General features: G+C 39.7%; 3 protein-coding genes across 5 annotated transcripts; 1 reads left to right on the top strand and 2 right to left on the bottom strand.

The window, feature by feature from the left end:
• Positions 1-25,995: 25,995 nt before the first annotated feature.
• On the bottom strand, positions 25,996-40,124 carry ptar1 (protein prenyltransferase alpha subunit repeat containing 1). The gene is made up of 7 exons (XM_084729636.1): positions 40,021-40,124; positions 36,567-36,736; positions 33,035-33,101; positions 32,653-32,757; positions 29,723-29,972; positions 29,069-29,433; positions 25,996-26,991 (listed from the first exon to the last, which is right to left on the bottom strand). The coding sequence occupies exons 1-7, from the start codon at positions 40,104-40,106 to the stop codon at positions 26,607-26,609; spliced, it is 1,428 nt and encodes a 475-aa protein (XP_084585762.1). The 5' UTR covers positions 40,107-40,124; the 3' UTR covers positions 25,996-26,606.
• A 15,848-nt stretch (positions 40,125-55,972) lies between these two features.
• mamdc2a (MAM domain containing 2a) lies at positions 55,973-110,447 on the top strand. 2 transcript variants are annotated; one of them, XM_084729215.1, is made up of 14 exons: positions 55,973-56,231; positions 56,441-56,566; positions 74,686-74,936; positions 80,292-80,376; positions 80,473-80,607; positions 84,372-84,628; positions 92,341-92,434; positions 96,920-97,066; positions 99,780-100,045; positions 100,171-100,267; positions 101,752-101,898; positions 102,388-102,647; positions 108,571-108,655; positions 109,172-110,447. In XM_084729215.1, the coding sequence occupies exons 1-14, from the start codon at positions 56,204-56,206 to the stop codon at positions 109,231-109,233; spliced, it is 2,040 nt and encodes a 679-aa protein (XP_084585341.1). In that variant the 5' UTR covers positions 55,973-56,203; the 3' UTR covers positions 109,234-110,447. The 2 variants fall into 2 exon arrangements, with proteins under 2 accessions (XP_084585341.1, XP_084585342.1); XM_084729216.1 differs by lacking the exons at positions 108,571-108,655; positions 109,172-110,447 and having other exon boundaries at positions 101,752-101,894; positions 102,388-102,596.
• A 5,491-nt stretch (positions 110,448-115,938) lies between these two features.
• On the bottom strand, positions 115,939-143,939 carry zfr (zinc finger RNA binding protein). 2 transcript variants are annotated; one of them, XM_084729214.1, is made up of 20 exons: positions 143,806-143,938; positions 143,547-143,628; positions 138,028-138,307; positions 132,690-132,828; positions 132,196-132,414; positions 130,004-130,242; positions 129,297-129,500; positions 128,425-128,743; positions 127,849-128,042; positions 127,639-127,758; positions 126,787-126,926; positions 126,515-126,671; positions 125,955-126,157; positions 125,477-125,627; positions 123,828-123,969; positions 121,649-121,746; positions 120,703-120,798; positions 119,346-119,457; positions 118,290-118,387; positions 115,939-117,199 (listed from the first exon to the last, which is right to left on the bottom strand). In XM_084729214.1, exons 1-20 carry the CDS (start codon positions 143,840-143,842, stop codon positions 117,017-117,019), a joined length of 3,213 nt encoding a protein of 1,070 aa, XP_084585340.1. In that variant the 5' UTR covers positions 143,843-143,938; the 3' UTR covers positions 115,939-117,016. The 2 variants fall into 2 exon arrangements, 1 of the variants encoding a protein (XP_084585340.1); XR_014771480.1 differs by lacking the exons at positions 115,939-117,199; positions 118,290-118,387; positions 121,649-121,746 and having other exon boundaries at positions 119,403-119,457; positions 143,806-143,939.
• Between the last annotated feature and the right edge of the window lie 240 nt (positions 143,940-144,179).

Here is a 144,179-nt window from a genome sequence, read left to right as displayed (position 1 = left end):
AACTCTGTGAGAGGCAGACCCATGAGAGCACCCTCATTATTTCACTGTTTACAGAACGGGATTATATTTTCATCGTTAATCATTTTTCATGCTATTTATAGGCTTTAAGAAAGGGCTCTTTTGCTGCTATTGCTAGTTAATGGCCACATTGGGGTGTTAGACTGTCCTGTTTTACCCATAAACCAGACCACTAGACTTAAATATCTGCTCTAGGTGTCTCTGCTTTCTTTGTTGATACTGTATACTATATTCTGCTTTTATGCAGAGATGGAGGGCTCTGCCGCTGAATCATGCAAGTCTTATGAGATGTGAAAAGTTCACACAGGAGCTGTTATTATTCAGATGTGACCTTTGGATCGTGATCAAAAGAAAGAGACTGCTGACACAAGCAGCCAGTGTGAGGTTTGTTTGCAGCCCGGCTGGCCTCATCTACACTAACAATTAGAAACCCAAAACCAGCACTAGACACCTAGATGATATCAGGCTTTATGTAAGAAAACCCAAACCTATTCTTATTTATATATTCTAAAATGTATACTATATGTTTGTGCTTGCAAAATTTTGTATTAGTAAAGAGAAAAATCCTTTTTTCTATACAAATAGTGTTTTTTTTTTCCAAGTCATGATGACATGTTTCCACTGCAGCCTCACAGCAGGGGATACCTGCCCTGAGCCACGCTGCTGTGGTCCTGGTTAGTTTCAGAGCCAACCTGTGACCGTCCCCTCCCCTCAGCTGTGTCCTATAAAACCAGAGAGAGCTCTGTTTTTAAAGATCGTGCAAAGCAACAATAAACGTGTGTTCTGAGTTAGTCACCCTAACGAATGAATATTATTTTTCTTACATTTGAATTTTCATGAAAAAGTTGAGAGAATCCAAACTTAAAGGCAACATACTGCAATAGATTTTTTATTTCAGAGCCCAAGTCACATTCTTGAGTTTTGGAAGACTGACCTAACTACAAATCTTTTGTTGAGATAATTAACTTTTCTTCTTTGGATAAACTTAAATCTTTGAGTTTTAGAAAAACACAAAAACGTTGTTTTTAAAATAATCTTTGAGTAAAGTCACTGAAGTGAAAGTTATTGACAGATAAAACTTTCAATTAAAAAAATTATAATTTTCAGGCACCATAATAATGCCAAATCATTTTTTTTTTTGAGTTTCCAAAACTCAAAGATTCATCTTTATCCAAAGAAGAAAAGAAGAGTATCTCAATTAATGAATATAGGCAATAAAATAAATAAATAAATCAAAACTCTACTGCAGTACCTTGCCTTAAAATGTTCAGTTGCCTCAACTATTTTTTTTTATAATGTAAATTGCTTCTTGCATTGTTTAACTGTAAAAATATGTGGCCTATACACCAACTGAATTTTGAAGGTGGCTAGTCTTCTTGAATCTCTACAAGCCAGCTATGTATGTCAAATAAAAAAAAGTCCTCAGGGAAAAGAGAGAATTTATTAGTTGTGGCTCCAGACATTTTGGCCAAAAATGTCTCTTTTGGTTGTAGAGCCCTGGTCTAGCAGCTTTATTGGACATGTCCAGATATGTCTGAGCCACCAGAGCCAGACGATGGTGACAGGATGTTTTTCTTTCTTTTGTATCAGGTTGTTGGAACTAAAGTGAGCTGAAGTGAACTGCTGGGCTGATTTGCACCACTGGGGATGGGGAGATGGTGCCATTTGTGAATCAGCTCATGGGGCTTATACAGTGTTGGTGGATCATGACTCCAGCACGTCACTGAGTCATGTTTCAGACCCTCCCAAAAAATCCTAAACACAGACACAGTTTACTCTACAATTCCGTACAACATAGCTAGTACTTCCCTTTTAGAATGACTTTAATTCCACTACAGGACAGACCTGATGTTCTTGGTGCAATTAAATGGAAAAAAAAGTGTATATATCAGCACTGTCATCTACAATTGTCCAAAATGAGTTGGAAAATATCAGCAACAGAGATCTGCAAAAATCCAATATCATGCATCCTTACTAAAAACCAGGTCTAAATCAACCAGATAAGAACATATTCTGCTGTGTTTGGTCAGTGGACTGGGTTTTATATCACAGGAAGGAATAGTGCAAACAGAAACAGCCACAGTGAGCTGAAAAATGCTGCGGGCGACAGGCCCCTACTGCGACCAGAACACCTCCGACACGTCATCAAAGTAAACTCCATTGCCTTGCTGCGCTGTGCAGAGGAAAACACTGCGTCCCTCTCCCCTCCCTCTCGCTCTCTGGGCACAGGCGGTGGCAGGACTGCTGGTTGTCATGGAAACCGCTGGGTAATTGCTTTCAGTGGGAGGGCAGATGAGAAGGTGACCTCTCCAGGGGGCAGCAGTGTTCTCCCACCTCCACCGCCGCGGCTGTCACCTCCTGCCCTTTACCAACTGCTATGAGGCTGCTGATGTCCGTGAACACTCTTGCACACGAACAACAGCGTATCCATCCGCCCCAGCTCCTGGGCAGTGCGGCATCTCCATCTATAGTGCAGGCTGCCAGATGTGGTCAGAGAGTGCAGGGTTTGATCTCTGTACAGGCACAGTGGTACCAAACCTGGCAACCTCACTGTGATAACAAGGCTCAGGAGGACCACAGCCACTGTGCTTAGCTTTATGCTTAGTTAGTCTACCCGTGTTCTGACTCCAGCTCTATATTTAAAGGGGCAGTCTGGATTTTTTGAAGTGGGGTTATATGAGGTGTTGTTATTTTACTGAAGATCAGTCATGGTCTTGAGATGCTCCCATGACCACTTTTTGAAGGTCTCATCTCAGAATCGACTGCACCTTACTCAGTCTGCGGCAAAAAGGACTAAATTGCCTGTGCACTGTCTGATTTATTCGTTAACATCATTACTGTGATTGGATGTAACTGCTTCAAATGCAACCAATAAATCCAACTAATTACATCCCGTGCTGTCATGAGATACTCTTACACAAGTAGATGCATTCTTTCTTCTGTACGGTGATCGGGTTGGTGGATGTAGTTTGGTAGAAAGAAAATAGTTCTGTGGATTATCTTGTAGTAACCGTGTCATGATTTCTAGAAAGTTACACTGTTGTTGAGTTTTTCAAATGTATTTTTTAGCAGTTTGGGCACCACAAGCCGAGTGCTGTCTACTTTCATTATACTGAAGAGAAGGCAGACATCTGTAGGGTCGATATCTCCAAAATTCTGCAACTCACACCAAAGCTGTCTAGACGAATAAATAACACTACAGGTAAGAGGAGAAATGTTTTGTTTTTGGTTTGGAGTGAACTGTCCCTTTAAAGAAAAAAACATAAATTCTCCAACCATTTCAATATATCAATTTATCAAAATAAATTACAAACACAATGATACTAATTAAGGTTCTGTTCCACTGAGCCAACATGCACAACAGCAGCACCCTGACCCTGTCTGACCTGAATGGAACACGACCTTAAAGGGAAAGTTCACCCAAAAATGAAAATTCAGTCATTATCTACTCACCCTCATGCCAATTGAGGGTTGGGTTTTAATTTGTTAGTTCGCAAAAAACACTACTGGAGTTTCACAGGAAAACAGCAACTGAACAACTGAAAAGAAACCATAAAATGCCTCCATACTGCTCATCTGGCATAATACAAGTCTCCTAAAGTCCTGACATGCTGTTTGCACACTGTCACACCACACACGCCCAGTTCAGACAGTGTGCATGTGAACATGAATGTGACTCCAAGCTAAGGATCTACAGTGAAGATTCAGGCTAAAAACATGGTGTAAATGATGCATTTTTTAGTCCACTTGGCATATTAGGGCTTTAGGAGACTCAGATTACACCAGATGAGCAGTATGGAGGCATTTTATGTTTTTATTCTGTTGTCTTTTTTACATTTGAAAACTGGCCAGCAGTGTTTTGTGGACTACAAAACTAGACCCGACCCTCGATCGTCATGAGGGTGAGTAGATAATGACCGAATTTTCATTATTGGGTGAACTATGCCTTTAATTAATATCACTGTGTTTAACCTACTATTTCTTATCAAAATGGTTGCTGTAAGAAAGGTCTAGGAAACTATCACACTGCTGTAGTTTTTTCAGTATATAGAATACCCTGACCTAACCATGGCTGCATTTCTAATTAATAAAACATGAGGGCATAAAACATTCAAAATGTAAAATAGGGGTGAGGCGTCTGATTATCCCCACAGCATTTTTCATGTCTTGCCTCCGTTTTTCACACAAGTCAAGTGTGACTGTGAAGTGTGTGATTTACACTCTCACTGCAGTCTGGGGCTGTGGGAGGCTGAGCAGTGAATGTAATAACAATCATCCGCACAGTGTCGAGCAGACAGGCTGACAGAAATGCAACAGAGACCTGAAGTCCTGCCCCAATTTGAGCTTTGCTTCTGTTCCACTTGAATGTCGTTCTCAGTATATTTTGGCACGAATGGTTTCCCTCATCTGTCATGTTAATCTAATCGCTTCGTGGACAACATGACAAGGGGTGCCTGTTTTTAGCTAATTCAACAAATTGAAGAATCAAAGTAAAAATCAAATCAAATTTAGATCGACAGTCGTCGTATCGGGCAGCCCGATGTTGTGCAGACTCACGGCTCACGCTTCTCTGCACAATGAGAGATTATTAGTGACGTTTCAGTTCGATTGTCTGACTGATCGTGTCTCTTGACCTGTCAGACTTGATTTGTTTGATGTACTCTCACATCATGTGATCTTAAGAATTTCTTTGGTGCGTAAGAATTAAGTTGCAATAAGTTAGAATGATCCTTTAATTCCCTCTGCTGACTTGAATGGCAGCAGGGATCTGTAGTCTGTGCACTGGGGCAACAATGACGCAATGTGAACTGGTCACCACTCTGTGACAGCGCCAACACAAACAGACAAACTCCCATTCGAATCTAACACAGCAAAGGACCGAGTCTCAAACCCACAGCCTGACTCACAACACCAGAATGCAATAACTAGTAGAGTGCAAAGCCCCACCAGCCAACAGATGGTGAAGCACCTACTGCAATACCACCACAACTGCCAGAAGCAACCGGCAGAGATTTGCAAAGTTCTGACAACATTAGCATGACCTCCACATACATTGTGGATTTTAAGCTTAAGCGGTTTGAACTTGCGGCCCCTAGTGGTCGGTTAAGAAGAGTGAAAGTCAGCTGTCAATGGTCGTGTAAAACAGAGCAGTCAAAAACTAGAATTGCTGCCTCACAGTTGTTTGTCTCCACCAACCAGTCAAGTTACAGCTTTCAGAATTGAAGTTCTCACTATACATGTGTGATTTTAGTGAATATTTTCCAGTGAGAAACATGCTGTCTTCACTTAGAGACTATTTTTACAGAGGAAGACAGAGGACTGATAGAGAGCTGAATATCATGCTGCCTCAGTGACCTTTGACCTTTTGTAATTTTGTCATAATTAGCATATTAATTCTTGATTTAGGGCCAAAAATTTGACAACCAAAATCTAATCAGTTCACCCCCAAGCCCAGGAGAACTTTTGTGCCAAGTTTGAAGAAATTCCCTCTTGAGATATCGCGTTCACAAGAAAGGGATGAGGGGGTGACATGAAAAGTCTCTGGCCATAAAAAACAGAAAGGCATAACAGTCATAAAAAAAGGTTTTTCAAGGTTTTTCAAAATCACAGAGGTCCTTCAGCATACAGTCATGAATGTACACGAAATAAAAAATAGGCTGATCGGTCCAGTAGTATTCAAAATTGGCTCCAGACAAGTTGTTGGTCCAGTGATCACACACGTACCCACTCACTCACCCACTCACCCACTCACTCACTCACTCACCCACTCACTCACTCACTCACCCACTCACTCACTCACTCACTCACTCACACAGACAGAAGCTATTGGGTAATCTGTTGGGGATAATTAAGAGTTTGTTCGATTAATCGCTTTACTGATAATTAATCGATGAGTAGTTTGGTCAATAATATGTTAATAAATGGTGAAAAATGCTGATCACTGTCTAAAATATCTTGTTATGTCCAAAACACAAAGATATTCAGTTTATTATCATAAGAGGACTAAAGAAAACAGAAGATATTCATGTTTGAGAAGCTGGAGTTTCATGTTTAGTTTGACTCCGTCCAGATTTATGTAAGGTGCTTGTACACCAAAATCAACTGGTCTGGATTTTCTAGATTGATCTGAATCAGAATTACGGGTGTTAAACCTCCCCGGACTACAGTCAGCTAATTTATCAGCTATTGGCTTTTTCCTCAACTAAATCTATCAGTTGCCCTCTAACCCAAACCCCAAATCCCCAGGCTACTAGACAAACACAAACTCACAAGGATTATTTAATATCCATATTGAGATGCATATGGTATGTCTGTAGTACACTCCATAGTTCATAATAGAAACAAACCATACAGCTTGATCTGCAGTGTTTTCTCCAAGAAAGAAAATGTATGCTAACAGCATGTCACTTTTATTGCTCCTGCTGACTTATGTATAAGAACATTTTAGCATCCAAAATATGTCTGAAATGTGTTTTACTGGTCTGTGATGAGATCTGAATAAACAGCTCATCTAATCTTCTGCATCTTGAAAATGAAAATGCAAAATAAAAACACCTTTGACCACCACAGTGTTTTGCAGCCCCTGCACTACTTCATAGCTGACAATAAGCGTGCATTTAGAGGTGAAGTATTGGCCCCAGGCTGCTTTAAATGCTCAAGGAGGCAGAAATTTACATGACCAGATGGATTCATCCTGTCACCATTTCCTCACGTATGTACCTGGGATTGGATGGCCTCTCAGGGGAAATCTGCTCGCTGATACACACACCAGCAGGAACCTTCCAGAACAAACAGACATGCTATTTGCCGGTGGCAAAGGGGCTCTTTTTCCAGGTCTGCCAAGACGTCCACTTATTTCATCCTGCTTGTATCTGAGCCTGCAGCTGACTGTAGGCTGCCACAGCTACTGTCCACTGACACAGACACAAAGGGTCTGAGACAAACAGACTGGAACTAAAGCTAGTGGGCAGCAGTAGAGCAGTCCGCTCGGCGCTGACCACTAGATGGACGTCAGAAAAAATCCAACAAAGCAGCAAACTGCAGCACTGATGGTCTGGGAAGAGAAATGACAGCCCCTATTCTAAATATACGCACATCAGGAGAGATGCTTCCTGTTGTTTTTAGACACACAAAGGCCATGAACTGATATAAAACTGGCAAATTGTTCTATAGGCTACATCTTGTAATTACAACAACAGTGTGGATCATGACTAGATTAACCCGCAAGAGCAAAGATGAGCTGCTGGGCCCTTATTAAAGGTCCAGTGTGTAGGATTTACCTTAACCTTACTGTTGCATTCACATAGATTCAGACAGACAATAGACAGCAAAGGGTACATCATTTTACTGGATGAGAGAAGGACAGTAAAATTAGGTGAGTCTGTATTTTAACGTATACGGCATTGCCATCCAAAGACAGAATATGAGAACTTTTGACCTGATCGCCTCCCGAGATGGAATTTAGAAGAGGATGTGACATATCTCCCTTACACAAGGAGAAAACACGTCTGATCTGAACAACAAGAAGCTAAACAGTCTGACACAACAACACCAAGAATTATATAACCAGAGTTTAAAATTGTACAAAAATGTTACAAGAAAAGCTGACACATGCAAACACAAAGAAGGAAAACACAAAGTGTAGTTCTCCTTTCACTATTCACATTGGAAATGAATGATTTTGGAAGGAATTTAACATTACTTTTCAATAAATATTTAGAGAAAGCAGCATTTTATAGCGACAGTAAACTGCTGTAATAGTTAGATCTCTTGGATTGTGCTCATAAGCTCCGCAGATCATTGCAATATGTGGTTGTGGACCGCCCAGTTTTTGAGACTAGGTGCCCACGGTGCATTGGAAAATCAAGTCAAAGCAGCCAGGTCGATCAGCAGAAGACTCACCCGACTCAGTTGGAGAAGGAATCTACTGACAATGCTCTATGGGCCCAAAAACAAAAAGGTAATCAGTTGTCTTTTGGAAGGATTCAGTTTAGAACTGTATCAGCACTCAGTTCTACTGCAAAGGAACTATGCAATAAAATGTGCAGTTAATAGATTTTTGGTATTTTGGGCTCAACTGTTTGGGACATCAAGACCTTGCCATTAAATGCAGATTCAGGGTGACTGGGGGGCTCGTGTGAGGAATATCTGTTGGCTTACCTGCTCTGGATCTTCAAATAGAAGCAGAGAAGAGGAGACAAAGATTCCCCACACAGCAAACACTGAGCCTACCATTAATCTGCCTTCATTTTGACACTCTGTGTGAGGTCGGCTGTGTGATTCGAAAGAGGTAGGTGCTCCTGGAGCCCCGGCTATTTCTAGATCCACTATTCTTCATCCACCCATCACCTCCTCATTCGCCAGGAGCAGCGGGGCTGAGGTTGTGTCACCTAAAAAAAAAATATGCCTCCCTGATGGCGTGTTCTTGATTTGTGGAGTGTTTGAGTGCGACTCGTTTACCATTGCATGAAGATATCACATTGGGAGGAATGTGAAAGTGCAACAATGCACAGCCTGACAACTTCCTCACACAACGTTGTGCAAGTGCTTGTTTCAGTTCAGTTTTTGGATCATACTGACACACTATGTGAACTATTAGAACTTCAAAACAACTGCTGTCCCTCAGATCAGCAAAGACTGCAACAAAATCACTCTAGCCCAGTATTCAACAGAGAATACTGGGCAAACCTAACAGTCTGGGGCACAGAAAACAACCCTCTGACAGTACAGACTCCAGACAGTACATATTGGTTGCCCCCCAGGGCTGTGTGTTCAGCCCCCTCCTGTTCACACTGTACACCCATGACTGCAGCCTCCAAAGTGGGGATTTCAAACAACTATGAGACTTCATATCAGGAGGAAATCAACAGTTTTGCAGAGTGGTGCACAGAAAACAACCTTCTGCTCAGCAACAGCAAAATGAAGGAGCTGATCAAAAGAAAAGAGGCAGATGGGATGTGCATGGCCCAGGACAGGAAGACTCTGAAGCGCGTACCTGTCATTGGTACCCATCTCCAAACCATCAGTGATATCACAGAGGTGAGGTGCCTACTAAAAGACAACACCCACCACCCTTCTCACCCTGCTGCTATCTGGCAAGAGATACACTATCTACTGCTGTACCACCAGACTGAAGAGCAGCTTCTCTCCTTGGGCTGCACGACTCCCAACAACCTACAACCAGCATCTTGTTATACAACCCTGTGTTGTAACATGTAATGAACCTTACAATCTTATGTCAAAACTGTACAGGCACAAGATAGACACTAAGAGACATCCCTATGAGAAGGTGAAATGAGAGAAATGAGGAGAAAAGAATGGCCAGGGTCCTTTATTTAGGCCTACTTCAACTGCAGATGGTACCAGCAGGCTTCTATAAGAAACATGCCTTTATTTCTAATTCCTTCTGGCTGATATCTAGTCATATTTTTGGATGAAGCTTGAACTTAGCTGTTAAAACTGTATCAGTCTCAAATTAAAAGCCCTAGAGCATCTCAGTGCAGAGAATCCCTTCATTTCCTGACTAGGCTTTTATTGTGAAAGATCTGCAGGACTGTGTGTTGTGTAGCTTCAGCGGTTCTCTTTTGATATTTCAAATGTTGGCACCTTGTGGCACTTGTATATTACTGCAACCTACAGTTTGGCGGGGACATTAACACATACAGCTGCAGTAATGTTCAACAGTATAAACTGTTGAACATTTGTATAGAATAGTTTCAGTGAATAGTTCAAATTCAACTAATTTACTCTGAGAATATGTAGGTATGTTCATGACTTGTCACATTTGTAGATGACCTGTTATCAGGTTTGAGCTGTAACAGATTGGAGGTAATCCAAAAGTATCGTAAAGTAATCAAGTTACGTTACTTTAATACTGTGATACTTGGAATAGGTTACTGACCACATTTTTTAACAGGTCATTAATAACTGAATCCAAATATAATTTTAAAGTAACCCTTCCACCCAGGGATGTGCGCAATTAGTCGACTACATGCTTAAACGTCGCCACTAATGTTAGTCTGCACCAGAAATACTAGTCAGTTAAACTATTTAGCAATATTTTATTCATGTACAACGCCAGCTAACTGTTGCCTCTAAGGTGTTATGCAGCTGACCATTACTAGTGGGGGCTGTGGCCCCATCAGACGGCAGCCCCTCTTACCATACGCTGAAATCGTGTATGCCCCAATGAACCTCGGATGTTTTTCTCAGCAAAGTCGGACAGATGCCAGCTCATAAAACCAGTGCGGTTTGGCAGTGTTTTAATCTAGAAAATGGAAGTAATGTTGAATGTAGACTGTGACAGAATAAACTGGTATATAATCACTCAACTAGAGCAACATGTGAGCACATTCAGCACAGACATGGACATTAACCTGCAAGCAGAGCAGACGCTGCTGCTGCTGCTCTGCTAACATTAGCCACACTGTGCAGCAGGCTGACAGCCAACGTTAGCTCTGGGTGGTTAACCTGCAGACAATGTGATCCTCTTCAGTCTGTAAAAGTTAAGCATTTACTAAGTTGCCATGTTTTGTACATTAATGTGCAATGTTTGTATTGCACAGCGCAAAGTGACACATTTCAGCAACATTTAAAATACAATTTGGCCATTGTAGACTGTGATTAACAGCTTCAAATGACTTTTAACACGCAGTATTTTTCTGGACAATGTTTAACATTACCAATTAATAAATTGTGCTAAATATTAACTGTGTTCTGAGTGTATATTTACTGTTAGACGGCAGGGAAATTAGTCACCAGAAACAATTTGCAATTAGCAAACCTTGTCTGTTAAACTCTGCACACAAAGTGAAACAGCTGAGTTGAATCTCAACTAATAAATTGGTGAAATGTTACAAATACTCTGTAGACTGTCGGTTAGTGCAGTATACTTATAAAGTGTAACTGACTTTTTGATTAATTCATTTCATATTGCATGATCAACACATAAATTCCTAACATAACTGCCTTTCTTGCATTAATAAAATGAGCTTTTATAAATCAAAGACATAAAGACTAAGCCAAATTGTGGACTGTCTGTTCAGGGTCTTCAACATTTTTACCACGAGAGCTGCTCAAAAACAGTTGAATCTGCTGAGGAAGACATACTTGATGACACTGCATATTCAGCCTCCATGTTGCGTTTGGTTCCTGGCTGTCGAAAATCTGCTCTTTTCACCACACTGATTGATTTAACGTGCCCATCTGAGCACCACTAATGGAAGACAAAAACAACTATACAATCTATCTTCCACATTACCAGTGTCAGAGTTTCACTTCACTGCATAGATCATCATTATATCATTTATCATCAGAATTTGTATATAGTGTAATGTAGTTTATGAGCTAGTGTGTCAAGCCACAGTCTCTGACGTCTTTTTCAGATCCTCACAAAGTAGGAAAAGCACAGCTGTTACTAATGACATTATCGATGGCTTAGTGAGTCAGCATGCACAATACAAGGACCCCTTCATTTTATTATTTACACCTGTGCTTTCCCTGCTGTGACATGTCCAAATATCTTCTGTTTAAAAGGCCAACAGTGCTGGACAGTGCAGTGCAATTAACAAGCTGGTCAAGGGTGCAGCTAGGCAGGCTGCGCTGGCCGGGCTCCAGGGCCAGGACAGAGAATCACAAACCTCCAGGACCAGGACTGTGAACCAAAACTGAAACTGGAACTGGGCTTAGTATTTAGCCGTTAGATGGTTGGTTTTTGTCTGCTACGGCATCGGCTCTGTAAATCACTTGTTCTGTGTTCTCCTCTGAACAGAAATCTGAAAGCTACAGGAAAGATGCATGATGGCACCCTCTGTCTTTGCAGCTGGAAATACTGGTAGTTGTTTCCCTAGCAGTAAAGATGATATTCATCATTTATCGTTTTTGCATGTAGCAGTAACGTCAGAGTTCTGTCATAGGCAGACGGTTACACTGTCTAACATAGAGCTACTGCAGAGGGTCCTGGATGACCAGAGGGGAAAGATAGAGTGAAACAAAGCTAAAATGACATGCCAAGTTAACTAAAAAAATATTATTTGCAGCATGTTTTTAGCCTGAATCTTTACTGTAGATCCTCAGCTTGGAGCCACGTTCGTGTGCACATGCACACTGTCTGAACTGTGTGTGTGTGTTGTGATGGTGTGCAAACTGCATGTCGGGTCTTTAGGAGACTTGGATTACACCACACGAGCAGTATGGAGGCTTTTTATGTTTTTTTCCAGTTGTTTTTTTTACATTTGAAAACTGGTCACCATTCACTTCAATTGTTTGTGGGATTCTGCAACACTGTTTTCCTGTGAAACTCTAGCAGTGTTTTGTGGACTAAAAACTAAACCCGACCTTCAGCATGAGGATAGTGACAGAATTTTCATTTTTGGGTGAACTATCCCTTTAAGAAGTACAATTGACAGCATAGACATTTTTGCAACTTTTCTTTATAAAAAATTAAATTGTATGTTCATAATAAAATATTGACTATTAAATAACTTTTCCCCAAAAGTGCTCCATGTTACTGCCAGGCCTTGTCCTCTTTTCTCTCTTTTCCTTCTTCCTGCCTCCCTCCTCCTGTCTTCTCTCACATTTTCTTGCCCACTCATGTCCTCTATCCCCCTCCCCTCTCTCTTCTTTCCCTAACTCCTCTCTTCATCCTGTTCTTGGAGTCTTGCCAGCATGTGTTTGTGTGTGGCTGTGACCGGCGCTGTCTAACGTGGCTGTGGCGTGACCGTGTGCATCCCTGTGTGCATGATGTGAGCCACCATGTAAATTTGATCAGTCCGATCACCAGCTGATCAATCGGTGAACCTTTGGTAAATTTCAAAAAATGTTTACTGTTTACTGTTAATAACAGATCATAACAGGTTCATCGGTGATGACAGATGGACTGTTATGAACTTAGGAAAGTGCACACAGGTTATTTCCTACAATCTGCAAACTTTCCAAGGAGAATGACAGTAAGACAAAGTCAATGATCTTCACAAGACAGAACATTGACCTCAATGATGCACACAGTCATCCACCTTAAACAATGCAGGCATTGAACGTGTCCCAGACTCTGTCTTTTCACACATTAATATGGATGGAAGTCAATGGATGTCTTTCCAGAACAGAAAGTTTTAGAGAATCAGCGCTATTTGTAAGTCCCTCATCAACATCAAAACCTGAATGCTGCTCATCATCACCTTCATCAGCATCATGATCACATACAGATCCACACTAGAGGGGATTATGTAAATTACACAAGGTAGTAGTTGTCTGCGTGGGGGTTATTTAAGGGCAGGAAATCTTCTGGGAGTATGTAAATATTGCTAGTTAAAGAATACAAAACTAAATGTCACTGCTTTAAAAAGAATTCACATGGACAACATAGGAGTAAAAAAGTCACCCCCTCCTCAGAAAACGTGATGCTGCATGATGAGTAACTTTTTGCAACATCAAAGCTCTCTTTGTCATTACAGTGCTTGGCCTTACGTAGCCTTTACCTCGGGATATTTCTGCTCTAATAATAATGATCATGCAGGCTACAGGCTGACTGTCAACACTGGTGAGCATGATAGTAAAGGTTAATATCAATCTCACCACAGATTATTCAAATGACTGACTGGATTCTGCTTTTTTTGCTCTGCATGAAAGCATCCAAGCCATGTCAATCACTTTCTAGTGTCCTCTGGGAACAGTTTCCATTATCTTTGCTACTTGCAGTTTATTTGCAGTGGGTTTTTTTCTGCCATTATATAAGCCAAATATTGCTCTATCCAAAGCAACCAAACTCCACAGGCGAAAAGCGTAATTTTACCTCACAGAACACAGGGGTTGCTGGTCTACCACTGCCTCGGTCTTTGACTTTCTTTGTGTTACTGTGATACTTTGATGAATCCGAATCAACCATGTAAAACACCAAAGTCACACAAAATCGCAAACAATTTAACAGACCCAGGCAGCGGTAGGCCAGCACTCCCTGTGTTCTGCCAGGCAAAATAACTGATTTTATTAACAGAGTTTGGTTGGTTTCGAGAGAGCTATATTTGGCTTCTGTTACAACAGTTTCCCATCAGAAAAAAAAGGTGTCTGAGAGCAAAGAAAATCAATTAAAATATCAGTCCCTGCAGGAAGTTGCTCTGTTGTTGCAATTGCAACAAAATAATTCTGTGCGGCCCTGCAATTCACACGTACGTCTCAATGAACTCAGTTGATGTTTTGTTTTATTATTCACTAGTTTTTTAAAGAACAGGTTTGTCATTGTTAGTGCCATTTATCAATGTTTTGTGCACTTCTTCATCTACAAATAAAGCATATTTTGTTTTTTGTACTTGTGAGCCTTTGTGGTGAGGTTACATAGAACACTCAGAATAGAGTGAGGTTTTGTTCTCCGTAGAACAAGTTGCCTTTGACTGGAATGAATTATATATAAAAGATTGCAACTTTCTTTTGCAATTTTCACTTGCTCCTGCAATTTTTTAACATCAACATGCATCACATTTTTTTTTAGAAAAGCTGCTAAGAAATCAGGCATTTTAGGCCGTAACAATCCCAAAAACAGCCTGCGAAATCCTGGAGGGACGGAAATATTATAATTACAGCATACACTTGAACTGATATTGATTTTTTTAGGCAGCCTCCTTTTAAAGTGGCTAAAATACCTTCTGTTGCAGACCCCGTCCCTCACAACCCCACTTCAAATTATTCAAACTGTCCCTTTTAACAAAACAATGAGACTCAAAATCAACCCAAGCTACAGCAACAGTATATGAAGACCTGGAGATGAGACTTAACAATAAACCTTTCTCCAGAATCACTTACCCCACCTTTAAGTTGCAGTGTACTGAGGATCTCAGGGCCACTGTAGATGGTAGTATCATAATGTGCTATAAACTGTGAAGAAACAAGCTAGAATGGTCTGCCGTGCAGCAGTGTTTCTATCTGCCGACCCCACACATCTGCTCATTTAAAAGCTGAGTAAAGGTGAACTCTGACCTGCCAATCTGTTGGAGCAGCGAGAGAAGGAAACACACTCTTCAATTTGTCCGTCTTTTGAACTTCAATGGAAGTGAATGGGCAAAGTGAATAGTCATGTACTGTAAATGGAATATGACCACGACTTAAGAGCCTGCTACATAACAAAAGAACCAAAGACTCACAAATGACAACCCACATTAACTCCCCTGCTAACGTCTCCTTCTTATCTAACTTTAAAACATGAAAATACATCTCGTCCTACTTCTGGAACAAGCCGGTAAACAAACGTTCACTGAGGGGAAAGTGTACTGCTAACATCAGCTTGCAGACTAAAGAGATAATTAGCTGCTCAGCTGCAACACATTAAACAGAATATCTGGTACCTGCAAATGTCACTTTTGGCCGTTCAGATGCTGGTGTGCTTCTTACTCTTCATTACCATTAACAACACACTGTCCGACCATGACTTAGAGCTGCAGATCAACTTGTTGCCTTGTCTCTTGTTCCCCTGCTGGGGCTCAGCCTGCCTGGGACAGTTATTAAAAATATTAACAATTCAGGATGTCATAAGAACCGATGCTTCAGTACCAAAATGATGCCAAAATTCTGAAAATGTGACAATAGTCTAGTTTTCTACAGTACCGTAAGTACCAGGGATGCAATTCTTGATGGGGACAGCACATATATTTAAAAGTGTTCTCGTCTGCCGCTAAATGCCAAAGTAAAAAGGCATTGTTGTCAAAAACACATTGAAGATGGCAACAAATGCAGCCGCAGTCCCTCAGTGTGAGTCATGCATGGAAGTGCTTTGCGTCCGCTGCTGACCATCAGGAATTCATAATGAATTTGCAAAAGTTAGTGCGTAAATGGTGCCATCAAACTTTTCAGAAACACTTCATTCATAGCAAAGCACTGGAGCAGTGGTTTCCAACTTAGCCCCCCTGAGGAAACCTGAGACCCCCCCCAGCCTGCACATACACAAAAAGAATTAGTGATTCGTTACAAATTTTTACTGTCTAAAATAAACATCAACATCAGCTTAATTTTTTTGTTTTGTTTAACAACCTAGATTTACACACTCAGCCTTACTAAAAGAGCAATAAATACTGTTTTTTTTAATTGAGGACAAATAAATGTATCTTTTTAAATAGTTTTGTACACTGACTTTTGTAAAAATTGTTATTTTTGTTAACATATGCAAATCCAATTTTGAGGACCTCAGAGCAGACAAAGTCTTGAGGACCCCCTGTGATTTCTGGTGCCTCTCTAAAAGGGGGCCCTGCCCCCCAGTTGGCAATCAATGCACTAGAGATTTTTTCATGATTCCCATGGGATTCCTGCAAGATGGGGGTCAATTTCAATACTGGGATGGGAAAACAATCAACAGGAGTAGAAATTCTGAACAGTGGGTCAGTTTTTTATGCATAAATATGTGAATAGTGATGTATGTGGATTGATGGGAACAGGGTGGAACAGAAACTTTTATTTTCCGGGTTAATAAATTACATGAGATTGGACCTGTGTGTACAGATGCATGTACTCACTGGTAACAGCATTTTAGACTGCATAAGAAGCCAACACTGATACTGGTATCAGTACAACACTAGCTTAAATAAATATTTCTGGACTATGGTCTATCACTGTCAGTAAATTAGGGGCGTGCCATGTCTTATCATCAACGATGTATCTTTGGAATTTTTTTCATGATTAAGAAAATTAATATTTTGAACACTGAGCGTGACTGAAAGTGAAAGTAACGTTGCTACCAGCTCGACAGTGGAAGAGGTAGCTCCAAAAAGTGGAGCGACTTCAGTATTGTGGAAGTTTGGTTACAAAAAGATCAGATGTACAACAAATCACAGTAACATGTAAAGTACATGAAGACTATAAGAGCTGACAGGAACAATACAACAAACTGATTTCACCACCTCAAGCAGAAGCAACTGGTTGAGCATGAAAAAAGCCAAAAATCCCACAAGAAGAGCTCAACAGCTAATGTGAGTTCGAAATCAAAAATATTTGTCAGGATTTTGTCATACCGTCAAGGATACTATTGTCACAAAATACCCGAAAATATTGTGATATTATTTTAGAGCAGCTGGATTTGCGAGATCACATGAGAATCTCTCTTTCCAGGCTTCAGCTTGTCTGTTTGTCTGGTGCAGACAATCAGCATCCTAAAGGGAACTACTGTCAGCTATGGGTGTGGTTTTAGATGTGACAACAGAGCAAAGTGCCTCAAACTCATCTCAAACAAACAATGTTGGCTCCTGAAGACGTTAGCGTAGATACTGCAGGTGTTTCTTTATTGAAAAAAGAGCAAAGATCAGCACTGAAAGTTTATTTCAGTGGAAAACATGTTTTCATTCTTCTCTCGAACGGGTTCAGCAAGAGTTTGATCTGATTGGTTGAAGTTTGTCCATTTTAGATTTGATAGTCAGACTGCATAGCCCCTCTTGTGCTGGTAATTTTTTGTTTATTACCTGAAAGTTTGCATTAATATGCTTTGGCAACATTGTATTTTATGCAGTCATGCCAATAATAAAGCCAACTGAAATTGGCAGATGGTGCATCCAGTCACCTGCCAAGCGTTTTTTGAAAGTGCCTGCCCTATTCCAAACAGTTTCTAAGGACGACTTCCCAGGCGGTTCTGTGTAACAAACCATGACATGTCAGGTTAATCATCACCCACCCCTACAGTTAATTAAAACTGCTGTTTGCACTCTGGGTTCAACTTCCATTCAAAGTTCAGCAACAGAAATCACTTTTTCACCCCATTTCTTTCCAGACACGTCAACACGCTCCACTGACAATAATTTGTGTCTGGCTCAGTCAATATTCCCCTCAGTCTTTAGTCCTAGAAGCTAAGAAGAGAAAAGTTTTATTAATGTTTCTGTTTTTTATTGTGGTATCAATCATATATCAAGAATCGTGGAATTCCACTGGATTTCTGGTATTGTGAAAGCATGTTGACATATTTCTGACTGCAAAAGTGTGATTTCAGCTGGACTGAATGATTTGAACCTGCTCTTCTCTGTTGGATGGATGTGCTGCAGCCCAGACAGACTGCACAACCAGTATCTAACCTGCAGCATCGCTGTCAACAACAGCAGGCCGGGCTGCCTCTGCAGAACATGTGTCTGACTGTGGCTCCTGCATCACATGAAATGATGGAAACACAACCCAGGAAGCGTCAGGCAAAAAAAAAAAAAAAAGACCGAGCCAGGCCAGAGTGTTGACTAGATGGTGGTTAGCCCTGCTGGGACTCTGCACCTGCCAACAACAGGGCCTCTATGGGCCGTTTCATTCATGTCAGCCCGGTGGGCGGTCGCGCTCCAAAGCCCGGCACAAAGCCCCGCACACAGAGCCGGTGCTGCGTCTCTTTCCAGCTGAATCCCGGTATGGCATTTCCTCCGAAACGCGCCGCGCTGTTTTTCCTGAAGCCACTCCTCAAAAACAGTCAACAAACCGAGCGGCGACAATACCGTTACCGTCCCCACAGCTCCGCCACGACGCGGCGGAGCTGCTGCCGCTCCGCTCCGCCGTGTCGTGTCGGAGGTGTCGGCTCGCGCTCCGCGGAATCTCAAACACGACTCACCTGCTTTCAGCGGGGATGTTGCTGCAGGCTGGAGGTCCGCTCCGCCGCTGCCACACCGTCCTCCATCTTCCCTGTAGCGGCTGATATCTGTGTGTGTGTGTGTGTGTGTGTGTGTGCCAGTCAGTGTGTGTATGTGTGTGTGTTCGCCAGCCTCCCAGCCCCTCCTTCCTCCCACCGCCACATCATTATAGGACACAACAAACAGCCTGTCCACTGTCGGACTGTTCAGGATGGACTGGAGCACTTTGCAGCACTTTGAATCTGTTGACAAGCTTCAAAAATATGGAAATCACTATGATTCAAAATGACTTGAATCAGGCTGTGTGAAATAATCAAAAATATGAAATAACATTTGTTTTTTTTTATCTTAGAAAAAGAACATTGAGGTTCTATTTCATGCTAATATTTATTTAAAAAATCCTTACCTTTAAAATTTATTTCACTGTTGTATTTTTCCAAGTATTAAATAGTTTGGTATTAGTGCCAGACAGATACTAGTATTACTATACTGGCATATCGGCAGGTTTGGGGAGTAACGGATTATGTAATCTGGATACAAAAAAAGGTAACACAGACGTAATCAGATTACAGATGCATTTAGTAAAAATGGGCATGATTGGTGTTATTTTAAATAAAGAGCATGCACAGTGCGCACAAAGTGTCCATTTCATTATCATGGACTCTCCTGAAAAAATGCTTCACTGGGTGGAAATTTCAACACTGTGTCTTTAAATCAATCAATCAATCAATAAACTGAGCACAACAAAGGTTGTTGTGCAGCTGGACAAATAATAAACCTAACAACCGTCATAAAACACTTGGAGCTGCAACAATAAATCAATTATTAATTGACTATTAAATGAATCTGCATCTATTTTTTTTAAAAGAAATAAGTACAAACTCTGATTTCAGCTTCTTCAGTGTGAATATTTTCTGATTCATTTACTCCTCTGACAGTAAACTGAATATCTTTAAGTTGTGGAGGATGTCATCTCAAGCTTTGATCAACATTTTTCACCATTTTCTGACATTTCATGGATCAACCAACTAGTCAATGTTGAAAATACTCATTATACAAACACTATATTAGGCTAAACAATTTCACCATATTTTAAATTGAGGTAATCCAAAAGCAATGAGAAGTAATCAAGTTACATTACTTTAATATTGTGATATTTGGATTATGTTACTAAAACATTTTTTTAACAGGTAATTAGTAACTGTATCAGAATACATTTTGAAAGTAACCCTCCCAACCCTGTATATCATCTCTCAAATGTGTTCATCAGACACTTGTGATAAAGACACACAGCCTCACAGAGGCAGGATGACGTGCAACATGAAGAGGACCTGCTGCCTCTGTAGAGATAAAGAGCTCATTCTAAGATACCAGAAACACAACAATTCTTATTTTCAGGCCATTATACACAAATGAAACCATACTTATGAATATTTCTTCCATTTCTGCCAATAAATCCCCATAAATTTTACACACCAGAACTTTGAGGAGAACTGCACAATATGGTAAATATATGGTAAATATATATATATATACATAGTTGTATTATATTATTGTATATATATATATATCTATCTATATATATATATATATATATATATATATATATATATATATGTATATATATATATATATATATATATATATATATATATATATATAGTTGTATTTTATTATTGTATTATTCATTGTTTATTATTTGACCTAAATTAATATTGCAATATGCAACACAGTTAGTGGGAATGATCATTTTTACATTATAATTTTCATTTTGACTGAAAAAAAGTATAAAAATCATGACAATGTCACATTTTTTGGGGGTCTGTACCAAACAAACATGTTTTCCATCACCTGAAGAACAAGATGTTTAGGCCAGGACATCTCTGCAGCACTACAGTACTTAATTCATTCATTCTTATGCTCTGTTGTCACACATTTTTCCTTTTTCAAAAAGTTGCAATCCAGTTCTGGTTCTGCAATTTTGGATACTGGCACTTGGCCATCTAGTAATTTTGATAATTATGTAGCCCTAACTCCAATGAAAGCCTCGAAGTGGCAAATGAAGCCAATTTCTGGGTGTAAAATTATTCGGACCTTCCACATGTGCCGGCTAAATTCCAGTTTAGCCCTCCGCTAGTTTGAATTGGGATAAAATAATTAAATTGTGACTCTTCTAGACTTTCAAAATGTTATTGGATTGCACGGATAAAATCCTGACAGTGAAACGAGTCATGCAGGGGTTCTGATGCCAAGAAAAAGAAACTGTCCACTGTATTACAGCCACTTCTTTCACAATGTAAGCTAATGGGAAAAAGTCTTTTTGTGCCGCTGTGCATCACACAAACCAGCCCACATTTCCACCAGTTTTGAGTAGAACGACTGCTATCAAGAATGTCTCATAAATTCATTTTGTTCTAACAGATATTTGTTTTTATCCATAAGAGAGAGAATGGCCTTTTCCTTTCCAACCCGTAGAATATGATGTGCTCACCATCACATCACAGTGCACACTCCCGGTCAAGGAAAACTTGCCAAAATGCTGCTAAAGGTTAAAAATTAGGCGCATGAACCAGAAGGGAACTCATTCCATGTACAAAGACAGTGGCCCAAGACAACTGCCCTGTGGGACTCCTTAACATACTGTATATCAGTATTTCTCAACCCTGGTCCTCAAGTACCCCTGGTACGTCAGGTGTGTTGGGGTAGGGAAACATCTAAAATATGCAGGGCAGGGGGACTTGAGGACCAGGGTTGAGAAACATTATATGTCATCAGTTCCTCATCTTAGAAACTAAAAAAAAAAAAAAGACATTTTTGTTGGGGATAGTAGACCAAAAACGGTTAACATTTGCAGAAAGGTCAGTTCTGTCAAAAGCTGTGCTTAAACTGCACAAGTACATTAAACACCAATTTTGTACCAGCATGTACCTCACTATTTCCTTGTAATATTACACTAAATAATCAAGTTGGAAACACCTAGTCAATACAAAGGCTTAGGGTTTAAGAGAACTGTTTGTTCAGCAGTACAAATATTGCAGAAGATGAGTCTTTTAAACTTGTTTTCTGTCCTCTATGCACCTTGGAAGTAGGTGAAGTCTTATGCATCAGTAGGTCATCATCAGCAGATCCAGGCAGCAGCAGCACACACACACACAAAAGACTAAGTCTCAAATAAACAGCAGATTAAAAAAACATTTATCCCAGATGAGCTTTATTTCCTTGGTAAGCAGATGACAAAACACTGAATATGAAGATAAAAGACTTTAACCCTATAAATAAATAGAAAATTAATGAGATGCTAGGGATTATTCATTAAGGACATACCCTCCACTGAAGTCAACTGAGGAATAAATTAGAAAAACAGAAGCTACATTATTCTTTTTAAAAGCTTGTTGAACCTTTAAAAAAACATTTCTGCATAGATAGTCTTGTATTCAAAGTTTGTGTTCTAGGTCTGCAAGGATGGTCAAATATCCCCACCGTACAGTTCTGATATACACCCACTCTTGATGAACAAACCTAAAGAATACATGGCTCAAAAATACTAGTTTCAAGATTATCTATGATCATGTACACAGTGATTTGAGGTGATAAAGCATCTTACTCCATAACTCTTACATTGTAGGTTTCTAAGAGAAGCTAAGTACAACATGGTAAGGGTAACATGGAAGCACATGGAGACTGTAATGGGGAGCTAGGCAGTTTTGGCTAGCCAGCCTGTGCACGCTTTCTTTTCCTCCTCGAATCCGCCATTTTGTCTTTAAGAAAGAGTCAATGTAGGCAATCCAATCAAACCTCTATATACAGATGTGATGGCACCCAAATTGCATTGAGAGCCCACTGGGGTGCGAATGCACCTGCCACATTCAGATGCGACCAGGGATGCATGTGACCACACAGTACATATAGTGAATGTGTCCATGGCTACACTTACGGAACGACAATGTCGTCTGTGTCAGTTTGTTCGTTTCGTGTACCGATATGTCATTGACAGCTAAACAACTAGTAACAATGACCCATAACATCCTCGGTCAACAGAAAGAAGATATTCAAAGTGCAATCTGTTATACTTTCTAGGCAACTCTCTAAGAATAGAGGTGACTTCATAATTGTTAGATTCAAATTTAAAAGGGACAGTTCACTCCAAAATCAAAAATACAGATTTTTCCTCTCGACTGTAGTGCTGTTTATAAATTGGTGTGAGTTACAGAGTTTTGGAGATATCGGCCATAGCAATGTCTTGTCTCCAATATAATGGAGAGAAGATATATATTTTAGAACACCAAGCCAGTTGACGTGACATGCCAGAACATTTGTTACGCAGAACCATCTGAGAGATCATTCATAGAAACTGTCTAGAAAAGGGCAGGCGCTTTCAAAAAAAAAACTTGGCAGGTGATTGGATGAACCATCTGCCTATCACCTTTAATACTTAAACTGATCAGATCAAACTCTTGCGGAAGCCGGTCAGGAGAAGAATGAAAACATCTTTTCCATGGAGAAAAGCCTTCAGTGTCGTTCTTTTTTCTTCTTTTGATGAAGAAATACTCTCTAGTTCTGATGTAACTGATGCTATCACAGTATCAATGCTAACCTCTTCAGGAGCCACCGCTGTTTGTTCGAGACGAGTTGCTTCCATGGACGCCTCTCGCCGTTGTCACATCTAAAACAACGCCTTCAGCTGCCAGCAGTCCCTCCTAGGACACTGACTGGCCGTATCACTTTTGGTGTGGACACAGACAGACATCTTGAAGCCTGGCAAGATAGATTCTCTTGTGATTTTGCAATTCCAGCTTCCTCGCAAGGTCACAAACCAGTGTTTCTTTTCAAAAATCAGGACCTGCATTTCATGTAGGAACTACTTCCTTGCTGCTGTAGAATCTTCCTGTCTGCTTGCAAAAAAATAGTTCCTACATGAAACTGCTCATGATTTTTGGAAACAGACACTGATGTTGAATTCTTCAAATGTATTTTTTCCCATTTAGTCCCATTATACTGTAGAGAAGGCAGACATCTCTACAGCCAATATCTCTCTGCAACTCATATCAAAACTATCTAGATGGATAAACAGCCCTGCAGGCCAGAGGAAAAATACGAGGTGAGCTGTCCCTTTAAGAATACCATTCTTCCCTTATCAATATACAGAGACAATGTAGTGGGAGGAGCTATCATTTTCACCTTCTACATTACTGAAGGGATGAACTGTGCAGATACAGCATGTTACAATGTTTAGAGTAATGTTATAAATTATTACTTAACACAAAGACATCATGTAGATTTTGACCTTTTGATGTTATGTCTATTTTTTTTACAAGGTAGTGACATAAAACAGCTAATGTTAACTAGCCTGGTGCAAAATAACAAGACAATATTGAATAAATTGTTGTAATATTGTCGTTAAGCAATGATATCGCACAAAACAATGATTGCCTATTATCATCAAATAGTCCAAAGTGCTGTTCAGTTTCCACCTGTTACACACCCTGTAACAGATGAAGTAGTTGTAGTAACGGCAACATGTAGCACCAGTGAACATCAGGGAAACTCTCTTCCCTAACCCTAGCACTCTATCCTATCCTCTATCCAGAAATCAGTACTGCTAATCTGGTAAAGCTAACATGTCTCTGCTTATATATTTAACGCTTCAGGTTGGCAAAAGGTTAAGACTCGCGAGTTAGCTCTGACTAACCTTTCATGTAGCAAACACAACCTTTTATTTTTAAGCTAACAACTAGCTTTTTTGGCTTTCTGTTGCAAGCTACTGTAACTTAGCTACATAGTTAGGACTTACTGACTATATTCACCAGTAAAATTACAGGGTAGAATTCAACCGGCAACAGCAAACAAGTACCAACAGGAGAAAAGGAAGAGAATATGACACGGTTAATAAAGGTTACCGCCTTCAGAATGGAAATCGAAGGAACTTCAAAAAAACAAACACACACAAACAAACAAAAAAACAGGAGTCTGGCTGTGCTTAAAACCTGCCTTAGCAACAGGTGAGGGCTGAGTGAATTTCAACACATTCATCTGAAGAGGAGCGAGGCTGAAAAAAGGCTTCAAACTTTGTCAAAAAGACGTTTTATCAGAGCCACTATCATTCCATTCTATTCCTAAGATTTAAGTAACTCAAAAAGGGCAAATACTTCATCACTCGTAACAATCTGTATTGAAAGTCATTTTCCTGGATGCACGATAATATCAGCATGACATCTGTATCAGCTTTGAAATGAAATATCAATATTGGCCCAGAATGAACAGGCTAATAAGATGTGATGTCTTCTGTGTGGAGGCTGTGTCCAAAAAGGATATGCAAGTTGCTATTTGCTATGATTGTTAAGCATTAGCCATATGAGGAAGAACCAAATCACAATCCTAAAGGGGTCTCCCAGCCTTTTTCAGGACATGGACCCCTTAGCTCATAAAGAGGCTAAGCAGGAACCCCCTTACTACACATACTGCATTAAATATTTTTGGATCTTCTCTCGTTTGTGCTTACCCGTAGCTGCTAAGTCAGCAGCAGTTGTGGCATGGCTAATGTAAAGCTGTGTTAGCTTCACCCTCTGCACTTTTGCCGTAGGTTTCTGAGGCAGAGGGTCTGTGGATAATAATACAGCTAATTAGCCCATATGTTTCAATAACATTTGGCTAACAAGTTTGCTGATATGGACAGGTGCCACTGAGTGATTTACCAGGTTAGCTAGCTAGCTCTTGATTGCACAATGATTCATGGATAGGCTTTTGTCAGTGTTGTAAAAATGTTATGTTTTTGGGGATTTTCTTTTTATGATGAGGCCAATTTATGTTTGCTAATAATATGTTGACTTCATGTATATTTGTATGTTTTACTTTTTGACTAAAAAAACAACTTCAAACAATAATGGCCCCCCATGAGGTAACTGATCGTCCTGATCATTACTACAAATTAGTGAAGAAAAAAGAGAAACAGTGAAAACAAACCTGTCAGCTATTTCCTATTTTGCCCAGGCAACATGGCAACATTTTATATCTGCTCGGAGTTAAGACGTCAGTTCCACCATGGGAGAGACTTGATGTTCTCTGCTGTTAAGTGGAAAAAAATATGTGCATATATCATATTGTCAGTTAGCTGAAATTAGTTGGAAAATATCAGCAAATCAGATAAAAGCAAAATCCAATGTAATGCATCATTAATATAGCTCAAAATGCCCTTTCTAAAATGCATTTATTTTCAAAAGTCTGTTTTCTAATGTGATTGGCTGAAAGCTGAGGGGCTGGGGAGCAGTGGCAACAGCTGACACGAAGAATGTCAGTGGGAAAAATGCTTGATGAAATAAAGAGGAAAATGACTTCCAATTAAACTGCTGCTATGAGGATAAGAAAGATGAAATAATTTCATCAATGATTGAGTTTTAACAAATTATAAGTCACAATCTAGTAGGTAATTTATATATTTTACTCTATTTATCCATATGATTATTTCATGTCTTGGTAATTTAAAACATTGCCTTTGTGGCACTGTGAAAAAAAATCCAACAAGTATGTTTTTAGTGATGTATATTCTGCTCTGCTCTCACCTCTGCTAAGACATTCCTCCTCCTGTGGCAGCTTCATTTAGTTTGTTTGCTGTAGTATTTGAACGGAAATGATGTGCAGGTGATCAACAACAAAAAAGCAGTGGAACTTTGACCTGAGGCATTGAGACACCTGAAATAAGAACAGAAACTACTGACAGACACGTAGCGAGCCGACGGGCTCTGTGTGCACAGATTTCCATTCTGAAGGGGTTCTGGCTCAGGTGAAGCTCAAGGGAATCCAGATGTTTCCAAGGAAGAACGGACTAGAGACCCCATCCATCCTCTCTACTCACTGTCAGGAGGATAGGACAGCACCCAGGCTGTCATGTGACAGGTTTCTAAAGTCATCACTGCATCTGAAGTACGATTAGTTAAAGTCAGCACTACAGGTAGGCAAGCTCATCCTAAATCTGTGTCTAAAGGCAACTTCAATATTGAGAAAGGATGGGGCTAACTGTTGTCTTTCTCAAGGCTGCTGACCAATGACAGTGTCTAACCACTTCTTATATGCCAGGGCGAAACGTCTCTGCTCAGGGTTACAGCAGTTGTCCAGGACATCGCTCACAAAGCTGTGCTCAGCGGGCAGGGCAGGGGGGTCGGGCAGCAGGACGCCTCTCTTCAGTCGCTTGCTGTCGCGTGGGTCCAGCAACGACGCCCCGTCCACCTCCATAGCTTCGCTGGCATGGCTCTGTCCATTCACGCTCTCCCCCCGGCCTGCGCAGCCCTGAGCGCCGACCGTCTGCAGGCCCGGGTCGCTGTCATTGAGGTGGATCGACTCGCTGCCTCCGTTGCTGCTGCAGTGGTGCTGGTGTTCCCTCCTCCACTGGTGCCACAAGTAGAAAACGTGCCGCCTGGAAGGTGGACACATACATCAACGTCTTATTATTTAAATGTACTGTACAAACTGATATTCACTACATGGCTGAAGGTATAGTGTGCAGGAAAGAGGTGGGGGAGTTTTGCTTGACTAACACTGATAGAGGACTTGACATTCATAACTAGAGACTTGAATTAGACTTGAGACATTTGACCTGAAAGGAGTTGACTTCATGTGTGTGTGCACACCGTCTGAACTGGGTGAAAATACATCCAGAATGTTATTTACCCCAAACCAGCTACTGTTACACCTGGGACATTCCAAGTGCAAAGGGTCGACTAAGGTGTGAGACATTCATTTCATGTGACCAATGAACTAAACATTAAGCTGGAAAAAACAAGTTTAGGCATTTAAGCTTGGGAGGCTGATAAAATGAACTTCTCTGATGGTCTGGCCCTGATGTCTGATCACATTTGTTATTCTTCTGGGAGTTTTACTCTGAAAATCTGCTTTACTGTGCCTGAAGAATCCAGTTTGTCAAAACGGTAATACTCTTTACTTCAAATAAATGGATTGGAGTTATGAGTGCGCTGCTTTCCTATTCTTCTTTTTTTCCCTGTCTGCCTGCAAGCTCTCTACAGCAGGTGTGCATTTTTCATTTCTTTTCACTGAGCAATATGCATCTTAAGTACTAATGAGGAGAAAACTCTGGCTCTGCTCTTGCATCAAAACTTCAAGACAGATCTCAGGCAGGTAATGAGATGCTGCATGGTCCTTGAACTGCTCAGATCTTTTACTTAAAGCTAATATAAGAAACTTTCATATTGTGTTGATTTTGGAGGCGCCTGTCGACAAAAGCGGTAGTGTTTCCACTGCCATAACCACAAAATATAACATCAAAAATAAAATTATCACAAGAATAATCTCCTCCTGCTTCTTTTCAACAAGTAATTTTGCATGGAAAAATGTAAAAACTGGCTCATTTTATCTGATTTTAAGGAGAGTCCAACCAAGTGGCAGGCATTAATAATAGCTACACTGAAATAGCAGATCTTCTCACTGATGCTTATATAGGTCTTAAAGGCAGTTTCATAACCAGTATAAAACTATTTGTAGTAAATTGAAGTTGAAGTTACAATACAATAACGTAAGAATTTAAATTACATATAAAAGTCCTGCATTCAGAACATTACTTCAGTTAAAGTAAAATCATCAGCCATATTAGCAGCTGAATGAACCAAAAATATATAAAAAAAATGAGGTTAGTGAATTTTAATAGTGATGCATTAATGTGTACTGTTGCTTCTGGTAGAAGGAGAGCTGATTATAACTGCTTTATATTCTGTTGGGCTGTTCAATAAAGAAAAAAGTCCTAACAGAACGTCTTGAAACAAGTGAAAGAAACTATTAGTGCTCATAATATTTCTATAAACTTGACTTGAGAAATATTTGAAACCAGTTGATTTGCACTGAAAACTGGTCACAGACATTTGTTGTGTAAATGTAATTTCATTCAAATGTATACTTACATTTCACCACTGCGTTTTTCAGATTTGAAGGCAAATCTGAAAACCTACAACGGCAGCAAAGACGAGCAGCAAACATAAATCCCTTGGCAGCAGGCGATCATTTTTAATTCATGGTCTATGCATTAACTGATGTAACACCGCAAAACAAATATTCGTGACTGAGGTTAGAGCTGCAGCAATTAATTGATCAAACGAAAATTCATTAATCATGTCATGTCATTTTTCAAGCAGAAACATTTGTTGGTTCCAGCTTCTTAAACGTGAAGATTTGCTGCTTTTCTTTGTCATTTATGATAATAATGAAGAGTCTTTGAGACTGCTGGATAGACAAAAGAAGCTATTTGAAGACATCGCTGGGCTCTGGAACACTGTGATGAACATTAGCACAGTTTTAAGAATATATAGACTAAAAAATGAATCAGAAAAATAATCGTCAGATCAATCGATAATGAAAATAATTGTTAGCATCGTCTGTAGCTGCAGTCCTACATCTATTAATGATATGTACAGTTCATTTGAGCAGTAGTCTCATGACAAGTCACTGCAAAACGGCAAATGGTCAGTCAACCTCTGAGGCCTCACCTGTGACTCCAGAGTGTCTCGTGTCCGGGGAAGGACTGGATCAGGTCTGAGCAGAGCTCCATCTCCTGGCAGAAGAGCTGAAGGACCGTGGTGGAGCTGAGCTGCCTCTCCTCCTCCCCCGCCGCCTCCGCTCCCGACAGCTCCCCGTTAGCTTGGGCGTGGCTGTGATGCTGGGGACTGCTGCCGGGGACTGTGCTGGAGCGGTGCTGGGGTGAACTGGTGGTGGTCGTGGTGGTGGAAGCTGGAGTCTGGGAGAGCTCAGTGATCAGCTCCTTGAGCAGAAACTGGCGGTAGTGGAAGCCGCTGTGGTCAGACACGTGCATGGACACCCAGAGGCGCATAGAGGAGAGCTCGTCATGAAAGACCTGGGAGGAGACACAGCAGGTGTTTGTGCGGAAAAGAAAACAAATATCAAGGAAATACAATATGTAATTGAGTATTTGTTGCATAAAATATGCTGAGAGACTTTTTTTAACCACTCAAACTCACATTTATGGGACACTGGCAAAGAGTTAAAATGTTACACAAGCTGCAAAAGTTAAAAGCTGAAAATTAGGCTAAACAGATATCTACAGTAGTGGTATTTAAATTAGAAGAAGTAAATAAAAATAAAAGAAATTAAATGAGAATAATTGGATTTATTCCTCCTCTCACCTTGACGTTGCCCATGGCCATGTGCTGCAGCACCCAGATGCGGTGGGACCAGGCGTTGTAGTTGCTGGGGTAGCGGCAGGCAGCGTCGCAGCACACCTTCATCTCTTGGTGGAGCGTCCTGGCCAGATGGTCACTGAGCTGCTGGCTCCTCTCTGCGTCAGGCTGCTCTGCTTCACCCTGCTGCTGCTGCTGCTTCCTGTTGCGACCCACAGCAGGGAACTGACGCAGGATCTGCTGCAGCACCCAGCGTCTGCAGGGAGACATCAACACATGGGAGACTTACATTAACCTGGTGTACGGTTACTGTCAAATACAGCTGTGATGACAAAAATCCTAATATAAAAAAATTATACTCAATACCTCTTTTGATCCCACGACAAAAACAAAAAGTCCTAAGCACAGAAATAAGGATCATTTGTTTTCTTTTTGTCATCAACAACCTGCACACAGCACTGGTACAGCAAATGTCACTGATCTCCATCTAGTTTTGCTTCAAGCCAAATTTCAGGCTGGATAATAAAAACTGATTAGAGGCACTGAGAGGCACTTTCAATACTACAATTAATGGATACCATATTATTATAAACACATAATACTGAAGAAGTATTGAAGTATCAATACTTTTGACTGGGGATAGGCATCATTAGTCTGTATGATAAAATGTTGCTACTCTCACTTGTCTGCACCAGAAATACTGGTCTGTTCAAGTATTTATCAATAGTTTATTCATGTAAAATTCCAGTTAACTGTTGCCTTTAAGCTGTTAGACAGCCAGCTGCCTCTAGCTGATGCTGCAGCTCCGTCAGACGGCAGCCCCTCTCGCCCAGCACAAATGCCCCAATGGCCCGGATTTTATCAGCAAAGTGGGACAGATGACAGCTCATAAACAGCGTGGTTTGTCAGTGTTTTGATGTAGAAAATGAAAGTAAGGTTGAATGTAGGCTGTGTCAGAATAAACTGGTATATAATCACTCAACTGGAGCAACATGTGACCACATTCAGCACAGACAGACATCAACCTGAAAGCAAAGAAGACTGCTGCTGCTAGCACTGCTAATGTTAGCCACACTGTGTGTCAGGTTTAACCCAGACGCTGTGATCCTGTTCGCTCAGAGAAGTTGGAGCATTTAGTGAGTTGTTATGTTTTAAAAGATGATGTGCATTTCAGCAGTATTTCAAATACAATTTGGCGATTGTAGAATTTGATTAACTGCTTGAAATGAAAGGATGAGTTTTAAAATGATCAATTCATAAATTATCATTAGAGTAGTTGACTAATCTAAATTAAAATTTGCAGTTACTCAACAGGGAAATTAGTCATAATGATAATGATTATTTTAATCAATATGGAGAACACAGTTATTTAGCACAATTAATCATTGCTTTTTTGGGACAAAATATTTTTATTGTACTTTCACATTTAAATAAATTGAGCAGTGTGTTCATGTCCATGTTGTGCTACACTCCTGTGCATCAGAATAAGACTGCTCCTTATTCACAGTGCAGCTCTTAGAATAAAAATATAAATAAAATGGTACCAATATTTTCCACAAAATTAAAACAGAGCCCTGCTTTCACTTGGATGTTGTGCTACATTTATATGATAACGTGCTGTAAAAGAATACAAGGACAGGGATTCACTGAGGTAACAATAGTGACGTTATTCTTCTTGGCCTTCATGCATTCATCATCTTGTGGTTTGTGGGATTTTTCAGCTGATTGAACAAGTCAGTTGTGTTGCTTTGCAGCACAGACACAAGTCTCATGCCCTCTTTGTATTCGATTTGTTCCTGCTTAACATCACTTATCCTGAATCCTAAATACTTCCACATAACAGAATATTATCCGTTTTGAGGGAGTAGCTTTTTTTGCCTTGCAGAAGAGACATTTGATTTTCGCTTTGCTTTCTGCTCTCTGTTGTACATCACTCTTCTGCTCTGGACTACTGCCACATCATCAAGGAAATCTTGCACAGGCTGCCCCTGCAGGGCAGCTGGCTGATAGTTTAGGAAGTGCTTGATTTGATATGCAGTGGAGGTTTCTATGAGCAGATGAAGCACGCTTTCTGAAGGTCAATATTGCAGTCTATCGTGTTCATTTAATTTTGAGAAACAAAAATCATGATCGAGATTTAAATTTGATTACATGTGCAGCCCTAATATGAACACTTAGTCGCTCCAGTCCAAAGGAAACTTTGGATAAGGCTGCACGACGCAGTATGAAAGTTATATTGTGATTATTTGACTGAAATTGTGATTGCAATATGCAATATGATTAGTGGGAACGATCAGTTTTGCATTTTCTTTTCACTATTAAAATGACTGTGTGACATTTTTGGGGTCTGTACCAGACAAACATGTTTTCGTTCATGTGGAGAACAAGACTTGTAGATCAGGGCATCTCTGCAGCACTACAGTGTGTCATTATAATCCGTTTCCACACACATTTTTCAATTCAATTGCAATTTGGTTCTAGTTCTGAGATTTGGATATTGGACTTGGCCATATTGTGATTTTGATAATTTTGCAATTAATTATCCTTACAAAGACTCCATCAAACAGGGTATAAAGCACAGCGGAGACTGATAGAAATCCAGTGTTATTAGTTGAACCCTGTTATAAGAATATTTGACAAGTGGAAAGTTTGACGTTTTTGTGGCGTGAAACTGCTCCTTAGCTTGTTGAATAGACAAAATGATGGACGTCTGAAAAGACTATTCATACTGGTACCTGAAAGAGAAAAGTGACTGCATTAGGAGGCTGCACTGACTATCACAGAAGCTGGAGTAAGGCTCAGCAAATGGTGGACTTTGGACAAACTAATTTGCCTAATCTTCAGATAGATCTGGTGGATTTGCAAATACGTTATAGTAACTAGTACCATGTGGGAGTGACATTGACAGTGTTTAGAGAAGAACAGGGTGTTCTTACCGGTGTATCCATGTCTCTGGGCTCTTGGGGAACTTGGTGAGGGCCAGCTTGCCCAGGTACAGGTCCTTCTCTGGGTTGAGAACTCCGCATTGCAGCAGCTCCTTCCTACAACAATGAACCATGCATTAGATTAAACCACAGCAGTGTGTGGCCTTCTCCACAGGGGGAGTACAGCGTGCTTTAGCCACACTGGTGTGTTGAGCCGTGACATGCATTTCCATAGAAGCTTCACAGCAGTTTCACTGTGTTTGACTTTGAGTGTCATGTCGTCTTTTGTGCAGCGATGTTTCAAGGGCGCAGACAATGAACAGCAGACATTCACAAGAATAAATATCTCTGTAGTTGTGTTGTAGCTGGCTGCTGTGACTGGATCTTTCTGTACCTGACATTCCATGCGGTGGTGAAGTCTGGGTTCAGCAGCAACAGTGTGCAGGTGATATCCACTAAAGCTGAGGGACACAAAAACATCAACTGTTAGCTTCTTTGTTTTTCTAGCTCTGAAAAATTATGCAGCCTTTAAGGTGGTTATCCTGTAATGTTACGGGTGGGTTATCCTGACAATATGAGGGAAAATACAGCGCAACAGTTGATTGATCAGTTTAAGCAAGTTTTTTTTAGAAAAAAAAATCTGACTCCAGCTCCTTAAATATGAATATTTCCTGGTTTGTTTACTCTTCTCTTACAGTAAACTAAATATCTTTGGGTTCTGGACAAAACAAAACATTTGAGGACGTCATCTTGAGCTCCGGAAACACTGATCAAAAATTTTCAACATTTTCTGACATTTTCTAGACCAAACAACTAATTGATTAATTTAAAAAAAATCTACAAATAATCAACAATGAAAATAATAGTAAAAATAATTAGTTTGCAGCCCTTGAGCTATTCACAGCTGTAACAATTAATCGATTATTAATCAACTATGATAATGAAAATGAAATGAAAATTCAGTCATTATCTACTCACCCTCATGCTGATTGAAGTTGGTGTTCATTTGTTATCCACAGAACACTGCTGGACTTTCATAGGATGTGAATGGTGACCAGTTTTCAAATGTAAAAAACACAACTGGGGGAGGGGGGGACAAAAACATAAAATGCCTCCATACTGCTCATCTGGTGTAATCAAAGTGTCCTAAAGTCCCAACATGTCGTTTGCACACCACACACACACAGTTCAGACATGAACTGAACGTGGCTCCAAGCTAAGAATCTACAGTGAAGATTCGGGCTAAAAACATGGTGGAAATAACATTTCTTTTAGTCAGCTTGGCATGTTGGGGCTTTAGGAGACTTGGATTACACCAGAGGAGCAGCATGAAGGCATTTTATGTTTTTATTCTGTTGTTTTTTTTACGTTTGAAAACTGGTCAACATTCACTTCCATTGTTTGGGAGATTCTGCAACACTGTTTTCCTGTGAAACTCCAGCAGTGTTTTGTGGACTAGAAAACTAAACCCGACCTTCAATGATGTTGAAAGAGAATGACTAAATTTTCATTTTTGGGTGAACTATTCCTTTAAATTCATATTGCAACTTAATCGCCAACTATTTTGACAATTGATTAATCGATTTTAGTATTCTTTCAGAAAAAAGTCAGATTTTTAAATGATAATATTGTTTGCTTTTTTACTCCTCTGTAACAGTAAACTGAATGCCTTTGGGTGGTACGCATAACAAGACATTTGAGGTTTTGCAAAAAAAAAAAAAAAAATTAAAACAAACAACAATTAATTGACAAAATAATCGACCAATTAATTGACTATGAAAATAATTGTTAGTTGCAGCCCTTTCAGTAAAAGTAATAGGTGCAATTTCAGCAGCAGGCTGTGGTACAGAAAGCAGAGCTGCTTGGCTTCTGTACCTCTTAAATTGCAACAACTTCACCGGAGACGTGCTGACTTGAAGCTAAGGTCAGAACAGGTAATAGTATATCACTGTTAACAGGGATAACCACAACAAAGTTTCAGTGTGTCCGCAGTCTCTAGTGGAAGAGCGACTGTGTTAAAGGTTGTTGCTTTCATCTCCATGGAGGGAAATCCTTCATGCTGTGACTTTGGGCTTTTTCAGTGGTGTAATGGGGAAACTGGGCATGGTTGTCATCATAGAAATAGAGCATAAGATTGTGATGTTAATTGCAACTTTGGCGATATCTGCCAGCTTCCCCTCGACACAGCTAAACTTGCTCACCAGAGCAGCACCACAGTCTCTGCCTGTCTGTTACACAGAGGCCTTCAGTGTTGACTGGCTACTACTCGTGACATATAAACAATCAGATCACGCTGTGGGAGGGACAATGAACAAGAATACAGAGTGCAGTGTCTACAGGCAGAGAGAGGCTGCTGCATCAGAGCCAAAGTAGTTTTAATTAATGCATGTTCGATAAAAAAAAACAAAAAAAAACAAAAATGCTTTCCTTTGTTTGTTTGCAAATTTCCAACCCTGGCTTTAGGTGGCAAAGTACTCATCTAATTTGACCCCCTGACTACTCAGGGGAGGAGACTAGAAATCTACGCTGATACACCATGTAGTTCTTTCTGAACACCCATCACATCACTGTGACATCACTAGATGTAGGAAGAACAACAGTTTGCCTCTGATGAGGAAAACATAAAAAGAGCAGAATCTCTGCTCAAAACTGCTAAAAAAAAAAAACTTAATTAAATTCAAATAAAATTGAAATAAATAAGAAAACAAAGCAAGATTTCATTTTCTAGCCAGACACCTGCCTTTAACACAGAAATTAAAGCACAATTATAAAACATTGTAAAACTCAATTTCAGTGTCAAGGTATCGTCAGTCTTCTGTAACTAACAGCACATTCTGTGTATCAGTTGTAGGAAACAAACTTGTACAAAGTGTAGAAAATATTGACTCCAGGAGAGCAGGTAGACATCCGTCACATCATATCAGTGCTTCAATATGTCCTGCATCTTACCCAGAGCTCTAACTTAAGGGCATCCTGCCGTCGCTGGGATGGAAAAAGAAATTGATCTGGGACGATGAAAGGAATCAATTTTGGGATGGCTGAGGTCCAGAAAAAAAAAGAAAATACAACTGCGACACTGCTGTTATACAAACACACAGCAAGAAGATGAGCCACAACAGTGACATCTGAAAATAGTGTGGCTATCAGGCAGCGACAATGCTGTCCTGAAGTGATTGTGGGATTTTACACTCTGCTGCCACTGATGGCCACACTGGCAAAACGTACCACGGAAGAGATGGAGACAAACAGCATTTAAATATATACCGTATAATAAAATACTATGGCTTGTTTGAATATTTGCTGGTCATTATTTCAATTTTAAATTCAATATTTCATCAACAGTCAGTGTTAATCGATTGCTTCCTACCTGGCATTATAGTCCAGAGTCTAGTTTTAACATTATATATGTGAGGAGTGCCAGTGTTTCTCACAGAATGACTGATACTGTGCCTTTCACCATTTTAATTCCAATTCTTTACTTTATTTTGGTATTTTTTCACAAACTATTCTAATATGCTCACCTTGCTTTTGCCCTCAGTTCTCTTCTCCACCCAGACACACACACAGCTTCCTTTCCTTTCTTCCTTGAGTTTCTTTCTCTCTGTGCAGTTTGTATCTGATCTGTTGACTTTCTACATCAGCAGGATGTTTTACAAAGCTGCTCAAAAACCACAACCTGCAATTTAGACTTTTTCACCAGCTATTCTGTTTTGCGTGCAGGAGACAATCAAGACCAACATGGTACCAAATGACACTGGCACCAACCACAATTGATGCATTTAGAGGACGGACACAATACCAAAGCATTAGATGTTAGACTGGCCACCACAGTGATGTGTTCTGGTCTTGAAGACCAGAAAACCTATTTTGACCTGTAAGCTCTGAGACTGACTTTGTTCTGAAAGGTGCAGAGTGAGCTCACTTACCTTCCCTGTCCAGCCAGTGTTTGCGCTGGCGGTAGAGCAGCAGCTTGTTGTGGACATATGGCAGCAGGAACTTCACACACCAGCTCTCAACACCCAGTTTGTTCTCCACCAGCACAATGGGACTGCGGTTATAGCGAGCCTCTGGACACGGGATCACGCCTATCTCGTCGCTGAGGGAGCAGATAATTAGAGTGAGGGCTGGTGGAGGTTTTCATACTAATATGCACAAACATAAATTCTGGAGCGCGAGTTTTACTCTGGAAGTTTTAACACTGCACCAGTTGTTGTCTATCAGCCATTAGCAGATTAGTCAGTTTAGCCCAGTTAGCAAAGCAATGTTCAATCTGTGCACCAATTGAATGGTACAGTTCCTCAAAACGGTGCACAACGGGGATTGAGATACATTTTCTCTCATTTGGTGGGTACACCACAGGTGTTATCCAATTGCACAGCAACATGTATGTAAACATTGCTGAATTAAAAATGGCAGCATAACGGAGTGCGCTTGTGTACACAACAGGCAGCATCATTTGTTTAAATGCATTTTGCTACGTTTTGTCAGGGCTAAGTAGCAATTCCCCTTGTTATCAAAATGACCAAAATGCTTCACCCTCATTAACCTGCCATCCCCTCATAGCAGAGAGAGTGCAGGGGCAGAGGGGTTGTTTAGTCGACAATGACAAGTCTAGTCTGCCAGACAGATTGATTCTTTATCTGACTGAGGATTGTGCAAGTAGGAATCTGTGGCCCCGACCATGGTCCTGAAATATCTGTAGCCTAACTGTATGTTCACACAACCAGCAACATAGCTACAACAGCCAAGCGTGGCCAGCTACATTGTCACCACATCGCTACTGAAGTGTTGCTTAAGACTTGTAGCCTGATGTTTTGTCACTGGTAGTGTGGACATACTGTAACTGAAGTGTGTACTATAAATCCATGAAGCTGTCCATGGTGCTGAAATAGCAGACAGATGACTAATCACCCCTTTTTCTCACAGTCTCGCCCTTGTGTCACTTTTGTCTTGGATCTATAATATTCCCTAAATGATATACTATAAATACTGGGGATGCACAATAATTATCAGCATGTCAACAGTATTGGTGGATAAAGGCTTTAAAATGAAATATCATATCAGCCAAAATGAACATTTCTGCTGATATGACCGGCTGATAAGAGGATACTTCACTTATGCTCTCGTCATAGTGTGTCTGCAGACAGCAAAGTTGCTATTTGCAAGGATTCCTCAGTGTCAGTCATGCGAGGAGGATCTAGATCACATTCCTTCAACACTACAAACTTAAATGGCCATCTTGAGAGTCTGTGACGAACAAAGAGAAAATAAAACCTGTCTGCACTATTTTTTCTCTTTCAGTGAATGTGGCCATCACGATAAGAGAAGAAATAACATGATATTCAGTCCACTACAGTCGTAACCTGATGTGCTCTGCAATTAGGTGAAAAAATGTGTGTATATCAGCATCAGCCAAAATGAGTAAGAAGATATCAGAATATCAGATATCTGCAAAAATCAAATGACGTGCATCGCTAATAAATACTCAGTTCTATACTATACTGAAATCTATATTCTCTATAGCAGTGATTCTCGAAGTGTGGGCCTTGAAGGCCCTATGGGTGGGCCTTGAGAGGTCATGAAAAATAAGCAAATGAAAAAATGTTTTGAGTTTCAATTTCACTAAGTTTGAAATTACCATACAATATTTATGATTAATTTAAAAAACGCAATCAGAGGTAATAAAACAAAGCCAATGGATTTAAATCGATCTGACCTAGTTTAACAGGTTTCATACAGTATTTAATGACCTGTCACATTAACACCAGAGCATATCTTATATCTCCTCATTGGTACAATTAGTCATGTGTTGTTTAGAGTTGCAATTAAAGATTAAGGTGCACCACAGAAGACTGGGAAGTTTGGGAATGACTGCTCCATAGAGTAGTGTCACCTCCATGATCAAACTAGGGCTGCATAATTTGGTAAAAAAGTCATACTGCGATTATTTTGACTGAAATTGCCATGATCAGTGAATGATCAGTTTTGCAGTACAATTTTCATAGTCACTGAAAAAAACAACTATTAAAATCATGATGATATATTAATTATTGAGGTCTGTACCAAACAAACAGTTTGTTCTTGTATCTGGAGAAATAGATGTTTAGGCCATGTCATCCATGTAGCACTACAGTACAGCATTATAATGCTGTTTGCTCACACATTCTTCCTTTTTCAAAACAAATGCCATTTGGTTCTGGTTCTGCAATGTAGATATTGCAATTGGCCATATTGTGATTTTAGTTGAATTACGAGTAATTGTGCAGCCCAGGATCAAAGTGACAAGTAGAAATGAATAGTTGCAGAACAGTGAGAGCATCATAGAGACCCACTGCTGCCTGCAGTATTCCTATAATATTCTAGTGGTCATGGTCATATGTGCTGTTAAAAAAACAGCCATAGACCAAGCCACTTCTGCAACAAAATATTCTAAGGAATAGATGACTGCAGATGTAGTTTTTATGATAGGATTAGGGGTTTGGGTTAAAAATTCACAAATCACCTTACATTAATGTTTAATAACATTATGTAAGCACTGCCACACTAATTTCTCCTTTCAATTCATGCTACTGTATATTTTACATATAATAAGCAGCAATGATTAATTGAATAATCAGTTATTAATCTATTATTTGATTAATCACTGACTATTTTAATTTTTTCTGAAAAAAAATGTTAAAATCTTCTGGTATCATTAGTCTTCTATGACAATAAACTAATATCTTTGGGCTGTGAGTAAAAGGACATCATCTTAGGTTTTGGGAAACAATGACTGACATTTTTGAACATTTTTCTGACATTTTAAAACCGATAACTAATCGAGAAAATAATCAGCTGATTAATAGACTATGAAAATTATCATTAGTTGGAGCCTTACAATCATTATACAGACACACACACACACACACACACACACACACATATATTATATACATATATATACAATCACAATGTTGATGATGAGGCCATTTTGACATTGTCTTTAGGTACTGATTAGTTTGTAACTGCCTTTTAATCAGATATGCAGCTACTAGTAATTTTAGCTCGTGAAAGCATAGCACTGCTAACCCCTCTTTAACACGGGGCTATGAGGAAGCAGTAGTTAACCAAATTTCAAAATAAAAGAAAAGACTCTGGTTAATACTATATTAATTAATGTGTTTGTAAGAAACCTTTTCATCCAGATATTTAACAGAATAAACACACAGCTAAGCTAGCTGGCTAAAGTGTCAACTTTCCCTCTACCGCCTTCGTTCCAGGTAATAGTCGGAGCCCGCACAGTGTAAAAGCCGCTTCAGGCTATTGTTCAGTTTTTGGTTACTCTGGACGTGACAGACTCCGCTGCCGTCTGTATGTATGTTCACACTGAGCCCTACTCACATGTTGGGGTTCCTCTTGAAGGCGTTAGTGATGTCTTTGACAACTCTCTGGACCAAGACGTCCACCTCCTCCTCCGACTCCGCCATTTTTTATGGCCCCGAAACGTCACATGGACCAAGAAGTATTTCCGGGTGAAAAAAACAATACTACGGAAGGCCGGAGAGCCATTAGACAAAGCTGCGAAGGCTCATTGGAATAGCCGAAACATTTTACTACTATTACTGCTACTGCTACTGATATTATTATTATTATTATTATTATTATTATTATTATTATTATTATTATTATTATTATCAACAACAACAACAACAACAACAACAACAATAATAATAATAATAATAATAATAATAATCATAATCATAATAATAATCATAATAAGAAATTTTATAGCTACTTTCATACAAAAAATGCAGTCCAAATAAATTACATGCATCAAATGCTTCACATAAAAAGTCAGAATCAAGACTATAAAAATGTGGATTGAATGCTATAATTAATGTAAAATAGGATGGAGCACAAAACCTACTCGTTGATCAGTGAAATATGAAATATGAAATTTTATTTCATATATTATTGATGATCTTGTGAAGTTGTGCATATGGGAACTATAGTACAGCTGTAAATATACAGAAAAAATGGACCCAGCGTGCAAGATTTACAGGCAGCTTATTATCTTCAAGTGTGATTGGTTATCTGTCCAGTGAGAGGCAGGACCTCAGTTTCAACAAACTCTTTCATGAGTATTTTTAAAATGTGCATTGATTTCTTTTTATTAGCCTAGTTTTACTTTTTTTTTACAAGGATGAATTAGCCTACTTAATGAATTAATAAATGATTTGAAAAATACATCATAAAAAATAAAAGTATTTTTCATGATGGAGTGTGGAGGATGACTTTAGGAGTCCCACAGCCTGATGATAGATGTACAATACAGATACAATTTCCTTTTGAGGACTTAAAAGATAAAGTATGGAAGCTTTATATTATATTTGTAAAGTAGCACTCTGTTGTGCTGTGATTAAGCTTAAAACTTAAGTTTTAAACACAGGAATAAGAAACTGCAAGAAACTGTAATGTTAATAATAAGTCAGTGCCCCTAAATCCTACACACTGGTCCTTTAGCAAGACACGGTCTCAAGATTAGGTGCAGGATCTGCCATTTTGATTGAATCACTTCGATCCAGATTGTGCTTTAATTGTGCTTTTTTACAAAAACAAGTTTTAAATTAATCAAATGACCAGAAACAGATTACCACACAGTGACCCTGGTGACTCTGGGGCCCCTGAGTCTCAGGCAGTTGCCTGCTCTGGCTGGTTGGTGATCCAGACTTCCTCAGATATTAAAGTGCTGATTGTCATATTTCTAGAATCAGTATTTGAAAAATGTGTATTATAGTGACATAGTCACAGATCACTTGTTTTTTCATACATTTTTGGGGCATTTTTTATGCCTTTAATGAAAGGATAGTTAAAGATATGATAGGGAAGTTGTGGAGTGACATGCGGCAAAGAGCTGTAGGTGAGAATCAAACCCACGACCACTGCAGAGGACTCACAGCCTCAGTACACGGGGCAAACACTCTACAAACTGAGCTACTAGGCCACCAGTCATTACTTCATTACATAGTTGATTACATCTTTAAAATATGGCAATTTTAAAATTATGAAACTTTTTTCCATGATAATACTCTGGAATGTCTGATTTACAGAGTTTCTTATACAGATGCTACTAAAAAAGAATCCTATACAAAAATGCATTTTATTTGAATTGATTTGTTTTTTGAGATGTGTGTAGTTGTTTAGCATAAGGTTCAATACTTCCACTGTTTTATTGGGAAGTAATGGAAAAATATTGCAAAAGTTATTATAATTATATATTAACTTTTATAATTAGTAACATAATCAGCTGGATCACAAAAGAATATAATCTAATTTGAATACTGTTCCAATACTTCCAAATAAAACAGTGGAAATATCGAACCTTATGCTAATTTGTATTGAATAACTGACTACGTTTCAAAGTAATCTGACCCAATACTGGTGATACTCAAGTGTCCATGTTGATGTATGTGCCAGTTGTCTGTGTTCCCAGAAATATAATGCACCAAACAGATCTGCCAGAAGGGGGGGATATGTGGCTATTGTAGCCCTAAACTATCTAGTGATCCTTTTGCAGTCAGAGAATTATGTGAAAAAGCAATGAAGTTCATCAACAAAACTCTCCAATGCATCATTTGTCTCACTCCATACAATGTTTCTAATATTTTTGGAATTTCTACTGCAATTTATCTATTTTCTGATTCCAGCAATTCCTCATTGAAATGATTCACTGCAGATAAGATTAAAATAATGAACACTGACACATACAGACTACTCCCTGATGTGACCTAATATTCACAGAAAATCTTGAAAAGGGCGTGCACTCATGAAAGAGAGCGACTTGACAATATCTCATTGACTCCCCCACCTGAAACTCAGCAAAGTCTGAAACTTCCCTTTTAAACTTTCAAACAATGTTACGTAAGAGATGGAGAGCATCTGTGGAAAAAGTGTGTTGCACTGATGTGGGGGGACCACGGTGGGGGAGTCAACTGTTTACTGGCCAGAAACCATCAAAGCTATTGTTTCAATTTGCTTCTTTCTAATGTTGTGAGTAATGAAAAGCATTACACAAAAGTTGTTAATGCTTGGAAGTGTTGTTGACAGAATACATGCAAGTCACTGGAAAGTCTATGCAAATTATATGAATCAACATATTTTCATGTGTATTCTGTTTTGTGTTGAATGTTTGCACTTGGGTTAATTAAAGACAGGATTAGTGGTGTAATCTGCAACCTTTAAAGCAACACTTCACTCCAAAATCAAAAATATATATTTTCCCCTGCCCTGTAGTGATATTTATCCAGATGTTTTTCGATTTAAGCGGCAGAGTTTTGGACATATAAGCTGTACAGAAGTCTGCCTTGTCTCCAATATAATATATTGAATGGAACTCATTATGTTACCACATTTAACCAAAAATTTAGTCACTAAAAGATTGGCCCATTACAAGGTTTAATAGCCATGAGGTTGATCTCCATCCATCCATTGTCCATAACCGCCTGTCCTTGACGGGTCACGGTGGGGGTTGGAGCCTATCCCAGCTGACACTGGGCGTGGGGCGGGGTACATCCTGGACAAGTCGCCAGCTCATCGCAGGGCTGACACATAGAGACAAACAACCACTCACGCTTACATTCACGCCTTTGAATTATCAATTAACCTTTTATGCTGCGTGTCTTTGGACTGTTGGAGGAATGCGGAGCACCCAGAGAGAACCTACGCACACCGAGGGGAATGTGCAAATGCCACACGGAAAAGCCACAAACTACCCAGCCCCCCCCCCCCATGGGATTCAAACTCAGAACTGTCTTGCTGTGAGGTGACACTGCTAACCACTGCACTACCAATCCTTTAAAATATATTTTCCAAGCATAATACAATGGTAACAAAACACTTTTCAGCACTTTTCATACAAGAAATGCAGCCTGAAGTGCTTTACAACAAAGAAATTACATGCACCAATTGCTTCACATAAAAAAGTCAGACTCAATGAACATAAAAACATGTAAAGAATGTCATAATTAATGTAAAACAGGACAGAGCTTGATGATGCCAGTAAAAGTAAGATAAATGTGTGATTGTCTTGTGATGGAATACTTTGGAAATTATTTCATTTTATATGTAAAATAACAGCTATTGTTTATGTAACATCTTGTTGCATTTCATTGTTCATTTTGACAGGATAGTCATTTATTATTCCTCTTCTCATTCTTATTACAAGGAACATATTATTTGATTTGTGGTGAAAACCATCTGAAAGTTCATGCTGAAAACTGGGACATTTTAGTATTTGACAAGTATTTGTTGGGACTTGGGACACCCAGCTTGAAACCGGGACAATCCAGGACAAACTGGAAAGTCTGGTCACTGTTGGCAGACGTCTCTACAGATGATATCATCAAAACTTGGCAACTCGCACGCAAAAAGATGGATAAATAGCACCACAGGAAAGAGGAATAATGTGCATTTTGTTTTAATTTTTGGGGTGAACTGTTCCTTTAACTTGCAGATGAATAAGAAATTCCCCATCTAGATTTAGCTTTGATTCTTTATTACTTTTGCTCTGGTATCTAAGAATGTAGATGATACCAGTTGGTACTGATCCTGGGTCTGTGGGTCCAATTTAAGTGGTTTGCTCCAGAGAAAAATAGTACGTCCACAACAGACCACAAATCAAAAAAGGCCCATATATTTATGGTCTCAGGAGGATTCATCTTATGGAGTAACTCCACTAAAGCTTGTAAAAGCTTTTCTGCACTGACCTCAATGGATTCAAGGTTCAAGTATGTTGCACTTGTATATCCTGGACAGTACAGCACTGAGAGGGAAACAAGATTTATTGAGGGAATAACAGCCTCACCTCTTGTCTCTCTCTTCACTTGTATGAATGGTGTCCTTGTCTCTTCTTCCCCTGCGTGAGTGATGTGCTGGTGCTTTACCTCCTCTGTGTGTGTGTGTGTGTGTGTGTGTGTGTGTGTGTGTGTGTAGTCTGTCCTCTTTCCAGGTCTCCATGGTGGAGAGGAGACCTTGTGAGTCAGGACCTGGAAGTTGCAACACTCTCACAGATCCACGTTCTTCATATACTTTATAATCTTTTTTTCAATATTGTAATTATTCTATTGTTATTTCAATCTGTTCTACACCTGGAAGAGGGATCTTTTCTTTGTTGCACTTCCTGACCTTTATTCTTTTTAAAGAGGTATTTGAAAAGTTTTTCTTAACAGATTGAAGGGTTTAAGAATAAAAGTGGCCGTGTACTGTACAAATTTATGATTTGGAGCTAGAACTGACACTTTTGAACAAAAGAAATTGTGAAACTGGAAAATTTGGGTAATATAATTATTTGCTCTCTTTCAGACAGTGAGACTTTCAGATTGATATCGGTCTCAGCTTAGCATACCACATGGAAGCAGTGGGAAATAGGTAAACATATCCCTACACATCTAATGCTGACTTATTTGCCCAGTGAACTTTGTCCATGTATTGTGCACATACGCAGAAATGTAAAAAATGTTTGTGCTTTTAAATTAGAGCCTGATCAACACTGGATTTTGGGGGCAGATGCCAATACCAATATTTAGAAGAAGAAGAAGAAGAACAGAAACATTTTAATATCAACATATCACCTGATATTCTTTATTTACATATGCTACTTGGATGATGACTTGAAGGACTTATTCTAAGGGAACAAAAACACTTAGATTCATATTTTCAGGTATGAAAACATACTCTTTCTGCTATATTCTGCTAATTGATCCCCTACTGGGGGTCTGCAAGCTGTAACTCCAGAGCCACATGCAGCTTTTTTTGTTTGTTTGTTTGTTTGTTTTTAACATTTTAATTTTTATTTATCATTGTTGTAGATCTATAATATAAAAACAAAAAAGTTGAGTAAACTCAAACCTAAACGCAACATATTGCAGTAGATTTTTGAGTTTTAAGGTCAACTCAAATTCAAAAGTTTAAAAAAAAGTTTTACCAACTACAAATCTTTTGTTGAGGTGTTTCTTCTTCGGATAAACTTAAATCTTTGAGTTTTAGAAGCCCCAAAAAGTTGTATTTAAAAAAACCCGATGAATGAATGAATAAATTCATTGAAGTGAAAGTGAATGATGGTTAAAATTTTAATATGTTCGATAAAAACCATTGAACTCTCAGGCACCAAAATGAAGAAGGTTCACAGCTCACTGTGACCAATTTTTGAAATACATTTTTTTGTTTGTTTGTTTCTAAACTCCAAGATTCAAGTATATCTAAAGAAGATATGTTATCTCAACCAAAGATTATAGGTTGGCAAAACTTTTTCAAGTTTATTTCAAAGTTCAGAACTCAAAAATCTATTGTAGTACCTTGCTTTGAAATGTTGAGTTGTCTCAACTATTTTTTACAGTGTAAATTGATTCTTATGTTCTTTAACTGTAAAAATATGTAACCTATACACCAAAAAGTGTTTTGTGAACTAAATCTTGATGGTGGCTAGTGTTCTTGAGCTAGCTATGGATGCCAAAAAAAAAAAAAAAAAAGTTGCTCTTTTTTTGGCCAAAAATGGCTCTTTTGATTGTAAATGTTGCAGAACCTTGCCCCAAATCTTACACACAGGACCTTTAATGAGTGTTGAATAATGCGAGGGAAGTACTGGACTGTTTAAAACTGTCCTCAAATACCAATTTATGCCATTTATTGCAATGCATTTTGAATGTAATGTTTAATGGGAATTATTGTGATTGCACAGTTAGATTGGATATTACCCTCCACTGTCAAACTATGAGGGAAATGTGGCGTGGTCAGCCATCATGGAAAGCTTAACTGAGTTTCCCTTCCAGCCCCTAGACTCTGGGGGACTTTTCTTAAACTGGAACTACAGCTGTGTTTTGTTTGGGTCTATGTTTCGTTTAAGAAACTGCTCCAACACAAATGGCTTGAATTACACATGAGACTCTGACTACAGTTGGAAGACAGTAAGTGTCACAAATTAGACAATCTTGTTGAGCAGATCACAGATCAAATCAGCGAATTAAGTTTATTTTAAGTAGAAACTAAGTGATGAAAATGTACAATTACTGCAAATTACTGCATTTTAATACTTTAAATACAGTGGAGCAGGTCAGAGTTTGCTGAGGATGCATTCAGCAGTGATGATGAGAGAGACTCAGAATCCAGTCATGTCATCCACACCTGCCTTAGTGTTGCATAGCCAGACCTCTCCCCTCAGCTCCACTCAGTTCTGGAGAAAGGTCTGGCTCCGACATGATCATTCCGCAATGGTGGGGGGAAAACAACTCTGGCTGGTTTGTATTTCTCCAAAGAAATCTCAGTTGTCTTTGGTGCTGATAAGGACCAGGATGCTGCGACGGTGCTGCTGCAAAATAGTGTTTGGGAACGTCTGCACGTCAGAAGGCGAGGCTGGGCATTGAAATGGCCAAATGCTGCTAGTTTGATTATATTCATACTATCAGTGTCAAAGGTGCTGATTTGACATTTTCAGTGTGTAGGTTGCTACTTCGGAGGGTTTTTTCCAGGGACTTTGAAAAGGCATATAGTGTATGCTGCAATGCCGACTGAAACCAGTCGTCCAATGGGAGGCTTATACCCACAGAGTACATCCCGTAGTTGGATTGCACCTTCCCCATCAGCCACACCATCCACACTACCCTATCAGCCACCCAAACCTGCCTTTTTAGTCAACTAAAACTAAACTAAAAACTAAAACTAGTTAAAAGTGCACTGAAATGAAAATAAAACTGTAATAATGTCTTTACTTTTAGTCTTTTAGACTTGTCAACACAAACATGAGGAGGTGTTGCTGCGTAAGTTTATTGAGACTGGGATGTGTACTTGACTGGGAGTCAATTGCCGTAACAAAGTGTTGTGTTTGTATTGTAATACCTGTTCTGAATTTCTTAAATCATCTTGCACGATTGTGTCAATATCATATTAACATTTTCTGTCCACAGACAAACATAAACACCTGCCAAAATACTAAAAACTGACTCTGTGCTAGTTTCCGCCACAGTACATTTCTCCAGGACCACATTTTGCCATGATAATACACACATGCACACTAACAAGGTCAAATTTTACCTAATATCTTAGAATTGAGGGTAATGAATGAAACTGGTATACAGTGACCTGTGACTTCAAACTAATGTGGGCCAGGGGCATAAAGTGGGGGGGTCCAATGGCCCCTTCCTTGCTGTCTACCTCCCCACTTTGGCGCAGTTACTTGGACCACACCCATCTTTACACTCAGCCTTTATTTTGATCACGACCTCACGCCTGTAAAGTTTTGTCACTGCATCTTGTACAGTTGCGTTATCGCTTTGACAAAATCTGTCTGCAGAGAGACACATAAACGCCTGACAAAGCACTGAAAACCACCTCTCCTGCGACACTGAGTGTCTCCAGGACAACATTTGCCATGATGACACACACACAGACTCACAAGGTGAAAACAATACCAGCCACACGCTGCCACAGCTGGTAATTATTAAATCCTTCATGTCTAACAATAATACAGTCTGCAATTATACATAATATTAATGTTTCCCCTTAACAGTGCTGTCTACATTATTTCTGTTGGGAATATTACCCACATCACTCATACAATCGTCTAGACTAACAATACGACTATGGAAATCCCCACACAAATAAACAGCATCCACTTTAGACAGACTAAACGTCTGAGCCTGTTAAGCGCCCACAAAATGAATGAGAACCAGTTGATTTTATAGATCCTTCAGGGAGAAATAGCAGGTGAAAATAACTAAACAGTTCGGGCTTGAGGATTTTCACAGCCTGAGGAAATGAGCTGTTCTGAAGACTAGTGGCACAGCAGCGGATGTTCCTGTACCTCCTGCCAGATGGCAGCAGGGTGAGCAGGCTGTGGCTGGGGTGGGTGTTGTCTTTTAAGATCCTCTGGGTTCTGCACAGGCACCTCAGTTCCCTCTAGATGACCGTCTGCAGAGTCCTCCTGTCCTGGACCAGTTTCTGATGTTTCCAGTCAGGATGCTTTCCCTTGCTCCTCTCTAAAAGGTATAAAGAACTTGGTACAGGAATTGTGACTTTAGTTTTCTCTTTATGCTTCTCCTGCCATAATTACTACAGCCACTAAAGGTCACTGCTTAAAATAAGCATAAAAAGGTGTCATAATAACCTTCTTGCACAGATGACATATACGCCCCATTGTTTTGGTGAGAACAGGCTGCACTAGTTGACTCAGTGCACAGACAAAATGTGAGAAAGTGCCTTCTAAAGTGTCTTTCCAGTGGTCAAAAAAGTGCTTGGTGCCTTTCTAGTAGACAAAATGTAGTAAATTGCCCTCTAGGGTGCCCTTTGAGTGAACACAGTGTGATGAAGTGTCCTCTAAAGTGCCCTTTTAGTGGACAAAACATGGAAAAGTGCCCACTCAAGTGTCCTTCTAGTGGGCCAAATGTGGTAAAGAGCCCTCTAAGCTGCGCTTCTAGTGGACAAAGTGTGGTAAAGTGCCCTCTAAAGTGTCTTTCTAGTAGACAAAATGTAGTGACGTGAACTCTAAAGTGCCCTTCTAGTGGACAAAACGTGGTGAAGTGCCGTCTGAAGTGCCCTTTTAGCAGACAAAAGTGGTAAAGTGCCCACCCTTCTGGTGGACAAAACATTACAAAGTTTCCTCTAGGGTGCTCTTCCAGTGGACGATAAAGCAATTTTAATCTGAACCAGGGATTGGAACTGTTTCACCCTAAATGCATAACCATTTTTGCTGCGCTGGTGCCCTTTTTATTTTTATCGGCCCTGGCCCGCAAGCAGTCTGAGTGCGCCACTGACGATGGTTTTCCTGGCTCACAAGCAGAAACCCATATTCCACTGCATTACAATTTATTGCTTTCACCATCACAAATATCTAATTCTTCTTTAATTCATGATGTTTCCTATGCTTTAGTGAAACAACGGTTGAGGTAGAACTTATAGGAGGAATATTAAGGACTGTTAAGAGTGTAGGCGCAGGGCTGATAAAAATCAAAAATATGTCTACTTTTCACCTTCTCTGTTATGTCATTATCATTGCCGGGAAAAAAGCAACACATACTTTGCTCAGTAAGCAGAAGCAGACTTGTAGTATTATGTATTGGGATGTGATGCTTTTGAATATAACCATGTCCAGATGTGCAATATGTTTCCACAGAGGGCAGCTGTGGAGCTCTGAGCTCTGGGTACATCCTGCAGGGCCCACATATATTTCACATTAGATGTTTCATCCCCTGGAAAAATCACTGTCTTTCTGAAACAGGAAATAGAGGAATATACAGGGATGCAGTGGAGGGTGAACCCACATGAACACAATTTATCCTTCTATTTATTTGTGTAGTGCTGTGAGACTGCTGATTTTGTTGTACTGGTGGTTGCGATGGCTCATGCTCGCCACTGGGAGATCAGAACCAGAACCAGACGCACCTGAGCAATGGAGCAAAAGGAGCAGCTGCCACCCTGATTATTAGGCTTGGGGGAGCAAATGTGCTTTTGCATAACCGCATTTAGATCAATAAAACTCAGGCTGAGTTATTTTCAGTCCATCTTTTTCTTGACTTGACGTTCCAATAAAATCAAAAATGTTTCATATTATCAGTCAGTAGATGTGCTCTCTCCAGCACCAAATAGGAAGCAGCAAACCAGGTGGTTACTTTGGTAACGGACGAAAAAACTCCCAAACAGTCAGCCTTTAATTGGACATTTATGTGTTATAGTGCAGCTAAGGTTAAGTTGATGTAACAAATTCCAAAATGTCAAGTTTTTACATAAATAAATACAGTTCATATTTATGGATTATATTGATGGCAAATTGACATAAGAACTTTCAGCATATGACGCCGTTCATGTTGAGTTTACGTGTTTTAACAGACACGTAAAGAATCATTAATATGTAAGATTTGTTAAAAGAAAACTGATTTGATAACCAATGTGTGTATTGATTATTGACTGATTACTGATCAGGCTAATTTTCAGTCAGTTGTACTCAGTGTTTAATGGCAGTATGCAGTGAGTGGTTGCTGTTTGTGTGTGTGTGTATCTTTCACTCACAATGAAAAAGAAATATTTTTTAATTGTGCAACATTATCTAAGTGTTATATAGAAAGCAGCTTTATAACACGTGGCACTTTCAGGGGTTGAGTAAATTAAAGTTTTCCTACTAATCTTGCACCTCCAGGCATCCATGTGTATGCATATCAAAGAAATCTAAGTAGTATTTTCCTATTATATTTTTATGACTCTATTGGACAGGTTCAATCAACAGAGACTAAAAAATGACGAGCAAAAAGTTTGACAAAGTAGTCTTAACTTAAAAAAAAAGAAATTAACTGTTTTTTGAGATTTGAATCAGAATCAAACTCTTAAGTTTTGAATTAAACTTTTTTTTTTTAAGTATCATCTTTTCTCATCTTTTCTTCTCAGAAAAAGTTTCTTTGTGTTTTAGACTTCACATTATAAAAACTGTTGAGTAACTAATTGAGGTGAATTAAGAAAGGTGGTGGTGACAAAATCAGGTTCACAGCTCACTGTGAATAATTTTTGAAATAACAAATTGTCTCAACAAAAGATTATGGGTCAGCTAAACTTTTTTTTTTGTTTATTTCAAAACTTAAGCACTTCAGTAACCAACAGACAGCTGCCTTGGAATTATTCTCAGCATTCTTTACACTTATTATTTTTTTCTTTATCTTAAAACCACATTCACCATCTGGGGTTGTCATCATGGATGAAACTTTGGTCAAGTGATAACAGATGTCCATATATATGGAAGGAGTTAGTAAATGTCTCTGTTCAAAGGTGTTTTTTGGTGTTGGATGTGTGAATTATCCTCCTTGATCTCTCTCTGGCCTTTGGCTCACTGCTGCTTGATTAGATTCAGTGCAGAAAATCCAAAGATATGTTGCGAAATGTTTTATAAATGATTCTTGATTACTTAGTTTGTCCACCAGAGAGCACTGACAAGTTTTTTTTTACAGTGTAAAATGTTGTGTTCTGTACATATCATGGCCACAGTTACTTAAGATAAGATGAGATAAGATAAGATAAGATAAGACCTCAATATACATCTCTCATATACAGAGGAGGAATGGAACAGCATCTTAAAGAACATTGAAAAGATCTCAAGGGAACTTAGAACGAGACTAGTGCAGTTTAAAATAATGAACAGAGTATACTGGTCCCCCTCAAGGCTTTACAGAGTTAAATTAAGGGATAGTCTGAATTGTTGGAGGTGTGGGGGAAGTTCTCCACATGCTCTGGCCCTGCCCAATTGTTCAAAAGATTTTGGTCAGCCATACATGAAAATATTTAATTGATTCTTAAACTTAAAGCCTGTTTGTTCTGGGCGACCGTCTCCCTGTTAAAGCTCTCCCTGCAGCTCAGGCAGACTGGGTCCAGACGACACTTATACTGGGGAGAAATCTCATAGTCACAGATTGGAAGGCGATCGCCCTACTGCCAGCCAGAGTGTGGTTCTCTCAGCTGAGTGTTGTGGCAGCCAGATGGAGAAATATCATGCCAAGTTGGCAAAATACATCTCTTCTACCTAATAATGAACGCTGATTTTGGCTCATATCCCAGAGAATTACTTAGACCTTTGGTTAATTAACACCTAATAATTTAACTGCCAGTGAAGTTTCTTATATGCCCTGTTTACCACCTCAGTTGTTTATGTTGTGTTTGCTTGAATACATTTTCTAGTTTCATTTTCATTCCATGTGTCATGTCTCACAGCTTTTACACTGTCGCTGATGCAGTGATGTGTTTTTTCCTCCTTGTTCAAAGAAAAACAATAAAAACTATTGATTACAAAAAAATATCAATGAACAAATTATACACTATACAACACTGCACTATATGAATACTTGTACATGATGATTGGTATAGCCTTTCCTCTTCTCCTCATCTCTGCAGAGTGTTCGAGCCTCTTTGTTTTGGTTTCATGGCCCTCAGCTTTACTGTTTTGGTTCAGTGTCAGTTCCCTCATCATCCTTGTCTCCAGCTGCAGTAGCAGCTGGTTTCAGTGGAAAAAGAAACCACTGACCAAACCAAAGCTAAAAGAGACTGCTCTGTGTCTGCTGCATGTTTAAATAGCCAACTATTTGTTAGCAGGTTTGCAGCACTGTGGCAGCATGTCAATATTCAGTGACTCCTGCATACCATAGGCCTTCTGTATGTCGACATGTATACATGCACACAGTCCATAACCACCCACTTAAGAGGTAATCTAGTATTTTCCTCATTTCCCATTTATTCCTTTGCACCATTTGAACAATGCACAGAGCTCTTGAGTTGTTTAGATATGTCTGTTTCTATGTTCTTGTGAATTGGTTTGTGTGTTAGTATTGACAGCAACATAATTCCTCGATGTGTAGGCCTACACTTACCTGACTAATAACACTGACTGTGACTTTTATTTGAGCCTATATGCATCATAATCTGTCAGGCCTGGTTCTACAAGGGTGCAAAAGCATGCTTTGCAACCTCAGTTGAAATATGAATGAAGAATAATTGCCAAGCACAAGGCACACGCCTCCACTCACACCTTCTATTTTGGTTCATGTACAGCAGCAAAACATGCAAAAGGGCTGGTGAGGGTGAATATAGATCAGCGGGTGTGGTGTTGATTCAAGCCTGTGTAAAGGAAAAAGGAAGTTTGTCTTCTCAACACATTAAACATGTTGGAAAGTAGTTGCTGAAAACTTGTGAAAAGACTGAGAACTATGAGGTACTGAATTGTGGAGTTAGACTGTTAAACTGTATCTGTGTTCAGGATTTTTTGGGTGGTCCTGAGACATGTCTTAGTGATGTGTCAGAGCCATGGTCCCCAAACACTATATACGTCCCACAAATGGACACACAAATGACTCCGTCTATCCTCCCCTCGCCCTGCCTAACGGTCAGTTATGAACGTACCACTTCAGCTCACTTCAGTTCCAAAAACCTGACACTGAAGAAAAAATAATACCATCCTGTCACCGTCCTCTGACTCTGGTGACTCAAAAATGCTTGAACATGTCAAGTAAAGCTGTTAGACATACCGTCCATGTTTCAGGTCATTTTCAGGTCGTAGTGGTGTTTGACACTGAGACAGCGGAGTGGACATGTCCCCAGAGTTCCAGAGCAGAGAAAACTGCTTTACACGATCTTTAAATAATCTCTCAGCCAGCCACATCACTGATCTCAGTGATGTGCCAGTTGCAGTTACACACAATATTGACAGCTCACCAAATGGCAAGCTTTACCTCAGCAGATTGATAGAAATAAAGAATAAATAAATAAATATAAAGAAATTGATTCAGTGATGATTACATTGGACTGGTGCTATTTTAGCAGTAATTCTAATTTATTTCACCTCATACATGATCACATATTTTGGTAATTAGTGTTACACAGCAGCATGCAACAATCCATTGTGTTTCAAGAATAAAACATGGGCTAATTTTGCTAAAAAAGAAAGTTGGAATCACAAATATTAAACTCTATATTTTTCTCTGAGACTTTTCATCTATCTAGTTTCGCTTCTCTCCTGCCAAAAACAGCCCATTCAAAGACGAGCCAGCGTACGAACAATCCTCTGCCAGTCTCGCCACGGAGAACACCTCCTCAGAGCCCAACACAGAAGTCAAACATACTCACCTATAACCCATCCAGAGCGGAGAAGAGTAGGAGTCTCACAGACCCACTCTGTCCCATAGCTGCTCCATCATGATCAGCTCTTGGGCGAGGACAAAGTCTTAGCATCAGCAACAGGCCTTTAAAGGTCTACAGTCTGAATGTGCACATGTTGTTCCTGCTGTTTGTTCTTATTTTTTCAGTAATAATAGCCCAACAGACCACTTTGTGAGTGCTTTTCTATTGCCCATGAACAGACTGGAAGTGTGTATGTTTTATTTTTTTTTTTTGTATTGATCCATCATGTGTCAGCTTAGAGAACGTAAGAATCTAAGGCCTGCAACAATAAGTGAAAATGCAAATGTTAAAAAAAGAACAATTATTAATTTCTATTTAATATGTTGTCAAAGCCACAAGGAGCCACTGGAGAGGGACAAAAGACATGGTTCCTGACCGCAAGTTGCTAACTTCTGTTCTTTTGACTTCAAGCCTGTCAGATGGAAAATCTGACAGAGATGACAAAATGTTGCATTTTTTCCATTTCACACCACAGTGGTAGTAACAGCTATTTAATTTTTAAAGTGTCTTAGAGTTCTCTTAATGTTAATCAAGTTACACATTTTTAAACCATAATTCTTATTAGCTTTGATTTAGAAGAGCTACAGAGCTGACATGTCATGGTTGAGACACATCTGATAGAAATGTTATTTCATAAATTTGAAAAAATAGAAAGTTTACCAGTGTTTGAGCAGTATTCCTCTCATGTTTAAACCAATACGTGAGACAGGGGTCCTAAGGGTATAACAAACCCTTTTTATGCCTGCTTAAACCATGTTTTTGTCAAAATCTGATAGAAGTAACAAAAATCTGGGACACAACTTTAAACAGCCAAAATTTTCATTAAAACATTATTTTTAAACAAAGATGCTTATAATAGCACATTTTTATACCCATGTTATCAGTATCAGTATCATCATTTTGAAGGCTTTAAATACATTTTCGAATAGTTTGAAGTTGTGAAGTCTTGTCCAAGATGAGCATGTGCACAGAGCAAGTTTAGAAATAAAAACATATAAATAAATAAATAAATCAATCAATAAAGCAAACCAATGTATATGATCATAAATTACATTAATGCATATGTAAAAGATTTTTAAGGAATAATGTAATTGTGTTCACAACCAGACACCTTTTTGGTACAGTTTCCCTTTTAAATGATCATGTACTGTTTTCAGTCAATGTAATGCTGTTAAAGTGAAGTCTAATGTCTTACTTTCTAGCAGTATGATGTTTGACAATTTACTTTAGCCTTGTTTTTGTTTTTACCAGAGTCAGTAAAAGGGCACAATTGCTAGTGTTTTAGCTGTTGTCCCCCAGGACACCCATATTTCCTCACTATAAACAAGCAGCACCGGAAATGTCAGATTATGGGTGATAGTAGCAGCAGCCGGATGAGGATACAATTACATTAAATTTTCACCAAAACATTGGAATCAGAGGGTGGTTTTCAAACTTTTTTAAAGTTTTTTTTAAAGGTTTTTCTTTTTTGGTAGGACATAATCTGTCCCAATTCTCAAGAATGGGTGATATGCAAACTTACTTGGCTTACTTAGTCTTCTCTGAGTCCATACATATGTTCATGATGGCGGGGGGGGGGGGGGGGGGGTGGGGGGGTTGAAGCCCTGGCCCAGTGTGTGTGCGGCCCTGGCTCATTAACGTGAGCGGAGCAGCAGCAGTAGGCGGAGAGGCGCTGCCTGCGACCTGGACCGCCGCTTCTCCCTCCCGCCCCCGAGACATTCATTCATCCAGCCGGATAAACACTCCATCTCTACTGCTGACACTGTTACAACATGTGAAAGACAACCAGGGACGGCTTCGACGAACAGCTGGATCTGTAGTTCTTTGGGGAGCTGAACGGGAGACGATCAGGAAACTACAGAAGGAGATCCTGAACTTATTGGATACGATGAGCACCGTCTGCCTCTCTCTGCAGGGTAAATACAGCTTCACTTTGAGGGCAAAATGCAGAATGCTGCATCAGATTTCTACATATGCCACAAATTAGTTCTTAACTCTGATAGGCTGTTAGTTTGCTTTAGCTGAAGCAGTCACACAATCCATAAACTTGTATGAAAAGGAAGTCAGATAACTTGTGCACAGATGATCTCTGCAGTGTGGATGCTTGTCTCTTCCCTTGTTGCAGTGCTGCTACTGTGCGGACTCCTGAGGGCGCAGCAGCTGCTGCTGCCCGGATCCTGCAACTTCGAGCTGGGCACCTGTGGCTACACATCAGACCCGGAGTACGGCAGCTGGAGCATGAATGAAGAAGGTACAGTGTCACCACGGGCTCTGCTTATTAAGACAGAAATAAACATGCCTGGAATACTGTAGTAAACACTGCCATCTAAATATACCATGATGAAATCCTGCTATTTGGGAACGTATGTGGGCCTATAAATGACTGGTGGAGATATAACAGATATAACCACTCATAAGTCCAATGTATTCTTGAGAATTGGGACAATGTCTCATCTCTCCAAAAATCCTTAGATTTAAAGAAATAAAGAAAAAAATAGAAATAAAGAGTGATATAGGGGAAATAAACATGCAACAGTTTGCCAGTTGTATTTTACTAACTTTTATTTAATTAAAATTCAACTTTTGGATTCTTTTTTTGTCAGTTCCATCCTCAATTATTGTTAAAAATTGATTTAAAAAAAAAAAAGAAGAAGAAGTGGGGTGGGGTTTGCGTGAACTTTTTTCAGTTTCTGAAAGGGCGGTATGCTAGAAAAAATTTGGAACCCACTGCTTTAAGGATTCATTCATCACATTCATGTGTAATTTATGAAATGTTTTGGTCTGCTGTAATTTTTCAGTTGTCCTGGACAAATATTCTTCAAACCTCAAACAGTTTAAACATGTCAGAAGCCTTCAGAATCTAAAACTAACAACACCTACTGATAACATAGATCAAAATGTGCTATTATGATCATCTTTGTTTTAAAAATGGATTTTTATGAAAAATGTTGGCCCTTTAATTTGCGCCAGCATGATTTATTCAGGCATAATAGGGGTTAGCTTTATCCTAAGGACCCCTGTCTCACTTTCTGGTTTAGAAAATACTGCTCAAGCACTGGTAAACTTTGTATTTTTCAACAGAAAATATAATGGTCGGATGGTGAAACGCAAAACGTATGTATATGATAGACAGCAGAAATAAGCTAGCTAGCGTTAGTTAACTAGACATGCTAACGCACGCAGCTTACATTAGAGCAGGTTAAGACAAGTCACATCCTTTCCCCACGTGTGTGCACTTGTTTTACGTTTTTGAAAGACGACAAAAAAGACGCCACTCCCCAGACTCATGAGACAGTGTCACTGGTCTCAGAGCCTCATGCACGCTGCTTCACCACAGAGAGAAATGCAAAGCTTGACAGGCCTGTGGTGCCTTACTTTACAGCTGCTAAGCTATGATTGGACAGTTGCTGTTCGCAGGAGGGGCTAAGCGAAGGGTCAGTTGAAAGGCAAAATCAAAACCCCCTTGAAGTTCTGTTTTGTGCCAGTTCTCAAGAATAAGTGTAACATTATATAGAAGCTAACTGATTTGGCCCGTCAGACTGTGGCCACTGCAAGTCCAGGCAGATCAGATTCAAGAAGTTACAGTGTTCCTGAGTCGAGACAACATTGGGTGAGAATAAAAGTGGTGAAAAATAACCACAAACCAGCACATAAGACATGTAAACTAGGTCAGTGGTTTGTGATCTTTTCTCGTGTATCGACAAGTCATGTGGTCTTTATTTTTCCTGAGAATTTTGCTCATAGTAATACACAACACATCAGCTCCCCTGGTCCTCAACTCATCCCAAAATCAAAAATACACATTAGCTCCTGAAAAGGTTAGCATAGATACTGTGATAGCATGAGTTATATCAGAACTGGAGAGTATTTCTTCATTGAAAGAAGAGCAAAGAACAACACTGGAGGCGTTTCTCAAGAGAAAAGATGTTTTCATACTTCTCCTGACTGGCTTTGGCAAGAATTTGATCTGACTGGTTGAAGTTAGCCTGTAGATACGATGAAAGAGATGGTTCATCCAATCACCTCCTTTTAAAAGTGCCTGCCCTTTTCCGAACAGTTTCTCAGGACAACTTCCCAGATGGTACAGGATGGTCTCAGGTTAGGTTGAGTGAGCTGACATAAGAAACTCAACGAACAAATGAGACAAGACGCACAAATATAATGTTAGACATTGCTTATATATTATAACAGTGACTTAGCTGATCCAGTGGCCTATGAAGAGTTACGAGTCCAATGAGTATTATATATTATATGATGTATCTAACATTAATGTTAACAAATACAACACTCCCCCATCCCCACCTTCAACGAGTCCAGTGACTCTGATTAATCCAGGACTAAGAGTGTATGAGCTTCTGATTTAGAAGTTTGTACAAGTATCACTCATTTTATTTCACTCATAGCCACAATGTATTAAGTCAGTTACTCGTAAGTCAAATTAATTATTTCCATGGACTTAAAATCATTGTTTTGTTTGATGGCCATGCTGCCCTGGCGTTGGACCTTCATGACCTCAAAAAATTGACAACGCCTCGTCCTTGCCACTAAGATGATGAAATTCCAGGCCTGGTCACGAGTAAGACAGATGAGCAGCATGTGTCATGTGAACAGCAGCTAGAACGCGAGTGAGACCTGTCATCATGTCGGCTGTGTGGAGTTATTTTAAAACTTTTGTAAGTTTGAATGGTGCTGACCAATCAAAAATGATGCTTAATCTTCTTAGTGAATAAGTTGAAATCAAAAAAGCAGCTGTATTGCATAACTGAGTCATCTTGTGGGCTATGGGAGTGGAATATTTGTCTCACAGTTTGAACATGATGCTTTTTAGACAGTTATGTTAAACAAAGTGCTTCCATACAAACTTTTTATGAACAGCTTTGTTGTTCAAGAGAGGGAAAAAGGCGGCATCAGACTGGTATCTGTACTCAAGGTTCCTGTATCGTATCGGACATTAAAAAGTGGTATTGAGCATCTCTAATTGAAAGTATCTACTCAATCCATCCTCAACTGCAAAAAAGACATTGTACATTCTACATATGACACATGATACAAAGGGCCTGATTTACTAAGAGCCCAAATAAAGAGTGCTAAATTGCATGTGCATTTTAACATATTGCATGTTTGGCTGGTGTGTGTTTTGCAGATGATCAACTAAGAATAACTGCGTAAATGACAGCAGGTGCAAACACTGTGGAGACAGCAGTATGTAAATGAGGGTTTTGGATGTTTTACAGGTTTACCCCATGGAGAGTCTGGACAGAAAATTTGATCCCATGGAATTAGAGGTTTTAGTGGAAGAGGCAAATAAACATATTGTTGAGCTTTAGCAAAAAAAAAAAAAAAAAAAGCTGAGACCAACAGATGAAATTAAGAGAAGATGACAAGATATAAGGCGAAAAACAAAAGAAAAAAAAATATAGTACTACTACTAATAATCATAATAATAGTAATAATAATAGATCCATTACACAAGCGGTGTGGGTGGTGTCCTCCTGAGAGATGTGCAACCTGCCCAAAAAAAAAAAAAAAAACAGTTCAAAATGTAATATTGGCAAAAAGAAGGAAATATGAGGACATAATAAAGGTCAGTGTTACATTTCTTAAGGCTACAGTGGCTGTGAATGTTCAGTTTCATTTGGTTGCAAAGAGGCTGCAGTAAATTTATGTTTAATCATGGTGTTTTTCTGCGTTAAGGACTATTGAATGAAAATAAAAATAAATACATACCACAAACAGCTCATGAGGAATGTGTTTCCTCCTCGCTACAACAGCAGCAGCCATCTGTGCACAGCGTTGGGCCAATTAGCACCTTCCTTTCAAGCGTATTAAATACAGATGCAGTCACAGTCACCACAAGTTATTTTCAGGCTTAATAAAGCACAGTGTGTGTGCTAAATTAACCTATTTGCATTTTCTCCTCCCAGTATTTTGCACACTAGGGAAGAAACGCCCCATATTGCATATTCATTAAGGCAAGCATACTAAATGGACAGTGTGTGCTGTTTTGCATGTTTGAAAGACACAATCCTCAGTGCGCATCATTAGTTGATCAGCACGCACATTTTTTTGCAGGTGATATCAAGTTTGCACATGTTTTTACACACACAAACCTTTAGTAAATAAGGCCCAAAGTGGGTGATATTGCACCATAGCACAACAGCTAGTCATCGACATGGTACCTTTAAAGGTCCAGTGTGCAGGATTTGCAGTAATTTCTTGTCAGAATATAGCAGCAATTGAGTATAACATAAATAAAATAAAACAAAAAAGATTATTATCATTAGAGCAGTGAAATCACTAAGTAATCCTGAGCCATCGGTTTCTTTTAATTAATAAAGAGAGACATTCAATTTTGAGGTTAGAGACAGTGTAAGCAGGCTGATTGCTGATTTTGCCAATGGAGTTCGGTTGGTTCAGAGAGAGCGATATTTGGCTCATATAAAGGCAGTTTCCTGTCAGAAAAGGCTGGCTGGCAGCGAGGTAAAGCAGTGAAAATATTCTAAACATACTGTACAGGTAAAACGCTGACTATTGATAAGTACCTCATACATACCCACTTCAAATAATCTGAACTATCCCCAAAATTGTTAAATGGTGGCTTTCAAGAAAAAGTTATAACCTTGTTAAAATGATTAAAAATACATGTACTCTTTGTCCCTCAGTTTAACTACTGAACACAAGTAATTCTCAGTAAAGTTTACTCTCAGGTTATGTGTACTGGAAGTTTCAAACTCCACATCACATTTGTAAAATCTCATTCAGACTGGATTTATGTCTGTAGGGGGAGGAGGGGTGATTTTAACATTAGCTGCACTGGTCAGTGACTTTAATCCTGTCCAGAGTGCACACGTGGGTAATTTTTCACCTCCACCCCAGTAATCCTATAATTACAGCCACAATTACCTGCTGTTTCTGTGTGAACTGGCTGCTCTTCCTGTAATTTACGTGAATCCAGTCCGGAGCAACGTCCTTGTGTTTTAAAGTGGATCTCTGAGTACTTTTCATGTGAGGAGCTGCATGTGCAAATTCACCTCATGCAGTATCTTTGCCTCGTGTCTCTGTGCCTCCCCATCATCTCTCAGATGCCTTGGAGGGCTTCCTCTCTCAGCTTTGTCCTGCTGAATGTCCATGTCCTGTACAGATGTAATTTCCCGGTATTTAAAATGCCATCTGGAATGATGAATTAAATATAGTTTTTAAATTTCATGTTTGTCCAAATGGGTTTAGGGAGATCTTTTAGCAGAATATGGCAGAAATGGAATATAATATTCGTAAGTATGGTTTCATTAGTGTATAATCGCCTGAAAATAAGAATCTTTGTTTTTGTTGTTAACTTAAATGTTTTGTATATACAGAGGTATATTTCCACAGTAGCACAGGAGGGACAAACCAAACACTGGTTCTAGATGCAGCCTGTGGCATTTTGCATGAGTTTGCATGAGCCACTGTAGGTTCTCCATGTTTGGAAGGGGAGGGTGAGGCAAGTTTGCAATCTGCGAGATCACTGCTAAATGCCACAAAATCCTAAACACTAATCTTTCAAATTCTGTTGTTGAGTTTCTACATGGATTTTGTGAAATCTCTATTGATTTTTTAGAGGATCATGACAATAATGCGAAAAATTTTGGACCTAAACTGGACTCTAAATTCTCTGAATTCCAGCTTCTTAAATGTGAATATTTTCTGGTTTCTTTCTTCCTCTCTGACAGTAAACTGAATATCTTTGGTTTGTGGACAAAACAAGACATTTGAGGACGTCATCTTAGGCTCTGGGAAACAGTGATCAACAACATTTTCTGACATTTTAGGCAAACAACTTTTAATGGATTAATCGAGATAATAACTGACTATGAAAATAATCATTAGTTGCAGCGATACATCCGTGACATTAGCAGTAGTATTTTCCACAATGATTTTGGGAATATTCTGTTGATTTTAAATCATCAGAGTAGCACATGACATTTTGGACTAAAACTGGGCTTAAATTAAATCTGCATAGGTTCAGTTGTAATATTGTAGACTAATGACAAGATTATGAGAGGTTATTAATCTTGTGAGCCTCTGTGTTTGTCATCATGGCAACATGTGGTCCTGGAGACTACTACAGAAGTAGTTTTGATTATTTTGCCAGGTATTTATCTGTCTGCCTGTCTGTCTGTGTAGATTTTGTCAATGTAATGGCATTGCAACTATGCACGACGCAGTCATAAAACTGTACAGGTGTGTAATTGTGATTTAAACGACAGCTGAGTTTGAAGATGAGAGTGCTAGCGTGGTCCGAGCAACGCCGTTGGAAGTAGTAGTATGAATCATAGTCATACTTGCCAAACCTCCCAATTTTCCCGGGAGACTCAGCAAATTTTCCCACCTTGTTCTTTATCACAACCTCTTTCTGGCACTGTGCAGCGCTTTGCAACAATACAGCTGCACGTGATGTGGGAGGGAGCTGCTCACGCCAACAGCATCCACTTCTCCTCAATGCATCCATGCTTGAGTCTCAGCCTCTTCAGTGAGTGAGAGATGGGGAGGGGAATGGAGGTTACTGAGAGAGAGAGGAGAAATATTCAAGTAAATTTCAGGTGAAATAAGAATTACTGTTTCTGATGGAAGGTTTTGAAGTAAAGAATAGAATCTGCAGGCATCTGTTTGCAAAAATATCACCAGAATGCAGGAAACAAAGTGAAACTCAAATTTTTCTGGGGGAGGACCCTCAGACCGCCTGCTTAAGTTTCATAATCCTCCCTATTTTTGAGGTCTCGCAGTTGGCATGCGTGATTATAGTCATAGCACCACCTACTGGCAACAGGAAATTACCGGCCCTTAACTTTTACAGATTGCTTCCAGCAGGTTAAACAGATCCACCTCACAAGTTGTCAGCAAAGTCTCAAGACCTCGGACGGTGCTAAATAGTTAAGTTTTCATCAAACACTGTTGCCATGATGACACATTATTCAGGATGAAACAGGAAGTTTTGTAACTTTGTGACTGTCCATGTGACTGATACTGGTTTCACCTTGTGTGTCTGTGTGTGTGTCATCGTGGCAAAATGTGATAAAGACGTACTTGCAGTTGGAGCCGGGGATTTCCTAACTCATGGCGGTGTCCTGTCCTATCTCAGATCTTCTATCTTGTCTTGTCTTAACTAGAGCTGTCAACTTTATTCTTCAGTCGGTACTCATCCCGTCATGCCCGCATCTGTGTTTAAAATGTACACAAGACTGCCTGTATCCATGACAATGGCTATCTCTCTTCACTTGTCACTGACTAGCTTGTGAATGGACAAAAAAAGACAGGTGTTGATGAGTCAGAGGACTTCATTGTGTTTTGGAGGAGAGGAAACGCCACCTTGTTGGGAAATTTTGAGAAGTTTTCTTGTGAAATATTGACTGATTGATAGAACTGGGTGTTTGTATAATGGGTGTTTTTTATTTTCCTTGGAGGCATCTTCAGTTCTGGACCTCAACGTCATTGGGTGTTTCGGCGGTTTTATCACAAGACACCCTCAGTCAAGCCAGGCCCAACCCAGGTCGATCGAGTCTAGGTGTGTGTCTTATGGTTGGCTTCTAGGTGGTCACTTAGAAGCCCAGCTGGGATCTCTCCTCCTCAGTCAGAGTCACATCATATGTCTGTGGTGGTGGAGCTCAGCATAACATATAGTTTTATTTGCACGCTGCCACTGCAGTACTGATTACAGTTGCAAACGTAGCAACTTACGCAGTACAATTTACAATTTAAAACAATACAGGAGGAACAGTCACATCCAGGCATCTTCTGTTTGTGACTCAGTCCTGTTTAGTGAGCCATGATAAGGATTTGAACGGACATGATCAAATTCAAAATTAAACATCTTGGCAGTCGATATATATCCATTAATACGTGGAAATGTAAAACGTCATTGCATGGTTTGAGTAGCTTTTCAATCATAATATTTTGTGTTCATGTTGTTCCCCATCTTCACTGTCATTTCCATACAGACCAAACAACAGTGGTGCTGCCATTTCTCAGTTCATTTGAATTTAGGACAGATTCTGTGCTATCCTAAAATCAAATTCTTCAGTTAGGATGCTTCTGTCCTATCCTAGGAAAAGATAGACTGTTTTACTAAATGCAGTTAGGAAACATATACCAAAAATCCTAAATATCATCCTAAATTAAGATAAGATTGGATTTCAGAGTGAGGAAGTTTCTATAATGGGGCCCCAGGTTTCAGGTAAGGGTAGCTCATACTGTTCTGCCTTCATTTCATCATTTCTGTCAGCGGGAGTCAGCCTTTACTCATATGATCGCTCCTTATGTCATCCTTGCTGTCGTATTAAAGAGGAAGTGGTTGAATAAAGTCGTCGATAATAACTCATTATGACACATGGCTGAAGGCTGGCATTTCCACTACTGCTCATGATTCAGAATTTCCAAGTTGAATCAGATGTTTTTCTGTGTTTTTCCTCTTTTACTTTGGACTCAGTAGTTGCCCTCATATTGTGGTCTCTGTCACTATCTGCTCTATTGTCCTGAGGTTGGCATAGACCAGGCCTATTCAGCCAGCGGCTTGTGGGCCAGATATGGCCCTTTTGAAGTTTTCCAGGGCTCACAAGAAGCTCCCTGTAAATCAGGCCAGATTGTGATATGATAAACAAAACTAATCTGAACCAATATGCAGGCTTGGAGAGTAACATGGATTACAAATGATGGGATTACATAATCAGTATTTTTTTTAAAATAAAGTACTACAGATTTAGGAAAAATGGTGATTATTTATCAGGATTACAATTTTAAAATACATTTTAAAATAAAGAACAATATACAACTATATATATATGTATATATATATATATCCACACCTGCCATTGCTCAGTGAAGCCATAAGTCAAATCATGGCTTGTCCTCTGCCAGAGGGCTTGGAGGGCTTGTTAGCATTATACTGTAAGAGTTATTTGTAAGTATTAATCAACAAAGTATTCTGAGTGACCCACAAAACCTGGGACAGTGTGTCCAGTGTTAGCAGCTGCTTCTTTTCAATAGGAGTCACCCGTGACAAAGAAATAATCCCCCATTGGTTTCCCGCTTGTCAGCATTACTAATTGCACTTTTATTTTATTTGGCGCCTACTTTTGAAGTCAAGCAATCGCAGCGTAATGCATTCCTTACTATTAGAGTATTGTGTGTTTACGAGTGATTGAAATTGAGTGAAAAACCTTTTATAAGCTTCTCCTCAGTGTTTGCAGTTGTCAGATTTGGATTTTAGCTGGGTCTAATGTGAGCTATTAAGGAAATATAAACTCTCACTAGATGTTTATCTGAACTTTTCTGAGTTCCATAGAGAGAGAAAGTTGCTGCAGTTTGTCACACTATGATTTCTTTGGATTAGTGAGTGTGTGTGTGTGCGAGCAACAGAAGGGTAAAGTAGAATAGATTGGCAGTAATTAATAGAAGAAACTATTTGTGTTACAAAGTAAATTAAAGCGCAGCAGAGTGGTGAGTATGACTTGTTGTGGTGAGGAGTTTTAAAGGGACAGTTCACCAGCAAATCAAAAGTACATGTTTTTCCCCTGGCCTATAGTGCTGTTTATCTGTCTAGACTTTTTTCTTTCTAGTAGAGAAAAAGTAGTTCAAGTAGATTCTACTGCAGAAAGAAAGTAGCTCCTACATGAAACTGTTCACAGCAAGGTCTGTGGATTATCTTATTAACTGGGTCATGATTTTTGGAAAAAGACTGGTTTTGAATTGTTCAAATTATTGTTTTTGTGCTTTGAGCACCACAAGCTGAGTTCCATTTAGTTTCATCATATTGGAGAGAAGCTGATATTTCCCAAATGCTGCAACCCACACTAAAAAAATCTAGATGGATAAATAGTGTTACAGGCCAGGAGAGAAATATGTATTTTAGACATTAAGAAAAATGAATTTAAAAGTCAGTAAAAACATTAAGTGAAAACAAGCAGATATGTAGTTAAATATTAAAGAAATTGCATTTGTGCAGTTGCATTTAACTCTACATGAATAGTCATTAGTAAGAATCTGTTGTCAGTGCAGTGTGGTGGCACTGAGGCTCTTTAAATGGGTCAAACACGCTGGAACGCCAAGCCAAAATATTCCAGGGTAGCTGTGTTTCCACACACAGAGCTGCCAGGCAGGAATCAGGTGGGCTCTGCCCTAGTTTTAGAACTTTGGGTTAAGAGACAAAAGTGGCGCGGTGCAAATGATGGAAAACTGGTTGCACAAGGTGAACTCAGTCTGGGTAGGCTGTTTAAAATGTACTCATTCACACGTACACGTTCAGATTCACCTGAAACACAACTGCACAACCATAGAGTAGGGGTGCACAATATCGATACGTCATCGGTACTGACTCATAAAGGCTTTAAATTTGTCTGTCGTTGGCCTGAAATAAATATTTTGCCGATATGACAGGCCAGTAAGATGACACTTGAATTATGCAAATGTAATGCAAGTATGTCTGCTGTGTGGACATTTTTTGAAGTGTCCAAAATAAAAGCAAAGTTGCTATTTGCAACGATTGCTCAACATCGGTTATGCAATGAGGAATTGAACTGTATCCCTTCATAGGAGAGTTCGGTCAAATTAAGATGGAAAAAATCAACCTGTAGGAAACTGGCAAAATGTCAATATTGTGCATCCTTATAGGAAACTTATATGCAAGGAAATATATGAACAGGAAATTGACAGCACTCTAATTTACGCAATCTAACTATAAACTGTGAATGATTTTCTTATTTGCTATGTTTTTATTGAAGCATTTCTGCCTTAACTCATGCAATATTCTAAAATTATAAGCTGTTACCTGTTAATAATACATTTGCTTAACTGAGCCATCTAAAAAGCATCATTCTCAAATTGAAAGAAATACACAACATGACTCAGTTATGCAACACTGCTGCTTATTTCTATTTACATTTTTAGCAGCATTTTTGATTTGCCAGCACCATTCAAACATCAAAAATTTAAGGAGCAACATGTAACATTTGTGCATGCAGAAATGACTACTGCAGTCCAAACAGCATGATGGAGCCATAGGCAGTATTTTAAGTAGGTTTAAGTCCTATTTAATATATGATCAACAGTTGAAGTGAGTTGTTTCCCCCTGCCTCCCTCCTCCTCAGACTCAGGGAAAGCTCTGCAGGCTTCAGGAGCACTGCAGGGTCGTAGGACTCGCTCAGTGTTGTAAACTGACAATAACAAGCGATGATGAGTCCTCCACTGTAAGTTCATCAGCTGGTTATAACTGTCAGTTGTCTGTTGATGTAAAATTAAGCCTGTTGTCCTGAAAACAAAACCCACTGCTCTGAAAATGCACACCCTAGATTTTGTGTTAAGTGGCTGCCAAACTCCATTAAAATATTGCTCGGTTTAACTGTTATAAACATCTATGCCTTCTACAAGGTTATTAATGGTTTCTTATAACTTGTGTGAACTCTAATTCATGTGAAACGGTCAAACAATTCTGGGCTGGTATAGAAATTTCAAAGAGGGATGCAGCATTCATGAGCATTCAGAGAAGCGAGTATTTCAGCTGAACATGTTTCCTTGATCTCTGATTGCGTAATGTGGTCATTTTATGATTTATTATAGCAGTGGTTCCCAAACTGGGGGGCAGCCCCCCTGGAGGGACGCAGAGCCACTTAAATATGGAGTGAAATAAAGTTAAACGAATATGATTGATGTCAGGCAAAACAACAAACAGGAGTTTGGTGATGGTGTCACGCTGACCTTCATTTCACAAAAATTAAACTTGAATCCTTTTTAAATCAGTCGCCTCCCTAATTATTGTTAATAATTGAGAATAATCGTAGAGTGGGGTGGCCTGAACTTGCCTCTGCTTCTGAATGGGAGCATGCCAGGAGAAGTAAATATACTACAGATTTCTCCTTTAAAATTAAAGGAATCTGATGTGATGGATCAGATTATACTCTGAGATTCCAAGATCTTATCCAGTGATTTTGGCCTGTATCAGACTGATGCTGATAATGTAATATCAGATCAGCACATCTTTATCTTTATTCTTTAAAATTTACAAATGTACCTTGACAATCTCGACTTTACTCTCATAATGTTCTAACTTTATCCTTCTATTCTTGTATTCATTGTATTATCACTTGTTTAAGATAAAGTTTCAGCTTTATCTCATAATGAAAATAGTGAAAATAAAGTTGTTTCTCATGTGATATATGAGTGCTGAAGTGTGATAACTAGGTCTTTTAAGTTGAGCTGACTTGAGGCCTCACACATATGTAATTAGACTGAGTTGTTGGTAAAAAATGAAATGTAGAGATTTTACAGTGTGATAATGTGCTGAAGTTTTGATCTCCTGCATTATGGAAGTGTGTCACCACATTCCACATGTCAAAAACATTCCGATCAAGTCCCCCCTTTTGTCTTGTTTTCCACTGTTGTGCGCATCAAGCCGCAGAGCGTCCCAAAGCAGCTCCCTCTGTTTATGATAATCTGTCAGCACAGTTTATGTTCCCACTGTTAAGATAAGTGGCGGTACTGTAAATTGTGTGTGCCATCTCTCTTCCAGCCAAGCCTTTAGATCTCAGTGTGTACTCACTGCAGAGAGTTGCATGTTCCAGAGCAATACACCGAACAGGAGCTTCAGCAGGGAACCAGCGCGGTTTGCCTGAAACCCCTAACCAGACTGAGACGGAATGAGCTCGGAGATGGGGATAGACTACACCCACTGTGGCAATAAATAGGCTCGTAAAAAGGAGGACGGGACCACGGTGGTGTTTTCTGTTTGGTTGCCATGGCGATGTGGGCTTGAGCTGAGGAAGCTGCACCAAAAAAAGAACCCAAGGCAGAGTTTGTGGTTAAAACCAGGATGGATGTCCTAGGTGATTATATTCACTAAACAGAGACATCAGAGACAAAGACTTCAGGCTGTCCTGCAATAGGATAAACACAAAGGCAGGGATGGATGGAGTGAGGTGGAGAGCTGTCAGGGCCTCACTGCTGTCTCACAGACCACCGCAGACGAATGCTCCTTATCTTTGTCTCTCTCTGGGCTGTTAAGAGCGTCTCCTGGCCAGTTTCTGACTTCAAATATGTTGACAACAGAAGGTGAAAAGTTCTGCTAATATTAGGGGCACTTAAGTCTGTAGAATACTCCATAAACACTCTGCTCTCTTCTCCTCTCCTGCTCATAACCATTTAACTTGCAAGAACAAACAGTGACCCATGTTGTGCAGCTGAAGATGTTGAAGTTGTGCAGCAGTTAATATTGACATTGCATTGACATTGCAACACCAATTCTCTCACTCAACTTAAAAGTTTATTGAAAACAGTTTGCACTCATGCCGCCACAACTGCCAGATGCAACCAGCGGAGATTTCTAAAATACGGCCAACATGACCTCCACATACGTTGTCCTGAGCTGAAACAAGATGTCAAACTGAAGCAGTTGTTGATCACATGTGGCCATTAGCAGCCGGTTAAGAAGAGTGAGAAGTCAGCTGTCAATGCTTATATAAAACAGAGCAGTCAAAAAATAGAATTACTGTCTCACAGTTGTTTGTCTCCACCAAGTTATAGTTTGCATCCATGTCTGTCCAGACTCATATAATGTCTGTAGTGAAGACTTTGAAAGAATTTAATGTGGAAATTTGACAATTTGTGACATTCCCTCAAGGCTTTCTTGAGATATTATGCCAACAAGAACGGGATGGATAAGAGGTCACATTGACCTCGACCCTTGACCTTTGACTACCAAAATTTAGCCAGTTCATCGTTGAGTCCAAGTGAACCTATGTTTCAAGTCTGAAGAAATTCCCTCAGGGTGTTCTTGAAATATCATGTTCAAAAGAATGGATGAATGCATAACGGCTCCAGCCATAAAAATATAAAGGCATAAAAGTCATAAAAACAGACTTTTCAAGTTTTTTTTTTAAGTATTCTGAATCACAGTGGTCCTTAAGTATGCAAGTATATGTGCTAAAGAAATTGGCTGGTTGGTCCAGTAGTATTTGAGAATAGCTGTGGACAAGCTGTAGTTCCAGGGATCACACACCTGCACACACGTAACAAGTCAAAAACTTCTTGTATAAGCTTTAAGAAAACATGTTCTAGAGGCTTAAGATATTATGTTGAACCAACAACTGTTCAGTCACTCTGATGAACCTTACAAACAAATCTGATTTCTGATTTGAAATCTGAAGACGTTCCAGCTGCAGCTGTTCCTGTTGGAGTTACTTTGTTCCAACATCGTCTAAAAAACAACATGTCAAACTTCCCCAACTGAATTTATTCAAGTTTAGGTTTAAGGGGGTACCGACTGAATTCAGTAATCACCTTCATCATGGTTGGCAATCTTTTCATTATTGTGAAAACAAACAACCATGATTCATCTTAAAATGTGTAAGTTTAGTTGAGTTAAGTTGACTAAACTTTGAGTTTTGTTAAACTCAATTGAATTAAGTTCACAGAATGTTCAATGAGCTCAAGATATTAAGTTGACTTTTAAGTGATGCAGATGAACATTACCAATAAATAAATAAACAAATAAATAGTTTTCGTTCTACAGTTTCTCTGTTTGAAGAGTCTGTTCATCATTTCATACAAAAAGCTTCCAGCTGCAGCTGCTCCTGTTGGAGCTACTTTGATCCAGCATTGGCACAAAGACAATATGTCAAACTGCCCCCATTGAATTGATTAAATTCTGACTGTATGGTAGTAGAGACTGAATTCAGTACTAAGCTTCATCATGGTAGGCAATAATGGTCATTACTGTAAAAACAAACAACCATGATTTATCTTAAAATGTATTAGAGACGCACATCAAGTTTCTGTGTTTTCTTCAAACTATTAAAAAGAAGGCTCTCAGGAGAGTTTCAGCTGCTAATAAGCTGCCCTGCACTCTAAAAATAAATGTTACTTTGATGCATTTTTACTAAATTGTGTGTATAAGGAAATAAAAATTTGGCAAAAAAAAAAAAAAAAAAGAACATGAAATTGCTGTGATTGTTAATTGTTAAGAAAGCAAAACATTTTGGTATTCAGCATAAAAATGCAGCTCTTGTAATAATGTTTTGTGTTTAGTGAACACAAATTATTAGATTTTTTGAGCAAGAAATTGACTACACATCATGTAAACATAAAAACACTGAGTATATATTTTTACAGTGATTTTTTAGTCCATTCAAGGACGCAATGGTTGTGTTGTTAAAGTTATAATACATAACATTTCCGCATCTGTTTTCACGAGTTTTATATTTATGTTATCCCAAAAGTTTCTAACAAGTTCAAACTTAGAGAAATACGTAATTTATTTATGGTAACCATGCATTTTCTACTAGCCACTAGTTGCTATAGTTTCCAGAAAAACATAGAATATGTCTGAGAGTAAGGAAGGAAATCGGTGAACATGAAATACATTACCTCAGTTGTGAGCATGATTCCTGCCTGAGTCACTTCAGATAGACATTGATTAGCAGTGGTGGTTCTCCCATGATGCCACGCTACTCACAATGTCATCAAACTACATCTTTTGTCAGTGGTTTGCGAGACGCCTAGTGGCAGAACTTACATATTGTAATGATCAGCCTGCAGACTGTCTGCAGCTAATCACAAATACAACTGGACCAGTTAGGTTGTATCTGGTCTATGACTGTCTGCTGATGGACCTCTGAGATTCAGAATTGTTGAAAACCTTGAAAAAACTTTTTTTCTTCCTTTTTTTTTTTTGTCAGTGGCTCCACACCGGTGACAGCCATGGCTGGAGGCATTATATTTTCAGGTCATCCCATTCTTGTGAATGTGATATCTCAAGAACATCTTGAGGGAATTTCTTTAAACTTGACACAAATGACCACTCGGACTCAAAGATGAACTGATTAGACTTTGGTGGTCAAAGGTCACAGTGACCTCACTAAACACATTTTTGGCCGTAACTCAAGAATTCATACGCCAACTATGACGAAATTAAGTCCAAATATCTAAGTGGATAAAATGATAAGGTGATGACATTTTCCATCCAAAAGGTCAAAGGTCAACTTCACTGTGACATCATAATGTTCAGCTTTCTATCAGTCCTCTGTCCTCCTCTGTAAAAATAGTCTCTAAGTGAAGACAGCATGTTTCTACCTGGAGATGATTTAGTATTAAATTCCTTTAAAGTCTTGACTACAGACATTATATGAGTCTGGACAAACATGGCTTGTAACTTGACTGGTTGTTGGAGACAAACAACTGTGAGGCAGTAATTCTATTTTCTGACTGCTCTGTTTTATACGAACATTGACAGCTGACTTCTCACTCTTCTTACCACTAGGAGCTGCAAGTGATCGACAACTGCTTCAGTTTGACATCTTGTTTCAGCTCGGGACAGCGCATGTGAAGGTCATGTTAATCTTGGTGGTATTTTAGAAATCTCCACTGGTTTTATCTGGCAGCTGTGGTGGCATTGCAGTAGGTGCTTCACCATCTGTTGCCTGGGTGATCTGCATCCTCTGAGCATCTTAAGTTTCTCTTCTGGTCTTGGAATCATTAGGCTATATTCATAAAGTTTAGTAAAATCATAAGTAAGGTTTCATGTCTTTTTGACAGTGCTGAACATTTGTGTGGATTTGTGTGTTTTCGTGGATGAATTGGGGTTCACTGTGAGAGTCCACAGAGTCCACAATGCCCAGTTAGTGGTGATATAGCCTGATACGTTGCTGATGTTTTGTTCTTCTGGTAAGAATGTCGATGAACTTCATTTGACCAAATAAGGGATCACAGATACAACTGTAAATCCTCCTGCCTCCCCTCCCCAACCTGGTTTAGAAGTCAGCGTTCCATAAACACAGTTTATATCCATTAAATTGCCTCTCTGCTCTCTCAGACCTGTGTGAATGAGTAAATAGTCTCTGAGCTGTAACATAAAAGGAAGATGGAAACTCTACCTCAGGGTTTCAGCCGTTACTAATTTGCCTCAGAAAATACATCATTGTCTCTCTTCAGTTCATATTATGGCCAATACACACATCCTGAGCTGTATGTGCACCTCTAATGTACAGTATTAGATGCGTTCTCCTTCTATTTTTCATCTCAGAACCTTTCTGCATCCTTCTTTTTTTTTTTTTTTCTTCAGTCAGCTCTTTGTACGTGACAGTAGACACTGGAACAGTGCTGAGGTCGTGAGTTCAAGCCTCACCTGGAGCAGTCTTTACACTTTTAACATCAGAATTACAATAATAAAACCTTTGTATTTTTCTTCAAAGGATAGATCAGATTATGTGAAGTGGGGTTGTATGAGGCACTTATCAATAGTCAGTTTATTACCTACAGTAGATGGCAGCTAGGACAGAGGAGAAGCAGCAGGAGTACCAGTGAAGGAAGCTAAACAATTCACTGCTGTGGACAGGGTCAGCAGCAAAATGTATTTTAGTCACCTAAAAAAGCTTTTGCTACGTTTGACAGTAAGGTGAAGCGGTGAAAATATTCCAAACAGCATTTTCTGACAGGGAGTTGTAACAAGTTATATAATATTGCTGTCTCCATACCCACCAGACTCCATTGGTAAAAACAGTCATTTTACCTCATGAAACATGTGAATTGCTGGTCTACTGCTGCCTCAATCTGTTAGTTTGTTTGTGTTATTCTGTGACTCGGGTGTTTTAAAGGGTTAGTTCAGATTCACCTGAGTCACACAATAATGCACACAAACTAAAGGTTCAAGGCACCAATAGATCAGCAACTGAGGTAAAATTACTGTTTTTGCCAATGGAGTCTGGTGGCTTTGTAGAGAGCAAGGTTTGGATTATATAAGATTGGTTTCCCACCAGAACGCGCTGGCTGACAAAAAAAAATGTTCTAAATAAAGTGTACAATTCAACAGATTCTTTTTTTAAAAGATATGTTTTGCTGCTGACCCAGTTGTCAGCAGGACATTGCTTAGCTACACATAAACTGGGGGGCATGCCAAGTGCCATCTGCAGTAGGTAATACACCAACTATGGATACGTACCTTGTACAACCCCACTTCAAATAATCCCAACTATCCCTTTAAACATCCTCGCTGCTACAGCACTGCCTTTGACTCTCTCCATGTCAGATTCTTTCTCTATCAGCATCTAGATGATAGTGGATTGGGCATGTTTGTCCATTCAGTATTTGTTCATGTTCCTTTCATTGACTGCCAGAGGATTCTTGAACTCAAAGATGAGTCTGTCAAGCAGATTTGTTGTGGAGCTCAAATGCACATTGTTGTAGCAACTTTAGCAGATTTACAGATACCAAAACATTCAAATCCCTAAAAACAACAGCTAAATTCTCCAGATATGAACAAAGTATGAATATAAATATGACCTCCTTCAGTTATCTTTAGGTCAACTGCTCTACTGCACATGAATATAATATATCTTCATTTTGTTTGCACAGGGCATTTGATAACGGTGGACTCAGACAGTTTACACGACCAGCAGAAGGCAGTTCTTGTCAGTCCAGTTCTGGACCATCAGGAGTGGAGCTGTGTGAGGCTGGTGTACCAGATCACTGGACTGGGCTCCCTGCAGCTCCACCTCAGACCAGATGGCGACAACTTCGACTACCGACTCTGGACCGCCAACAAAGCCTCTGACAGCTGGCTCATTGCTAGCGTGGACCTACCCAACACCACAATCCCCTTCCAGGTAGGTACGGCTGTAAAGAGTTTAATCACAGTAATCTGTGTGTGAGGTTTGTTAGATGAAGTCATTGTTAACTCTGACCTAAAATGTTGTGGTGTAAGTTCTAAACTCAACCACTGTAGGATAGAAGTATCCCCCCCCCAACCCCTATGAAACGTGATAAAGTGAGCTATAGAGTGCCCTTCCAGTAGACAAAATGTAGTAAAGTGCCCTCTAGAGTGCTGTTCGAGTGGACAAAAGATGGTGAAGTGCCCTCTAAATTGCCCTTCTAGTGGACAAAACATGGTAAAGTACCTTCTAAAGTACCCTTCCAGTGCAAAAAAGATGGTAAAGTACCCTTTAGAGTGACTTGCCAGTGGAAAAAATGGTAAAGTGCCCTTCAAAGTGCTCTTCCAGTGCAAAAAACATGGTGAAGTGCCCTCTAAAGTGCCCTTCTAGTGGCACTAGAAAACCTTGTTTTCCCCTCCTGCAACTGTTTTAAATTACCTGTCTGATTATATTTTAACATTTTGTTATTTATCTTAAATCTACAGCCTCCAAACCACTAACACAAAGGCAGTCTAATAATACTGTTTTGTTTTGCCAAATAGCGGTGAATCAAAGAACTTTTCCAAAGAACTCAGAAACTTGTGCATGACCACAGGAACTTTGGTCTTAAGTTTATTTCTTCAGTCGCTGGTGCCAAAAAAACATCCCTGCTCAGAGAGTAGTGTTGTTCCAATCATCCAGGGGTCACTGATTGGTTCAAAACACAACCCTCAGGTGCTCTCTACAGGGTGCTGCACTGTCACTGGAGTAGGACGAGAGAGGTGAAAACAGAGGCGCGAGAATTAGTGAACAAGAGAAAGAGCACTTTATTTTCTGGTTGTTCAGTGGTGGTTATCTACGAGCAGCAGATTGCTGTTAGTTTGGAGACAAGTGCTCTTGAGTTTTCTCCCTTCTCACTTTTATATACTTTTAAATACAAAATAATACAGAAAATAACATCACGATTGTGTGCAGAATTCGAACAGGCCACTGTCCACCAGCAACCGCCGACTGCTGATGTATTCATGCAGGTGGCAGATGTGCCAGTCAGGGTTTTGTTCAACCATTGAGGTGAAATAGACCTGTGCAGCGGTGGTGGACTTAAGGAACTACAGTTTAGTGCAGTTTAAAGCTGGAATGAGTAATGTTGGAGAAATCAGCAGGGGTAAGCAAGATTTTGAGCCAACTGGAAACCCCCCCCCACCCCACCTCCCTTCAGGACTTGAAACAATTCCACCAAACCACATGAATGCACACAGCATGACTACTGCTGGAGGACAGACCTTATCAAACTGTCATGTCTCATTCACATCAAGGAGAACAACAACCATTGTCATATTTAATGTACACAACAAACATGGCTGTTGTTAGTAATTACTCCCACTACTTGTTGGCACTGGGAAATTTTGGCTGAACTTTCTCTGCCTCTGCAGGCAGGTAGGACCGAGCATCCAATCATTTCCCTCAGGCTGAATGAAATGATTAGATTATTATAGGCCTACGACAGCCCCTGGATATTTTTCTTTTTTTGTTTTTTATTGATTGTTGCTGGAATGTAAAGAGAATTTCAACAAATGTAACAAAAAGTGCTTCTGAAATACAACCCCAATTCCAAAAAAGTTTGTCATGTATTACAAAATGCGAATAAAACAGAATACAATGACTTGCAAAAACTTTTAAACTTAGTTTCAATGTAATACAGCAACAATACAACAAGATATTATTGCTCAAACTGATTATCTTTATTGTGTCTTGTTTTCTCAGTCAGAATTTGGAAATTAGGACACTAATTGTTGAAGTTTTGAAAGTGAAATTCTTTCTCATTCTTGCTTGATATTTGACTTCAGGTGTTCAACAGTCCGGGGTCTCTGTTGTCATATTTTGTGTTTCATAATGCATCACACATTTGCATTGGCGGACAGGTCTGGACTGCAGGCAGGTCAGTCTAGTACCTGAACTCTGTTACTACGAAGACACACTGTTGGAACACGTCCACGATGTATCTTGGCATCGTCTTGCTGAAATAAGCAGAGACGTCTCTGATAAAGACGTTGTCTGGATGGCAGCAAACCTGTATGTACCTTTCAGCATTGATGGGGCCTTCACAGATGTGCAGGGGCTGGTAACAATCTAGATGGTCCTTCTCCTCTTTACCTTGGAGGACACAATGTCCATGATTTGTGAAAACAATCTGAAATGTGGACTCATCAGACCACAGCACACTTTTCCACTTTGCGTCAGTCCATCTCAGACCATCGCAGAGAAGTCTGCAGTGTTTCTGGATGTTGTTGATATATGTCTTTCTCTTTGCATGGTGGAGTCTTAACTTGTATTTGTAGATGCAGAGACAAACTGTTTAGTTTTCCAAAGTGTTCCTGAGCTCATGTAGTATCCTTCATACAATGATGTGGGTTTTTAAGGGGTCAAAGGTCACAGACATTCAGTGTTAGTTTTCAGTCTTGTCCCTTACATGCAGAGATTTCTCTGGATTCTCTGAATCTTTTAATGATATTATTGATTCAAGGTGGTGAAATCTCTAAATTCCTGCATTGTGTGGTGAGAAACCTTCTTAAACAGTTGAATTATTTAGTTTCTCGCAAAGTGGTGAACCTCACCCCATCCAGGCTTGTGAATGACTGAACCTTTTGAGGATACCCAGTAAACTTGTTCACCCGGGGAACGTTCAAAACTGGTGTTTTTTGGGCATTCCATAACTTTCCCAGTCTTTTATTGCTCCTGTCCCAACTTTATTGTAACGTGTTGCAGACATCAAATTCAGAATATGTGTAAATTTAACAAAACTATAAAGTTAATCAGTTTGAACATTAAATATCTTGCGCTGTGTTCAATTGAGTACAAGTTAAAAATGATTTGCAAATCATTACATTCTGTTTTTATTTGTTTTACACAATGTCCCACCTTTTTTGGAATTGGGATTGTGCGTTAGCTACCCTATCTTTACTTGTTATTTTCAATATACATATGATTTAGCTTTGCTCACTAATCTAAATTTAAAGAAAGCAAACCCTCCTTAAATACAGAGTGAGTTTGAGGCCAAGGCCCACAAGTACTAAAAAGGAAGCAGTGATGTCATCTAAGCCTGTTTCTAAATTTAACTAGCTTCCTTATTGTTAACCCGAGCACTGACCTCTCTCATAATAGTCCTCTTCGGAAGGAGTAATTCTTAAAATAATGAAAAACAGAACCTGAGAAAGAACAAGTGGTATAACATGGTATTATTAACTTCAAACTCTGTAATGGAGCCTGTGAGGTTATTCCACATGCTATGCTGAGTTATGAGGGGAAAACTGAACTACGTTATGGCATGACAAACATTTAAAGGCTGACTGCACAGTTATCTTAAATTACTCGAGTATGGCTGCAGACGGAGTGTTTATAGGTCTAGAATTAGAACTGGCATTATTGGCCAGTGAGCTCCAGTGAAGTGACTGGAGGGGCCATCTGTCTGTGGGCAGAATATATCAGGTCATTCATTAAATTTGCAAGAGCAGACCAAAATGTCAGACTTCGTGGGCATTTGCATTTTAAAGACAAGTGAGGTGATGTTTAACAGTGTTCATGTTGACAGAAAGGTTTGATTTACAGGGCTTAATAATAAGCTTTGTCTGCTGGCCCAGGGCAAGTAAATGTGGCAGCTCACTTGCCCAACTGAGCAACAGCTAAAAAAGAGTTAACCTATTAAATGACTTTGAAAATTGGTTAATGGTTAAAGCAATTTAACATGAAAAAATGGCAGAAAATTCTGTTTTCAGCCTCTCAAATATGGAGATTTCAAGATTTTCTTCATATTTCATCATATTAATCTGAATATCTTTAGATTTTAGAAATTTAAAGACTATTGGACTATTTTCTGACATTTCGTAGGCATTTCAGCCCTAGATCATACATATGCAATTAACTTAACTGTTTATTAATATTTGATAACCACTAATAAACCAAACAATTTGTGCATGGCCAAGTAAAAAATGACTTTGAGCAAGTAGATTTCTGACATTCAACATTGACACTGAAGCCTGATTTAATTTTAGTTATAGTTTTTAGACTAAAATGCCATTTAGTCTTTTAGTCATTTAGTTTTATTTTAGTCATCTAAATTCAGTTTTAGTCTAGTTTTATTGGTAAATAAAACCAGGCGTGGCTGCGTCGCATTGTGGCTGTGCCACGTCAGCCAGAGCTGATCGCAGCCAGTCTACACAGTGCTTGTGATTCCACCAGCAGCGCCTGGCAGGGAGAATCCGGTTAATTTTCAAAATAAAAGACCCCATGCAGACCAACGATCATAAAGACATAAAGAGGACGGATCAGAATCATGGGGCAGACGTGCCGTGCTTGGTGGAATCAACTGGTTAGATGACTAAATATAAGATTTTAAATCTACTTCAGATTTAGTTGAGTGGTATATGATGGACGGTTCGGGCCATGTCCATATCTTTAGGTCCGTTTATAAGAACTATGAGCATTAAGTATCATGTCCATTCTAAAGTGTGTGAATTGGTTACCAGTAAGTCAGAGGAGTGATTTGTAAAAATACTGCCACTGGTCTGCAAATCATTATCTGGACTAACACTAAAACTGCCACGTTCATATGACATTTCTGTCACGTCACAGGTTAAGGTTTTTATTGAAGTTTTTCAGTGAAGCTTTGAATGTCTGTCATCATATTTTATGACATCATCACCTTAAAAAGTAAAAAAATGAATGAATGATTCATTAGTGCCAAGAGAATGTCATTAGCCTCCCCAATATAATCTCTTTTCATAAAATAATATCGTAAAATTAAAACATGTTATGAAAGTTTTTTTTTTTTTTTTACTTTTGGACTTCAACACTGGAGGTACTGGAAATGTTTGCATCAGTCAGAACTAATGACACACAGTTTTCCACTCAATCCAATTCTTCAAACAGTATAACACCCTGCCAATAATATTGATGTAGGCTAATCTTTTTGTGAAATTGAGAAATATCTTTCTTTTCCTTTCCTTTCTTCTTGGTCCAGCTAAAGCTGGCTTCAGCTTTTCAAGAGTGTAAAAAACAACTAGAAAAAAAAGTTGGTGGTAATTTCTGGTGTGACATATTTAACTGTTTTTGTAAACAATATAAAATAAATATTTATCCATCCGTTCATTACTAAACTAGAAGTTTCCTTTCCATGGGGAAGCGGCATTTTGTCAACATGCTACGCAACAATGTGATGATATTGAGATATGATATAAATGGGACATGACATGAAGTGACATTAGTGTGAGCTGATGTAGTGACGCTGGCTCTTTTCTATCCCAGTTTGTTGGTAATTCTATTTTTCTCCTGCAGGTTTTGCTGGAAGGTCGACCTGAACATGGTCCAGGACACAGTGTGGCCGTCTTTGAAATTCACATTGTTCCTGGTTTTTGTATAGGTCAGTGACATCATGATGTCAAACTGTATTTATTCCTAGAAAAATGTGTATGCCTGAGTAAAGAATAACGTTTGTCTTTGTGGTTCCTGTTTCCAGAGTGTAATTTTGAGGAGCATCACCTGTGTGGCTACAGCAACAGCTGGAACCCAAATGTCAACTGGTACGTTGGGGGTGTTTCCAGAGAGCCTGAGTCTAACCTGATCGTAAACAACAGCAGCTATAACCAGAGAGGTATATGCACGCACACACACACACACACACACACACACACACATTCACACAGCCTGTAAGAACTCTAAAGGCTAATTTATGGTACACATATGCATCTGGATACAGACAGAGCCTCCTGTCCATACTCTATGTTCATTTTGTCATTTGGTGGTTGTGGCGGCAGTGTTGCAGCGTAGCCAATAGTTCAAGCGAGAAACGATGACAGGACACAACAAAGAAGTAAAAATATAGGAAATGCTGTTCACTGTCAATGTAAAAAAGAAAAAAACACACACAGACCACCTTCGTCTACAACGCTGCCTCTGCTTTTGCCTCTTTCTCAAGAGGTACATTATTTCAAAACTACTCCAGCATCAGCATAGTTGCTATTGTCAGAAACTTTTGACTATTTTTCAGGGTTGACTCTGAGCAGTGCCCTCTAGTGGATGCACTGCAATTCATGCCCATGTAAAGGATGCATGGAAGTATGTGGGCAGTGAAGGTTATATTGTTTAAAATGTACGTGTCTATAAAAGAGCATGAATGCACACACTTAAATTCTAATATGTATAGAATATACACGTTGCTTCTGTTTGGGAATATACTGTACATTGGTAGTGTAAGTGAAGTTAGTGCAGCATAAACCACCTCTTGTGTGTCTGTTTCTATGGACACTATGTTCTGAGCTCCCCAGACACATAGTTTTGCTTAAATATGGCTAAATATACAGCTTCCATAGTGCGGTCAGCTGTTTATGTCTGTAGCGCTCAACTGGTTATTATTGTGCAGAATGCTGTACAGCACTGAGCTCTGACATGTGACATCTGCATTTTGCTCAAGACACGAAAAAACACAGGAACAATTTTGAGTCATGGCTGGATGATAACAGTGCACCTGCATGGCTTGATTTCTAAAGGAGGAGGTATTTTTTTTATCAACTCAGAGTAAATCATCTGGCAGTAATACCAAGGTGGATGAGAGCAATGTGGAAGAGATCAGACAGATCAGAGCAGACAGATCACTGTCCACGTATAACATCACAGAATGTATAAGCTAATGTATTGTGTCATCTGTGTCCATGACTGTCAAGTCAGTTTGACTGCCTCCCACCTAAATCATGCACCACCTTGCTTTAGCAAGACATTTTTTGCTTTTTAATTTCTTGTAAAATATTCCTTCTTTATTTCTGTCTCATACAGAATATTTTCTCTTTGTTATTCCCTTATATTACTACTTAGATCGTGCTGTTTCTGTCTGCTGACAGCAGGACTAGAACCTCCACAGTGAAGTTCTTCATTTTTACTTTTTGGTTTTGGGAATGAAACTTGCTGACAAACAAGTGGAACAGGCACTTAAGTTTTATTAAGAAATTTGGGGTCATCAGTACATTAGTCACGGGTGCAAAGCGTGAACAGGAGGGGTCTGAGCACACAGCCCTGGGGGGCTTCATTGTTGAGCACTAGAGCAGAGGAGGTGAGACAGCCAGTCCGAACTGTCTGGGGTCTATTTGTGAGGAAGTCCAATATCTGGTTGCAGAGTGTGGTACTCAGGTGCAGAGTGTTACGTTTGTTAATCAGCTTCATGTGGAGGATTGTGTTGAATGTTGAGCTGAAATCAACAAACAGCATCCTGATGTAGATGTTTTTCTCAAGTTGAGTGAAGACTGAGTGGAGGCCAGTGGAGATGGTGTCCTCAGTGGATGTGTTGGTTCTGAATGCAAACTGGTGAGGGTTGGCAAGGATGCGGTTCTTTACATGCTGCAGAACCAGTTTCTCAAAGCACTTCATCAGAATGGAGGTAGTCTTTCAATAACAGATAATCAGACATCTTGTCACTGACTGATTGCCGGGAATTTCTAAATGCAAGGTGGTTGCTTGAACGGCGGGGAGAACAGCCACTAACATACCTACGTCCCTTACATTTTTTTCAGGGACGTGCCTCTCCTGCTGTTTTCCCTCAGTAGTAAGCACACAATGTCACCATCTCAATATGAAGGGCGGCCATAAAGACTTTGGATTGGTCTGGCAATGGACGATTTTTTTTAAAGTCTGTAATTGTTTCCATCCAGTTTTAGCAATGAAAGCTGGGAGTGTCCAGTGTTTAGAGACTGACTTGGTGAGTCTAGAATGGGGGGGTTGAGTGTCACAGGGTGGTAGTCGTTTAGACTAGACACTGCAGAGATTTTAGGCACAGGGACGATGGTGGCTGTCTTGAAGCAGATGAGAACACTCTCCTGGGATAGAGATATGTCAAAAAAAAAAGTCATGTTAATCAGGTCCAGCAGCTTTAGTCAAATCAATCAAATATTATTTGTATAGCCCAATATCACAAATCACAATTTGCCTCAGGGGTTCTTACAGTCTGTACAGTGTGTGGCATCCCCTGTCCTGTAGACTCTTGAAAGAGTAAGGAAAAACTCCCCCCAAAAAATTTTAACAGTGAAAAAAAAGGAAGAAACCTCAAGGAGAGTCACAGTGGTGGGATTCCCTTTCCAGGTTGTACAGATGTGCAATAGATGTTGCGTATACAGACTGGATTCTGTCCTCTGTGGATATGTGGATGGACATGGGCAGGTCCTCCGGAGGAAGAATAGACTTCACAACTGTCTCTTTGTTCAGATCAAAGCGAGCATAAAATGGGTTTAGCTCATTTGGCGATGTGGCCTCATATGTAATGGAGGTGCTCCTGCTTTGAAGGATGGGATGTTCTGGATCGCCTGCCACATATTTTTGGTGTTGCTGGTGTTGAGTTCTCTCTCCAGTTTCTGCTGATGACTCCATTTGTCCTTGTCGATGCCAGTGTTCAGTCTTGCTCTGTTGGTGCAGTATGTTTCCTTGCCACCTGACTGAAAGGCAACTTTATTTTTGCTCTGGATAGAGTTGAGTTATTGTCATTTCATCCATTTTATTTTCCTGCGGCTTGACATAAGGAGTAGACTAGGTCGTGGAGCAGCCTTATGTCCAGGCTGGATTAGCTTAGCTCTTGTCCTGACTCCCGCTTGCAATAGCTTTTGGGTCTGATGATCTGGCTAGGGGGTCGGAAAATGTGGGCAGTGGTTGTTTCAAGGTCTGCTGCACCTAATCCAACCCCTGTACTTCCTTTTTATGATGATGATTTTTTTTTGTCTGGTGTCATAGGTAACACGTGTTTCAGTAATAAAGGCAGGAAAAACTGATAGAGCTAGTGCCTGCTACATCTCTACCACCACAATTACCATGGTAACAGTGGTAATGTACTGCATTTAAATAAGCTTAAACTTGAATCAGGCAAAATCCATGGCCATTACACAATCTATGTGGATCACAAAATATTCCCACTTCTAACAGCTCATGGTCTACCAGTTTAAAACCTCCAGAATCCAGCTGCATATGAAGTTGCAGAGACCAAGCCTGTGTATTTTGGCAGTCAGTTTACATGGATTGATGGTTCTGGAGGCAGAATCTGTAATCAGGAAGGTGTGCTGGTGAGTGAAATGAGCTGCTGCATTGTTTGGTTGGAATGAAGACCTGCATGTTTGGAACTCTGGGGCTCATCATGGTTATATATCTCTGCTTTATGTGCTTAAAAGTATGTGCTTCAGTGCTCACTGAAGTCTGTGAAGAACAGATCTGTTTAATCTCCAAACACTGATAGAGGTGTTCTCTATACAAGAGTCAATGCCTTTATCTTTTTTATTGCACAGTCTTATGAAGACTTTAATTTAAATTTACAAACATCCATTAAATATGACTGCATCAGCTCATAACTGTGTTCCCTCAGCTCATGTACATGTTCCACTGCTGCAGGCCACCACATGTATGTGGACTCTGTGTACGCCAAGGACTTCCAGGAGGTGGCCAAGCTGACCTCACCCATGACTACGGTGCCCATGGCCGGCTGCTTGACCTTCTACTATCACCGAGACCAGGAGAGGGGAAACATCTTCTCAGTTTACACCCGGGACCAGCTGGGCCACTACGAGGAGATCTGGAGGCCAGAGGTGTATTCCACCGCCGGCTGGTCTCTGGTTGGCATTGACATCAAGGCCCCACACCCCCTGGAGGTCAGTATTGCACAATTATAGTCATGGTGATTGGAAATGAATGAATGAATGAATAAAAATTGTAATTCCAGTTTGTTACTACACCACCTCCCCATCCCCCTCCCAAACAGTCAGTTATGAACTCTCTCAGTCCAAATCAGCCCAGCAGTTCACTTCAGCTCACTTCAGTTCCAAAAACCAAACACAGAAGAAATAAAATACCATCCTGTCACCGTCCTCTGGCTCTGGTGGCTCAGAAATGTCTGGACATGTCCAATATAGCTGCCACACAGAGTGTCCATGTTTCAGGTTGTTTTCAGGTCGACAGAGGAGCGGACACGCCCCCTCAGAGCAGAGAAAACTGCTCATTTTTTCATGATTTTGAGACCGAATTTTATTAACTTAGCGATATTTTTAATCATTCAAATTTGTTGATAATTTGCTTGTGTTTGTGTTTTCTTAAGGTGCAGTATGTTGAGCTCTCAGGACCAAGATAATGGTTTAGATAACATTTCAAAGGCATGAAAGCACAGAAAATGTAGTGGCACCAGCTGTAATAAGGAGCATATTCTGTCAGGTAATGTGAGCAGTATGTCTCTGCAAAGCTGAAACTAAACCTTCAGGCAGGGATGAAGCTGAGCCATGAGGAATGAAATGTGTGTCATCTTGAGGTGGCCACATTTTTGTGTTGGAACCTCAAGGAGGCCATTCACATCCAACACCAAAATTACAATCTCACCCTCAAGCACAACCACTTGTAAGCCTGTAACCAAAGTTCAGTACTTTAGGTCATGAAGGTCATGCGATGAAACCAGCTCAAACCAGCTCCATTTGTTGATGAAGATGCGACTGAATACTCCAAAAAGCTACCAAGTAACCTTGCCTTGAGATTATATTATCACAGAAGATCAAAGCTGAAATAAAATGCAATTATTCTGTTTGAAAACAAAACACTCCAATTTGTGACATTTATCCTGATTCTGAAAAGAAGATCAAACATGGGAAATTACCTTCAAGTGAAAATGATTAGCAGCATTCTCTGTGTAGGAAAACAGTGACTCAGCTGCAGCACCGTGGTCATTAACTATGGACCTTTAGTTCAATGGTGCGGTGTAATACGGTGGTATATGCTGGCAGCAGTAATGAGACTAAAAAGGTGGAGCTAACTGAAAATGCTGAACTTGTAGGTGGTCCCTCTACAAGTCATCTCAGCGACTGATTTCAATTAACTCCAACTTCTCTGGAAAGATCTAACTCACCACCTCTGCAAAATGTTGCCACTCCCAACTTACAAAAACCTGAACTGATGTGTTACAGCTGTAACAGTTACACAGAATACTTGATTTTTGAACAAGGCTTTTCTGCTATTGCTCACAAAGAGCGTAGAAAAAACAATGAATGACGAGGGGCCAGCCATGTGTCTTTCATACTATATAGGTCTGACCAAAGGACTGAATAATTAAAACCAAACAACCACCAAATAACCTAACACATACATATACTTAAAGTTACTTAAAGAGATAATTCACCCAAAAATGTTAATTCTGCAATAATGTTTTCCTGTGAAACTCCAGCAGTGTTTTGTGGACTAAAAAACTAAACCTGACCTTCAATCAACAAGAGGGTGAGTAGATAGTGATTGAATTTTCATTTTTGGGTGAACTATCCCTTTAAGGATATATAACTACAGTATATATACACATGTATATGTTCTAATATTTAATAGGGATGAAAGAAAATATCAAAAATAGAGTATCACGACTTTATATTTTGTATTGATTCTCAAACACTGTATCGTGATACATGCAAAGTTTTGTGGCAGTGGTTGTGTTTAAACCCCCTACTGCTAGACAGCAGTGCTGTTACCTGTCTTTCCTGTTCTGATTGCATACTTTTTAAACATATATGTTCTGCATATGGTGTTTTTTCTGTGTACAATGACAGTTTTATTAAAATTATATTAAAAATAGCAAAATATCATCTTGCGTACAATATATTGAACCATAACCCCTGTATCATGATACATATCATATCGCCAGTTTCCTGCCAATAAACAGCCCTAATATTAATGGTTGTGCTATTCACAAATTCATGTAAATAGTGAAAGGTGACATGGGATATTACAATATGGAGTTGAATTAGAATGTAAAGGACAACCTCTCACAATAATGCTGAATATTATACTGTAAATCAAATTCAAGACAGGCCACCTTTATTCATATAGGGCCAAATCATCAGGACACTTTTCATAAAGAGCAGGTAGATCCTCTTTATAATATTATTTGCAGAGAACCAAAATTTCCCAACATGAGCAAGCTCTTGGCAAGCACCGGCAAGGAAAAACTCCCTTTTAACAGGCAGAAACCTCGAGCAGAACTAGTCCCTAGGTGGGCGGGAATCTCCCTCGACCAGTTGAGTTGAGATTCACAAAACATATAACATTGATGACTCCTACTTTCCAGTAATTATTACAGGGCAGTGGAGACCTATTGAGTGGTATAATGAATTCTGTGACTCCTGTAGCTTTAATCTGAAAATAACCCTGATAATATCATCAGGATGATCTCAGCTTGGGCTTGGACACTACAAGTTTTTTACAGGAACTGCAAAAAAGAGGCCAGAGAGTTTGAAAGATGTGGGCAGACGTGGAAACAAAAGATGCCATCAAGTTGCATAATTGGAAATGTAGGATCCGGTGTTGTTGGAGCTTTACCCGTAAGGACTTGGGACCAGTTCTCAGCCTCTGCTGCATAGATTTTTACCACACTTGTTAAATATGTGAGTCCCCTAACTTTATGAAAAGGCAATACTTTGTGCCAGTACACCTGAAACATATGAAACATGTGCTTCAACCAACTACATCCTTTCTGTCGAAGTGTGCTGTTTAAGGATTGTTCAAAGCTGCACATCTTGCAGTCGTCAGCAGAGAGCATTGTCCTGACCCTTGGCTCTCTCCATATAAATGATGCTTATGGCCTGTGGGGGGAAACTCATCCTCAGCCTGTCTGTGTTGTCCTTGTTGCTGTGGAGGAGTCTGACAGCAGCAGCTGAAAAACTCTTTTCATTCTCCTTCCCCTCACCCTGCACATTCTGCTGTAGATGCAGATGTATGCAGACCACCTCTTAAGATGTATTCTGCCAAATACACCACTCTTACTGGGTTTTGTGTCCTGTCTTGGTTTCAAGTTTGAGGTTTTGTTATGCGAGACACTGACATAATCTAACTGGGATGAGATGAATGCATTCTATGTTCTTGGCAGGTAAAAAGTACCAGATATTTGAGATTTTTCTTAGCAGGAAAAAAAACACACTTGAACAACAGAATTGATATACCAGTCAAAACTGAGTTGGTTATCAAAGATAACATCCAGGTTACTGTAGGAACCAGTAATGTTATGTAAGAGGGGTCTAAAATGGGCGGAGATGAAATTCTGAGTCTGGGCCGATGATGATAATCATGGATTTTCCTGTTTAACTGTAGAAAATCTGATGCTGTTCAATGATTGATATCTGCATTGCACATGTGAAGGTTGATTTGTTGATTGGTGATATTACTGTCAAAGGAGAGATATAATTGTGTGTCATCAGCATAGAAATGAGAACTTTTTTTAATGATATGACCAAGTAGTAACATATATGTGGAAAATAGTGAGAGCACAACAACTGAACCCTGTGGTACTCCCAAATTTAGCAATACTGGAGCTGATTGATAATTCCCATGAAGACAACAACTCCCATGACCCCACAATGTCATCAATTGACACTTCCTAAGTCCCACCCTCTTTTGCTCTATGCTCCAGTACAGTTGAGCAAGCTTGGTACCCAGAAGAACTTTCCTAGCTATATCACAAGCTAGCTAATGATTGATGTAGATTTGGTAGAGTTTTGCTAACTTCAACTATCAGATGTAACTACCTTGCTAATGATTGATGCAGATATAGTAGCAAGTTAGCTAGCGATTTGCTTCAGAGCAAAACTAAACAACTAGTTAACAAACGTCTGATATAGATTAACTAACTTTGTTAACATTAGCTAACGGAAGATGTGGCTATATACAAGATATATATGAGAGACCCCCAGGGGAACAAATTACATACTGTGTGTTTAAGACACTTTTAAAAAATTATGTCATAATTAAAATTGATGATGATACATGATGATGATGTGATTTGAAAACTGCGAAATCACAACTGTCAAATCAGCGACACTGCTGTTCTTTTCATTCTCCTTCCCCTGGTCCTGCACTGTCTGCTGTAGATGCAGATGCATGCAGACCACTTCTAAAGATGCATTCTGCCAGACACACCACCTGTCAGGGCTTTGTGCCGTGTCCTGTCCTGCTTTCAGCATGCAGTAATGATAGACGAAACCTGTACAGTTTAAGGGCCCTTCAAGGTTTACTGATGTGCATTCATAAAAACCACTTTTGACTTCCAGTGTTCAACTATGTTTGGATGCAGGACAGACATTCATGAGTCAAATAGTTTACTTTTTGACAGTGTTGGCCACAGTAAACCTAGACTTGTCTACTCCTCAGATGAGAAAAGACTGGATCCCACTGATTGATGTTTTCCAGAGATTTCAGCTGCATCTCTGAGTGGAATTTGAGTTAAACTATGAAGAGTTTAATTCAAGAGTGGATTCCAGGATGGGAGTTTCCAGAGCTAATTTCCCAGCGCCACACACAATATAATATAATAAGAAAGAGTCACAAGGATACAAGTATATTGAAAATTAATCACAGGCAAAAAGTGCAAGTTTTTGGCCTCATTGGAAGACACCTGCAGGTTGATTTGTCATTTAGGACATCTACACAAGATCTGTTTGTACAATACAAAGTGGTTTGGTTTCTACATGAATAGGATCACATATAATGATGCTGTTGCTTCCTGCTGAGGTCCTACCTAACCAGTCAGTCAGAGAAAAGTAGGTCTTGGGTTATGTAATCATGAAACACGCTCCTCCTGTCAAGTGCAATAGCTTAATCTGGGATGTTGTGGTGGAGCCAGGTCTCTGTAGAGATGTGGGCACAACAGTCTCTGATTTCCTGTTGCTGGTCAGCCTGAGTCCTATTTCGTCCATTTTATTATTTAGCCAGAAGTAGGATAAGAATTGGAGTAGCCTTAGGTCCAACCTGGGTTAACTTAGCTCTTATCCATCTCCCCCCTCTTCCTGGGGTCATTGGACCATGAGGTCATGAGGTTATGAGTTTGGACCTATGATGATAAGTTGTAGAAAACTTGATACTGTCCAGTTATTGCTACCTGCACCGCACATGTGAAGGCTGCTTTGATTGGTGAAATTAGTTTCAATGGAGATATTTAATTGTGTGTCATCAACATAGAAATGGTACCGGATATTCTGTTTTCTGATGGTATGATTAAGTGGAAACATATCAATGAAAAAACAGTAGGGTCCCAACAATTGAACCCTGTGGAATTCCGTATTTTAGTGCCACTGGAGCTGATTGATGTTCCCCAAATGAAGACAACAACTACATCTTGTTTCTACATGAATAAGATTGCATATAGTGATGCAGCTGCTTACTGCTGAGGTCCTACCTAATCAGTCAGTCAGAGAAAAGTCTTGGGTTCTGTCATCATGGAACATGCTCCGCCTGTTGAGTGCAATAACTTAATCTTGGATGTTGTGATGGAGCCAGGTCTCTGTAGAGATGTGGGCACAACAGTCTCTGATTTCCTGTAGCCGGGTTAGCCTGAGTCTTATTTCATCCATTTTATTTAGCCAAAAGTAGGATAAGAATTGGAGTAGCCTTAGGTCCAAACTGGGTTAGCTTAGCTCTTATCCAGCTCTCTCCCCCCTCTTCCTAGGGTCGTTGGACCACATATGGTGGCATTATGTCCAGCTGGTCAGAAAATGTTGTGGCCAGGGATTGTCTCAAGGTCAGCTGCTCTTAATCTAATTCTTGCACTTCCTTTTCCGATGTTGATGGGTGTTTTTTTTTTGTCATATATAATATGTTCTAATGTTAGATGAAAGGGGTCCAAGATGGCCAGAGATGAAATTCTGAGCGTGGGCCTATGATGATAATCTTGGATTTTTCTGAGTTTAACTGTAGAAAACAGTTGTTTCCATCTGCATTGCACATGTGAAGGTTGCTTTGGTGACATTAGTGTCAAAGAAGAGATATAAATGTATTTCACTGACATAGAAAAGGTAACTGATATGCTGTTTTAATGACATGACCAAGTGGTAACATATAAATGGAAAATAGTAGGGCTCAACAATGGAACTTTGTGGAACTCCGTATTTTAATGACACTGAAGCTGATTTATAATTAACAAATAAAGACAACAACTCCCATGATCCCACACTACTTTACAACGCCATCTATTAACCCTTCATATGTCTCGCCCCTTTTTGCTTTGTGCTCCAGTAACAACTGAGCAATCATGGTACCCAGCAGAACCTCAGTCAACTTTCTCCTTTCCAACTTTTATATCTAGTCAGTTAACGACTGATGTAGATTAACTAGCTAGTTAAATAGAGTTTTGCTAACATTGGCTGTCAGATGTAACTAGCTAGCTAACGACTGATGTAGATTAGCTAGTTATCAAGTTAGTGCCTTGCAACAGAGCAAAACTAGCTTACTATTTAGCTAACGACTGATGACTGGCTTGCTAATTAGCTAGCATTTTGCTAACATTAGCTTAGCGAAGATGCAACTATATTTATGTCGCTTTTATAAATACCCAACCAACATCTTTTAACCATCTTCTAAATATTTTTCTGTTCAACATAGACAAGCCAGGCACATAACATATTAAAGCACAGGATACAAGAAAGGAGAATGTTGGCTGAGGTTCCAAAATGGGCGGGGCTTTGGAAGAGCCAATTTTATTATTAGAGAAAAGAGTTAGAGACCCCCGGCGGGAGAAATTGCATACTGCGTGTTAAAGACACTTTTAAATTTCTGTCATAATCGAATCATCAAACATCATCATCAACTGTAGCTCTGTGACAGTATTGCAGAGTATTGTAAAGTCTGTGAATGAGCTGTTGGTCCTGGTCTTTCAAAGGAGTGTTCTCACTTAGTTTATAAGAGATAGTTGCTGCTTCTTTTCTTCGTAATGAGCTTTTTTTAATGTGCCTTTGTGTTATTAGTCTCGTCTTGTGCTTTGCTACACATCTGTACAGGCAGATGTTGCTGTGAGCCTCTTGTTTCCCTTCATTTGATTTAATTTTTTCGCAGCAGAAAGATCACATTTTTCCAAATATCATGAAAGAAAAAAAAACATATGGTGCTTCTCTGTCTCATTGTTGTGTTGTGTGCAGCTGAGTAGACAGACACATGCGCTCCCTCCTCTGTGGCTTTCCACTGCTCTTTGAAATGTGTATTCATCCCAGTGACTCCACGGTTTCCTCTCCTTGCGCATTCAGCCAGAACACCTCCCACAGCCCGCTGCTGCTGCCGCTGCTGTCTCTGTGGAAAGAAGCTTGCGTAACATTAGTAACTGGGTCGGTTCCTTGGCCCGGGCCGAGCCAAGAGTCGTACAGAGCTTTTCCATCAAGCTGACTAACCCATGTTCCTGAATTTACTCTGATGTCACCGTCTGGCTTCTACATCTGCTTCATCTATCAGTATATGTCATACTTTTCACAACATGTCTTTAACAATCCACAGAGCTTGTTCTGGATTAATGGGTCCAAGTCATACACTGCTCATTACCCATCTGTTAACGGTTGCTGTTTATGTCTGTGTGTGTTACCAGGTGGTGTTTGAGGTGGCTTTTAACAGCGCCAGAGGGGGATACGTGGCCATAGACGACATCTCCTTTTCTCCTGAGTTCTGCCACACTGACACAGGTGAGAAGAGGCATATAGATAAGTAAAAGATGGCTGCAAATACAGACTGTTTTATATCTCAGTCCTGGAACAGTTTAGCTGGCTGTTAAATATGCTGGGCTCTGAAGTCTCACTTGTGGCCACTAGAGGCTGAAATGTTAATTACACCCCACAAAGCAAAGGTGTTGTAGAAGAGTACACTAACTACTTTGTTAGAGTTAAGATGTTTAGACTAAGAGACATATTTGCCAACCCTCCTGATCTTCCTGATTTTCATTGTCCTCTCCGTATTTCCTCCCAGAATCACAGTTCTCCTGTATTTCTACCAATTTCTAACACATTTTCTTTCCTTGTCATTATCACAACATGTTTCTGACATTGTACAGCTTATATAAGCCCTAAGATCTCTTGTTTCCACTTGGACAACGATACAGCTCCACCAAACCAGACTCTCTAGAAAGAGGACTTCCTGTTTCTTCAGGAAAGTTTTAAAGGAAAGGGGCATTTTGTAAAATCTGCCATGTCAATTCTCTTTTAGGGGCAGAGCAAAGAATAAATGAATGAAAGAAAACTGATGAATCTTAGTTTATGCCAGAGATAGACACAAGTTCACACCAGACGGGCAACTTACGGCATTCTTTCCCAAGAAAATGTTGTACCAATGCACTTATTATTTTGTTATTTTTATTCCTTATAGGTCACCAAAATACAGAGAGAGAAAAATTCTGGTTTTGGATTCTCTCTATTTTTGAGTTCTTGAAGTTGGCAGTTATGCTCAGAGATTCTCTGCAACTCAGCAGACCAAGTCGCCTGGCTGGCATTTTAAAGGGACAGTTCAACCCACAATCAAAAATATTGCTATGCTAACGCTATTTATCCATCTAGATAGTTTTGGTGTGAGTTGTTGGGTTTTGGAGATATCAGCCATAGAGATGTCTGCTTTTTTTTTCCAATATAATGGGACAAAATGGTACTAAATGTTGCTCAGAGCACCAGAAATCATGACCCGGTGAGTCAAGATAATCCACAGTTTCATGAAGAAACTACTTTCTTTCTGCTGAACTACACCTGCCAACCATATCACCATGCAGAAGCATGCATCTGCTCATTGGCGAGAGGCCTGTGCTTGTCCATGACTAGATGCACGCTTCCTTCTGCACCGTGATACCGTTGGTTTCTGCAAAGAGACATTGCTCTTGAGTTTTTCAAACATAGGGGCTAATTGAGCACCACAGGCCAAGTGCCATCTTGTCTCATTGTATTGGAGAGAAGACAGACATCGCTACAGCTGATATCTCCAAAACTCTGCAGCTCACACCAAAGCTATCTAGATCAGTGGCACACTGATGTGCTGTGCGGCAAGTCTGGGCCTGCCATGGGATTTTGTGACAACCATACATCATGTAATGTAATATGCAATTATACAAAAAATTATGGAGGAATTTTTATTACTATATCAGTACTTTGTGCACATTCATTTCCTGATACAGAGGCAAAGCCCATACCCTTAAAATATACCAGATGGGAATTATTAGAGTGTGACACCTGTGATTGATTGACAGCTTATTTTTTCCAACCCACACTTAAAGGCCAGTACTTGTTGCCTCCATTGGTTAGATTTTGCATGGTTATGAATACAGGTGAGCCTTGAGATTTTGCCTGCGGTGTGCCTTGGGAACAAAAAGTTCACAAACCACTGATCTACATGGATAAGCAGCACTACGGGTAAGAGGATAAATAAGCATTTTTAATTTTGGGATGAACTGTTCCTTTAAACGGAAAGTCAAAGGCAAAGCAAAGGCCGGCACTTGTAAAGGTAAGGTAAATTCTGACAGTCCTTGGTCTTTGTGTTAATGAAAAGTCCAAAGGGTTCTTCCTCTTGGTAGAATAACCATCTGTAAATTTCACAGCAGGCTGCTGAAGACCTTTTCATACATGCACCTCATTATGTAACTGATGGCAATTTTGCATTTCAGCTTCACATTTATGTAAGCACCTGAGTCACTTTTCTGTAAAAGTCATCACGACAGTCTGTGCAGGTCAGACTGGCTGTAACACTTCTCGAACACTTCCAACATGACTTAATTCTGAACTGAATGTTGTCACATTAATGTAGTGCAATATACATAGTGATGACTCCTGTAAACCACAAAACACTGAATGATCCGTTTTAAGAGATTCTGCTTGATCAGTCTATAAAATGTGATTTTATTGCTTTTTTATTGCCATACAAAAAAGAACAAAAATCTCACCAGAGCATCAGTCTCCCTAGATTATCAGTTTCAACTCATGCTAACTGCTTATAGTCTGAGTACTTTATTACAGCACGAGAGTAAATATGAATTAAAAGAGAGTAATCATATTTAACTCTGCCTGTGTGCTGACTGTCAGCAGCAGGATTCTCTGTTCTGACTCAAAAATGATGCTGTTAATGAGAAAATTCATTTTGAGCGTGGTTGATCTTATTCCCTCATAGTGTTATTTTCCAACCACGGCTTTTCTCCAGCAGAGACACCGCTCTGTCTGCCAGACATGCCAAATGTAATGCAAGCATTGCAGTTCTATCTGTAATTATCCCTCCGTCTATGTTACAGATTCCGTCTCTGAAAAATACAAAGCCACCGTGGTTTGAGAAAACACAAATAGTAACCTGATTAACCTAATTCAGAGGTGGAGAAAGTACACACGTTCTTTACTCAAGTAGAAGTACAGATATTGGTGTAAAAAAAAAGACTTGCTAAAGTAAAAGTGAAAAAGTACAGGCTTTGAAATGTACCCAGAATATAAAAGTAAAGTCTTCCTCTGAAGGACATGTATACCAACTGTTTCTGTACAAAGTGACTGAACCTCACCTTTTCTTTGTGGTCAAGTCTCAAGTCTCTCTGTGTGTTTTGTCTTTTACATTGGTTTTTGTCTTTGTATATTTTTTATTTTTCATCTTGTTAAGTCACTTTTGGTTTCATCTTTTATGTCATTTGTCATCTTGTAACGTCTTTTTTGTTTTCCTACATCTTTTATGTCATTTCTTGTCTTGGCATGTCTGTTTGACTTGTTACATCATTTTTGTCCTTGTTACATCTTTTTAAATTTGTGACGTCTTTTTGTGTCACTCTTGGTCTCGTTACGTCTTTTATGTCATTTTTCATCTTGTTATGTTGTTTTCATCTTGCTTTGTTCCCTCTTTTTCGTCTTGTTAGACCTTTTTGGTCTTGTTACATCATTTTTATATATTTTGCTTTGTCTTTTATGTCATCTTTTGTCTAGTTGTGCCTTTTTTGTCTTTTTGGTTTGTTACATATTCTATCTCATGTTTTGTTATGTCTTTCGTGCAATTTTTTTGTCTTGTTACCTTTTTTTAAAAATCTTTTTACCTAATCTTTGGTCTTGTTACATGACTTTAGTTGTGTTATGTTTTGTTACATTGTTTTTTGTTTTCTCACGTTTTTTTTGTCTTGCTGTGTTGTTTTTTTTGTTCTGTTACATCTTTTACTTTCTTTTTGTCTTGTTACGTCTGTGGTGTGTGATATGCACTGATGGACACAACATGCAATCATCTTTTCTGTGTTTCTGTGTTTACTGCTCCATTCATTTAGGCTGAAATCAGTCTTGATGTTGGGAAGGCGGTGTGCAATGACAAAAAATATAAATAATCAATAATTCCCCTCAAATGCATTAAACTTAAGTAACAAACCTGTTATGAAAATATAAGGAGTATAAAGTACAGACATTTGCGTTCCATTGTGGGGAGTAAAAGTAAAAAGTTGTCAAAAAAATAAATACTATACAGTACAGACACCTGAAAAATAGAAAAGAATAAAGTTTCTGTACTTGGTTACTTCCCACCTCTGACCTAATTTAACCTGAGGGTGGCACAAAAGTAGAGCTGTGACGATTAATCGGCTAATCGATTATTTAATTAGTCGCCAACTATTTTGATAACTGATTAATCACTTTGAGTCATTTTTAAGTTAAACTGAATATCTTTGGGTTGTGGACGTCATCTTGGCTTTTTGGAAACCCCGATGGACATTTTTCACCATTTTCTGACATTTTATAGACCAAACAACTAATCAATTAATCGAGGAAATAATCGACAGATTAATGGACAATGTAAATAATTGTTAGTTGCAGCCCTACACCAGAGTAAAAGCCATTAAAGTCTGCAGAATGGATTGTGTGCATCCTCTGGTAAATTTGATCAAAATATTCCCATTAGTGGATGCTTAACATGTCCCAGAGCTATTGTTATCTCTGCACTGAACACAATTACATTAAATCTTGTTGACACAGAAAATTAGTGATGTTTTAAAGGTGTAAAGAGTCTAAGTGGAGTTTTACACGCTGCTGTGTGACGCCTCCTGTAAACAAGAAAATGACTATTTCCATGTACATATAAATACCTTTCCCCATCTCCATCTCCATCCATGGACGCTTCACACTCTTCATGTCCCTGCCCTCTGTTAAAAAGGCAGGTTCTTCATGGAGATGCTGTGTTTTGTGTTCCAGAGCCGACTATTGACCCCTCCATTGCCAACTGTGACTTTGAGAACGGGCTGTGTCTGTACTATCAGGAGAGAGCGGAGAGTAAGGTGTGGAACAGGGTCTCCGTCAAGCCTAACGCCTACAGGATAGGAGACCACACCACAGGATCAGGTGAGACTCCAACACCCACTACAGCTCGGTGACGACACTGACATTTAAATGTCTGTATTTCTCTGTACATCAACGCTGACATTATTATTGTTTCTTTTCAACTTCATATCTGCTCCAAAAATCCTACAATTAACATGATGCAAATTAGCAATAGGCACAGTAGCATTTTTTTTTTTTTACCATGCATATTGTGGCTTCGATCCCTTGCACTCGCTTTGGAAGGGAGCAAACATATCTCAAAGGATGCTGAAATATATTTTCTCAATCAATACATGTGTTTTTGTTCAACACACTCATCAGCTGCTACAGTGTGTGACTGCTCTGTAACATCAAACCAGATGATTCTGTTGCCACGGTGTTGCACTTTAGAAGTCTAACCCGAGGCTTCCTGTAACCTCGATCTGAAAACCTTCAGAGACTCAAGTAAGAGGTTCTCCCCTTGTATTTGCACTGTGCTTCACAAATGGGAACATTTTAGATATACACCATTAAAATGTCAAAAGCATGAGTGTGTCAATTTCACGGTCTGTTTGGTGGAAGAGTGAAGCGGGCAGTTGTGGGAGAGACAATTATGGAAGGTCCATTTTGTGGTTTCATTGAATCCAGGCCTGCTGGGGAAGCCCGAGCTGGCCGGCGGCCCAAAACAACATCCAGCACAACAAACCACTTCATACTTCTTCAGTTTGCTTCATTGTGTGCACTGTAATCCTTTATTTTTCTACTTTCTTGTTTCATCTTTAAAAATGTGTGCCCTGCACTGTTGGTGCTTGTCCTGTCTTCAGTTTAATTTTGGTTCAGTTTATTTGACATTTTGTGATGAAGAACATTAAATCACACAGAGGAACAAAAATGGAAAATGATGATGCGATAAAGACATATTGCCTTTGCAGCAAAGCTGCAGGATCCCAGGTGACCAGTGGAGCTTTTCCTCCAGCACTTTTGGCTGTGCCGAGTCATGCTGTGCTCCACTGATTTGCATTTCCATTACTTACTCACTTTTATTGCGCCGAGCTGCGCTGAGCCATGCCCAAGATAGACCTACTCTGGAGTGAGGCCAAAGGGAGGCTGACCTGCTTCCAAGAGGCCTGTGGTACCAAGCCATCTTCAGTCAAAAGACACATCCTCGAGCAGGTGGCCCTGTTATAAAGGAAACAAAAACCCCTGCCATGCTAGGCTGACGGGCCGAGTCAAACCAAGTCAAGCCAGGCCAGCTCTGTGTATGGAAAAGGGCCATAGGTGACATAATGAGGATATAACAGACTACTTAACTAAATTTCATTACATATGCGGTCATAAGATGGTCAATGTGTAGATCCTTGACTTTCAAAATAAATCTGTGGTGCAGGAAAAGTATGGTGATCTGAGTTTCTCCAGTATAGTTCAGTTGGATTCTAACACTGTACTGTATTGTGATTGCAAAATTTCTCATTTCAACTTGAGACTCTTGGTTGGCTTTCTAGTTTTTTTTTTTTTTTGCTTTGACACATTCTGTTTTGGTAATATTTCACTGTGCACACAATCCACAAGGAGTAAGGAGAATAGTTGACTGTTTACTTTTCTTTCCAAGTAGACAAATAATCTTCGTTTTACACAGCAAAATAAAATCCTCCAGAAAGAAAATTCTTTTGCAAAACAAACTTCAGGTCCACAGAAGTGTCCAAAAGGCTATATTCCACAAAAAAGGCCATCCAAAATAAATCAAAATTAACGGTCAAAAGAGCTGTATTGATCCAAACTAGCTGCAGGCAGCCTCCTTCCTTCACTACTGCTGACTAATCAGCCTTTTTGTCCAGCAGAAGGAGGTGCAAGACATCAGTGCTGTACTAAAATATGAAGTTTATGAAATTGTTCCACTCAACAGTGTCAACATTAATACCACTGGGAGGTTAAATGAATAACATTGATCATCTGGTTGCAATATCTTCTGTCAAGGGGTGGGAAATATAAGGCAACAAGTGAACAGTCAGTTTTTCAAGTTGATGTTTTGGAAGCAGGAAAAATGGGCAAGTGTAAGGATCTGAACGAATCTGACAAAGACCAAATTTTGATGGGGAGATCATGCTGATCGGGGCATCGTCAAAGCAGCAGGTCTTTTAGCGTTTCCCGGTATGCAGCGGTTGGTAAGTGCCAAAAGTGGTCAGAGGAAGTACAAGCGGTGAGCCACGGACAGGGTCATGGGCAGCCAAGGTCCACTGATACATGCCGGGTTGCCCATCTGGTTTGAGCCCACAGAAGAGCTACTGTAGCACAAATTGCTGAAAAAGTTAATGCTGGCTGTGACAGAGAGCTGTCAAAAAAATAAATAAAATCAGTCCATGTGGCCATTCTGACCCCTGTTCACTGCCAAAAGCATCTACAATTGACACTTAAGTGTCAGACATGGACCATGCAACAATGGAGGAAGGTGTCCTGGTGTTGACAAACTGTTGACTTAGCCTCCAAATATCGCAGATCACACTCCCATCGAACATCTGTGGGGTGTGCTGGAACAACAACTTCGATCTATGTGCACAGTATTAGGCAGGTGGTTATAAGGTTGTGGCTGATAGATAGTTTGTTCCTTGCAGCTGACTCCCAGGCAACGAAATCAGTGTCCTCATTTGCTACCTCATGATGGACAGAAAGTTTTACCTTTTGCCATTGTAGTTCAACACGTGACAACTAACATTACCACTCTTGTTCTTAATGATGTTCTTCGTCCTGTCTTTCTTAGGCGTTTTCCTCCTGGCCAACACTCCATTCACTTCGAGGCCTGGTTATATGGGTCGGCTTCACGGTCCCTTCTTACCGGGGAACCACAAGTACTGCGTGAGGTTCTACTACCTGCTGCATGGATTGAGGAAAGTAGACAATGCTCTGGCTCTTTACATCTATGATGAGCACAATGTGGCCCTGGAGAAGGTCTGGAGCCTGACTGACACTTCTAGGGCTATATGGACTGAGGTGGAGATCACCTACACGAAGCCAATGCTTTCCAAGGTACGAAGAGCTAGATGGGTGATGTATTTTGGGGGATGATGTTTTTGAATGACCGGATAATTGATGAATGAATGGATGGATAAATGTTTGAATAGCAGTATTCAGTCTTTTTCTCTGTTTCCCAGTTAGTGTTTGTCAGTATATGTAGGAACTTCTGGGAGTGTGGCCTGGTAGCCATTGATGACATCACTGTGAGCCTAGGGGACTGTCAAATCACAGCAGGTAAAGGACTCACTAAGACCTCCACTGACAACTATTGTTGAAATAAGGCAGGAGCAATCTTGAAGTTCCAAAACCTTCATAGTTTTTTCATAGACCAGGTCAATACAACACAAGAAAATCTACTGCCAGACTTGAAAGGCAGTTATTATTACAGTCCATGTGATGTACATTTTGTCTTCAGAGGGCAATGATGGACTCAGAGGGAAGCAATTGCTCCCCACCCAACCTCCGTGCCCCATCTTTAAAAAAAGCTGCAAAAGTGACCCCTTTGATGCCCCTGTAGTAGATATAACATGATAATGCCCTCTAGAGTGTCCCAGTGTCCAAGACTGCATGGTAAAGTACCCTCTATAGTGCCCTTTGAGTGAACAAAATGTAGTGAAGTGCCCTCTAGAGTGGCCTTCCAATGGACAAAACATGAAATGTTCATCAAAATTGATCATGCCCACCACATGCACCTGGTGCCCCGTTTATTGTTTCTGCCGCTGCACCTCAGCCAGCCTGAGTCCGGCACTGTCAAGAGGGTACACATGAAGGTTCTGTGCAGACATCCGCGTTCCCCTAATTTGTTGCGACCACATGGACTTCGACATGGACGTCTGCAGACTTGTCAATGCAGCCACTGCTGACGGTTCCTCCAAGTGGACTCCAGAAAGTGGCATAAACAGAACTAATAGACATCTGTGGACTTAGATAGAGGTGAGATCAAGAGGGAGATGGTGTTGATTTAGTGTGTGCTGCATTTGGAGTTGCTGATTTCAAATATTTCATGATCATTTGTTAAACCTGCAGACTCTGAATTAAGAGTCCTAAGTGGTCCATAGGGTATAGCTAACCCTTTTTATGCCTGATTAAATGTTTTGGTAAAAATCTGACTGAGTTGATGGAAATCAATGACACAACTTTAAAGGGCCAACATTCTCAAAGAAATCGAGTTTAAAACAAAAATTATTACAATATCACTTTGAGGCTTTTAACACATTTTTAAATTGTTTTAGGTTGTGAATACTTGTCTGGAACAAGGTTGCTTTCTGGTACAGAGCAAGTTTAGAAATTAAAAGAATTAAAGCAAACCAAAACATTTTATAAATTGCACATATGTATTTTTGGAATTAGAGTGTTGGTATCAAGGATTTTTTATGTTTTGTTTCTGTAGGACATGATTTGTCCAAATTCTGAACAATGGATGATGTAAAAAGAATGATCTAAGTCACTGTGACAGAAACTGAGACAACCTGACTTTTAGTTTGTATCTGGGTCAAGCTTCAAAAAATGCTAGATCCCACATTTCCCACAATGCAACATGACATCATCAGGTTATTTTCTCAGGCTCCTCCAGAAACCACAGTAAGACATTATGTTGTTGTCCCAACACAGGATGAGTAATGCTAACCATGAAGGGTGAACTGAACGCAGGGTTAACATGTGTGTGTGTGTGTGTGTGTGTGTGTGTGTGTGTGTGTGTGTGTGTGTTTACTCGACAGGCTCCCTCCCAGGCCAGTGCAACTTTGAGAGTGGAGTCTGTGGATACACCCAGGATAAGAAAGAAGACAAAGCCGACTGGCTGCGAGTGCGAGGACACACCCCCACCTCATATACAGGACCCAAAGGGGACCACACTACTGGGGTGGGTAAGTCATGTCCACAATCATTGCTTTATTCATTCACTCAGTATCTGTATCTGGAACCCACCCAGGGGTCCCTATTGAGAATTTTTTAATATTCCAAAGGTTTTATCTGAAGCACACCCTGATGGTTCTACTGAGAACACATTTATATTGCAAGGGTTTTATCTAGAACACACCAAGGGGTTCTACTGAGAGCCTTCTTATGTCCCAAGGTTTATATCTAGAACACATTCAGGGGGTTCTACTTGAAATATTTGTATTTTCCAAGTGATTTCAACAATTGCTGAAGAACTCCTTTCTTCTAAAAAGGGTTCTTTGGATTAAACGGTTCTTCAGGAACACTTTGTCTTGTAAAGAACTCTTGACCAACCCTTTCAACAAAGGTTTCTTCATAAGCAAACTGGACAGAACCTCAGCCCTTTTGGAACTTTTATTTCTAAAAGTGTATAAAGTGTGTTATTCATGCTTTTGTCCCCTGCGTGTGTCCTCCAGGTTATTTCATGTACATCGAGGCGTCTCTCATGCGTCCGGGCCACAAAGCTCGGCTGCTGACCTCTGACCTGCGGGGCTCCTCGTTCCCTCAGTGTCTGATCTTCTACTACCACATGTATGGATCAGGCTCCGGGATACTGAGCGTGCTGCTGCGTCACAGCAGCAGGGAGCGCGACACGCTGCTGTGGAGACGGCGTGGCGAGCAGAGCGTCAGCTGGATGAGAGCGATGGTGGACTATTACTGTGATGTCCGACACCAGGTATGTGTAGATTATAGGAATCACAGACTGTCTCCTAACATAAGGATGGGGAGAATTTTGGATTACCTGAATATAAAATGTAGTGAAATTATTTAGCCTAATATAGTGTTTTTAGGCTGCAACTAACTATTGTTTTCATCGTTGATTAATCAGCTAATTATTTTCTCGATTGATTATTTGTTTGGTCCATAAAATGTCAGAAAATTATGAAAAATGTTGATCAGAGCTCAAGATGATGTCGTAAAATGTCTTGTTTCGCCCACAACTCAAAAATATTCAGTGAACTGTCGGAGAGGAGTAAAGAAACCAGAAAATATTCACATTTAAAAGCTGAAATCAGAGATATTTTTCTTATAGAACGATTACTTGATTATCAAAATAGATGCAGATACATTTAAAGTTGTTTTATGTTTGTTGCCGGATATATTAGTTTGTCCAGCTGTTCCTTCCTTTGCTGTGTGCAATTTATGGATTGATTGATTGATTTACAGACAAAAAATGTTGAAATTTCCACCCACTGAAGTGCTTGAGGTCATGTTAATGAAATGACAGCTGTGTGTGCACTGTGCATGGTAGGATATCGTTAATTTAAAACTAATTCTACTAATAATCCCCATTTTTTCTAAAAGTAGCTGTAATCTGATTATGTGTTTTTTCTATAACTGCAATAGAAATACAGTTATCTTTTGCATGTCCTGTTCTTTTACATGTAAAGTGTTACTCCCTAAGCCTGGCTGTAATTCTTAGGTCCTGTTTACATGCATCTTTGGTGATCTGATCACATGTGGACAGCTCTAAGTACAGGTGTGACTGTAGTCAAGATACATTGAGATGTGATCGCTCAGACCACATTCTGAGGTGGTCTGGGCTGCACATGGCCACATTCTTTTAGCAGTGTGTAGGCAAATGTGTCATGGGCCACATTGACGTACCTGTAAGTACATCATTTAGTTCTGTTAACTGTAAGTGGACCCACACAGATGAGGATGATTAACAGAAGGGTTTTATTGATGAGGGATGATGATGGACAAGGGGGGAATCCAGGAAATTTGTGGAAGGGCACCGAGGTGTTAATGGCGGGAGAGGGAACGTGGCTGGGAAGTGGGCAGGCAGGTAGGTTGTGGTCATCTGACCTGAAACAACGATCTGCCGATGACTGGGGTGAAGCACGGGCACTTTATACAGCAGGCTTGATGGGTTTACAGATCTCAGTGCAGATGAGCTGAGTGCTGCCAGGTGTGTGAGCAGAGCCGGACGCAGCCAGGAGAGCAGGGAGGGAAGACCACAGCCTCTTCACAAACACAGACAGGAGAAACAGATGGACAGGAAAACCAAGGAAAGCACTGGGAATTTAACTGCAGGCATTACTGTGGCCATGACAGGTTCACTGTAATGCAGATGATGTGTTTGGGCTCTCTTGTCTGTCAAGATAATCAGCAGATGTCTGTGAACACCATGTGATTTAACTGATCTCACCAGAATTCCCTAGAAAACTGCACAATTTTAAATGTCTAGGTCTGTAAATCTGGCATTAAATGCAACACATTAAGTTGTTTTCTATCCTTATAAAAAAAAAAAAAAAACATTGAGTCAGTTGTCATGTAGAAACGGTGGCTTCTCTGTGTCTGACATCATCACATCGTTTCAACTATCTACACATAATTTATCAAAGGAGGTATTTTATTGATAGTCAATGTCAAATTTTACAACTTAGTTGCTACTGTTGGGCCACTGGTAAGAACAGCAACACATTTTGGGCCCTATCTTACACCTGGCGCAAAGCGGACGGAGGTTTTTTTCCTCCACGTTTGTAAGATAGCAAATGAACTCACACCCGTCTGTGCATTGGCAGGAGGTCTAAAAATGAAGGTGTGACCAGGTGGATTTGGTGTCTTGTGCATGGCTCATTGTACTTGAAACCAGTGGTAATTCCACCATTATTCTGCCAACAGTTTTGCTCTTGGCGCACCTGCCTCTTAAAAGTGATGAGAGCTGACTTGCTGATTGGTTTCTTGCATGTTGCGCCCAAATCACACCTGTGAATAAACCAGGGACAGTGCAGGATACCCCGTGTACTTATGGTACGAGATAGTAAAGGTGGATTTGAACACACCTTGAAGAAATTAAAACCCTTGCACTTTGAACCATGCACTTTAGATTGATGTAAGATAGAGCCATTGGTCTTTACAGAAGGAAATGATGTAGCTACATGTTTGTTTTCATAAAGAGTGTGGATGTGAGATCTGGGGGCTGTACTACGAAGCAAGCTCAACACAGCCAGGCTTTCTTTGTATGATCTGGATCAACAAAGCCTAAAACCACAATCAGAGATAACGGGTATCACGATGGTGGTTATCAACTCACTTTGTTAATCCAGGCTTTAATCTTCAGACTCTGTGCACGCTCACATAAAAGGGGCGTTTGTTGCGTCATTTCACTCTTCTTCCACATGAAGTGAAGCGATCGCGAGCCACTAACTTAAGTCAAAATCATCAAGTTGTTATAATTATGAGCTGTGGAAAATATACATAATACATTACAGCAAAAAGCAACATTGTTGCTGCAAATAAAGCAGGAGAAGTTGTTTGCTGTCAGAAAATTACTGATGGACTAAATGTGGTCTTAATGCTGCCGTTTATTCTAACATGAAAACTGCACATTAAACAATAAAACTCCATACAGCAGATTTAAACATGATGAAGTCTGTCTGACACTGTCCTATGATGACAGAGACGTGGACATCACTGAAGTTTTTGGCTAAACGAACGTAAAATGAGTGTAACTGATTTAAGACTGTCTGTGATAAATGATGATGAATTTTCTAATCAGTGATCTGAGCTGCAGTATCACCAAGACAAAACAGATAACAGTAAAAAGTATTCAAAGTGTCTGTAGTTGTTTCATGATTATTTTAGTGTGTGGATTATATACAATGTCAATTTAAAGTGTTAATATGATCTGGAGCAAACGGGGGAAATGACTCTGCATCACCAAACGGAGGTTACCATCATGACAGCGCGATGTATACCGTTTGTGCTGCTGTTACATTTTTACATTATATGGATTTGTTTGGTGAAATTACGAACATACAGCTCAACAACTTTTCATTGTTAACCTCCTCCCTCAGTTTAAAAGCTATATCGCTCATAAACAACCTCGTTAGGACAATAATTAGTTAAAGAACGGCGCTTTTTACAGACGATTTAATCTGAAACTATGAACATAACCTGCTGCTGACCAGGCTATGAGTTTACATGTTACCATGGTGATCTAGCAGGTTAAAAGAGAGCCACCTTTGTGACACTGAAAATCCTGGCTTTAGACTCAACATAGCTCACTAACACATTAATCTGGCTTCATAGTTCACCCCTCTGAACAAGTGGTCACAAGAGGAGACATGTTATATAAAACAAAAAGGTGCCACAAATTTAAAGGACGTGGTGTGTGTATTGGGTGTAAACAAAGCACTGAAAGCCACTTCAGTTACAATCTGTAAATAAATGTTCAGTTTAACTGGAGCATGTTTTCACTCAGCTGTGATGGTACTTGAATGTTTATCTTCTTAGCCTTATATGGAGCAGCCAAGTCAACAGCTCTGTGGTAGGGACAGTCACTGGTTCCTCAGTATTGTTAAAAAAAACAAACAGATATCCTCATCACTGAATCTGCAGTTTGATGTCTATTTTTGATCATGGTAAAAATCTCCAGACAGATGGAAGATGAACCTCTGAGTTGAGATGATTGTGTCACAATGATACACAATCTATACATTCACCAGGTTGTTCAACTTAAAACATCTAAAAAGCTGCCACACCATAGAGTAATTAAACACCCCAAATAAAGATAATGGACTTATAAACACTACTGGTATAATGGCACAAATTTGCAAATTATCTACTATCTATCTATCAAACTATCTATCTACTACTAGAAAATACTTTGTACCTTTGTGTCTAACAAGAAGGGTTGTGTCTGGTCTCAAGACCACAGCTGGTCTCTAGAAAACTTAAAAGTTTTTGATGATATTGCAATATCAAGACCAACCAACCAACCAACCACCCAACCAATCAACCAACTACCCAACCAACCACCCAACCAATCAACCAACCACCCAACCAATCACACAACAAACCACTCAAGAAACCCACCAACCGACCACTCAGCCAACCAACCAACCAACCATCCAGCCAAACACTCAGCCAACCAACCAACCACCCAACAAACCACCTAGCCACCCTACCACCCAGCCCGCCCAACCAGTTACCCAACAAACCAACCAACCAATCAACCAACCATCCACCCAGTGCTAGATTCGTACAAATATGACTGGGTTACCCAACATAATCCACAGACATTGTACCAGTTTCATGTAGGAACTACTTCCTGCAGTACAATCTAAAAGAACTACTACAGAATATACTGGAACTACTTTCTTTCCTACCAGAAAGAAAGTAGTTCCTACATGAAACTGCTCACAACAATGTCTGTGGATTATCTTGAATAACTGGGTTGTGATTTTTGGAAAGAGACACTTGTTTTGAATTTTTCAAATTCTTTTCTTTCATTTTGGTGCTTTGAGTGCCACAAGTCAAAGCCCATTTAGTTCCATTATGTTGGAGAAAAGACAGACATCTCTACAGCTGATATCACAAAAATGCAACTCACACCAAAACTATCTGGACGCATAAATAGCACTACAGGCCTGAAGAAAATTATTGATTTTGGTTAGAATGCTCTCTTAAAGTAATAAACACAGGAGAGAAAAAAATTTAGATCAGACTTTAACTTTTGTCTTACTTTCCTCACAGGACTTATGTAAGATTCTCTGTCCTCACAGAGGAGCTCTTTTTAATGCTTAGTACTGATTAACAGACAAAATGCTCATGGTTAAGAAAATAATCTTACCACATGATCTAGATTGTAGCTATTCTAGACCTTTTGAAGCCAAACATACTAAATCAGACTTACTGGTTGTTCCTTTGAGTCAGATGTGATTGGTTGTTGAATTCTCAGGAGCATTAAATGGCCACGCTACAAATGACAGCCCTTTCTTGAGAAATTTACCAAACATAAATAGATTTGTATCTCCTACTCAGCCATTTTTATCTCTGCCGGGAGGGGATCTTGTAATTGCTTCCATGTGTGTGTGTGTGTGTGTGTGTGAGAGAGAGAGAGAGAGAGAGAGAGAGAGTGCGAATTTTGGAAAATCCTTGCAAAAACTTTTTTTTAATGCCTTTATGTTTTTAAGACAGGGGGTATCATGTTTTCAGGTCATTCCACTCTTGTGAACACGATATTTTGAGAAAACCTCAAGATTTCATACACTAATTATAACAACAGTACTCACAAATATCTAAGAGGATAAAATGATGAGGGGATGGCTTTTTATATTTACAAGGTCAAAGGTCAACTTCACTGTGGCACCATAATCTTCAGCTCTCTATCAGTCTCTAAGTGAAGACAGAATGTTTCTCACTGGAAATTATTCACTGGAATCACACATGTATAGTGAGAACTTCCATTTTGCCAAAAAATACACTTAAGAACTTTTAATAAATTCCTTGAAACTTACAGGTCAATACAGTGGTAAGTTCCATATTAAATTACTTTAAAGTGGTGGCCTGGTAGCTCAGTTGGTAGAGTGTGTACCCAGTGTACTGAGGCTGTGAGTCCTCCACAGCAGCTGTTGGTTCAACTCTTTGGCTCTTTGATGCATTTCATCCTCCACTTTTTTCCACCCTTTCCTGTCCTGTCCATTAAAGACATAAAAGCCCCCTACCACCATGAATTAAAATATAGATTTAAGTCAAATTTACTCCATGATATATTGGTCACACACCCTGTTCTTTGGACAGTGGACATCACAATTTCAGTTTCACTGTTTGGTTAACATAGTCTAATAATATTTTTTTGTTTCCCGCAGATTATATTTGAAGCTATCCGTGGCCCAACACTACGAAGTGATATCGCTATTGATGACATCAGTTTTAAAAGGGGACCATGTGAAGGTTTGTATGAAGCCTATTTTACACCGCATGCAGCATGGCAGTGATATGTGTGTAGCATGTCTGATGCAGCACGTCAAGCTGCAGCTGTAACTCCACAAAACAAGACTGGAAAAGTACATATTTGTGTTTATTTTTGGCCAGGAAAAATATAGGAAACACACACATAATTTAAAAAAATCAGATAATGTGCAAGACATCATTTAAAACAATTTTATATGTGTTTGAACACTTTGTGTGCTGCAGCAGGCTTGCAGCATGCAGCAAAAATAGAACTCTATTCTATATTTACTGCATGCTGCGAGCCTCCTGCAGCTGCAACATGCTGCATTTGCACTTGGAGTAAATACATGCAATCCACTACAATTCTAATTAAGGCATTTTGACTGCTGCATACATGCTGCATGTGGTGTAAAATGGCAGTACACATCCAAATTATTTCACTCTAAACAGCTGTTATTGTGTCTCTAATACCCAGTGTTTAACCAGCGTGTGTTGTCTTGTCCTCTTCCTCCTCAGATCCTGGTGACATCACTCCATACTCGGGCTTCTCAGAGTATTTCAACGAGATTGAGAACTGAGGCTGCCTCTCTCTCTGTGTAAATGCTTGGTAGTTTTTCAGACTTGGGCTGGGCGGCTTTCAGAAGTATGAATGTGAACAATCCACCACGACAATTTACAAAGTTGTAGAGCGATGTTTGTGTTGCAGCCAGGACCTCCACCTCACCTCACCGTACTGCTGTCTGTTCTTCACTTCCCAGCCCAGCTATTACAGTGTTTGTGCTTTAATCCTCAGTGTTTCTTTGATTGTGGGTGCATTACACGCAAGGAGAATGGTCATAACCACTCCTTGTGACAACATTATCCAATTACATGACCACAATCCAGTGTTTATCCCTGTTGACATGATGCACAAGAAGTTGTACAAATATTTGCCAAGTATATCATAAGGAAAAAGAAAATAGCTACAGCTAATTTTCATTCAGAGCTCAGGTACAATAAAATCATTAACAAAAGCACACAGAAATGCGTCTTTGGGCAAACTCTTGATAGGAAACACAGCTTTAAAGGGACAGTTCACCCCAAAATCAAAACCACATATTTTTCCTCTTACCTATAGTGCTGTTTATCCATCTAGATAGTTTAGGTGTGAGTTGCAGAGTTTTGGAGAAATCAGCTGTAGAGATGTCTGCCTTCTCTCCAGTATAATGGGACTAAATGGCACTCAGCTTGTGCCTAAATGAAAGTACACAAAGCACACATTCACACAACCCCATGAAACTGTTCTTTTATTTGGGCTTCCACTGTTGCACTGTTTGTTCATTAGCTCTATTCTGTATATATGTGTTAATAGTATCAGGTGATTGAATTTAGAAATGGTTTGAGGTCCAACAAACGAGGACGCTTAGCTCTGGACAGGTTTCAATGAATGCCAATACATACAACTCTGCTGATAGTTCTTACGTATCTCATCTCAGAATATATGTAGGTTATTTTTTCATCAGATTACTCTTAGTTATTTCACCACCCCCGATGTAGGCATTTACAGATTTTGGCCACTTTTCTTTGGATGATTCCTGTGTCGTCTTTCCAAGGCATGGCTTCAGTAAGGTGCTGGAAACCTTCCATACAGGTTTGACCCATGCTGACTCATTAGCATCGTACAGTTGCAGAAGATTTATCAGTCATACATGCTATACTGCCCTGTACACTACTGCTGAACTGTTATTGTACCTTGGTCTTCCTGTTAAGCCTGATAACCAAACTGATTTTGATTAAATTCCTTGGAAAATCAGAGATGTCTTTGTATTTCTTGATGATCTTAATATTTTAAAGTGCATGAACCTGCCATGACTGTTTCTGAGATTCTGGAACCACCATGTTAGGTACCAATAACATAGATCTGCCTCTTAAACATTTCAATTAACTACAACTTATGCCGTCTAACAGCTTGAGCCATTATTTCCATGATCACATTGTACTTACTTCAAGTGATAGTTCAGCCAAAAATAAAATTTCACTCAATATCTACTCAGCCCTGTGCTGATGTGAGGATGGGTGAAGATAAGTTAACATAAGTTCACAAAACACTCCTGGAGCTTCAGAGTTGTAGCCAAATCCAGTACAATTGAAGTGAACACTGACCAGTTTTAAAATGTAAAAAAAAGAACATAAAAAAACACAAAATGTCTCCATACTGCTCGTGTGGTGTAATCCAAGTGTCTGTAAGCCACAACATTAAAATTTGCCATTTACACCATGTTTTTATCCTAAATGTCAACTGTAGCCTCTTAGACCTGATCCTCGTTCACACACCTGAAGCAGGTACACAAGCTATACAAGATCTCGTGATGCCTTCAGATGTGTGTTTACACGCTACCTGAAAGCGACTCAGACAACAGAGCGAGATCTGCTCAGAAACAGTGACTTGTTATGCGTACTGTTGACTTCGCAAAATTTCAACAAAGAAGAAAATGTCTGAGGACTTCGACATAGAAGAGGAACATCATTTCTTTGCTGCAGCTGCGCTGCTTCAGGCGTGTGAACAAGGATCAGGTCTGAGACCTGAATAGTTGAATAGTTTTGGTAACAATTTTAACATCCACCTTCATTTTCTCTTCCAAATGTTTAGCTGAAAATTTGTCCTTACATCAGCAACTGCAGTAAGATTATTTTATCACCACTAACTTTCACTCAGCTGTAAACGTCACTCCTAATAGAAACAGAGATGCTGGGCTTTGCTGGACTTTGAAGTGGACCTGCTGTCTTTGGAGAACCAAAGTCAATCACATAAGTGACTGTCATCATGTCATCCTGGTCTCCGTCTGCGCTCAGTCAGTGTTATAAGAGACAAGAGGCCTCACGCATCAACAGTCTCTTAAATTGTCTCTTACATTTTCTCATTTTAGAGGAAAATAAGAGATGTCAACTCCAGATGCATCTAATGCTCTAATGCGCCCAAATCTGCTCTTAGCCTGAATGATGAATCCCTGTTGATTGTAAACTCTCTTGATCTTGTCAGGTGCTGTGCTGTGTGCAAATGCTCTGGCACATGGCCAAAACATTGGACAGGCGTCATGAGAGAAGACTGCAAGAAGAAGTAAAGCACTAATGAGAAACATCCTGTGATGCTCCGTCAGCAGACTGACGCAAAATAACTGAAGTGAGAGAATGGAAAAGTCATATAATAAAACTTAGAGTTAATTTAAGTTACCTTCATTATTATTTTTTAATCAAATTGTTGGTTGTAAAGGAAAGGAAAATAAAAGCACATTTTTTTACCAACTGATCTTAAAGTAAAAGCTATTATTTTTATTAGATTAACTATTTTTATTAGATTATAAATTTAGTTATATTTTTGACTTGTCTGATAACTTTTTTGTGACGTTATGTCTTTATGTTTATAAACTCCACAGACATCTTCAAATTACTTGTTTTGTCCACCATCAGTCTAATCCTTGAAATATTTCACATATGATGACATAGAATAGATTTGTGAAGCAGTGCATAGATGTGAGAAGACTTAAAATATCACACTTTCAGCTGTTAGTAGTTAAAGGCACCCCTCTAAGGTGAAAAACTGAGTATTTCTTATTATATAAGTATAGATAGTTTCAGTTAAACAATAATTGCTATTATCAGAAATAATAATTCAACCATTCTTGAGAATTGGGACAAGTCATGTCCAAAACAATACAAAACAAAACAAAACAAAACTGGGTGAGAAAACATTCTTTAAGGATTTATGAAATATATGTATTAATGAAATGTTGTGGTTTGCTTTAATTTTTGTAATTCCTAAACTTGCTCTGTGCCAGAAAACAGACTTGACCCAGACAGGAATTCATAACCTTCAAAAAGTTTAAAAGCCTTCAGAATTTAAAACTGTTTAAAATTGTTTCCCAGATTCCCATCGACTCTGTCAGACTTACAAAATAATTTAATCAGGTAATTTCATGTGTCATGTTTTAATTTGCATTAAGAGAACTTAAAAAAATCAAACTCCCTCTCAAAATATGATTTTGTTTGTTATAAAAACGCGAAAATTCTTTAAATTTGTGTTTCCTTTTGTTGGACAATTAGTGGACCGTGAAAACAAGATGTTTTTTCTCATATTTTAGTAAAATTGCTCTCGACCACTCGTAAAATCTTCTCTTATCTAAGGGCAAAACTAAGAAAACACTGTTGAATCCTAGAAATCAGTGAGTACTAACAAACTAAGGACACATTGTGGATATGAACAAAATTAGAGGAAAACTTGTTCGTGAATGGTTTCTTCCATGAGGCCCAATGTTTGGTCACATATGCATGGCACGGTGCCTCATCAGGGGAAATGTGGCTTTTTCCAAAACCCTTACTAAGACAGCTGTTGGAGAACATCATCACATTACCTTTCAATATGTTTCAAACTGCGCGTCCTCCTGTACTCCGCCACATCAGCAGAGAAAGGCTTCGAGGACAGGTTCACGTCCTCACCGGCAGTGAAATCTTGAAGGTGTCCTGTGATCACTGATGTGAGCACAGTCACATATTTCCCCATCTCCACAGAAACGCCAGTGTCTGGGAAACTGGAGTTCATTTCCTGCAGAGAAGTGTGCAGCACAGTAGACACTGATTTGCATCTCAAAAAGTGAGGCTCACGTCAAATGATTTCATATGTGCTACATTTCAGACATGTTTCCTAGTGTCGTGGTTTGGTATCCAAGGGGCATCCTTGAAAAGCTCATTTGTTGACAAGCAGTTTTTAAAAATCTTTTTTGTGCAAAACATGACAAATAGTTAAATTATTGCTTGCTACAAATATTTAGGTTTGGCACATGAACAATTTTTTAAAAAGTTAAATTTATAACCTAAATGAGCAGTGTAAATTGGAAACTAAAAGTCACATTTTGAAAAAAAAAAAAAAAATGTTGTAATTTTAGCCTAGACACATAAGAGAATGTAATATTCATACGTGCGTGTGGTTTAAGGGTTAAGAGCCACACATATATGGGAAGGGAAAACCCCATACAGGATATTATAGGCTGTCTGGGAATTGCAAATGAAGACAAAAATGTCCAGGAAAATCCCAAACACTGACACTGAACCACAACACAGAAGTCTGTCTACTAACAGGTCACTGATTCTGCCTACATGAAACGGTGTGATGGAGTTGAGTTCCTTCTCCTCTCCGTTAGTTAAGAGCACCCTCTAATGGTTTGAAAAGTCCTCTAATCTGAGGCAGGACTGGCCTCACTCTGTACCGTGTCACAGATCTCTTCTTTTTGTCCTTTACAGAATTTGATGCAGAAGAGTAATTTGGTATCACAGCTGGATCACCTACTGGGAAAAGCACGCAACTGACCCAGTGACTCCAACAAGTTCCAGGTTTATTAGGTAACAACTGGTTTGTGCTGATTTGATTAAAACTATCTGAAACTACTACAACATGGTAAGGGCCTTAACATGACTGCTACATGTGATCTCAGGGCACTGGCTTGAGGACTGGCTTGTGAAAATCTAGTTTTATGACCTTAAGTTCTTGTCAGTGGTGGACTGTCACGACCATTAAGTGTAAAATGACCACCACATTCTGGGCTTTCAGAAAATATACAGGGTGTCCATGTCTTTACAATTTAACAAATTTATTACAAAAGCAAATGAAAAGACAAATCTGTGGAAATTATTACAAAATGAAAAGTAGATATTGAAGTTTTTTTTTGCCTCATTTAATACACCTCTATATGGGCACCATTAGTTGCACAAAGCACATCAAGACAGTACTCAATTTCTTGCCATGTTCGCTGTAGCAAAGCCTCATCAATGGTGGCAATGGCATCAGTGATCTTTTGCTTCATGTGTGAAGCATGAATGTGATTAAAAACTTTGATAACCACTGAGTACATAGAACAAATCTGACTGACATATCTCATCAATGGTTTTTGTAATACATTTTTTAAACTGTAAAGAGACGTTGTGGACACCCTGTATATAAACACTGGGGTTTAAACACCTATAACTGGAAACGGGGTTATTCACCAAACCCGAAGTGACTGCAGCATGCTAGTTTCCTGACAGAGGACTATACCAATGGGGAGATACCTTTGACCCATCTAGGGACAGTCCCTTGGGCTCACTTTGTTTTTTAGCCAAGCTTTGAATGGGCAGACAGGTGTTTAGTAAAGGTGTGGACCCTGGTAGAAGGGCTCTAGATCTAGTCAAGGATACCAGTTAGGGATCCTGGGGAACCAGAGGACAGTCCCCACTTCAACCCACTGGAACACCTGGACCCATCTCTTCAGTCTTGATTGGTCAGATCAGTGTAAACTTACTGTGTCGACACACAATATGCTAACCTGGGTAAGGGGCAAAGGCAGTTATTCTTTAAAGACTTACCAGTGGTTACCAAAAGAGAAGAAGCAGGCTAAATGTTTTAATTTGTTTAAACATACAGACTAAGGGCTTGTTACAGTCTGTCAATGGCTGGGATATATAGGCAACAAGTGAACGATCAGTTCTGTAAAGTTGATGTCTTGGAAACTAAAAATGGGCAAGTGCAATGATCTGAGCGACTCACACAAGGACCAGATTGTCATGGCTAGATGACTGAGTCAGAGCATCTCCATCTCCAGCAGGTCTTCTGGGGTGTCCCCCATATGTAGCGGTTAATACCTACCAAAAGTGGTCCAAGGAAAGACAACTGATGAACCACCGACAGAGTCAAGGGGGCCCAAGGCTCATTGATGCTTGTGAGGAGCAAAGGCTAGCTTGTTTGGTCTGATCCCACAGAACAGCCACTGTACTGCTGACTACAATAGAAAGGTGTAAGACAACCCTCTGTGTTACAGTTTGTTGCGTAGAGTGCTGGTCCACTGCAGAAAAGCATTTGCAATGGACATATGAGGACCAGAACTGGATTATGGACCAATGGACGAAGGTTGCCTGGTGTTGACTTAGCCACCAAATTTCCAAGATCTGACATCTGACATCTGTGGGATGTGCTGGAACTACAAGTCCGATCCAGGGAAGCCTCACTTCGCAGCTTACAGGACTTTAAAGATGTGCTGTGAACGTCTTGTGTCAGATACCACAGGACACACAGAGACCACGTGGGAATCCAAATCCCAATGGGTCAGAGCTGTTTTGCTGGAAGGAGGGTGACCTAAATGCAGGTGGTTTTAATACTGTGGCTAACTGATGTAGACAAGCTGCTACTAGTTTGTAAAATAGGCTGGATGCAAACCCTGGTTTACACTGTATACTATGGGAACAACAAAGTTACCCTGCAAAACAAAAAAGATTCACAATTCTTCAATCTGGAAATGTATTTATTCTGCTACTGGAATTATAAAGCAGAATGCAGAGCACAGCAAGCATTCACAACAGAACCTACACTGAAGGGCTTATACATTAGTGTCCCTCCCATTCCCGGTCAATATTATTATTATTACTATTATTATCATTATTTCCAGTTCTGAACTTAATTTAGCACCTAACCGAGTTAAAAGGCAAGCAAGCCAATAAAGTTCCTTATCAACCAGGAAAACAAAAAATTTAAAAGCCAAAATGCAACGTGAACATGGCCATGTTTTCCACAAACCAAAGTGTTCCTTTTTAACTATTTAAAGATTATACAAATACTTTCATATATATGAAAGTGAAAAGACATAACACTGACATTTAGGGCTGACAACTTCACTACTAACAAAGATCTATTAACAGTTAAACTTCTTCTGAATCTTTGTGCAATGCCTCGTAGGTCTTTTGTCTTAAGTGTAGCCTAGCGTTGAGACAGAACAGGACCACAGCATCAAACATCACTTGCATTAAGCACAGTAATTCATATTTAAAAGAAAAAACTTTGAAAATTAGTTTGGCCAAATGAATGCTTCACAATAATAACATCAACACGGTCCACCTCTGAATGCAACTATACAGATGAATGAAGGCTTTTACATTTATCGTCGCTGTTCCTCTTGATCCACAATACAGAGAATCTGGCTTCATTTTTGATCCTGTGATCTCCACCTTCCTTCACAACTTATATTCGAACAGAAACACGGTTCAGAGGGGAGCAGCAGCAGAAGCTTAAGAGGCCACTGTCATCAACACTTCTATTTAAGAAGCACAGGTAAAAACTGCTTTATCTAATAGAGAGGTCTGGACCCCAACTTTTAGAAATCTACAACTAAAACAGTACACAAATTGACTTTTTTGTTTGTGTAATACAGTGTGAGGCTGCGATTACACTGGTACATCTTAAAAAGGGAGAAAAACAAAAAAACAACAGCCACGCTGGACCTTAGCCAGTACACAGGAGACAGCGCATACAACATGTTAGTACATCTTCATATGTAGATTACTTTAAATTAGTAACAGAGAAGCTTAGAAACTATCATAATCTTTCTTGTCCTTTTTGCCTTCACCCTCGAAGCTGTCTGTCCCGTCACTGTTGTCGCGGCGACGCTTGCGGCTGTTGCGGATGTTGAAGCGGGGGTTTATCTGCGGCAGAGGGTCCATACCCAAAACTTTATGGATTTGGCGGAATGCCAGCAGCCTCAGAGCAAACTGTAGGAATACAGAAACAATTAGCAGCCAGCAGAAGGCGTCTTGTCATCTTTATGAAAAGAGAACAAACTAAACCAAGATTTACACATGATTCTCAAGGGATATTTCCAATTTTCTGAAGTGGAGGTCATGTAGGGTTCTTATCCATAGTCAGTATTACCTACAACTGATGACAGTCGACACACCCCCGGTTTGGAGAAGCAGCAGTGAAAAAAAATGCACTGAAAGCACCAGTTTAAATATATGCTATATTTACAATATTTTCATTGCTTGTCTTGCCATCACACAGCCTTCTGTTGGAAAAACATGGCTATACAAGCCAAATACCACTCTCGAAAACCACCAGACTCCATTGACAAATGTTTTGTTCAATAGTTTTAGTCTGACCGTACCTTGAAGAACATGAGCTGCTCAGCTACCGCTACCCTGATCAGTTAGTTTGAGAACAGAAACAAACTAACCAATCAAGGCAACGGTAGGACAGCAACTCCTACATCCTCCAAGGTCAAAAGACTGTTTTTACCAATGCAGTCTGGTTGGTTTAGAAAGAGTGATGTCCGGCTTATATGACTGCAGTTTCCAATGGAAAAGGGTTTGTAACTGCAAGTTAAAGAAGTGTAAATATTCTTTATACCGTACACTTCAAGTTAGATGAAAGCATCCACAGCAGTACATTGCTTAACTTCCCACACCGGTACTCCTGCTGCTTCTCCAAACTAGGGGTGTGTTAAGCACCATCTACTGTTGTTAATACACCAACTATGGATAACAGTACCTCATACAACCCCCATAATAACAAAACAGAACTCTCCCTTTAATACCTGGTTATACCACTCTCTAAAAGTACAAAAGATTTCTACATCAACAGGCACAGAAGACAAGTTAATAAATCTAAAATCTAAATCCTAAAAGTTCTGCTCTATTGTCTGAAAACTTCAGTTTGTACATACCTTTGGACTTGGTGCATTCACCATCACATTTACTTTTTCCAATTGTTTTCAAAGCACTGTCATTTCTCCTGTTGTTGTCACTCTAATTTCTGCACACCTCGAACAGCCTGATAGTTTCAATATAATTTAAGAGTTCGTACTTGGGCACTTGAGGTAATGTCCTCTCTCTGTTGCTCTCCCATGGGTGTTAGAGTATCCACAGGCTTCTTTTCACAAGGATCTACCAATCCTGGTCCACCTGTGACAAGTTAAAGAGCATTTAAGCAATGTTCCATTTCATCATGTTTTCAGTGTCCTCTTGATCTATGCAATATTTTAAATTCAGAGATAAAACTGAAATAAGTCACACATTTTGATCAACACAGAAGTGTTGCCTGATATTTCCATGACCTTTACATCACACATTTGGCAAATTAGTGTGATATGTACTGTGAAACATTGACTGTCACTGTGTCTTATATTTTAAAACTTCTCACACCATTTCATCTCCAGAATCTAATTTAGTTAATTTTGGTAGCCTTTGACTCTATACAAAGTCATTTAACTCTTACAGTTCATAACTATTTATCTGTTACAATGAAGCAGAGAAGATTCTTCAAATTTTGCAAAGAGGCTGAACTCTCACATTCTGCTGAGTTCTGACAAATATTTAAAGCTTTGATTGCAGTATTGTGAAAATGTTTGATTTTAAGTTCAAACTACTTTTTCATCATGTCAACCAAATTTCAGATGTTAACTTGGACAGAACCCTGGATTGTGTCCACTGAAACTCAGGAAAAAGTTCTAGTCAGTTATGAGGAACTTTGAGTGTTTGACGCCCCCTTGAAAGAGAATGTTTCTACAATATGTAGAATCAGAGGCTAGACAGTCAGAGCCAGCCTGTGTACATGTGCACAACATTTTGTTATGATAGCTCACAGCAAGCTTGATTTATGTGTAGGCAAAAAAGGGTGCATTATCACAACTTTGAAAATGATTTGCGTCAACAGAACGGCTAACAAAATGGTAAATCAAAAACCAAAAGACATATGTGTGGTTGCCAGGAATAACCACAGAATGTTCTTTTGTTTCTAAGTGTTTTATTTTGTATTTGTGTCTGTAGGACCCCTTTGAAAATATAAGATGCTACATGTCAAGAGACTATCTTTTCAGTGAATTCAATAACCAATGCATAGGAAAATAAATCAGTATCTTACCAGGGAGTAAAATCCCGGATGAAATACATTCAAAGACACGTCTCAGTGCATCACCTGGGCTGAGGGGGGCAGAAGCGCTACTGATTGCCTTCTCAACCAGCAGCTCCATGGCCTGAGCAGAACAAACAATTAAGATGGCTTACATGGCTGGCAAACACACAAAATATCTACTTGTATTACAACAGTCTGTTTTAATTACAATAACTGTTTAAAAGGTGAGCGCATGGATATTTTGTACAAAGAGTAACATATTACTAACACTTGTGCCTTGTCTTGGTAGCCATTGGTTAGTTTACATAAAAATGAAATGCAAAAGACTGCCGATGTGATGTATGCCAACATTTGTGTTTAATCCAAACTCCAGCAGTGTGGCATCATCTCACCAGGGCCACTTTGTAGTCCATGGAGAGGTAGAGACTTATAATGATTTTAGTAAATGAAGTTGTGAGACTTCAACCTGAAGAGTTCTGGGGTCATCAGAAAGTAATACCTGACAAGCGGCTAAAACTACTGTTGTGCATTATTTTCTGGTTGTGTCAGTATTCTCTCTCCGTTTGTGTAAGACATTCTCTAACTGCTCAGCGAGACTCAGAGTTATACCGGTAATTTATCTGTTCACCCAAGCAACAACTCTCCTTGAAGCGCAGCCAAGCACCCCAGCTGCACAGATAAGAAGCAGCGAACGTTGGGTTATGGTTATGCACAAGACTACAGGCCTACTCAAAACACTGGGCTATATTTATGTGTGTGTGAAGATTAACTTTGTTTGAACCTTGATGGAGACAGCCACCCGTTCCACCGTGTCTCCTAGGAGGGAATGGTGTGCGTTTTTGTTTGTGTGTGTGTGTGTGTGTGTGTGTGTGTGTGGAGCCATGTCTACGTTTTTTCGACCAGCTGTGATATATTTGGAGAGTACCTAGAACCCCAGATGGTCAGCTACCGCTATCATCTGGTTTAGGTGAAATAAACAAAGGAAGGAGGAGACTCCAAACAGGATATAAGAAGGTGTATTGAGTGTCTTTCTTCAGTCTAATCCCTCGATCAACTTGAGTTTGTTGGTATTGCTGTCTTGGAGAACATGAATAAACTCTTTGCAGCTGACTTTGTTCCTCTCCTGTGAGTTTTATTCTTGTCAGCATGTCTGACTCAACAAGTTTCAGTATCAGTTTTTGATAAATGTTGTGGCATTGAAGCATTTTCAAGGTTTTTATGTTACAAGATTACAGCTCAGAACCCAAAATTGATACTAGTAAGATTTCATGTTTTTCTCATGAATGTCGACTCTTGTCAGTAACAAAGACAAAAGATTTAAAATGTTTCTTTTCAAATGTTTCATGTTTTAATAACATGAACTTACCCATCCTGGGAAGGGTGACCACGTAGGAACTCGCTGACAGAGGTCTCGCAGGATCCGGATGATGATCACACAGGATTGAAGTCCGTTGGCTCTAGCCTTTTGATGCAATAAAGTTAGTTTATGGAGAGACCAAGCGTAACAAGAGATGGACCAAACAAGTGAAATCAGTTCTGTCATAGAGGTCCAAACACTACTGTGCATAATGGAAGCTTGAGTATGGTTTGAGGTGTGTATGAGCCATAAGAGTTTGCAATCAGCTGCCATTCCCAGTAGTCTTGTACCTCACAGTTAGTAAGGGAGTTCAAAGTTTGCAAGATGCACAAGAAATGAGGACCTTTCTTGCCATCTTCTAAACCCTGACCCCAGGTTTATCCAGGTATCTCACAAACAGGTACTTCAAAGTACAAGAGTACACCTGAGAGGAGAGCATAGGGACTGAAAGAGCCAAGGAAATCTGCTTTACTTTGCCTGTGCTTTTGCTCAGGTAGCAGAATCACAGGAAACTACTCAGATATTCCCGTTTCTCTCAATCCCCATTCTACAAAATATATAGAATAAAAACAATACAAACGTTCAACATGAAAGCACTTCTTGATGGCACAACTTTGTGCAAGTTATTGTGCAGCCTTATGGAATCACATGTAGCTATAATGCAGTACTTGGAAAATTGAAAAGAGAATACAAGGATGCCAATTCTTTGCTAGAGTAATTTTTTCATATGACAGCTTCAAATGAACTTCGATGTATAATCAATACATATGATGGACATTAACCAGATCCTTGTTGTAATAAGTGGCATCCTTGAATATTTTTTGCTTCAAATAGTAATAGTTTTCCTCATTATTACAAAATGAAAACCAAATGTGTAAAACACAAATAAATGAATAAACAAATAAATAATGCATCTCATAAGGCTACAATAAGAAAGTAAAATGATGTTCCGAACCTGGAACCACTTAGCGTGGCGCAGAGCAGCCAGAGCGTCAAGGCATTTTTGCCTGTCCAAGACGTCCGCTGGGTCTTTCACCATACCCGAAGTTACATCTAAAAATGGATTTGAAGTGTCAAAATGGTGATGACGAGGAATGGGTGTTTGACCAGGTCAGCGAGGCTGGCAGAGAACAAACACATTGCCACACATACCAATGTTTCTTCCATGACAACCTACAGTTGGTTGCGCTTTTAGCAATTTCAAGAAAAGTTGAAACCCTGACTACAAAAACACACGTGGGTAAATACAGATTGACTGTGTACATTATCTAAAGTAATATTCTGTGAAAAGGGGTATAAATTTACTGACTTAACATTGGAGATAAAGAGCCTGATGTGTTTGTTAAGAAACCATCAAGCTCAATTACATGGGTTTTGGTCACAAATGTCTTGAAGCCAATACCATTTTATCAGGTAATTGTGTTGGGAGTCTTACCATTATTTTGGTAAGTACCATGACAATTTGGAATTTCACTAGATTTTCTTCAGACAGAGGAGGATTTCCATGGCTAATGATTATTAGTATGCACTTGGTGCAAAGAGAAAGAAAAGTGCTAAAAGGGAGTGACCTGATAAAAAATTGGCATGGCAATAGTAGGTGTGGCAAAGTTTTTGGGATGTGAGAAAACCTTGGTCAAAAATCCTTCCGAAGCTGTTGGGCCCTACTAAACCTCTGATAGGAGACAATGTACTGGAAATTTTTATTTTCATTATTTTTTTTTTTTTGTAAAGAAATAAAGGGGTCCTTGTGCTGGACTTCTAAATATTACTACGGATATAATCAAAGGAGGAAGCAATGGGTGCTGAAGAAGAGAAAAAAACATGAGAACTACCAGCAAACAAAAGGGGTTAGGATATCACTGCATGCATACCTAACATCAGTAGGTTGGAATAAGACCCTAACAATCAAACCAAAGGCTGTACTCAGGTCCAACCAAAGATTCCTCAGTCATAGCCTTCGTACCTGAACGTTTAACAATACTCCCCTAAGAATAGTTTGAAATAATCACAATTCAAAAATGGTTTAGCTTCACATTTCCATTGTCAATTAATTCATAAGAGAAAATCTTTAAATTATTTTTCCTCATCTTTCCTTTGTAGGTGAAATTAAAAAGGGACTTGTCAAAGGGTGAAATTTTTGCTGAACCAGTCTAAATATCATCTCCTATTGAGCCCAATTGTGAGTCTTGTGTGTGTAAAGGAACATATCAAAATCAACTCAGGGGAGCACTTCAGAACAGGGGACCTCAGCAAGGTGAACTGTTCACCAGTACACAAAAGGAAGATTTGTTTCCTGTGGGAAAATAATATCCATAATGCCCTCTGCCAAATCTTAGATTCTATGCAAAATTAATTCCAAATTAAACTTGAGGCACAGAGATGCCTCCTATTGTCTACCCGTTCATCTTCTACAGGAATGATCATTTTAGTATCTTCGTCTCATAAAGAAAATTTGGAGAAAAGATACTGTAAATGCATGTCTCCCATTGAATAACACTAGCACTAAAATGGAAACAGAATCCCCTGGAACACAGGAAACAAAATAGAATCTCACCTGGGAGTAACTAGACTTAACACAATGCAAACACTGATCATGCTTTGTTTAAAGGATAAAGATAGCATTTGAGAGGTAGGAGTTACAGAGCAAAAGGCCTAAGAGCAATACTGCTGGCACTTGCCTCTTTCAGCTTTTTTAAAAATTCACACTGAAGTAAAAAGAGCTTTCATTAAGAAAAATAAAAGTTAAGGGTCTCTCTTTGGCTCCCACCTTAAACCAATAAAATCATCAGATTTTCATAATGTCTCATTGAAAAAAAAATCATTCTGGTGGTATTAAAAAGTTTTTTGCAAGTCATAGACTGCAGAACCAACCCTGAAGGAGACCACGACTTAAGTTATTGCACTTCCTTGGTAGCCCTGTCAATTCTGATTTCTGAAATCAAAATGAGTGACAAATCAAGAGAAAGTTGCCAGGGATGATCGAATTCGAAGCCAAACAAAACAATCTCTGGAGTGCCAGCAGGACAGTGCTCTTCATGGTGCCAACCAACATACTGAAACTGATTTCATAGAGAGATAGCAGAAAGACAAGAAAAAAGAGGTGCAATGGGAAAGGCTGTGATGGTGTTCCCAACCTCCATCCCGGCCATTTTCCTCTCTGATGACAGGTGAAGTCAGTGTGATTGTCACTTGCATCTTTGGCTCGGTAGAGGATGTCAGAATGATGGCGGCTTCCTGGATAGATCCCTTGACCTCATATTTTTCTGGTGTTACCATCTGGAAGAAACGACGTAGAAATGGCAAATGTGCTAACATTATTTCAAAGTCCACTGTGCGTACAACGAGTTGATAGTCACTTCTCAAAGTGATAGCTCGGGAACAAACCTATCTGATATCATCTACGCTCAGTGGCCACTTTCATAGGTACATTTCACTTGTGGGTCCATAAAAAGGAATTCCACATTAAACTTATTTTGGACACTGTGTTCACACAGATGATTTTTTCAATTGTGTGTAAACCCTCTAGTTGGTTTGTGTTTGCTATGAGTTGAAACACCAGTTAAGCCTAATTCTGTAGCTCCTTCAAAAGTGTGATGAAATGGCAAAGACTTAAGTATAATTTATTCTGCCTGGCTGAGAAGAGACATACCATTTAACATTCTGCCAGAATACTGCCTACGCAACATTAATCTCCAAAAAAGTTTCTCTGTGTTCTAATCACAGTTTGGAAAAAAAAAATCACCACTTCATCTCTGACATGTCTCTAAAGCAAGTGGTTCTACAAGTGAGACGTTTCTCATTCCTTCCTGGGAATGAGGCCCAAGTCTACATTCTTGCACCCAGCCAAGTTACATCTCACTCCTCATTTCCATGCCAGGCTGAAGTATAGTTAGAAATTTTGTTTCTAGCCCATGTTCACTAAATCAGCTTCATTCAGTCCTCTAAAAACACAAACTTCTCTAACAAGCCACCATTCAGCATACCATCTCTTGATGCTGAAAAGCTGTTTGACATGGTAGACACTCTCTCTTTCAATTATATTTCACTGTGTCCACCATTACCATGAACCATACACATCATCCCTGGTGCTTTTTCCACCATCAAATGGCAATGTGACCACATCACAGCCATCTTACTCAGGAAAAGATAAGCTTCTATGCTGATAACATTCAATTATAAATCACACATCTTTTGCTTTTTCCTCCTATTAGTAGCTAGTTTTTCTTTCATTGCAAGCTTGTTAGCAACTCCAGGAATCATCTTCCTAATGTACAATCTACATGTTCTGTTATGTAATTGTTATTTTACGTATGCTACTCAGCCAAGTATCACCATGCACAGCTGTTCTCTTATAACTAATAAACTGAGCTTTATACATGCATGTAAGCCATCTCATTGAATGTCAACCTGTTACATCCCACGTCTCCCCCAGTCTTAGCTTGGAAAGCCTCCAGTCTCCACACGACCCTCTAAAGGATGAACGATGGATGGATGAAAGTAAAATAATCCTCTTCTCCTTAATAATATCACCAAATCCAAAATTTACTCAAAAACAAATCTTTCCTCTGACCGTCTTTACACACTCATCTTTCATATTTCACAAATGACCTGAATTAACTTGGTTAATAGTCTACTGAATTCAAAAAATGGATCCCTTCGCTTGAACATTTTACAAAATAAATTAATAAAAATGCACAACTAAACTGGTTTTAGAAGGCAAAGTACCCATTAAAGTAGCCACTGAAGAAATTAATTGTGGTGTGATATTTGTAAAAGATAGTACTGTTAGTTGTTTGGGGAGATGCTCCACAATGCGGGTGAGGAGGCCCTTGGTGGGCTTCTCAGAGCAGAGCAGGACCAGGTTGACATTCTTGTCCCCACGAAGAAGCAAGCCTTTGGCCAGGACTCCCACCCTCATCACTCCCTTTAGGGCTCTAGACAATTACACAGGGAAGATGGGAAGGGAAAATATGTTAGGTACATTAATCCAACTAATTGTATGATCTTGCCTACAAAATGGAAAAAGACAGGTAGGCAGATTAGAAATTTCTTTGTGTGTCCTGTACCAATTTGGCTGATGGGTAACCACATAAGTAAATGCAGAGAGTGCAAATACATTTATATTCATTTGTAAGTGTGAATACAAATGAATCAGAAGCAGGTGGTGAATGTGGGCAGGTGAAAAAATGCAAACAAACATTAACCATTATAACTTTACACCATTCAGGCAGTGTGAAAATGTGAAAGCCCAAATTTCACACCTGTCTTTAGCAGGTTCTTTCTTCTCTTTGTCCTCTTCTTTGACCTTGTCCTGGTCTGTAACAATGTCTGAGACCAGTTTGAGGGCACGTTCTGTGATTGACACGATCTTCTGGATTGACTGGAGCTCATCTTCTGATGGGTAGATGGCTGCATGCTTGGTCATGACGTAGCGGTCATCTGAAGAATCAGGCCGACGTGGGGGCTAAGAGAAAGAGCAAGACTGTGTTTAATGGTAATTTTAGCTGGAGGATGTTATCAAAGAAAATCATTAACACTCCACAGTCTTGTTTGAGATAAACTGAAGGGCTACATCCCCCCCTGTTGTGTATACGGATTGTTTCAATGGCTCTAGTAGGGGGAATTGCCAAAGCAAACTATTCTGGCAATGATGTGGGGCTTAGATCAACAACCAGACAGTGCAGTAATAACTTGCAGTCTCATCAGTGAGGAAATATCACCAACCTCAAACTACTTCCTCAAGTGAAATGTCAAGCGTTACCAGCCTCTAGTCCGGCAATATACTGAGCAAAACTGTATATGTACAATTCAAAAGCCCTACCACAGGACCCTGAGGCTGCAGGCCAGGCATGCCAGGCCGGACTCCCAGTAGACCAGGAGGCCCCTGTGGATACCCTCCATCTGGCATACGACGTCGCTCGTCCCAGTGGTGCTGCTCCTCCTCCATACGTCTCCAGTACATGTCTTCTTCATAACGCCTGAAAATATAAACCTGTATTCTTCAACAGCTCCAGATGGTGGAGATAGATCATTGCTCATACACTGCATCTTTCCTCTTTATGGACCATTGATAAGAAAAGACCATAACCATACCGCATTCTCCAGCGCTCCTCCTCCTCTCTTCTTCTCCAGTACTCCTCTTTCTGCATCTGCTTTCTCATCTTCTCCTCCTGAATCTTTCTGGCTCGGATGCTGGGCTTGACCTCCACCTGCAGATCTGGGTTAACCTTTTTCTACAAAACAACACAAGTAAAAACAATTTCATTGGTGTAATTTTAAATATGGAACTAAGAAAACTACCTTCAGCTATACAGTGGATTTAAATGCCCCAGTGGCTTAAAGTGAAATGTCAAATTTTGATTGTTGCTACATCTCACAATAATCAGAAACAGAAGGAAAAGAGATGATATAAACCCACTACAAGGTACAAAGAATTCTTCTCAAAAACTACTCAGAGTATTAGTTATTTTTTAATAGTTGCGGTTTAATACAAGCATTCATTTTAAAGGGGTTTATCTTTCTCTGGATCTTCAGTCAAAAATTACTTCCAAACTCTGTGTTGTTCTGCTCAGTGGTCAGTCACCTCTCCAAACCTCTGCCTGCTGCAAGTTTTATATATAAGGATTTTGATTGGCCTGTTTATGATCAAGTTGCCATACTGGCTTCAGAAATGCAGATGAAAAATTTGGATGCTTATTAAAAGTGTAGGCCTACTCAGTGAACTTGTGATTTTTCAAGTATAGTGTAATTCATACTTAAGAGTAAAATTAAAGTCTTGGGGAAAAAAATGAATCACCCCTATTCAAAAGTGCACTACAGGACCAAACATGTATCACTCTCAGAACTTCATCTGCTGCTCTGAGACACCTAACAAATACGCTATAATATATTAATATATTATTACAGATATTCTGTAATATGGTACCAGACATGTCATCTACAAACCTTATATTGCAGGCGATGCCGACGACCTTTTAGATGCATTTCCTTTGCATTTGGATCGTTGAAACTACATTCACACAGCTTGCAGTGGAAGCGGATGACTTTTCCTTCATCGTTTCGGACCTAGAAAGAAATCCCACAGATTAGATTTGAGATCTCTGCTCAGCTAATGTAGGTTGGCACTGGCCTAACCATAGGTCTGTCAAGACTTACTTCCTCCACATAGTCATGGCCGACAGGCTGGACGTCACTCTGCAGTGCAGCTAGGGCCGATGTGGACAAAGAATCTGAAACGTCCGTCTTCAGATCCTGAGTACCTGAAGAGGGTGTTGCAGGCTTAGAAGCGTCTACTTTGGCCTCGGCTCTGGACTCATCCATCTTCACCGTCGTCTGTAATTTATTTCCACCTGCAATTGATAACATTTGCTATTTAATTATAGACCACTTGGTGCTGCTAAACCTGGGTCTAAATAGTCCTGAATAAGAAAAAAGACAATGTGACATAAGTGTTTAAGTGGTCCAGTGCAGGGGAAATTCTCTAATGGAGAGACATGTTCTCCATGTCCTCATGTTTGCTGTGACGAGCATAATAACCTACCGGTTGGAAAATTAATCCAGGGTTTGCAGCTCATTACACTGGATTGATTAAATGGCATTACAGAAGGATTTTTTTCTAAACAGAAAAATGACTAGTCTAAAATGCCATTATAGAATTACCAAGTAAATACATTAAATGGCCACATTCTAGCTAAATGAACAGAACTGAAACCACAACATGAGCTTACTAACCAACAAAATTGATCTTGGGGGTGTTGACTTTCTTCCCAGCGGAGGCAGCGTTGGCAGCAGAAAGGCTGTTGGCCAACGGGTTCTTGACACCCCCCACGCCACTGCTGACTATATTGACGGGTTTCAGGTAGGGGGGGCTGGAGCTGGTGGCGGGCGGGGAGGAGGCAGACATGCACAGAGAGCTGGTGGTGCTGGAACTGCTCAGGGTAGCTGTGGTGGTCTTGCTGGGGGCAGCTGTGGTGGATGACGAAGTCTGAGTGACCATACTGGGCTCAGTAGAGGGAATGGGCTTACCAAGTTTGGTATGAAGCTTCACAACCTGCAGGAAGAGGATTTTACAGTACATTAAGAGCATTTTCAGCAGGTCTGAGATTTCCATTTACAACCTGACAACACAGCAAACTACCGATTCCTGACAATTTCATTTTTGGCTTCATTTGGGCTTGAAAATAATCTTCTTTCCCCAATCTACAAACACAAATTTTGTGGTTTACAGACACCTCCTTGCTGATCCCCTTTTCAAGCTACACTCGGGGACTGTCTCGTCTTACTATTAGAGTTGCAACAAGTAATCGAGCATGAATCGATTACTTGTTTTTGTTACTTTTATTACTTAAGTATTTTTTTTAAAGAAAAAAATGTCAAAATCCTCTGATTCCAACTTCTTAAATGTGAATATTTTCTTGTTTTTTTACTACTTTATGACAAGGAACATTTCAAACATTTTATAGACCAAACCAACAAATTCAGCATATAATGGACAGATTAATCAACAATGAAAATAATGATGAGTTGCAGAACTACAAAATTTCCATAACAAGAGTTAACACCACATTTAGATATGTAACGTAATGCTCCACTCTTATCCATACCTTCTGGTGTTTGGCTCCACGGATATGGGCAGCATAGGCGTCAGCGCCGGTGCAGGAAACGTCACAAAGTTCACAGCGGAGCTGGTTCTGAGCATTGCGGGCCAACACCCCTCCACTACTTCCACTGCTGCTGTTGCTCTGGGAAACTTTCAGTGCTGCTTCCTTTTTTTTGTGTTTCTGACCTTCTAGATGCTCCTTGTACGTCTAACAGATTCAATAATTGGAGGGTGAAACAGCCGTTAGTTATTCTGATTGATAAGTATTTGCTCAGGACACTAATGATTAAGTTACACTAGATGATTTTTCACAAATCTAAAACATCAATTAATCCAAATTCATCCATTTCTATCAACTATGGTGATCAAATTAAAGGTGACCATATCATTTTAACCCCAATCTACTCTGCAAGTATGCGTATACTGGAAAGTGACTGAAAAGATGAACATATTGCAGTAACCAAAGACAGTATGACAGGTTATTTTCCCCCCCAAAAAAACAGTATTGCATGTTAAAATAAATTTTACAGTTTAAAAAAAAAACTGCGATTCATAGGGGAATAAGGCAGTTTGTATTATTTTATATCACTGACAGGCATGTGGACTGCTGCGGGGTTAGTCAATACTATGTGTGCTATAGTAAAGAACAGCAGACAGAAGGTACACACATCTGAAGACTTATAAACTCATCATGGGACATATTGAACTTACCTGTGGGCCAGCACAGCTGATTTTACAGACATCACAATAGTGGATCTGAGGGGGTTTGGGCGGCTGCTTGGGTCGAAGCTGTTTACTCTGAAAAGGGGGTTTCTTTGTGAAAGTGTTTCCCGTCCATGCTGCTGTCGCTGCTACAGCTGCCACCGCCTGCTTCTGTTGTTGCTGCTGCTGCTGGTAGTAGCTGGAGGCAGCCGAGTAAACTGCTGCTTCATAGCCCGAGTACGATGTTCCTGGAAAAGATAAACCAAGGCCGACTTGTAAACCTACTCACTGCTGTCATTTTATAGCCATTTGAAAAGACTCAATGGAAAGAGCAAAGGTTTATGTGCATAATGTTAAACATGTTTACCATGCAAGAGAGAGGGAGACAACTACAGGCTATTTGGCAAACACTCCAACACTGCACCACTGTTTACCTTTGTTTATGCACACTATCGCCTCACCACACCAGTGCCACAGAGGCCTATAATTTTCAGCCCAGCCTATACGCTGTGTTAAGTGTGAATTAAAAAAAATGTTAGTATGCCAATATGTACACTAATATGGTGAACCATATACCCGCTTTATATCAGCATTTTAGTATCGTCACTTTGAGCATTTTAGCATACTGACATCAGTACAGTTGTGCTTTGAGCCAAGAGTCAACAGGCTGTAGTTTCTATAAGTTGTTACTGGTAATGCACTGTAGATAAAATTCACCAATATTCATGTTTTTACTATACTTAATTTTTCATTAATGCATCCTGAAATGTTGCTTTCTACTGTTTTTTTCCCTGTCTTCATTAAGACTGCATTAAGGACAGAGAATGTTGCAGTAAGTAATGCCTTTATCTTAAATAACTGTATCTGTAAAAATCATAGGTTAGAATCTCCATTGAGTGACCAAAAAAGTGATTCAAGTTGATCAACAACAACAACAATTTTTCTGTTTTGATACTAGGGATGGGTATCATTGGGATTTTATTAATATCGACATTGCATAGATACTTATATTCAGCAGTTCAGCTGTGGTCATCTTCTGAGTAAAGGAGGAGAAGCTTGCCACATAAATGAGAACAGCCTGGTCCACCTTAAAGGTCAGTCCACCTTAAGTGACCTTGTGACAATGTTGCAAACTTCAGAGCTAACCCCCTTCAGCAGCATTCAACGCTTGGATCTTGAGGTCTTGTAGCTTTTATTCATCGACAAACAGCCTCAACTCTCCACAGACTGCTACTGCCACTCACATGGCTACATTAGCAGAGGAGGGGATGCCAGGAAAAGAAAAAAAAAAACAGCGGCTGGTGGAGGAAAAGTTGAAACGGAGTCAACTTTTAGAGAAACACAAGCTGATCCCTCCCAATTGTGTGCTTGGTTTATTCTGTGTACCCAGCTTTGACGTCGGGGTCTGGCTGCAGTTTATGCTGCCAAAATAGCGAAACCAAGAAGCTTTGTTTGAACTGTGCCTTTGTGTTTGAGAGAGAGAAGGGGAGAGACAGAGTGAGCAGACTGCATTGGGGGACAGATCACTGGTGGCCAGAAAGACAGTGAATCAGAGAAAATGTCATTTTCTGATTGTTTCACAGTGGTTATGTTCCAAGCGCAAATAAACACCCCCACACCCCTGCAGCTGATCCCTTTAACGCCTGAATGTCGCCTTTAAAGCAGAAATTAACATTATATGAATACCAATAGCAGCTCCATTGGCCAAGAGTCCAGCTGCAATGATTAATTAATGATTAAACTAATCAACAACTTTATATCAATTAATTGGTTTAAATCTTTTTTAATGGAAAAAAGCCAAAATTCTCTAACTTCAGCTTCTTAAATGTGAATATTTTGTTTTCTTTAGACCTTCATGATGATAAACTGAATATCTTTGGGTTGTGAGCAAAGCAACTATTTTTCACCAATTTCTGACACTTTATAGACCAAACAACTATGGACTAATTAATCAAGAAAATAATAAACTGATTACTCAAATATGAAAATAATAGTTAGTTGCAGCCCTAAGCAGGACCTCCTTCTCAGGTACCAGTATCAATTTACTACTGGTCCTCAATACCCATGCCTGTTTGACACATTGATACATATAGTGGCTACACACTGACATGTGAAAACAACAACAAAAACAGCTTCCTGGTTTTCCTAAAACAATCTTTTGTACCAGTTCAGGCAGCAGTTAATTCCGTCTCACAGCTTACCAGAGTAGGTGACAGCGTTTGTACTGTAGGTTGGGCTTTGGGAATACGAAGGGACTACAGATGCAGCAGCGGCCACAGGCTGGACAGTGGAGGTCACTGGGTAGATGGAGAAAGTGGACGAGGCTGGACTGGGAGCAGCTGGCTTTATCACAGTCACCTGTCGAGTCTGCTGGCTTTGAGTGTATGATGTTACCCCCTGGCTGTATCCTGGTTTAGGGGCTAGAAAACACAAAACAAATATACATACCTCTCATTTTTTTTTTTATGTACAGCAAAATGTTGAAAGCATACTCTTGATTTATCCTGCCTGATACATCTACATCACTGCACATGGGGAGCAAGTGCATGATAAGCTTTGCCTGTGGGGCAGTAGTTGTTTGTTAGCAAAACTTTGTCAGGCTAGTTAGACAGGTTGAACATGTGATTGGTAGAACAGTGTTATATGCTGACTGTTGTTTGAAAGGGTATGAAAATTAATTTTAGATTTAGCATACCTGTCTGGTAGTAGGAATCTGCCACACTAGGCTGTGGCTGTGCAGCAGCAACAGCCGCTGTAGCAGTGGGCTGTTGGTAGTACTGCTTACTGTCATACGCGACAGCAGGAGCTGTGGACCGCACATACGAGTAGGAGTCCTGCAAAAAGAAATGGGGAAATAGTTTCAGGGTTTGAAGTTTGATCCCCAGCTCCTCCCGTCCACATGTTGAAATGCCCTTAGACACTGAACCCCAAATTACTCCAGATTGGTATAACTGTGTACAAAGACAGCTGAAAGGCAGGAAAATTGGAAAGCACTTTGGGGAAAGGTGCTACGTAAAGTTCAGTCCATTTACCATTTATAATTACTACAGAAAAACAGCATTTCTAGTTAAAAAAAAACCAACAACAACCAAGTCACTACTTAATGTCCTTGTGTTATACCAATAGATTTAGTGTTGTGGAAATGTATATTATGCTGAATTATGTGAACTTTAGAGTTCCATACCACCTAAGCATTTTTTTTTTTTTAACATAGCCCAATATTTGCGTGGATAGTGATAAAACTTGTAGTGAATTAACTTGTAGCACAAAGTTAATTGATCATCAAAATGGCCAATAAAAACAGGAAGTGATAAAAGATATTACAAAATCAAATATTCAGTCTACAAAGAGGGCGGGGCTTTGCAAAGGATCAATTCAGAAAGTCAGTTAAGAGTACAGGCAATTTGAAGAGCAATTCCCACCGTTTTTCCCCATGTACCACTGACATAACACTCTGGCTCTTGCACAGATAAAACAGGGTAAAACAATGTAAAGAAAGACCACCTTTGTATGTGCTGCTTACAGTTATCACAGTCAAACCTCTGCTGTGTTTTGTATGTACAGTTTGCCACATTATGGCTGTAATATGATTATTCGCAGTGGTGCTCAAGGTTCATTTTAACAAATTTAGCTGGTTTGGGATGCTTAAATAATGTTTGCCTAATTGATGATAAACGCCCATCACAAAATCACATTGAAATGTACTTCCCATACAGCAGGCCTATTCAACTAGCGGCCCCCGGGCCAGATACGGCCCTTTTGAATTTTTCTATGGCCCGCAAGACTGCCGGTAAATCAGGATTACATGTGTGTCATACATGTGATAAAATAAAATAAAGGTAACCTACATCTCTGAGCTTACCCGAGCTGTTCAGGCTCAACGGTTCTGATCTGACTTGGATAGTTCTACATCAATGTTAGGTCACACCACGCACCTATATGCTGGGCAGGGGTGTGCTGTAATTGGCTGCCACGCTCGCTCTGCACTTGCACTCAGGGGTCGCGGATGAGAGAGGTAAAGTCTGGTTAGCTAAGCTAACGTCGTGTTGCAACATGTCGCTCTCAAAACCCAAGAGACGGAAAGTTGATTTTGAAAATCGGCAGTTCCAGGACGAGTGGACGGAGAAATATTTATTTACTTTACCTGCTGCGACGAGTAATAAACCGGTCTGTTTACTGTGCAACGAATGTATATCTGTCATGAAAGAATACAATGTGAAGAGGCACTACAAGACAAATCATGGCTCGTTTTCCGCCAGTTTTCCAGAGGGTTCGGAGGAACGGAGAAGAAAAATACAGGGTCTGCTAGCATCTTTCCGACGGTGTCAAGTCGCCCTCGGCCACTTTTGCACGGAACAAGAGAGGGCCATGATAGCATCCCTTCGTGTCGCCTGGACATTAACCAGACAGAAGAGACCTTTTACCGAGGCGGAGACTGTTAAAGATTGCATGCTTGCTGTCATTGACGAAGTGGTTGTTGATGAAAAAGTAAAGGAAAGTGTCACCTCATCCATCAAAAAGGTGCCTCTCTCAGACACATCAACTCTTCGCAGAGTGGAATTACTTGCAAAGGATGTCTCAAGCAAGCTTTTGGAAAACCTCAAAAAAGCTGATGTTATGTCTATCGCTGTGGATGAATCAACTGACTGTACCGACATAGCCCAGCTGTGCATCTATGTCAGGTTTCACGACGGAGTGCGCTTTCGAGAAGAACTTTTGGGGCTCATTCCGTTGGAGGGACACACCACAGGTGAAGTCATTTTTCAAAAGATTGTCGCATTTTTTAACGAGCGCGAACTGGATTTACAGAAAGTGTGCCTTTTGGTTACTGATGGCGCTCCAGCTATGATTGGTAGAGTACAAGGGCTGGTGGCGAGGCTATCAACCGTAGCCCCACATATGCAGTTTTTACACTGTATCATTCATCAGTCTGTGTTGTGTGCAAAGCTCAGTGAGGATCTGAAAAACACCATGGACACCGTCATGAACATTGTGAATTTCATCCGCTCAACCTCCAGCCTACAACATCGCCTTTTCCGTATGATGCTTGCTGACACGTTTGCTGAACACACGGACTTGCTTGTTCATAACGATGTCAGGTGGCTAAGCAAGGGGAAGGTTTTGGACCGTTTCTGTGAACTCCGCCACGAGATTGTGTCTTTCCTCCGCGTGTGTAAACACAAACGGGCAGCACACCTCCTGGGGCGCATGCTGGATGAAAAGTTTCTGGCAGAAGTCCACTTTCTGTGTGACATTTTCGGACACTTGAACACTCTGAATCTTGAAGTGCAGGGTCGAGAAAAATCTATTGCTGATCTGGTTGAGAGGCTTTGTGCTTTCAAGACAAAGCTAGCAATTTTCACAACAGACCTAACGGCAACAGAATCGATGCACTTCCCACGACTGCGTGCATTCATGAACACAGCACCTGAGGCACGGATAACACCCGTCATGACAGATTTCATGACAAAACTGACTGAGAATTTTACTGAGAGATTCCAAGGGTTCAGGATTCCCATTGAGGTGTTGCACTTTGCTCGTGACCCCTTTTCCATCAAACCTGAGGCAGACTTCTGTGCAAAAGCAAAAAAGGTAATGTCTTCTATTGATGAGAGCATCTTTCAGATGGAAATGGTTGATGTGCAGTCATCCTTTGCTTTAAAACAGCACTTGCAATCTGAGGGTGCAGAGAACTTTTGGTCAAACCATGTGAGCCAGTATCAGTACCCCACAATAAAGAAAGTGGCCTTGCTAATACTGACAATGTTTGGGTCTACTTATACTTGTGAGTCCAGCTTTTCTCATATGAATGCCATCAAAACAAGGGCACGTTGCTCCATGACTAATGAAAAGTTGCATGAGTGTCTCAGGATTGCCCTTACAACGTATGAGCCAAGCTATGCTGAAATAGCAAGATCAAAGCAGTGCAATTTTTCCCATTAACTGAAAAGGCTCAAAATGACAGCAGTGTGATGTATGCTACTTTTTTATTAGCAACTGATTGAGGCATGTGATGCTGTCTTGAAAATACAGACAAATATGTTTCATGTTAATCCTTTTGATTGTCTGTTTTACTGTTCACCTCTGTTCACCTCTAACACATTTGAATATGGACTTGGACCTGCTATGTTTGGAATTGTTTATGTTATGTTATTTATTGTTGGTCTGATGGCTATGTTTTGGTCATCTTGAATGTAGCATTTATAGAGGGTTAGGGACCTTGGTTAAAAAGCTCCGTATGTAAAAGTATTAAAGTGAAAGAAAAGGAATATGTGTCACTAGTTTATTTCATGTATATATCTACTAAGATAAGAGTTATTTTTAGCCATTAGTTGACAAATATTCTGTGTGGCCCACGAACCCCCAGTGATTTTCCTATTCGGCCCACTTGGTATTGAAGTTGAATAGCCCTGCCATACAGTATGGAGAACCAAACCAGCTAATGTTAGGTCTCCTGAAACACCTCAACATCAGCATAGAGCAGTGGTTCCCAAACTTTCTCTGCTGGGCCCCCCTTTGGTTGATAAGAAAATTTTCGCGCCCCCCTAAACCTGACACACATACACATATTTTGTTTTCAGACTCCATTGCAGTTTATTTCACACATTGTAATTAATACAAACCTCATAAACTCTAATACAACCCTCATAAACTACAGGTTGCAATAAACTACAACCTCTTTTGGAATAAGAAATAAATAACGAAATAACAAACCACCTTAACAGTGTAATTATGTTCAGTGTAACAGGTTTCTTTTTTTTTTTTTTTTTTACTGTGTAACAATACTCAACATTGCTATCAATGCATTTTTCAAAAATTGCAATTGGCTTGTGTGTCTGACTTCCTGCCCACTCGACTAGCTATGTGTCAATTGACGCGCCATCCGTCGGAAATAGACTCGCTGCGTATTCTCCGCGGAGCAGAGCGCTGAGCCACTTCTGGTATAAATTACAGCTCCGCGGAGAATACTCAGCGAGTCTATTTCCGACGGATGGCGCGTCAATTGACACATAGCTAGTCGAGTGGGCAGGAAGTCAGGCACGGAAAACAGGGGAGAATCCGGTTGATTTTCAAAATAAAAGACCCCGTGCAGACTCGCGATCATAAAGACAGACAGAAAATAAACAATTTAACTATGTAGCCTGCTTATCCATGGTAGAAGCGGGCAACACGCTCCGCTGCTGAGACGCTTCTGAAACGCTGCTGATCTTAATTGAAGTCGCGTGCATGACGGAGCAAAACCGCAGCGCAGCCGCGCCTGGTGTCAATACCGGGTAAGCCTTACCGCGCCCCCCCTGCAATGGCACCCCCCACTTTGGGAACCACTGGCATAGAGCATATTCTTAGGCTCAAATTTTTTTGGAAGCCCATAGACAGTTTTACAAAGACTGTTGGCAGAGGCAAGAGACAAACAATTATGTAAGTCCAATGATTTAAAAATACTTAAGATATAAAAATACCAGATGCAACACATGCATGACAGTGCAGCACGAGTATAAACCATATGCACAGAGTTACTGGTTAAATTCATAGACGACCACACAGTGGCTTCAAAGGCTAATGTCATGGAAAAATGTAACTGAGGTTAGCGGTGAGAACCAACATCCTTTTACATAAATGATCACTGAAGAAGCAAAAGGAAAACCAGCTAAAAATTGGAAATGCAAATGGTAAAAGAATTCCCTTTCTAATGGCCTGACTGTATTAATTCAATGTGTGAATTCAGTTGGTTATCTCTTTTAAAAATAAATCTTCAAATTTGACTTTGAAATTCCATTATTTATTTAAATATTATTGTTAAATTATGTTTTTCTTTAAATTTATTCAATTGATTCATTTGGGTTAAAAGATTAATGTTTAAACAATTTTATTTTCATTGCCCTTTTAAATGTAAATGTAATTAATGGAACGCTGCACAACATCTGGTCCCCACCTACAGAAATGAACGTGCAAATCCAGAGCAACTCAGAATATGATCAAAATGACAAAAACAAATTGTTTAAAAATTTGAGAGGGAAAACCTTGTGGTGTACCTGGTAGTTCTGTGAGGTGACTGGTGGTGGTGGTGGAGGGACTTCAGGTTGTCGCTGAGGGTAGCCGTAGTCAGTGGCAGCGTGAGTTGGTTGGTATCCTCCATAAGCTGCAGCAGTAGCCGCTGCCACGGCAACGGGTGCAGGCCTCGCTACAGCAACAGTGGCCGCAGTGGGAGCGTAGGCGGCCGCCACGGTGTGTGCGGCCACTGGTGCTTGATGAACTGTGTAACTGGCCACTGTGGTGGGATGTGTGTATGCTACCCCGGCAGCTGGCTGCTGACTGGTAGGGAAACACAAGTGAGAAAAAAGTAAAAGGTTAGCTCAGCAACAGAGCTTATGACTGTTATGAGTGTGTGTGTGTGTGTCTGAGAGTGAGATCATTCCTGGTCCCATATACACAGACTTGTGCATGTGATGAAGTGGGACAAACATGGGTTATGGCTGTGGTTTTAATTTATAATTTAGTCTCCGATTTCACGTGTTTATAACATCACCTCAACACTACTAAAAATAGATCTTTATACCGTTTTTACACCAAATTAATAATCATATAATCCATATATGTGGGTTTTTAAACATGGGTAAGCCTACAAAAAAAAGGCGATTGGCCCTTTTCCCATTATGCCAGTAGATGAGTTTGCTTCTGCTTCTTCAATTGTCTGCATACAGGTCTCAGTACTTTTGCACCTCCCATCTGAATCTCTGTGGTTTTAACCTTAGTTTCTCTCCTGCGTTGCTATTTGTAATTTCAGGTATCTACTTTATTTTACCCTTTCATTTTCACTAACAGCTGATAGGAGTCATATTAAGTTGCTCCTGATGAAAACACAGCATTTCTTGACTTTGCTACTTCATAATTAAAGCTTTTAGATAGCAAAGTAACAGGGGACTTCTACTGTGAAGAATTTATATTAAGTAAAATGTCTATCCACCATTTACTCACTCGACTTCAGACAAAAGCTTCAGTGGTATATACACACCTTAAAGTGGGTGCAAACTCTGTTTTAGGGCGCCGGCAGTGCCAGTCAAACCCAGTCAAGTCAAACATCACGTGTATGAAAAGGGAGCAAAAGCCAAGAGCCAGATGTTAGTGGGTACTTTGTCCATTGTAAAAGGGGCTTTAGATGCATTGCGATGCAGACATCGATTCACAAATGTCAAAAATTCATTCCCTTGTTATCAGTTAACAACGGGATGTTAACAGAACAAACTGGGCACAACTTGATGGCAAGGGCAGTGTAACATCCAGACAGTCTATACTAGAGTTGTCCTTTAATTTGTCTTCACAAATGGCAGCGGTTGCAAGCATGTTTTGATTTAATGCCTAAATAATGACCTTTGTAAGAGGAACGAGAAGTATATTGTGAATATTTTCTACAGACCAACGTTAGCGAAACAGAGCAGGAATCAACAGTTTCCAACGAGACCGGCTGACAACTTATACCAACTATGTGGTGAAGAAAATAACTCTTTGCTCAGTCTGTTTTCATACCTGATATGCAACTGGTATGTCAACGGATTTCCTCAGGGCCAACAGTGCAGCAGACAGGCTGCGCTCCACTGTTGGAGACATAATGCTAATAACACAGCAGAGAACTCCCCCTCATTCTGTTATTCTTATACAGGCAAGACACTAGGAGATGCTTTCAAATTACTTCATTCATCAATTAAAGCAGTTAATTTGAAAACAAAAAGGCTGAAATATTTATCTTAATTGCCAGTATGTTTCATGTGCAACCAATTGCCAAAGTGACAGTCTCTACATCATTATTTTTTTTTGTATGATGGTGTCTTCTCTATCAGCAAAACCTGCCTGCATGAGCAAAGAGTAGGAGAAAACATGAGCAGTCTGAGCTGACCAGTCACAGTTCTTGTCTTTTGTGGAGGTGTACACAGGGTCCAAAATTAACACCACCCACCAACCAAATGCTGGTAATATATGCAAGTGGGTGGTAGCTTTACTTCACCACCAGCCAAAAAAAGGTAATTGCTTGGGCTGGCTGGTAAAATTTGAACCTTCATTAGTCATTAGCCATTTGGCTGCCAGACCAAAAAAAAAACTTAACTTTGGTCCCTAAGTGTACATCAAATAATAGCACAGCAAGTTCTCTTATAACATGAAGTTTATGAAACATATAAAGATGTAAAGGCCTAAACATTTAACACAAATTATTGAATATCAGACAATGTGGAGCATGCTCATAGAAATAATCTGTTATATTTCAGATCTTAATTTGATAATAGACTGATTCAGTTTTACTCCTTATCCATTAGGAAAGGAAATCTTACGATCTCGCCTCAGACTCTTGGTGTCAAGATTTGATTCAGATTTGTTCTTGAAATCAAATCTGATTCACAATTGAATTGAAAAGAGGCACTTTTTTTCCTTGCTCTTGCACTACTAACATGCAATATGAAATACATCTGACAGCTAAGCTGGTCCTGATTAAGGTTACTGTCTGACCAAACAAGAAGACACAGAGAAAATGGTACCCCAGTTTTGTTATTTTAAAAGGTCAGACTAATTACATCAACTTGAATGCATGTTACAGTCTTCTTCCTGAATAAGAATTAAATGATAGCATCATTTACCGACCAATATCACTGGGTAAATGTTTCTGATGGTGTATAGTATTCACAAAATGCTTCACCTTTATCTTACTGAGCAACTTATGCTACTACTTGAGTTATTAAATCCAAAATGCACCCAGGCTTATAATCAATATCTTAATAAATACACTTGTGCATACGATTCTTTGCTTTCCTCAAGTCGACTGAACAATAAACAGAAAATCATGGATTATGACTGTGTAATGTTGATTCAAATTTTTCAGTTGTTAAGAACACTTGAAGTATTTGCTAAAATGGGAACATCAATTGCCATATGCTGTGTTTCAAATTTGGTGCAATTATCAGAATAATTTATGTTCACAACTGTAAAGCAGAGCAGCTTTGCAACAGTAGCAGACTGAGTTACTGAGTACAGAAAAGAAAAATTCAAGCCCCAATAGGAATAGGATCGACTCACGAGGTAACTAGTGAAATTCCTTGACATTTTCATGAGAAAAATACAAAAACATAGGAGGTGTCTCCTGTAATAATCCTGTTTCAACACTACACAGCAAAATATTAGGCACCGTCTCTAAACTTAAACACTACTGACTTGTCCTCAACTCAAGGGGACACTCAGGACTGAGCAATGCCCCATATTTTGACGGTTTTCTGTGACACTGTTTAACCCCATCTCCAAATCCACACATAAATGACAATCTAAATAAACAATGTAAGAACAATATGATGACATCTTAAATGCCAATATCTGGACCATCATCACAAATCACACCTATTTAGTTACAAAAGACATCAGTTCATTCACCCACACCAGCTCCACAAATCTAGGTAGGGAAAGTGAAATGGTGCCGTGCTTGTCCCACCCTCACCGAGCAAGGCCTTTAACCCCAGCTGGTCAGGCCAACACATCAGACTGCGTTTGCACTGGGCAGTTTACAGGTGTGAATGTGTGCATATGTGTAACCGTTGCCTCACTAGAATTTCAAACTTCAATACATTACCACGAAAAATATTAATACTCAATATTATTTCTGATATCAGGGAAAAGCTAACAACATTGAGGGCATACAATTTTTGAATTTTTAAATAACAGAAATATAACATGGCTATAAAATTATAAGAAACTCAATTCTTAAATAAACATTTTTCTCTTTACATCACCCCTTAAAAGCAGTAGTGTTTCCACTACAATAACCACAAAATGTAATGTCAAAAATGAAAATTAAACATAAAAATCTCTTCCTGCTTCTTTTTAACTAACATACAACTCACTATAACTTAATCTGGAAAAATGTAAACACAGGCTAGTTTCACCCGATTTCTTGGAGAAAGAGACAGGCAGTCTTCTCTCTGATTATCTCATTTGCCTATGTGGGTCATTTAATGTCTTCTGTATTAAACAAACTGATTCATAACCAGTGAAAATCTCCTTGTAGCAGCTTTAAAAAAAACTCTGGAATTAAGTTAAGTTAAACTTAGTATTGTGTGTTGAGTACAACATTATCTAAACTTATTTATTTCTGAACATCTAACAAACCACCGATTTTCATTATGTAGAATTACATAAAAGTTGTGCACATCATGCCAAAAACCAATTTATCACCCGGCTCTATAACAACAAATCTTGTGTGGCGGTAAGGTGCCAGTATACTATATATATAATATACTGTCAGTATGACCAAAATATGATTTTGTTATAGGCCTAAGTGTTGGACAATTGGATCAATATATCAGCTATTGGCGACTGTCCATCGCCAACTAGTTTTTGGATGATGATTGACATTTTATTTTGCTATATGGTCTGCCAGCATAAACAGATTACAATACGAACACCCTTAAAGCCATACCGATGCAAACCCAGTACTTCACCTAATGTCTTTTTTTCCCCCTTGATTTAAGACCCATCATGTGAATGGAAGCATTCCTGAAATGACCTTTCCACGTATTGCATCAGATGCCACAGATGGCGTGTAGTATAGCCATACTTTGGAACATTTGGTAACATCTTGGCGCACTGAACTCCACCAATAGCACCATGCTCGACTTCACCACACCACAGACTGTATGGGTCGTAGCTGCTGCAGTAAGTGGCCAAACACATCTTGCATTAAATCGGAGAACACTTGTTGTGGTGCGCAAAACCAAATAGTCTTTTTTTTTTTTTTTTAAAGATCTGGGTACAAAGAGAATCAAAGCGGTGACACTACTTGGTACTAGATTATTTTGGTAGAAAACTTGAAAAGACAGCAATACCCAGCCCGGGTAAATTACTGGTTCATTTTGACTGAACCAGAGTTATAAATCAGTGGATCACTGGAACAACCAAGATGGTTTTGGTGTGTTTTCATTTGATTTTGTTGAGAATGAAGTGTGCTTTAGGAAATGAAGCAACTCACACAAGAGGAAAACCTAAATTCAGAAGGTGTACAGTTGTATTCTCTGCTTAATAATGAAAACAGGAGTGGGAATATTCCCTTTGACATTTTGAGAGTTTGTTTATTTGTTAGACCCAAAAAATTAAAGGAGCTTGTGGAATATAGTAAAACCCAGGGGATTGTTGTAAATGCTTATTTTGTCTTGCCCTTTTTCACTTGGCTCACCATTTTCCCACAATGCAATGCAAAAAATATATGTGTCAAAACATTACAGACTACTTGGCAGTGTTTTGCCATTTGATAAATAACCCTTGAAACTCATGGATGTATTACTAGAGATTGCAATGCGCTTTTAATGCAGTGCAATGATCAGTCTGTACTCAGCGTTACATCCAACTGCAGCAGCAGCAGCAGAGGGATCACCGCCCCCTCCCCCAGCTTGAACAATGGCTACAGTGGGAAGCAGACAGACTGTACATACCTGCACAACATCCAAACTCAGCTAACGTTCCAGCTAAAAAACATTACGGTTCGTGCAGTAGCCGAAAAGCTGAGTATTTAGACTTCCCTTACCTGTACTGAGCGGCAGCGCCGTGGGTAAATCCAAAGTAATTGCCGGTAGCCATTTTGGCATCTTCACCAAGCCGGCTGGGCACTGCGGAGGACAGACATACAGGATAACGCTAAGCTAACCGTTAGCAGCAGGCTCCAACGAGCCGTCCAAGGACTATCCATTAACGTCACTATTTTCGTGTTGTTTATTCGCCTATTAGGTTGTAAATGACTTTCTGTGTGACTGTAAACTAAACTCTACGTTTTTAACGATACTTACCATAGGTGAAGGAGACCACTGGACATATGGGAATCATTGGTTTCGTATATTCTACCGACACCCGCACTGTAGACCAGCCTATTTATATTACGTGTCGTACCCGGAAAAGCCGTGTTGGCGCATGCGCAGTGGAAAGGGGCGATGGGGATGTTTGTTTTCTGTTCACTAACTTTAAAGCCACAATAACATTAGAAGAAAAACAACAGTACAGGGAGAGCTGAGATGTAACTAAGTACATTTACTCAACTACTGCACTTAAGTACAAGTTCAAGATATTTGTACTTTACTTGAGTTTTTCCATTTTGCAACTTTATAGCCTACTTCCACTCCACTATACTGCATATCAGAGGGAAATATAGGAGCCTACTTTATAT

This window comes from Lutjanus erythropterus, chromosome 10 (genome assembly GCF_056507025.1).
Source record: "Lutjanus erythropterus isolate fLutEry1 chromosome 10, fLutEry1.hap2, whole genome shotgun sequence".
In the NCBI taxonomy this organism is placed as follows: Eukaryota; Metazoa; Chordata; class Actinopteri; order Lutjaniformes; family Lutjanidae; genus Lutjanus; species Lutjanus erythropterus.
This window is presented reverse-complemented; position numbering and strand designations above follow the sequence as displayed.

Excerpts from the sequence above, each read along its gene's own strand:
- ptar1 (XM_084729636.1), bottom strand. The coding sequence starts at position 40,106 with ATGGCGGAGTCGGAGGAGGAGGTGGACGTCTTGGTCCAGAGAGTTGTC. Across the intron at positions 36,737-40,020 it reads TTCAAGAGGAACCCCAACAT|CGACGAGATAGGCGTGATCC; the intron begins GTGAGTAGGGCT and ends CTGCTCCCTCAG. Across the intron at positions 33,102-36,566 it reads ACACTGGCTGGACAGGGAAG|CTTTAGTGGATATCACCTGC; the intron begins GTAAGTGAGCTC and ends TGTGTCCCTCAG.
- mamdc2a (XM_084729215.1), top strand. The coding sequence starts at position 56,204 with ATGAGCACCGTCTGCCTCTCTCTGCAGG. Across the intron at positions 92,435-96,919 it reads GTTCTGCCACACTGACACAG|AGCCGACTATTGACCCCTCC; the intron begins GTGAGAAGAGGC and ends TTTGTGTTCCAG. Across the intron at positions 100,268-101,751 it reads GGACTGTCAAATCACAGCAG|GCTCCCTCCCAGGCCAGTGC; the intron begins GTAAAGGACTCA and ends TTTACTCGACAG.
- zfr (XM_084729214.1), bottom strand. The coding sequence starts at position 143,842 with ATGATTCCCATATGTCCAGTGGTCTCCTTCACCTATG. Across the intron at positions 128,043-128,424 it reads CCCCAAGATCAATTTTGTTG|GTGGAAATAAATTACAGACG; the intron begins GTTAGTAAGCTC and ends TATCAATTGCAG. Across the intron at positions 123,970-125,476 it reads ATCTCCCCAAACAACTAACA|ATGGTAACACCAGAAAAATA; the intron begins GTACTATCTTTT and ends CGTTTCTTCCAG.